Source organism: Staurois parvus, unplaced genomic scaffold (genome assembly GCF_062004578.1).
Source record: "Staurois parvus isolate SC_StPar_1 unplaced genomic scaffold, SC_StPar_1.0 ptg000282l, whole genome shotgun sequence".
NCBI classification, from domain to species: domain Eukaryota; kingdom Metazoa; phylum Chordata; class Amphibia; order Anura; family Ranidae; genus Staurois; species Staurois parvus.
Window position 1 is genome coordinate 9,935,817 of NW_028318078.1, and position 144,179 is coordinate 10,079,995.

General features: G+C 42.3%; 1 protein-coding gene across 1 annotated transcript; it reads right to left on the reverse strand.

The window, feature by feature from the left end:
- Window positions 1-22,200: 22,200 nt before the first annotated feature.
- CDC42EP1 (CDC42 effector protein 1) lies at window positions 22,201-94,388 on the reverse strand. The gene is made up of 3 exons (XM_089681935.1): window positions 94,311-94,388; window positions 53,606-54,418; window positions 22,201-31,192 (listed from the first exon to the last, which is right to left on the reverse strand). Exons 2-3 carry the CDS (start codon window positions 54,012-54,014, stop codon window positions 30,645-30,647), a joined length of 957 nt encoding a protein of 318 aa, XP_089538061.1. The 5' UTR covers window positions 54,015-54,418; window positions 94,311-94,388; the 3' UTR covers window positions 22,201-30,644.
- Between the last annotated feature and the right edge of the window lie 49,791 nt (window positions 94,389-144,179).

The following is a 144,179-nucleotide window of genomic DNA, read 5'->3' on the forward strand; positions in this document are numbered from 1 at the left end:
AAGAATGATTACACTGATGTGTGAGATGATTAGATACTTAACACACCTATACTATTATTATTATTTTTATTATATAGTATTTATAGAGCGCCAAAAGGTTTGCTCAGCGCTGTACAAAATATACTACAATGTTGAGCAGGCAAATTAAAAACATTACATCTCCCAAGGGATTATATGTATCCAATTTATATTTTATATGTGCTGGTATTCAATAATATGTTGATTGTCGGTTTTTAAAATATTTTAATTTGGAAATATAGATATAGTTTGAAAATATAGATTAAAGGCTTCATGCACACTAGTATTATTTTAAACTCCTAGAAGCTATCAGAATTTTTTCTGCCCCTTGAAGCTAAATGGTGTTGTCCTATGTGTCCATGCACACTATTTTAGGCTAGTAGTGTTTTTCAAGCTTCAGTGTTTAGAAGCAGAAAAAACATTGTTTTTGTAGAGTTTTCGGGAGTGTTTCTCTGGACAAAAAAAAAAAGGTTAACGCTCCTAAACGTTGCTAACATGTTCCTAACAGATTTTTTCCTAGCTTTTTTCCCCCTTACATGTAATGTAAAAAACCCTAATTAAATGCTAATGCTCCTAAATGCTGTTAAACACTTCTAAATACTACTAAAATGCCACTAAAAATGCTATTACCAGCATTTTTTATCCAGCGTTTTTGAGCTTATAGAAAATGTTAGTGTGCATGGAGCCTATTAAAGGAGTTTGCGCTCAAGTATAATAAAACACTTCAGCACTCTTACATAACACCTCTCAGTTCCTTTAGCTGGGTGGGTTTGGCTTAGCGATATCCTATAGAGGGGGAGTCAGAAACCAGTAGATCTTGGCCAGGTAACTGACAGATCTCGGTCTGGGCTTGCTGACCCGCCATCCCAGGGCATCAGAGTGTAATGCAGAGGGACTACTTGTAAAATTGGAGCTGTAGCAGGGAGCAAGATCCGCATAAGTTGATGTCTTCTCTGTAGTGCTGACTCCTATGCCCTACCATGGTTGGTGGGTGTAGCACCAGCCAAGCATCACCCATTCAAGTGAATGAGGCTGCTCGGCAATTGCCCTGCAACCTTGTATAGTACAACAAACAAGGGGTTAAACAGGCAGCGGTCAGTTGTTTTCTCACCACCTGTGGACCCCGCAGAAGCATGCATTCGCAGGGCACTTTCAGAGTGGCCTATTTATTTGAATAAGTGTCGTCTGATAGGCGGTAGCACCCACCAAAAGCAACATAGGGTGTCATTCCCGCTGCAGCATATGTGCACCTTTGGCTGCTGCCTCAGCAGCTAAAGGGGGTAGGGATTGGGGGGGGGAGCCCAAAAAACTGTGAATCAACCACAGGGTTTTACCACCCCCCAACTTTACAACAACTTTATGTGAACAAGTCCTTAGGTTGCCGCTGCCGATTACAACTAAGGGCTCATTCACAGGTGAAGTAGGCACTGCTGCTCCTCTGCAAAGCGATCCCAGTGTGTTTGACAGGTGGTGAGGAGGCGATATGTTACCTCCTCATCACCTCATGTAAACCCATGACTTCCGTACAATTCACGTGATTGTGACACAGTAGTATGGCAATTAGAGGTTTAAACCAGGTGTGAGGAGGCAACACTGTGCCTGGTGAACTTTGACTTTTCCCATGTTGTTCAGGTAGATCTCCACCTCTTTAACCACTTCCAGACCGGACACTTTTACCCCCTTCCTGACCAGGCTAATTTTCAGCTTTCAGTGCTCTCACATTGTGAATGCCAGTTACTCAGGCATACGACACTGTATCCAAATTAAATTTTTATCATTTTTTTCACACAAATAGAGCTTTCATTTGGTGGTATTTAATCACCACTGGGGGTTTTATTTTTTTCTAGAAAAGTGGAAAAAGACTGAAAATTTTGAAAATAAACATGTTTTTCTTAGTTTTTGTTACTAGATTTTGCAAATAAATATACTTTCTTCATTAATTTAGGCCAAAATCCATTGTGCTACCTTTGTTTGGTAGAAATAACCCAAATCAGTTTGTATTATTTAGTCTGTATTAAAGTTATAGAGTCCACAGACCACGGTATATATATTTGATATATTTGAAAATTTATCAATCCTGATGTACTGGCTACCTATATAGTTTCTCAGGGCCCTAAAATGCCAGGACAATACAAATACCCCCCAAATGACCCCTTTTTGGAAAGTAGACAGTCTGAGGTATTTAATAAAAGGCAAGGAGAGTTTTTTGAAGTTGTAATTTTTTGCAAATTTTTTAAGGGGAAATGATGAAAGTAAATAATTTTAATTTTTTTTTCACAAAGTTGTCATTTTAACAAGTTCTTTCTCTCACATGGCATAGGCATACTTGCAGTTACACCCCAAAACACATTCTGCTACTCTTCCTGAGTATGGTGATACCAAATGTGTGAAACTTTTTCACAGCCTAGCCACATAGAAGGGCCCCACATCCAATAAGCATCTTTTGCAGTTCTAGGGGAACAAAATGACACATCTAATTTCTTGACTACCTAATGCCATTTTGGAGGTCCTGGAGCATCAGGACAATGGAATTACCCACAAAATGACCCCATTTTGGAAAGCAAACACTCCAAGGTATATTTTAAGAGTCATGTGGAGTCTTCTGAAGACTGCATTTTTTGCCAAAAGTTTTTGGAAAATGTGAAAAGAAAATGAAAATGTTTTTTTTTTTACGCAAAGTTGTCAATCTATGAGATATTTCTATTATACAACATAGGCATACTTAAAATTACACCCCAAAACACATTCTATAACTCTTCCTGAATATGGCGATACCAAATGTGTGATCAGAGATACCGTGAGCTGGCAGGCAATGTTTTGTGAGTGTGTGTGTAAACTGTGTGCAAAGACTAAAAAGTACTCACAGTTTGCTGTAATGGCTCTCAGGTGATCAGGACTGGTATGGTGGTGATCAGGACCCGTGGGTTTGGCAGCGATCAGGATCCAATGATGTGGCGGCGATCAGAACCCGCTGGTATGGCGGGGATCAGGACCCACTAGTTTGGTGGTGATCAGGATCTGCTGGGGTGGTGATCAGGACCTGCTGGTATGGCTGTGATCAGGATCTGCTAGTGTGGCGGCGATCAGGACCCGCTGGTATAGCTGTGATTGGGACCTGCAGGTGTGGCGGTGATCAAGACTTGGTGGTATGATGATCAGGACCTGGTAGTGTGGAGGTGATCAAGACCTGCTGGTGTGGAGATCAGGGACACTGGGACGCTATGCAGTGATCAGGGACACAGCTGGGCCGCTGTGTGGCGATCAGGGACACTGACGATCAGGGACACTGACAATCAGGGACACTGACGATCAGGGACACTGACGATCAGGGACACTGACTATCAAGGACACTGACGATCAAGGACACTTGTGATCAGGGACGCTTGTGATCAGGGACGCTTGTGATCAGAGACACTGACGATCAGGAATGCTTGTGATCAGGGACGCTTGTGATCAGGGACACTGACGATCAGGGACACTTGTGATCAGGGACACTTGTGATCAGAGACACTTGTGATCAGGGACACTTGTGATCAGAGACACTGACGATCAGGGACACTGACGATCAGGGACACTTGTGATCAGGGACACTTGTGATCAGGGACACTTGTGATCAGAGACACTGACGATCAGGGACACTTGTGATCAGGGACACTTGTGATCAGGGACACTTGTGATCAGAGACACTGATGATCAGGGACACTGGCGATCAGGGACACTGGCGATCAGGGACACTGGCGATCAGGGACACTGGCGATCAGAGACACTGGCGATCAGGGACACTGGCGATCAGGGACACTTGTGATCAGGGACACGGACGATCAGGGACACTGGCGATCAGGGACACTGGCGATCAGGGACACTGACGATCAGGGACACTGACGATCAGGGACACTGACTATCAAGGACACTGACGATCAAGGACGCTTGTGATCAGGGACGCTTGTGATCAGAGACACTGACGATCAGGAACGCTTGTGATCGGGGACGCTTTTGATCAGGGACACTGACGATCAGGGACACTTGTGATCAGGGACACTTGTGATCAGAGACACTTGTGATCAGGGACACTTGTGATCAGAGACACTGACGATCAGGGACACTTGTGATCTGGGACACTTGTGATCAGGGACACTTGTGATCAGAGACACTGACGATCAGGGACACTTGTGATCAGGGACACTTGTGATCAGGGACACTGGCGATCAGGGACACTGGCGATCAGGGACACTGGCGATCAGAGACACTGGCGATCAGGGACACTGGCGATCAGAGACACTGGCGATCAGGGACACTGGCGATCAGGGACACTGGCGATCAGAGACACTTGTGATCAGGGACACGGACGATCGGGGACACTGGCGATCAGGGACACTGGCGATCAGGGACACTGACGATCAGGGACACTGGCGATCAGGGACACTGGCGATCAGAGACACTGGCGATCAGGGACACTGGCGATCAGGGACACTGGCGATCAGGGACACTTGTGATCAGGGACACAGGTGATCAGGGACACTGGCGATCAGGGACACTGGTGATCAGAGACACTGGCGATCAGGGACACTGACGATCAGGGACACTGACGATCAGGGACACTTGTGGTCAGGGACAGTCAAGGACACTTGTGATCAGGGACAGACAATCAGGGACACTTGCGGTCAGGGACAGACAGTCAGGGACACTTGTGGTCAGGGACAGTCATGGACACTTGTGATCAGGGACAGACAGTCAGGGACACTTGTGGTCAGGGACAGTCAGGGACACTTGTGATCAGGGACAGACAGTCAGGGACACGTGATCAGGGACAATTAGGGACACTTGCGATCAGGCTTGCTCAGGCTATCCGGCTCCTTCTCTCACAGACAGAACTCCGTGTGAGGAGAAGGAGCCGGAAGCCGCACCATGCGGCTTCTGTTTACATTTAGACTGTGTCCTTATTGGACACAGTTGGTCACATGGTACAGGACGATTTCATTGGTCCTGTACCATGTTACCTGATCCCCTGTATCTGAGGGACCCGGCGATCTCTGGGCACGCGCGTGCACGGTCAAGGGGGCGGAAGCCACACCATGCGGCTTCTATTTACATTAAGACTGTGTCCTTATTGGACACAGTCGGTCACATGGTACAGGACGGTCCTGTACCACGTCAGGTGATCGCCGGTATCCGAGGGACACGGCGATCACCGGGCTCGCGGGTGCGCGCTCTAGGAGCCGCGCACGAGCCTCGGATGCGGGCGGCCGTTTATAAACGGCCACCCGACCCTGCACTGCCACCGTCCGGCCGTTTATATACAACGGCCGGTCGGGACGCGGCTAAGGTTGCCTACTCCTGCAATAGAGGGTCCACAAAAGCTACTGGTCATAGCAGCTTGTCTCCATTGAAACTATGATGAAAATGCTAAGAGTCATTAATGACAGCCAGTGACTCTGATATCAGATTGGACTATTTTGCAATCGAATTGTACTCTGCAGGAAACCAATGAAACCAACTGGGCAACCTTTGCTAAGTGCCTTTTCACTTTTATTATACTTTTTGCCATTGCTTATTGTCTGTTTTGTAACATCTTTCTTATAAATATTTTGCAGCAATAAAGTGTGTCCCATATACTGGTGGCTGCTGTTTACAGTAGAAATCATCAGTCCTCCACTCCTGGGTTTTCCCCATCTGTGATTCTTCCAGTGCTGCGAGAGTTAATATCAGTGGTGGTGCCTGTGACAGACACTCATCAAAAATGTCAACTATGCCCCAAACTTCAGCTTTAAACTCTGTTACATTCCTGTCTGGGTGTGCAAGTGAGTGGCACAGACAATTCTTAAAGGATAGAATTGCCAAAGCAGATGCTTTGTATGGTGCATGTTTCTATTAAAGCAGGAGTTACCCTGCCCCTGTGATGTGCACTCTTAGCATGCTGGCACATAGATTGTTGTACCGCAAGGTACAAAATCTCTGTGTTGGGTGAAGCTAAGTGTGCATTACATTACATTGTGGTGGCAGTGGTGGGATCTGAGACTGCTGCCATCACACCTTCTACCAATGGTGGGCTTTGGTTTTATGCTTTAATACAGAATTGCTTTAAGTAAACCCATACTGTATGAAGAGGATAAAAAACCTAACCTGGCTAAAAAAACATAACAGGTATTATCTTTTATTGAAAGATGCTTTTCAGCAATGTTTCTATAAATATTCACTGTAAGAGTATGAAAGTTTATTTTATAGCTGGAAAAGGGCAATGTGAATCCACAATTTGGGACACAATAACATTTTGAAACAATAGCTGTTAGCCAAATATTCAACACAGTTGATCTTAATTTCCATGAGATTGGTGATTTGAGAATTTTACATAGAAGACAAGAGGATCCTTAACCAATCTGGTTATAATTGCCCAGGTGAGCTGATGAATATCTCATATCTATAGATACATTCAATAGTCTGCAGCAAAAAGGGATTACTTCAAAGGCCACTGTTTAATAGGTATCGGTATTCTCTGTCATTCTCTTCTAGACACAGGCCCCTGAAATGTGACTATACCTGGTAACAGGTCACTCCTGTTCTGGATTTGTGAATATGTAAAATAAGCCAAAGCCTAGGGCAATACAATTTTAGAGTAACAGTCAATCTTGTCTCATAATTTTTTTACATGTTTTTCTTATGGAAGACTTAATAGGATGTGATATTGGGAAATTAACATTCCTGCTCATGTAGAACACACACATTATTTGAGATATACAGAGCTGTCAGCCACAAAGATGTGCAGCCATGGGGGCAGTAATTGGGCAGAGGAGATACATAATTGATGTCTGGCCACTTCCTTGCTATATAAGGTAATATTTCTCTGATTTTCATTATTTAATTCATTGAAATGTTTAGTGTTTTTGTGCATAATGTGTTGGTTTATTTATGTAGCACTACCTTCTTAGGAGTTGCTGAGTATTTGGGTCCCTCTCTAGTCCTGCACAGCAAGGCAACAAGTTTTTCCACACTGACTTGCATTCAGGAGTCAGTAACCGGTTTTTGAGCTTGTTTTTTGGATTTTATTAGGGGGATTTCAACTTGGATAGGGGAAGGGGCGTACGGGATGCCCAATGGAACTGAAAAACTGGGAACAACTTCCTGAACTATGAACTAAGTAGTCACAGCAAAACAGTTTAGTCAGTTAGTTAGCTATTCAGCATCACCTGTAGTACCACCCCAGACCCTCGATACTCCTTATCCAGCTGTTCTGGGTGAATTCCCTGAGCAGGAGATCCGGAGTCTGCCACATACTGTAAATAGGGAAACAGTCCTGGTTGGCAGGCTAATCCAGTGTCCCACTAGAGTGCCTCCTTCTCTTTTCTGGCCCAGGGGGTGCAGGTCTACTCAATCCTTCTCCTGTGTGGCTGGTGGTTTTGTGGCTGCTACCAGGCTTTTTAGCTGGACCAATCCTTCCCTGCTGTACAGGTGGTCTTCACTCTGGGGACGAGGTCTGAGCCTTCCTCCTTCCAAGCTCCACTGCCTGTAGGTGAGCCCCTCTCCATCTGGGCCCCCTCCCAGGCTCCTCTCTCCAGCCTCACTCCATCTACAACTTCACTCTCTCCTCCACTCCTCCGCCTCCTTCTCCCCTTGCTGAGCAGGTTCACTTGCTCTTAACGGTTGTCCTGGCCCCTTGCCAAGCCTCTTGTTGGAGATTAGCCAGGATCCTCTAAATGTACAGATCAGCCACTCATCAGATCCACCCACTGCTTCTAGACCTTTCTCCAAAGTTCTAGGGCAGGGAAAAATTCCAGAGGGCTGGTCTGCAGAGCCTCTCAGCTCTGACCACAATTTGACCCTTGCTAGCTATCACACCAAGGCTGCTACTCAGCCCTCCTTAGTAACAATTGGAGTACAGCTCCCCCTAGTTGACTAGGAGGGTGTTACATTTATTATGGTCAAGACTAAAGAAATACACTTATCATTTTAACTTTGTTTTTCAATCAGGCAAATGATGCACAGTAATATTTTGCATTCTGTTTTTGAGACACCAGGTGAAGCTTTAAGCTTTTTTCAGACATGCATATCTAACTATTTACAACTTTTTGCTTACAGGTTCTGTAGCTTAAGCCATAAGTTACAAACAAATGTGCATGACGTCTGAGTGCTGAAATGCCAGTGGCTCATCCCTTATTGTATAGCTTAGTTTGAAGAATCAGGTAGATAAAAAGAGTCAAAAGGCAGGTAGCCACTGCTGTGCTGTCTTTTTAGTTAGCTTGTGGGGCTCTTAGAATCTGTTTCATATTGTGAATATTTTCAGTTCAATAAGTTGTAAACACCACAATAGTTCGGCGCCATTCGCAGTCTGCATTGACATTCTCCCAAGTTTACACTCTGTATTCAGGTGCTGGCAGAAATAGAGCACATATCACTCCAAAATATAACATAGCATACAGATACTGCTGCCTACTGTATTCAACTCAACTGTAAGATGAATAAAAACACAGCTTCAGTCCAGTGTGGGTGAAACATGTTAGAAGGATATGACCGATGGACTGGGATTTGAGCTGAATCCAGTTTTTCCTTCATCTTACATTGGAGTTGAAAACAGTGTGCGATGGTATCTGTATACTAGGTGCTGTATATCAATAATTTGTAAGTATGAACGTGATTTTACAATAAGACAGCAAGGGTGGATGGCCGAGCACAGAAAATAAATTTTTTATTCGCAAAATCAGTCATAATCATAAGCAACAGTAAGGTAAAATATGCACATACACTATATTGCCAAAAGTATTGGGACACCCCTCCAAATCATTGGATTCAGGTGTGCCAATCACCTCCATGGCCACAGGTGTATAAAATCAAACACCTAGGCATGCAGACTGCTTCTACAAACATTTGTGAAACAATGGGTCGCTCTCAGGAGCTCAGTGAATTAAAGTGTGGTACTGTGATAAGTTTCCACCTGTGCAATAAGTCCATCTGTGAAATTTCCTTGCTACTAAATATTCCATATCCAGTCAACTGTTAGTGGTATTGTAACAAAGTGGAACCAACTGGGAACAACAGCAACTCAGCAATAAAGTGGTAGTCCACGTAAAATTACAGAGCGGGGTCAGCGCACAGTGTGCAGAAGTCGCCAATTGTCTGCAGAGTCAATAACTAAAGACCTCCAAACTTCATGTGACCTTCAGATTAGCACAAGAACAGTGCATAGAGAGCTTCATGGAATGGGTCTCCATGGCCAAGCAGCTGCATCTAAGCCTTACATCACCAAGTGCAATGCAAAGTGTTGGTGTCAAGGTCCTACCTTTTCCCAGAGATTGTGCTGCTTCATGTGCTGGCGTCCATCTTGGGTTTCTGCAGAGCATGGTGGGAGTATTTTATGCTTTCAGGCCTCTGAGGTCCATCCCCCAGAGGGGTGTGGCTAATTACATATAAGCCTGTGATCCGGACATGCCCTTTGCACTTGTGTCTTGTGTCTTTGTGTTGCTACAGCTCTGTGTATACTCTCGTGACTCTCCTGGAATCTGACTCGGCTTGTGACTAGACCATTCTCTGTGTTTTCCTTTGATCTGACCTTCCGTTGCTGAACCCGACCCGTGACCTGTGATTCTTGTCCACTGTTTCTGTACCGTTTTGTCCCGTTGTTGTCGACCCGGCCTGCCTGACTACGCTATTGTCATTCCTACCAGCTACACGCCATTGGCGGCGGCCATTGCCGCAGCCGGGGTGTCTCGGGGGCAGTGACCTGGTTCCTGGCTGCGTCAAGTCCATCCCCACCATCAGGGGCTCTGGTGAAGGGCAGCTTGGGACTTAGACTCCGCACCCTGAGGGACTTCGGTCTGTGGGTGGTGGTTGTCGTCAGTCAGTGCGTTACCCTGCCACTGGGCCTGCCTGTCCGTTCCACAGCCCCTGCCCTGACAGTTGGATGCGGTGGTGTAAAGCAAGCCACCACTAGACTCTAGAACTGGAGTGACGTATCACGCTTCTCTGTCTAGCAATCTGATAGACGTGTCTGGGTTTGGCGGTTGCTAGGAGAACGGTACTTGCCTGACTGCATTGTGCCAAGTATAAAGTTTGGTGAAGGGGGGATTATGGTGTGGGGTTGTTTTTCAGGGGTTGGGCTTGTCCCTTTAGTTCCAATGAAGGGAATTCAAAAGGCGTCAGCATACCAAAGACATTATGGACAATTTCATGTTCCCAACTTCGTGGGAACAGTTTGGGAATGGCCTGTTCCCATTCCAACATGACTGCGCACCAGTGCACAAAGCAAGGTCCATAAAGACATGGATGAGAAAATTTGGGGTGGAGGAACTTGACTGGCCTGCACAGAGTCCTGACCTCAACCTGATAGAATACCTTTGAGATGAATTAGAGCAAAAACTGCAAGCCAGGCTTTCTCGTCCGACATCAGTTCCTGACCTCACAAATGCGCATCTGGAAGAATGGGTAAAATTCCCATAGACACATTCCTAAACCTTGTGGACAGCCTTCCCAGAAGAGTTGAAGCTGTTATAGCGGCAAAGGGTGGGCCAACTCAATATTGAACATTACAGACTGGGACTGGGATGTCATTAATGTTCATGTGTGTGTAAAGGCAGGCATCCCAATACTTTTGGCAATATAGTGTATATGCCTTGCAAAGACAAAGAAAATATTTTCCAAGAAATAAATTTGGTGTAAAGAGATAGTTTAAAGTGGTTGTAAAGGCTCAAGGTTTTTTACCTTCATGCATTCTAAGCACGAAGGTAAAAAAAAACCTATTGTGTGCAGCAGTCCCCTGCAGCCCCCCTAATACTTACTTGAGCCCTACTGCGATCCAGCAATGTGCACAAGAGCCTCTGTGGTAGCACCCAAATATTGCAGAGTTCCCCTTCAGCTTTAACATTTCTAACAGCATCTATTATAAAGCAAGGTCATCAGCTCACTTCCCCCCTGCCTTATTTCCTGTGGTATAATGTGTTCCAGTCTGTAGCTGGCACCCCTATTTTCAGCTGAAGATAGTTTATATAGCAAGACCATATCCTGCACTGCTTAGAAAGTCTTCTAAATGTACAAAAAGTGAAAGAGGAAATATATGCATTGTGACGTAATTGCTGATATGTATACCTGTAAAATGTTTTTCAAGGCACTTAGCTTGCAGACACGAGTCGTTGCTAAGTCAACCAGCTCTGGTAAATAAAAAGTTTGTTTTCCTCAAGTTAATTTCTGGAGTTTTGCCTGGAATTCCCAAAGTTGCCATTACACTTTGACTCTCCGTGAACTTTCCCTCCTCCTTGGCTGAGACAGCAGCAAGAGCCATTGACTCCTGCTGCTGTCAATCACAGCCAGTGAGCCAATGAGGAGAGAGAAGGGGCAGGACCAAGCCATGGCTCTGTATGTGAATGGACACACAGCAGCAACTCGGGAGTGAGCTTGCTCAGATGCCCCCATAGCAAGGAGCTTGAAGGGAGGAGTGGGGGACCCAGGAAGAGGCTTGGAGCTGCTCTGCACTGCACAGAGCAGGTAAGTATGACATGTTTGTTATTTAAAAAAAACCCTTTAATATCACCTTAGGGGTGTACTGTGGGGGTAAAAGAGTGAATAAAATGGCAAGGGATCTGCAGCTAGGGAAACAATTGAGTTGTCAGAAAGGGTTGATGTCCAATGAGATCCAATGTCCTGTAAGGACAGAACTATGAAAACTGACGTTGGCCATAAGCAAGCAATGTAGGAATTACCTTTAGAGCCTCACTTCCTGCATGTTTGTTCTAGGTAAGTACTCACAAAAATCAAAACAACAGTACTGGAATATCCACCTTTTACATCTGTCTGAATCTAAGACAGCTTTGACCCATGCTGTCTTGGGCTCAAATTAAAGTGACACTGTTGGTAAAAGTAATTTCTAAATCTAATCTGTCTTGCTAATCCTTCTGCCAATCGCTACTGCAGTGAAGAGAAATGACTCACTGCAGACTCTTTAGAACGCGACCCTTTTGGGAGTGTTGGAATCCTGGTCCCCTTCTTTCCACCTATGTCTTGCTGTTATGTAGGGGCAGCAGAAGGAACTACAGAGCACAGTAGGGAACAGGCCATTTTTTAGCTGTCACTATCATGTTGCTGCTGAAGCAAATGGCAGCATGGGCAGTGGGAGAGGTAAGTGTCTACATTTTCTTTGCAGGTGAAGCTTTATTCTAGATAATGGTTTTAGAAAAAGAGTCACTTTTAAAGATTACTGCTTCATGTGTATAATCATAATTTCAGTCAACATGCCCTTCAAAACTTACTTTAGCTTCTTCTACTTTCTTATCCAAGATGATCTATATTCTGCCTGGTATTTACGCAGCTATAGTTTAAGACAGAAAAGAAAAACTAGCTTGTGCTGCCAGCTAGTTTCATCTTTGGGATTTTATTAAATATCAGACTGCAAATGTCCCATGTCCTTTTTGGACAAAGACATAATATCCTCAGTGTCCTTATGGAATGTTAGGGAGAGCTTGCCAAAGAATGACGGAACTTGATAAGGTCTGAATGTAACCCCGTCAGTGCAAAATGTCATTGACATAGCTAAACAAGTATATGAGTATTTGAGAAAACAGCAAGCAAATGCATACAATTTTATCCTGCTCTAAAGAAGTTCACAAAGAAAGAATGAAAATTGGCCCCGAACCAAAAACAAATATTTACACAAGATGAATATTCATTGTCAGAAGTTCAAAAAGTTTATCTCCTTCCTGACTAAGCTGTCCTGCTTAATTCTGTGTTTAATCCCATTCTGCAATGCTTTGGTGATAAAGTAGGAGTTGTGCAGAAATAGACGGTAGTACCAGGAACCAAAGTGAACACTGGAAGTTAATTCTGGAAGTTAATTGATGTAAATTGTTTTGTAGTCAACTTTTGGCCTGAGTTATATGTGAACTTCAGAGCGTCAACAGAATGTAATATTCCAATAATATATGGAGATCAGGACTATAGTTGGCCCCTGGATCATGTAAACACCAGACATGTTTGCAAGACACCAACCCCCAACATTAAAGTGCTTTTCTTAACCACTTGCCCTCCAGAGGATTTACCCCCCTTCTTCACCAGCGGGACTGCGGCGGGCATTCTGACACTGGGGGGAGCTGACTTTGTGTCACTGACATTCCCAGTGACACCAATACAGTGATCAGTGCTAATAAAAAGTATTGACACTGTACTAATGGCACCGGGCAGGAAGGGGTTAACATGTGGGGTGATCAATGGGTTAACTGTGTGTTAGTGCTTCACTGTAAGCACACTGCTTTGCATGGCTGTGCACAAGCAGTGTACATGAGCTGACAGGGAGAACTGTTTTGTTTACTAACAGTTCTCTCCCCTATTGAAGAGGCTCAGCAATCACCGGACGCTGGCAAGTAATCAACGGCCATGATTGACAGCCGTGAATGGTGGAGCGCTCCCTACCCGGAAATGCAAAGTCACGTATATACTGTATATGTGATTGTGCGCACCCGTGCTGGCCTGTAGCAGTATACCTACCTGCTCTGTTCAATGTAATTCCACAGAGCAGCCCCAAACTTCCTCTTCTTGGGTCCTCTGCGGGTGCACTCAGCTCCTCTACTTCAGTGTCCACCACCATAGCAAACCACTTGATATGGAGACAGACACGCAGACATGCAGGCCCGAGCCAGGCTGTGTACGTCCATAGACGCACACAGTGCGTCTTGGCCCTGCCCCCTGCTGACAGAATTTCATTGACAGCAGCAGTAGACAATGGCTTCTGCTGCTGCCTGTCTGTCCTGTGAATGCAGGGAGAGAGGAGAGAGTGCTACAGACGGGCAAAGTGCTGGAATGAGTAATCCATGTGAGTGGACTCAAGTAACTATTTAGGGGGTGATACTGTTACTGAGACATTTTTTACCGTAAGGCAGGGAATGCACTACGGTAAAAAATATATTAGCTGTAGAACCACTTTAATCAGAGTTTATTCTTCCTAGGTGCTAACTCAACCTTGTTAAGCATTTTACTTGGAACAGGAGAAGAAAAGCTCCCGGACACCATCTGTGGCTCTAAGTCATGTGATAAGTAATGTACTGAAAGGAAGTACAGAAAGTCTGATAATGCTCCAGTTGTGCCAAGCCCTGCATTAGTAAGAAAGACACAGTATGGGCTCTTTGTGATAACTGCTGCATGTTACTAAAGTATCCAAACTGCTGCAATCTAGAATGGCACCTGTACCTCTAGAATAACAACGTATTTTTTGTAATGGATCTTACTGGGGGCATTAAATGCGTTCAACATTTGTGAATCTATAGCCAAAATTATTTTTAGTTTTGTATTTCAATGGTCTTTAATAATTTGTAACAGTTTAACACAGGAGCAACAAATCACGCCCCATGCAGGGGCTATCAATTGCACATAAAAAAATCAGAAAATCAGTGCTCTAACACCAACAGAGCAAAAGGTGCGCCCACGCAGGGGCTATCAATGGCACTTAAATAACAAAACATTACTATAACACTGATAGTAACTCAAACTAAAGGCAGCTATCCACTGCCACACCAAAAACAAACAAAAAAAAAGAAAAGGAAGGAGGAGTACAAAAGAAAAAAGATAACAAAACCAAGAACAGGGATCCAAGAATGCCAATATCGAATTAATCACATCCCCAGACTAGCCGGGGGGAGTGTGGGTAAGGCATACTGCAACCACGGCACCCATATTTTCAAGAATTTATGTAGGGAGTCGTTACAGATACTTGACATCTGTTCATTGAGCATCATAGTGGTCATACAGTCCCGCACCCCTGAAGAGGGATAAACGGGCTCTTCCAGGCCTGAGCAATTGTTCTAGTGGCCAACAAAAACAAATAGGAAGCCAACTTCTGCTGATGAGCCAAGAGGCCCGGTATGGGACAATGAAGCAAAACATACTGATCATCCCGTTATATAGAGAGATGGAACAAGGTGAAAAAGAGGCCAAACACATGAGACCAAAAATGAAGCAGTCTCAGGCATGACCCCCAGATATGCAATACATCACCACAATGGCCACAACCCCGAAAGCATCGATCACTGCAGACAGGGTTCGCCTGAGCCAAACGAGCTCAAATAAAAAATTATTTTTAGTTTTGAATACATTATTGAAGGGTTAAAATTCCTGCCAGATTATTTGTCTGAGTACCATTGGTTAAATTTCCCCTTACTTCTTGTCTGAGAAACAGAAGAGGAAGTTAGAGTAAATCTCCCAAAGTTAGGAGGGATCCTCCTTTTAGACAGTTGTCCCCAGCACAGATGTCCTCATTGTAAATGAATCACTTACAGGAGCTGCTGATGTTTGGGTCCCTTGATTCTGGATGTCAATGACCTTTCCATTGATGTCCTGCCCTCTGACACACCAAGGATAAATAAGGAGGATTTATTTGGAAAAACATTCCCAATAGGCAACAAAGCAGTATAGCAATAAAAATAAACAATATCAGATAATTCATTTCTACAACACCATAAATAAAATATCATATAGTAAAGCAGTTTAACACCACAAATAACGGAATGGCCCATTGTCTCTGCACCTGAACCCTGCACCTAGGGGGTCCTAACTAAAGGAGACAGTATTGGAAGCTAAGGTCCTTTATGCAGGCCATACATGGGTCGAATTCCGAACTAACTTTCTTCAGAAAATCGGTAATGCATTTTGTAATCCAATGGTGCCACCATTGATTTCAAAATTCAACCAACCAAGCCTTTAATTTCACCTCATGTTGCTACAGAAAAGAATTTTCGTGACCAAGAATTTTCTTTTCTTTCCAGGTTACAGCTCATGCTCCTTTCTTTTTCAATTACATATCTCACATGTTTCTTCCATCATTTATTAGAAATTCGTTTGTTTTTAAAAAAATTTCCAGCATGCCTGATCACTCAAGTTTGATGGTCGCTCGAAAATCAGCTGTAGCTGTGGCCCACTAATGGGGCGAAATTCAAACAAAAATTCTTAGAAAAGATTTTATAAAGAAAATTCTTTCAGAATTCGACCCATGTATAGCCAGCTTTAGTCTCTTCAAACCCCTCTCACTGGCCAGTGAATTTCTTCATTGGGGCCCAAAGTTCCTGCGTTGGTAAGAGTGAATTCCACAGTACAGGTGTAAGTAAAGATGGGAAAGCCTTGAAAAAAAACTGAAAAAACATTTTTCCCAGTTTTTTTCAAAGCCGTTTTTGTTTGTTATGATGAAAACTAAAAGATTTCTGAGACTTTATGTAGAGTCCTAAAGTAGAACTTTAGGCAAAACTTTTCTTTTTTTCATTTTGGATAGAGTAAGGGAGGGTTATAACCCTGTGAGTTTATTTTTTGCCATCTGTGTCCTACTGGAGAGATTTACCCTCACTTCCTGTCAAAGACAAAACAAAGACAAAAATCTTTGCAAATTAAGGGAATTCCTTCCCCAGGTCACCAGAACTAGTGTCCCTATTGGAAACTTTTCCTTCTATTACTTTTCTGGAGACAACCCACCTAAAATTTGTGGTTTCCTTTACTTTCACTCTTGATGATAATAGTAAACAGAACACATAGAGACGGGGGATCTCCCTAACGGGGACACAGAAAGCAATATAAAATGATGTTCTAATCGCTATCCACTTTATCCAAAACTGCAAAAAAAATTAGCATTTAGTATAACTTACCTGATGGAAGAGCCTGAAGTGCTGGGGGATGGCCTCTCTTACAATTCTGGTTCAGGAGCCCCTGGTAACGTGGCAGGGAACGCCAGAACACAGGGTGGCATGAGTGACTGATAGTCTCTCGCTGGTTGATGCTGATGTGTTGTCAGAAGAGCAGAACCCCAGGACAGGATAGGCTGGCAGATGAACTGGACCTGATGTTGACACAGGATGGCAGAGGCAGCTTAAGAACAGGCACAAGGCAGGGTTAGATGGTCCGGGTCGGCAACTAGCAAGCAGAAAGGTACAAGAGGCAGGCAGGAACGTTGTCAGACGTCAAGCCAAGGTTGGTAACAGCAGAAGGTATATGGCCGGAGAAGCAGGCAGAGACGTAATCCAAGGACAGGCATAGCGAACCTATGCGAGCGAACCCCTCGGTACAGGCGGCAATCAAAGCAAAACCAGGGGCAGACCGGGGCAATAACAGAAGATCAGTCAGCAACTGGTATTAGGAACACAGGAACGTAATAGATCAAACAGCAATGACAGGCTGCAATAGTGCATTTAAATAGTCCCTGTGGCGCCAATGAAAATTTCGCAATCGAGCATGCACGCGCACTCCTGCATGCGCACTGGATCGCGCACATGCCCGTGCATTTGCAGTCCGGCAAATTTCTTGAATTCACATGCTGCACACATGGGGATTCTTTTCCTGACATTTAGTTATACTTTAAATTATTGCAGGACAGCAAATCCTGGAATACAATTCAGGTAACACTGTACTTCTCAATGCAGTTGTCAAACAAGAGAAAAATGCATTTCCGCCACTAGAGGGCACAGCAGGAGAACGGCACCAGTTTAGTTTGCTTGTGGGTTCCATCTTGTACCTCTTAAAGTTGGGTGATTGTTGGGATACAGTAGATGATAGTTTCTATCCTCTCAGGCTTTGACAGGTAAGAGGACACATTTGTCTAACAAATTAGTTTATCTTTATAACCTTTAAGTAATTCTTAATAATGTTCTCCACCATCACAGCATAATGTTTACCTATAGTCTGGTCAGTAAATAGTTTTTTCTTTTCCTTCTCTCACTAAAATGATGAGATCAATATCTACAGCTTGGAAACATTTCCACAGGGCAATTTCTTCTGAGATCAAAGCTGAAATTTGCAAATATTGTGAGAAGAAATATTCTTTTCCAAATGCTACAAGGATGACAAAACACATCCTTGCATGACAGAGATGCCCTAAATACATTAAAAATACGTTGTGGAATGTAATGATGAGGACCATAATGAAAGTGCAAGTAGTTTTTCCCTCCAGAATTCTCATTCCAGAAACACTCCTTCTGCTGCTTCTGGATCATCATAATTTTTAAAAAGCAAGTTTATTTTATTTACTGAATAAACGTTTTTTTTTATTTCAAGCATACTACTTTTATATAAGCTGCATTTCATGTTCCCAGTTTAACAAAATGACTTTCCATTTGAGAAACTACTCCACACTGAATGTTTTTTAAATATTACCAAACATCTTAATTTGTTCCAGAAAAAACTGGGGAAAAAAAGTATTTTTCACATGACTTAAAAATGTCGGACATTTTACACCTCTAGATGTCAGTACCCAAATTATATCCCAAGTTGTAGGTAACACTATCCCTTTATAAAGTGAGCAGGGTTGTTGTGACAAGTGGCCTCTCATCATGAAGTAGTCTGTGATCACGACTATTGAACGAAGATCCAACACAGCAACTCTCTCCAGTGGTCATCTCTCATGTTCCCTAAAATACTGCCCCGATCTCCAGGCTTCTAATTCCTTTTTCTTCTTTTGCAGTTTTTTGTTCTGCTGGGAATTGTAGTCCAACCCCATCTTTGGCTTAATAGAAAGATGTCCCCTGGGAACTACATTTCCCATAGTCCCAGGTTGTTCCCAGTAGTCATCTTTCCTCTCAGGATACGCAGCAGCAAAGGATAGAGCCATCTTCAACCTGGGACAGTGGTCGGGTTCTCCCCTGGATCTATGTGGCTGCTAACATGGCCTTTCTCTGTACATTTGTACTCTCATTCTCTCCACTCCTTCTGAAGCTACTCCTGACTCCGACAGCACTTTTGAGCTATGGATGTTGGCAGTTGGACGTATTGGTCTCACCAGAACAGCAGAAGTGTAGGAAGCACAGATCAACATAAAGAATAAAGTAGAAGTGGGGAGATGCAGACAGTGCAGCACAGTAATGACATTACCTGCAAGCAATACAGTAATAACCAGGGGTGGACTGACAACTCATGTGGCCCCGGGCAATAAGGGATCATGGGGCACCTGTGTCCTCGCCCACACCCAAAAAAGCCTATGAAAAAGCCAATGAAAGGTACCAGGGGCATCTCATGGGGTCCCCTACTGACCCCGGGCCCTCTGGCAGTGCTCGAATGGTCAGTCTGCCCCTGGTAATGACATAACCAAATCTCATGCCAAATCAGTTCCCAGCAGCAGTGCCTATTAACAGATGCAGCTATGAGGCTCAGAGGCTTCCCTAGGGTTGGTGTCACCCGGAGAAGTAACACGTGATGTCACCCCTCCAGAGAGGAAGGAGCAGTGCCGGTGTAGCGGTAAAATGAGTATCCCTTGAAGATATGTATCCCCTGAAGAAACTGAGCATGTGCCAGTTTCAGGCCAAAGAAGCCAATCTCTGACTTTATCACAGAGCCAGCGATCGACTTCTTCAGCCTGAAACTAGCACATGTGCAGTTGCTTCAAGGGATACTCATTTTACCACTACACCGGGGCAGGGCAGCTGTCACTGTGCCAGCATCCTGCTCCTGCACCCCCTGTGATGGTGTCACACGGTCCGGCTGGCACCCCGCTAGGGATGCCACTGATGAGGCTGCAGGTATAAGAGCCTAGGTACATTTATATACCAGGAAGTGCAAAGCTATTTTTAAAGAGAAATTTAAGACAAACGGTACCTTTTCAGTGTACTAATTAGTCTCAATTGATATTTCTAGGTGTTCTCTATAAACAACAAGTTTTCAATTTTTGAGTTCAGGTCCATTTTACATGTTAGTTAATTGTAAGTTATTAACTCATTCCTGCCATTCTTCCTTTAGCTGTTTTTACTCTGCTGTATTGTATTACTAAATCTTGTCTGACAGCAATCGGGCGATCCTGGAACGTATCTGCTAGTGATGCTGGAATACTCGCCTTTCTGCCTCTCACAAAAGCCTGATACATATGTAGCACTACCCAAGTAGGGGCCGCTTGATTATGCTTGTCCCCAGTGGTTGCCCTGACCTTGCAAGCCTCCCGACACCTCTGATACTCTGGGTTCAGACATAGTTCACCAGTATTGAATAATAATGCAAGAGTTCTTTAGTGACACCTCTGTATTAGACTTGTTCAAAAGAGTAAGCCACACAAATAATGGGTTTAGGATATGAAATCCATTATAAATTAGGAAATAAGCAACGTTTAACAGGTTATACAGTCATGAGTAGCAAGCTTCAACAATTTAATTGTAACACCAGCTCAAAGCAAATGTCTCCTGGTAACTGAGGTGTAAAAGTTTGCATGCAGTGTCTTTAGAGTGATGACAGAAAGAGGTTGGGCATCCACTCTCTCACACATTCCATGGATAGCACAGCCTCTTAGGAACAAGAATTCTTGCCCAGGCTCTTGGGTGTTTGCGGGGCTGTGCAGAGTTAGGGCCTAATGGCCTGTCAATGCGGCAAGCAGAGAAGCCTGTGACAGTCCTGGTGGATGGAATCAGATGTGATCCTGGTGTGGTGATCGTCGTCACCGCTGTGCTGAACTGATGTGCAGAGTCCTGCAGCAGTAGGCCTGCAATCTGTCTCTGGAGGAGGACAGTAGTCCCCCTGTGTTCAGCTCTGAATCCTGGGCCAAGAGAGAGAGCCAGTCCCTTGCTGTAGAATATATCTGCTTTCCCAGCATCCTTCTCGTTCGCTATAGGAATACAGATCCCAAGATCCTCTGCTGTCAGAAAAACTGAATCCACTCTGCTAACAGGAAGTGATGTAGCAGTCCCAGTCCTGGGCACTAGGGGGGAAAAGGATCAATCATAGTCTCATCTGTAAATGTCCCTGAATGGCATAATGATATAGGCAGCACCTAGCTACACATAAAAAAGCCAATGCATTGAAATATCACACAGCCACCAATCATATCAGGCATTATTATTATTATACAGGATTTATATAGCGACAACAGTTTGCTCAGCGCTTTACAATATAACAGGAGACACTACAACAACAATACAGTTCAATACAAGAGGGTTAGGAGGGCCTGATCCTGGGAGCTTACAATCTAAGACATTCACTTGTTGCCTGGAATTGCTCTGTACTTGTTTAATGTATGGGTTACACTTTGAAGGGGTTACATTTTGTGGTAATTGTTCATATACTGCAAGTGTTAATGGGTACTTTATTGTTTGGATCACTTTTTAGGTTGAGCAAATGTATCGTAGATTTAAAGTGTTACTAAACCCAGGACCCTGCATATATGATCTCCCACAGTACACAGAACTGAAAGAAATGTTAATGCAATTATTTTAGTGAATGTAAACTTCTAAACACCTTTTCTCATCAGCAGTTAGAGCAGTCTTGTGACTTCTATCAGTGTCCAGCCAAGCACATGTTAAAGCTTGTAGGAGAACTTTTCTTTCTATTCTAGGAGGCTGCATGACCTCTGACCCTCTGTCTGTACAGCGCTAATTGGCCCTGTGCTAATCACATTCACTCTCCCCCAAAAAAAAAAACCTCTCTAGCAATACACACTAAATTGAGCATGTGCAGAGTGTCATCACATGATATGTCTTATCAGAAGATAAGAAGGGGGCACTGGAAGAAAGGGAGGATCAAAGAAGTCGGGATCAAACAGCGTTTTTACACAATGCAGAGGATTAACCCCTTAGGTTCCACAGTGAGTATAACAAGCGTGCATTACTGCATATACAGACTGATTTTACTGTTGTGGGTTTAGTAACACTTTAACTTACATTTTTTGGCAAATCTACTCTGTGCTAAAAATGAATGTACAGCATGGTCAGACTAGGTACATTGATTGAATAATTGATTGCAATATACTGTAAAATGATAAACAAACTGGGCATGGCTGATCTTCTGTGCAGGATTCACTTGCATTTTCTGCATATCTCAGTCAGTTGCAAAAAACTAATAGAGACTGTTGGCCATCAGAAATGAGTCTGAGAAAGGGTGAAGAGGGATTAGAACACCTGTCAGGTTTATACTGCTGTCTGTGGTCCTGTTAGAGAGATTCACCCTCTGCGTTTGTCCTGTTTACTGTTATCATTAAGAGTGAAAGTGAAAAGAAAAATTGCCTATTATGGGTTGTCACCAGAATAGGAATAGAGCTGAAATCTTCCAATGGGGACACTAGTTCTGGTGACCCTGGTGACAACCTGCAATTCCCTCACTTCCTGGTTTGGCTATGGGACAGGAAGTTATGGAAAGTCTACCCAATGGGAACACAGATGGCAATAAAAAACCTGCCTGGGATTATAAATCCATTTTACTCTATCCATAATAAAAAAAAAAACGTTTGTCTTTAGTTCTACTTTAAACTAGAAATAAACCAGTACAATATAATGTTTTAACAAGATAACATTTATTCTTGGTTAAAAGTAAAAATGATTGCTGTTTTGATATAAACAATAAGCAATGTAAATACAGTATTGCCCCCACCCTTGAAATACTCATTTTATTTTGGTTCTGATACACTTCATTTTCATTGAAAGATGAAAAGAAAACATGATTTAAGGCTTTTCATCCAAAACCAACTTCTCACTTTGAATGGATGCCTGATGGCCTCATTGGCTTCCCGAAATTCTGGAGGATCCCTGAGTTGAGATCTACACGTGTAGTCTTTGCTTCTGCTACACTATAATAGCAATATTAATATTCTACTGAAGGGCAGATTTCCTGATGGTTTGCTATTTTCTCGATTCCTGTGAAGGTCCAGTATGGGATGAGTGACACCACAACAAAATAAAAAAACGACAAGCTATGTTAACATTGAAAAGCTTGGCCCTTTCACACGTGCTGTCCGATCCGGTCTGCCTGTCAGTTTTTCATACAACTCTATGGGCAAATGGATGTAAATAAACTTGCGCCCTTTAAAATCTGCCTACCTCAAAGTTGGCCTTGTGTCCTTTTCTGTTTTTTTGGATCTAAATGGGCCAAACACGAGTTTGTCTACATTCGACAACCCATAGATTCAGCCTGTGTTCACAAACGTGCAGCTCCGATATTGCATGTGATTCGCACAGGTACCGCACCGCATTCCTGTGAAAATTACATGCGATTTGTGTGCGGTGCGATCGGAGCCATACATTTTGTATGGCTCTATTCGCACTGCACCCACACCAAAAATGTGCAGGACCCTTTTTTGGGTTCGCATTAGAATCGGATCGCATAGTTATTCTTACCTATGCGATGCAATTTTTCACATCGCACTGCGTTTTGCAGACCACTATTGGGGTGTTGTTCACCTAACGTACACACCCACAGCGGTTCGCATGAATGGGGTGCGATTCTGATTTGCACTGAAAAGGCTGTGAATTCCTCACTGCATCAGTGTGAACCAGGGCTCAACAACAGTCTTGTCAAAATGCAGACAAAAAACTGAACTGGTATGGATGTCACTAAAGTGACATCTGTCTCTTCTTGTTCCGATTGAGCAGGGGATCTGTTCATGGATCACCTGCTGAACGACATGGAGCATGCCCATGTGAAAGGAGCCCTAGACTTGGCTGGGCTCACACATGATTTGGCTCTCAATTCTTCTTAGCAAAAGATACTAAAGCTGGCCATGCACATACAATCAGATTGTACAATCTCTTTTAGATTTACCAACAACTATATCGTGTAAAGGCCTACCTGATTAGATATAAATGGAATGGCTTGTTTAAGGCCTTTGGCCTATGTAGCTGTAGATAAATCTAAGGTAGATTGTACAGATAATATACAACACAATTGTAACATGTATACCATTCTTTAGGGCAGTGTTTCTCAACCTTTTGTCAGTCAAGGCCCCTTTAAAATTATGGACAGTCCCGAGGCACCCTTTAAAATTATGGACAGTCCCGAGGCACCCTTTAAAATTATGGACAGTCTTGAGGCACCCCATTCTAAAATGGGGTGCCTCAAGACTGTCCATTTGAAAAGGGAACCACATTCTAAAATGTGAAAAACTATTTTAATAGTTTTATATATTGCAGCAACATTCACACATGTAGGACACCCAACCAGGGGCGGATTGACCATTCGAGCACTCGGGCACTGCCCGAGGGCCCGGGGTCAGTAGGGGGCCCCATGAAATGCCCCTGGTACCTTTTATAGGCTTTTTTGGGTGTGCTTTGAGTGTGGGCAAGGACACAGGCCCCCATGATCCCCTATTGCCCGGGGGCCCCATGAGTTGTCAGTCCGCTCCTGCACCCAACATTATTCTTTCAAAGCAAATACACTTTTGCGCACTGGTACTGACTAGTATGCCAGTGTTTCTTCTCTCCCTCAGTTTTTCTCCATCATTAGGCTAATGTGACCCCAGAACTGATGGAGAGGGGCAGGGGAGGGTCACACTAGGATCCTGTGCAGACAGCTGACATCCTCCTTATCAACTGATGATGTTATTGATTGTCAGAACGCCAGTGGCTAGAAGGTTGTAATGGTGCACAATGAAAACATGTGGCTTTGTGTAAGTGAAAGGCAGGCTTGTTTCACCCGTTGGCTTGCATACAAGTTTTGCCAGGGCACCCCTGAAAAAACCTCAAGGCACCTTGGTTGAGAATGGCTGCTTTAGGGTATAGACTTGTCATCATTTTTGCTCCACATCCTAAACATTTTTCTCGTTTCCATATCTTTTGCCATATAGAAAACCTAAGGGGTATTTAAACCCTAACAATGAATGTCTCTTATTTTCTCTTCTTTGATTATTAAATATTCAAATTAAAGCTGTTTGTTAAATATGCCCAATAAAAAATAGTTGATCTTGCCACAAATCTTGCCAACTGGTAATTTCCCATGCTGCATTTCTATCAGTTATATTGTTCCCAGCTATCTCTAAGGACTACAGAACCCCCTCTCTTCTATGTTGCGGAGAAGAAGACAGAGGGAGGTGTTTATAGACTTATCCTATGGTGACAATGCTGCTTCTCCATAGATACAGTACAGAGCATTGTCATCCTAGGACAAGGTGAGTGTTACTGGCAGGATCACTAGGTGAAAATAAAGGTAAAAAAAACTGAACAAATTAAGACTGGTAAATTGCAAAATATATTACATTTTTGTTCTTTGGTTTAGATACACTTTAAGCTAATATTCCCAGATCACTCCTAAAATCCATAAATAATGTGATTGATGGGTTCTGCTGCAGTAAATACCTCTGGTATGTTGCTATTAAAAGGCCAGTAAAGCTGGATTACAAGTAGGTTTAAATAAGAAGACAAAGGAAGAATGATATTTTTAAGCGTTTCGCTTATCTCTTTGTTAGCAGTCCCTCCAGCAATCTCCCTCATCACCTTGCTGCTCTTTCTATAGCTAAATGTCAGAATTAGGTGTCAACTCTGCTGTATTCACTGCATATTACTCTGACAACCAGACTGACAGGAAAAATAGCAACAGCTGCCAATTAACAAGGTAGCAAATGTAAGAACTCAGTTGACCTCTCACCTCTGTCAACATTCAGGCTCAGACAGTGTAGGTAAAGCTAAATAAAGGTGAATATAAATATTTAAAGTGTTTATAAGTAAATCTGCACAGATCTAATCATTTTAGATATTATGATTCTTGCATATGTTAAATCTGCCAGGTTGTCAATTGCTGTGATAGTCATGCGTCACTGCTCTCTGTACATATTGGGGGCCAAGGGGAGTGGTTAGACATGAAGATGAAGACTAAGCTACTGACTTTTGTCAAAAAGTCAACATTTACATATCAGTAAAGAACAGGGACTAGGGATGCACCAATACTGATACCTGTACCAGTGCCGGTACCGAGTATTTTCATGAGTACTCATACTTGTAAAAATACTCCCGATCAGGGGCGGACTGACCATTTGGAAACTAGGTCAGTAGGGGGCCCCATGAGATGCCCCTGGTACCTTTTTCATAGGCTTTTTGAGTTTGGCCAAGGACACAGGGGCCCCATGATCCCCTATTGCCTGGGGGCCCCATGAGTTGTCAGTCCGCCCCTGCTCTTGATACCTTAACCTCCCTAGCGGTATGATTATTTCATATTTTTGGTGCTGAAAGCGGTACCATTATTTTGCATGGAAATATGTAGTTTTTTTATTGTAGGCTGTAATTTTTAGGAATAACTCACTGAAATCTGTCTGAACAAGAGTCTAAATCATACATTTAATTCAATAATATAATCAAACCAAAAACACTGAAATTTGAAATATAGCACCAAGTTCGCACATTGCTGAGCAAAGTCGCAAAATTGTTTTCAGTGTCTGATGATGAATATCTCCACGAATCATTATCACTCAATTCTGCAAGTGGTTCTGATTTACTATCGCTGTTCTCTAGCTGATCTAAAACCGCTTTTGACCTAAAGGGACACTTTTTGGACGCCATGGACATTTCTAAGTTTCCAGGCAGAAAGAACAGTAAAAATGCAGACAGGGGACAGGACAAAGCACTAGGGACAATATGTATGTGAAATGGGTTGAAACAGCAAAGATTTTACTATGTAAAATCGTTTTGAAAAAAATGAAATTTTTTTAAAATTTTCAAATTTCCCGCCGCCGGCAGTGCCCGTACGTCCCGACGTCACAGGGACCGGAACACAGGAGGCGGATGCCGGCATCAGCCGGAGGAGATGGCCGGGGACGCTGCAGGGGACACATTGCGGGAGCGAAGGACAAGGTAAGTGCTGCAGGGAATATGCAAGTGCCGCATAGTAAGCCCGAGTGTAGCTCGGGGTTACCGCTTTTGGTATAGACATTTTACCCCGAGCTACACTCGGGAATACCGTTAGGGAGGTTAACTGATACTTTGCACTAATTGACCCAAATTGCACCGCAAAAATTGGCATGCTATTTGAACAGGAATGCAATTCCTGCCTTAGAATGGAATCCCAGATGTATTGAACAAGTTCCCTTACAATATGTAATATTTTTCCCAAACAAAAACCACATTCACAGTTAGAATTTAATTTGAGAAAAAATGTCAACATGTGAATTGTACTACCTTTAGCCCTCATGCACACTGGACGTTTTGATAACGCTGGCAATGTTAGCTGTGTAAAGTCATGTTAAAAATGTGAGTTTTTCAGCTTTTTAAGCATTTTTGCATTAGTGTTTAGCGGCTTTTTCCCGCGTATAGCGGTGTTTTCCCACATTTGTGATTTTTAGCTTATTTTACCATAAAAAATGGTTTCTTTTTGTCAAAAAAATCCAAAAACGCCGGTTTGCGGTGTTTTACCATGTTTATCAGAATTAGAGAATTTTTACAGCTAAAAACTCCTCTAAAAACACACGAGTTCTGGGGGTTTTTTTCCAGCCAAAAAACGTCCCAGCCAAAAAACGTTGATTACAGTCTATGTGTGCATGGACACATAGGATAATATGCTGGGGGCTTTACTATCTGTAGAAAAAAATATCAAAAGCTAAAAACATCCGCTGTAAAAACGTCAAGTGTGCATGAGGACTTAAAGAGATATGTAATTTTCACATCACTATGGTTTAAAAAAATAAATGTCAAAAATTTAAAATTTCTAAAACTGGTATATGGTCAGCTTAAAGCAGTATTAACCCCAAAACAATTATGTATTAAATTGCAGCTTACCAGTTCTTAAATTTAGTGGCTGCATTAGTTTTCCTTTTTTAGGTTTTTTTCCTTTATTTTTTTCTGGTGATCCTGTCACTAAGTCTGTTGTTTTTCAACAGGATAAGCTGTCTTGCAGATGTAGCAATTAGAAGGTTGAGACAAACCATTTACCACTGGTGGGGGTGCTTACAATGATCTGCATTTATTTAAGCAAAACCTTTATCCCAAAAGGAAACAACTGTTGGCTGTAACTGCTTAAAAGTGTGAGCTGGAGTTTGGCTTCAGTTGGTTAGTGTGTCTAAATATGCTAGTGCATCTAACACACCCCTGCCCCCAGACTGACCATGCAGCTGTCCAAAGATGTTTCTGTTGCTCTTCCATCCAGAGTGTTGTACATTGCATTTTGGGTTTAATACTGCTTTCAGTTTTCAGACAGTAAGAACAGAGTGATGACTTTATCAGTGTGGTGATTCTTCTCCATTGTCTAATCAACAGACTAATTGACAAGTCAGTAACTACACTGTGCTATTAAACTTCAGCAAAATGAGTTTAGAAACCTGGCTATGCTGCCAGAGATTTCCAGCTCATAAGACTGGTATGAATACATCACAAAGGGCTCACCTCTATAATATATTTACAGTTTAATAAACAGAGCAATGTTGTCTAGAGTTACAAAGTATCATAAGTAGAAATTCTCATGATCCAGCTAGGAGATTTATAATATTTATGATTTTCCACATACAACAACTGACCCAGTGAGCATGAAGAATATCCACAATAACTAGTTCAACAGGACTGGATCAATTTAACAGCCTCAGCCTTGTTTGGAGAGCACTTGCTGATGTACTGATACTTTTCTAATTGAGGCTCCATTCACACTAGGGTGTTTCAAATCGCTGCAATTCTGCCAGCGCTTTGAAAACGTGCTGTGAAAATGTGAAAATGCGCATTTGCGTGTTTAGGTGGCACCTAAACAAAATCGCAGGACGTGTGACATCCAAAAATGGTTCCGGAGCTTCTTTTGGGTGTTGCACGTTTCACAATTTTGTTTGCATGTTAGTGTCGCTTTTATTACTCTGAAAAATGCGGCATGAAACATTCTGCATTTTCAGGTGCCATTGAAATGAATGGCACCTGAACACGTGAATGAACGTTTTCACATTTTCACAGCACATTTTCAAATCGTGGACAGAATTGTGGCAATTACGCTCCTGATTTGAAACACCTAAATGTGAATGGAGCCTGAGGATTATTGAAGAAAAACACCTTAAACATTTAGCTGCTACCACAATTGGAATTCATATAGTCTAGAACAGGGGTATCCAAACTTTCTAAATAAAGGGCCAGTTTACTGTCCTTCATACCTTAGGGGGCCAGACTGTGGCCAGTGGGAGTAGAAAATGAATTGCTGTCAGTGGGAGGAATAGTGCCCCATATTGAATATTAGGGAATGAATAGTGTCCTATCATTGCTATAAGTGAGAGAAATAGTGTCCCATCATTTGTATTAGTGGGAGGAATAGTGCCCCATCATTGATGTCAGTGGGAGGAATATTGTGCCATCATTGGTATCAGTAGGAGGCATATTGCCCCATCATTGGTATCAGTGGGAGGAATAGTGCCCCATCATTGGTATCAGTGGAGGAATATTGCCCCATCATTGGTATCAGTGGGAGGAATATTGCCCCATCATTGGTATCAATGGGATTAATATTGCCCCATCATTGGTATCAGTGGGAGGATTATTTCCCCATCATTGGTATCAAGGGGAGGAATAGTGCCCCATCGTTAGTGTCAGTGGGATGAATAATGCCCCATTGTTGGTGTCAGTGGAAGGAATAGTGCCCCATTGTTGGTGTCATTGGAAAGAATAGTGTCCTTAGGGCCAGATAAAGGCAAGGAAAGGGCCACATCAGACCCCCATGCTGGAGACCACTGGTCTAGAATGTGCCAAAGAATACCTCTTTTCTTGGATAATAACACTGGCTTAAAGTGGTTATAAAGTCAAAATTTTTTTTTTTACTTTAATGCATTCTCTGCATTAGGTAAAAAATGCCCCACTACTTGTCCTACCCCACATTCGCTCAAGCAGCACGCAGCCACGGCGTCCTGGTCTCACAGGAGACAGGCAACAGGAGCCATAGGCTCCTGCTGCTCTCAGCACTCCTGTGTGGAGGGAACAGGGGTGTGGCTTAGCAGCACTGTGTGTGTCTTTGGATGCACATAGCCTGGCTTGGGAACATGTAAGCACGGGTGCCACTTTAGCAACCGGCTTGTTAGGAAGGCTCTGGGAGGAGGGAGAAGTGGACCGCGTCCAGCAGGGGACTGCCAAAAGAGGATGTAAGGGACCTTTCTGTGCAGTATCATTGCACAGAGCAGGCAAGTATAGCCTGTTTTTATTAAACACAATATAGCTTCTAACAATATCAGTTATTCTCTCCTTTTTCTTTCATCTCTACATTTTTCAGTAATACCTTCCTGCTCATTGTCATCAGGGGTGCTGTCCTTATTTGTCAACCAAAGCCAAGATTTTCCACAAGTGGTTTCCTTTGTAATCTATAAATCATTTCTACTCCCACTCCTTCCCTTCTGAAGTGTTGCATAGCTTCTCTCTGTTACTAAGCAAGTACACAATTAACGGTATGAGAAACAGCACATTTTTTACATTTAGTGAGTGGTTTAAAAATGTCTAGATGTAAAAATTTTAAAGAAATCATGGCCAGAACACATCATATCAATAAAAATAGAAGGTCATTTTCACCAGAACATGAATCATTTTGGACCGTGCAGGATGAAGATTATGGAAAATAGGATTAATATGGAGCGTTCCACTAAAGCAACTGAAGGCAGCGCATTAAATTTTGCGTGACTGCAAATTCCATTTCTCAGAATATTATGAGAGATGCAATGTATGATGATGAATACAGAAGCCAAGTATTCCATGAATGCTTCAAAACTACCCAATATAAACATATGTGGATAAAGTGGAGTGAAGAAAAGAAGATCAAGACAGCGGTCACATGTATAAGAATACACTTTACATTTCAAAGGAGTCCATGCTCGCATAATCATGTTAAATGGAAAAATACAATTTATAGAGCCATCCCTTTCTTCCAGAAAGGTTTCATGTTTTCAAGAATGTCTACATTTTTTTTTCAGAACCATCACCATATCCAGAGCCCCAAAGGTCAGCAGTGACTCCTCTACTTCCTTGTTCTGATTTAGTGATTCTTCAGAGGTTCCTTATTTTCAATAATGTCTACATTTCTATTTCAGAACCATCACCATCTCCAGAGTCCCATAGATCAGCAGTGACTCCCCTGCTTCCTTGTTCGGATCCAGTGATTCCACTGTCTGTATCCATCTCCATATCCTCAGCTATGGTTGCTGGTTCCCAACATGCAAGACCTTTAGGTTCTTGAACCTGGATATCACAATATGATTGGTTTACCTCCATCGCACCAATGTTAGTATCTATGTTAAAATGAAATGGGTCATCATTGGCTGTTGGTATGGTTGGATCGCTGAAACCACTGGCACCCTCAGTTTTCTTGGGAGTATCATAGAAGCTAATCCCTTCCAGGATTTCGGTAAGCGAAGGTCCGAAGTCCATAACCAAGGACTGCATGGAGTCACAATGCCACAGACTGCTAGAAAGCTCCACAGGAACAGTACAGACACTGACATCCTCTCTATCAGGTAGCCCAGAGCTGGCCCAGTCATCATCTGGTTTCTGAGAGCTGGTATCCTCAGACTGATCCTCAGAGCTAGAAAGTCGAGGCATGGTGTAGTATCCAGATTTCAGACCTGAAAATATAAATAGATCCTGCTATCATTTATATTATAATCAGTGATTAAAGAGTTTTTAAAAACTGAATTCCAGGCAAGATATAAAAGATACAAATAAATTAAGCTCTCTAATCATTAAAGTACATTTATACAATACATGCACATTTCTCCGTGTTTAATCCCTTTAAAAACCCTGTAAATATAGGAATATACCTGTTGATCTGCTGGTTTAGCTCCTAAGTCTTGTTTGTGGGCTGACAACATGTAGTATGTTTGTGGACTAAGCGGTTTTAGCCCTGCACAGCTGCTTTTTGCTAAACTACTGAATCCCTCCCCAATGTCCTTATCCCCACAAACTGGGGACTAATTGTTTTGTAGTCCAGGATAAAATCTGGGCTAATTAGGCTCCTTAACTAGTTCCAGTCCGGGCTAATTCTAACATACCTCTCCTACATGTGAAAATTAGCATTTTTTCCTCTATAAAACTACTTAGAGCCCCCAAACGTTATATACTTTTAAAGCAGAGGCCCTAGAGAATAAGATGGTGGTTGTTGTATATTTTTGGAAAACATAAACTGAATTTTAATGAGCAAAAACACAATATAATACCCAATTGTTTGATAAAATATAAAAGCTAATGTTACGGTGAGTAAATAGACACTAAACATGTCACACTTTAAAACTGCATACACCCGTGGAACGACGCCAAACTATGGCACCTAAAAAAAATGTATACATCTTTACAGGTTACCAGATAAGAGTTACACATGAGGTCTGGTGTTCAATATCTCACATATGTGGTGCAATCACCTTTCCATATGTGTGCGGGATCCTTTGCGCATGAGCACAGGGGGACAGGGTGCTTTAAAAAAATGTATTATTTTAAATTTTTTTTGCACTGTACCATTATTTTTTTTTTTTTGATCAACATATTGCACTCTCAAGGAATGAACAACATTCCTTGTGATAGCATGGGCCATGACTAGTCCTCTTTATGGAAAGATCTGGGTTCTTTTAGACTCCTGATCTCTCCTCTGGCCTCCAAAGCATCAGATCCAACTGAGACAGATTGGATTTGATGCTTTCACAAACCGAAATTGGCTTGTTTACATGAGACCTAAACCTTAAGTGACAAAATCCTTGTTGCTTACAGTTTCTGACATCACACAATGGTAGGAACAACATCATTAAATAATTGTGGTTTTATAATTATTAAAACAATATTTAAGAAGAAATCTCACCAGTAGTTAACACAGCTTGTTAAATTCAAGCTAGACTGTTAGATTCAAAGGATCCTGTGCACATAGCACAGGGTGCTATGGTTCCTCAAGCTGGCCATAGATGGTGTAATTTTCTTTCCTGCAACCACTGGTTAAAGGGAAGATAATTGCTTGATTTCCCTATTACCACTGACTGACTTCCTGCGGAGCTATTGTGTTCTCCTGGGGAGGGGGGGGGGGGGAGCAGTTATAATTGCTAGCAGTTATATATCCGACATGCTGGTTGTAACTAAGTTGATCAATCAATCAACTTGGCTACAGTCAGCTTGCCCGTACATGGTTCAAATCTCATCTAGTCCCTGCTGAACCGGCTGAGGTTTGAAACATCTATGACCGGCTTAAGCAGAGTTGTCAGATGGCTAGCCCCTTCCCCTGCCCACCAAAATCCGACAACTCTGGAAAAAGGAGACGGGCTTCTAACTGACTGCTTAGAGGAGAGGGGCAGTGCAGACCCAGAGCATACAAAGCCTGCACAGCGCTTGCTACCTCTGAACTCTGCAAACAGAACATCTGTAGCCTCCTTTGCCATAAACCTCTGGGCTTTCTGCAATAAACCAAGTTTATAATGTTAATTGGTTGGGATTAGTGATTTCAGCAGTTTGCCTTTGTAAAACTTTGTTAGACTTTCATGTTTCTTCAAAGTGAACCTGCCAGTGAAAACACACTGTGCATTGAGATAACTTGCTAATTGATGGTATCAATGTGCACCTTCATATACAGTATCTTTTGTCCTCCTGAAATCCTCTTCTGCAAATTGCAAGAGCCCCTGACATTAGATCTCCCAGTGTAAGGTGTGTACCTCTGCGAGCTTTGGAATGGTGCTATCGTGACATTCTGCCATGAGCCGGAAGTGCTAAAACTTTCACTTATGTAGTCAGGTGCTGGCTATACTATTATGCCATTCAGGGACATTTACAGATGAGACTGTGGTTAATCCTTTTTCCCCCTAGTGCCCAGTACTGGGACTGCTACATTACTTCCTGTTAGCAGAGTGGATTCAGTTCTTCTGACAGCAGAGGATCCTGGGACCTGTAGTCCTATAGCCAATGCATACTGTATTTCTGAGTGCTGATTGAACTACAACTACCAGAGAGCTATGTACAGAACTAGAAGGTTGCTGGGAGAGAAGATCTATATTCTACAGAAAGGGACTGGCTAGCTCCCTCGGTGCATAATTCAGAGCTGAACACAGGGGGACTGCCATTCTCCTCCATAGACAGATTGCTGGCTATTACTGCAGGACTCTGCATACCAGTTCAGCACAGCAGTGACACCAATTTCCACACCTGGATGGCATTAGCTTCTCTGCATCGGGACTGTCGCTATCCAGTCTTCAGCCAGTCATCTCTACTTGCCGCACTGACAGGCTGTAAGGCAGTAACTCTGCACTTCTCTGCAAACAGCTAAGAACCTGTGCAAGAACCGTGTTCCTAGGAGGCCATGCTATTCATGGGATTGGTGGGAAGGCGGATGCCCAACCTCTTTCTGACAACACTCTAGAGACACTGCATACAGACACCTTTACACCTCAGTACCAAGAGATCTTTGCTTTGAGCATTTACCACAGTCTATTTGTTATCTTCATTGAATTACCATTACTCACTACTGTATATGGGCCCCACCATTGCTAGCAGAAGACAATGGCTACTATCACATCTCAGGACTTAAGTTGCTATTTCTAGTTAAAGAGACCTCTTCACATCTAAGTCGTTGTCATTCAAAGTATGGTAACTATGCCCATTTATGCTAGAATATATATACACTGCTCCAAAAAATTAAAGGAACACTTTGAAAACACATCAGATCTAAATCTGGAAAAATATGCTGGATATCTATACTGATATGGACTGGGTAATGTGTTAGGAATGTAAGGATGCCCCATCATTTGATGAAAATGAAAATTATCAACCTAGAGAGGACTGAATTCAAAGACATCCAGAAAATCAAAGTGAAAAAATTATGCAGCAGGCTAGTCCATTTTGCTTAAATTTCATTGCAGCAACTCAACATGGTACTCAGTAGTTTGCATGGCCCCCACATGCTTGTATGCATGTCTGACAATGTTGTGGCATGCTCCTAATGAGACGACAATGGTGTCCTGGGGTATTTCCTCCCAGATCTGGACCAGGGCATCAATGAGCTTCTGGACAGTCTGCAACCTAGTGGCGTCGGATAGACCAAAACATGAAACCCCCAGAGGTGTTCTATTGGAATTAGGTCAGGCGAGCTTGGGGGCCATTCAATGGTATCAATTCCTTCATCCTCCAGGAACTGCCTGCATACTCTCAGCACATGAGACCGGGCATTGTTGTGCACCAGAAGGAACCCAGGATCCACTGCACCAGTGTAGGGTCTGACAATGGGTCCAAGGATTTCATCTCAATAGCTAATGGCAGTCAGGGTGCACCATTGTCTAGCCTGTAGAGGTCTGTGCATCCCTCCATGAATATGCCTCCCCAGACCATCACTGACCCACCACCAAAACGGTCATGCTAAACGATGTTACAGGTAGCATAATGTTCTCCACAGCTTCTCTAGACCCTTTCACGTCTGTCACATGTGCTGAGGGTGAACCAGTGTGAAAAGCACAAGGTGACAGTGGCGGATCTGCTAATTCTGGTGTTCAATGTCAAATGCCACTCGAGCTCCATGGTGCTGGGCAGGGCCCTCAGGCCACCCTCATGAAGGGTCTGTTTCTGATTGGTCAGAGACATTCACACCAGTGGCCTGCTGGAGATCATTTTGTAGGGCTCTGGCAGTGCTCATCCTGTTCCTCCTTGCACAAAGGAGTTGATACCGGTCCTGCCTATGGGTTAAGGACCTTCTATGGCCCTGTCAAGCTCTCCTAGAATAATTGTCTGTCTCCTGGAATCTCCTCCATGCTCTTGAGACTGTGCTGGTAGACACAGCAAACCTTCTGGAAATGGCACGTATTGACATGCCATCCTGGAGCAGTTGGACTGCCTGTGCAACCTCTGTAGGGTCCAGCTTCTGGCAATGGCAAGTATTGATGTGCTATCCTGGAGGAGTTGGACTGCCTGTGCAACCTCTGTAGGGTCCAGGTATCACCTCATGCTACCAGTAGTGACACTGACCCTAGCCAAATGCAAAACTAGTGAAAAACAGTCAGGAAAGATGAGTAGGGGAAAAAAGTAATTGGCCTCCACCTGTAAAACCATTCCTGTTTTGGGGGTCATCTCATTGTTGCGCACCTAGTGCACTTGATGTTAATTTCATTAACACCAAAGCTGCTGAAACTGATTAACAACTCCCGCTGCTACTTAATTGACCAGATCAATATTCCAGGAGTTTACTTGACTTGATGTTATACTCTGATTAAAAAGTGTTCCTTAATTTTTTGCTCAGTGTGTATATATATATATATATATATATATATATTTATGTAATTCTTTGTGTTCCCTATTGTGATGCTAGAGGCAGAGAGGGAGCTGATAAGTCAACAAGCCTTTTATTCCTCCTCCTCTTCCTAGTGTTGCAGTTACATAGTTACATTTGTGACCATATCATTTGTAACCGTTGCTATTTGGGTATTTCCATTTTATCATTGTTTTGCTTTTATGCGTTAACTGGGTATGCACCTTCTAAACCTTCATTCTGTGACCTACTCTTTTGAATGAGCCTAATACAGAGATGTTACTAAAGAATTGTGTCTCTTGCATTACTATTTCATACTGTTGAAATATGTCTGAACTCAGAGGTGTCCGGAGGCTTGTAAGGTCAGGACAACCACTGAAGACAAACACTTGTTGACATGCAGCCATTGTGTGAATATGTTCAGGCACTATAAGAGGAAGAATATAATATAAGAAGAACAAAAGGTATGTACAGTCACCTTGTAGTACCAGATATTCTCTAATTCCATAAAAATGAAGTATGGCCAAAGCTTTTTTTGGCCATACGTCTCTTGTGGGTCACAGGAGTGCACTTATTTTTGTTCTCCTGTTACCCAGAAGCAGCTGATAGCAGGGTAAAGCCCACTGTCAGCAGATGTCACAGAGCCGTTCCAGGCTCTGGAAGGATCCTGACAATATTTTTGGGATCCACCTAGCTGCTGATTGACAGTTGGCTCTGACTGTCAGTATGCAGATAAAAGTTGAATCCAGCTGCGCCCACCCCCTCTATAGTTTGGTGTTCCAGTGAGTTCTGAAGGGGAAGAGCAGAAAGCAGTGACTCTCTGCTCCAAGAAGACAGAGAACTGAGAGGTCAGAAGTCATGTGATTGCTCAGTTCTCGGTCTTAGAGTTTACATGGGACAGATGCAGCATCACACTAATGCTTCAGCATAGAGGTGAGCATGTGCGTTTGATTTTTTATCAACTCCCTATACATCTCCTTTAAAGTTGAAGTCTAATATATATTTTTGAGAGATACAACCCCATAAACATTAGTTATGTATTATGATGTGTATCCTCTTACCTATAGGTGGCTTCTTCTGTTAAAAATCTTCCCTGCAATGTCTCCTACAGAGACACTGGATACTGCCCTGAGGAGGTGTCTTCTAGTGCTGTGAAGGTTAACAGCAACAGCTACTACTGAGAAAAGTTCTGAAACCCGCCCCCTTCTGCACTCTCTGCCATTCACATAATTTCTGTGAATGGAAGAGGAGCAGTTGAATGACAGAATATCCTTTACCTATTCACAGAACACTATGCATTATGTGGGAGTATAGTATTATCAGTTCCATGAATGTCATATAGTGCAGAAGGGGACAGGCGAGTGGCGCAACTTTTCTCAGTAGCAGTTGCTGCTGTTAACCTTCACAGTGCTGAATGTCAACCACTCGGGGCAGTATCCGGCAACTAAAATAGAGAAACTAGCATCTAGTGCCGATGTTTAGGCACATGATAATGTGAGCATTTTATTTTTGTTTTGTTTTAATGCAATTATTTTAATAAACATACTATATATTATATGTGATTTTTATCCCTGGGTTCTGATGTGGTTTGTTTTAGAGCATATGAGAAGATTGGAGCATTTACCACAGGAGAAGCTCAAATTTATCCCAACAAGATACCAACAAGCACAGCAGACCTTCTTTTTAATTAAAGAGGTCATGTCTATTTGGTAAGTTATAATTTCTGTGAATGGAAGAGGAGCAGTTGAATGACAGAATATCCTTTACCTATTCACAGAACACTATGCATTATGTGGGAGTATAGTATTATCAGTTCCATGAATGTCATATAGTGCAGAAGGGGACAGGCGAGTGGCGCAACTTTTCTCAGTAGCAGTTGCTGCTGTTAACCTTCACAGTGCTGAATGTCAACCACTCAGGGCAGTATCCGGCAACTAAAATAGAGAAACTAGCATCTAGTGCCGATGTTTAGGCACATGATAATGTGAGCATTTTATTTTTGTTTTGTTTTAATGCAATTATTTTAATAAACATACTATATATTATATGTGATTTTTATCCCTGGGTTCTGATGTGGTTTGTTTTAGAGCATATGAGAAGATTGGAGCATTTACCACAGGAGAAGCTCAAATTTATCCCAACAAGATACCAACAAGCACAGCAGACCTTCTTTTTAATTAAAGAGGTCATGTCTATTTGGTAAGTTATTTAGTATTGCTATTACCACTGGGTGATACACAGACTAAATGGTGAAGGAGACAAAATACCAAGCAATATTGTGGTTCACAGTCTTTCACAGTTTGGTCTATCATAGTGACCTATGGACATATTTTTAATGGTTATATGTAAATGTATATGCACATAGAGACTTATTTATTGTATATTTGAGTTTATGAATTTTGATCGTTTCACATGCACTTAGCACTTTATCTATAAATGTGGGTTGTGTTATATAGCGCTCCTTATAGAGTGTTTTATATTTACATGGGGGTTACTGATCACCTCAGGGTGGCAGTTTAATTATTTTTATTTGTTTTGACTTTTTACATTATATGACATATTGGCACGAGGGTTTTTTCATAATGTTTAACTAGAGTTAGTTATTTTGTTTTCATTGGTAGGTTCACTTTATCATACATCTTTCATTCATGACTTGAGGCAGAGGGGTTGATTTACTAAAACTGGAGAGTGCAAACTTTGGTGCCGATCTGCATAGAAACCAATCGACTTCTAGGTTTTATTATCAAAGCTTAACTGAACAAGCTGAAGTTAGAAGCTGATTGGCTACCATACACAGCTGCACCAAATTTTGCACTCTCCAGTTTCAGTAAATCAACCCCATAGTGTACTGTGTGTTAAAACATCACTTTGGTTTCAAGGAGGGACAAAGTCAATTTATAAGGGATCAAGTAAGTTTGTAGTGTTTTGTAGATACACAACATAAACTGGATAAATAGGTCATAACTGTGGTCGTAGGTGCCTGCAGATGTTTCAATGAGATATGAAATACAGGTGTGTTATCAATTGTGCTCAAATCTCCTGTACTAGATCTTGTGACTTGGTAATGGACTAAAGAAGCGCCTATGTGGTGAAGTACCTGGACCTCCTAAATCACGGAGCAGAGAGAAGGATTGGGAAAGGGTGAACCATGTCATGAACATTTTGCAACTAGTTGGGAAATCTCTGTGTGTGATAAATGTTTTTGACAGATGGAAGTACCTGTTATACCATCTAGCATAGACTTAAATTCTAACCAAAGCGTCACATCAGGCTGTGAAATTGGCAAATTTTGACCCATCTTATTCTAAATTAATCTGTTAGATTCTAAATACTATCTCAGCTCAGAATGCTGATGAAGTGCCAGCAAGAAACTGTTATTCAGTTTCTGTGCCCCTGTGGAGCCCATACATTTTTTCCCAAACCTGCCATAAAACTGAACTCTTGGATAAGTGAATAGTGTCTCAATACAAGATGCATGTGCATTTTCACTTTCATGTACTTTATTTTTCCCAGATCTGTACAGAAATTCAGCATGAAACTCCACCTGTATGCAGAAGTTTCCTGCAATACAGACCAATCACTGCCACTTCCAGAATCTTAGCAGTCAATGAAAGCTTTCTCTTGAATTGCTGAATGATGTAGCACCCTCCTAGATAGGTGCTAGGTTAGGTACATTTAGCTATCCTGTCATCACTGGAGCTGCTTGTGATTGCTTTTGTCTACTCTGATTTTCACAGGCTGTGGGTTTGGCTGCATCCCCCTGTTTTCTGGATGGTCCTGGAAAGTAGTGGGCTGGGAGAGTCAAATCTACAGTATGAATATCTATCTGGTCCCAGACAGTCCCTGGGGGAGGGTGTCCAGATGGTGGCTGGAAGAGAGCATAAATAGTTGGAAACCTTGTGGAGGAGATCTCAGCCTGAAAGGATGTTGACTTTCTGGGCAGTCTAGCTGTAATTTTTTACTATTCATCAAGGTCCCAGCTGGTTAGCTGGGGGGTCTATTCTGCTGAATTCTGCTGTAGCTGGCTGAGGGACTTCATTTGGGGATCTGGTCTTGAGGAATCACAGGAGAGATTTCTGGAAGATATTGGAAGGAAGCATCCAACTATCCAAGGACATTAGTCAGTACAGACCACTGTATGAAATCCCAATGACTGTGTTGTTGCTATCCCTGGAGTCAGCTTGCACTTAAAAGTGGGCATTGGTCATGGTGTCCCTGCATAGCCTAACTCATTATTTGCTGCTGCAAGGACTGTACTCTGATTATTTAGGAGGAAGATAGGTGTCCCCAAGATACTATTTAATGATATTGGAGTATCCCACCGTTACCCTGCACCAATCCAAGTTTAGTGTTTTTTCAATAAAGCATAAAAAAGAATACCCCTAGACTGATCACTGAGCCGGAGGAGTGACTGAGACTTTGTTCCTGGCTGCTAGAGCACCTACTAGGGAAATAACCAAATCAGTGGGCCCTTTAGGGGGTGAGTATTACAATAGAGGCTGTCCCCGAGCTACAAACATCCGACTTACATATGACTCTTACTTAAGAACAGAGACAGCGTGACGTCACACTGGTCTCGGAAACTGCATGCTGCCACCTACTGTCCGGTGGACCTGTCAGCAATACCACATCACTGCATGGCCAGTTAACCCTTCCCTATGCTATCCAAAACCTAAAAATATTTTTTAGCTGGAGTTACACTTAAAAAATGTAGCTGTTCCAACATACATACCAATTCAACTTAACCACTTGCCCTCCAGAAGATTTACCCCCATTCCTGACCAAGTCATTTTTTGCAATACGGAGCTGCGTTACTTTAACTTACAGTTGCACAGTCATTGATCGCTGTACATAAATTTAATTTATGTCCTTTTTTCCCACAAATAGAGCTTTCTTTTGGTGGGTATTTGATCACCTCTGCGGTTTTTAATTTTCACGCTATAAACAGGAAAAGACTGACAATTTTGAAAAAAGAAAACCGAATATTTTTGACTTTTTTGCTAGGAAACATCCAATAAAAAAGAAAAAAAAAAATTTCTTCATAAATTTAGGCCAAAATGTATTCTGCTACACGTCTTTGCTAAAAACTCCCAATAAGTGTATATTAATTGGTTCACATGAAAGTTATAGCATCCACAAATGGCGGTATACTGTATATACTGGAATTTCTTTTTTTTTTTTGGTACTAGTAATGACGGCAATCAGCGACTTATAGCGGGACTGCGGTGGGCATTCTGACACTAGGTGGGAACTGACTAACTGCCACTGACATCTTCAGTGACACTATCACAGTGATCAGTGCTAATAAAAAGCACCGACACTGTACTAATAACGCTGGGCAGGAAGGGGTTAACATATGGTGCGATCAAAGGGTTAACTGTGTGTTAGGAAGTGGTTTTATTGTGTAATATTTGCTGTTTTACTAAGGAGACCTGTTGCTTTTTATCTCTCTGCTGTGCAGAAAGATACAAAGCAGCATGTCCATGCTGACAGGAGAGAGACCTGTGTTGTTTACACAGATCTCTCTCCTCTCAGCTTCGCCAATGATCACCAAGTCCTGGCCAGGAATCGCTGGTTGGGACCCGGTGTTTGATGTCTTTAGGAGCCAATAGCAGTGCGGGTAGGGTGACACACGTGCCCCTGACCCAGAAATGCAAAATTACGTATCTTTACATGATTTTGCACAGCCACCCTGTATCAGTACATTTGCTATGGGGCAGTGGGCAAGTGGTTAAGAACAAACCCTTTAGAATCTTGTTTGTAACCCGGGGACTGCCTGCAGTATAGGGGGCATAGCTGATGCCAGAGGACTCAGCTTAATGATGGCAGAACTTAAAAGAGAAGCATGGCTTTTGAAAAAAATAGACATTTATACTCACCTTGGTGGATGTAGCATCAATTCGATGATACGGGACCATTCAGAAAGCGCAGAAAATGTTAGTTTTTTGACTCATTTATGGCCTGCCTTACCTACTCCTACAGGTATTGCTGTTCTGCATGACAAATCAGTTAGTGTCTAAGCAGCTCTTTACACCACACTAATAAATATCGGAGGTTTGCAACAGCATAATAACAAGGCCTGACCTAAATTCTGATAAAAAAGCCCAAAAATATCTACATATAATTCATAAATGTACCAATGAAATAATTTTGTGCACAAAACTTAAAGGGTTAATTCACCTTTACAAAAAAACTGCCTATAGCAGGTAAGGTGTGTTTGATGATAAATACAAACTGCAGCTCTGACTACAGTTGAATAATACACTTGCTATAGGTGAAGGCTGTTTATGTACCTCCTGAAGCCTGACTGGAATACTCCCAGGACATTGCTAAGTGAGGCCTACTCATTGCTGTTCCCCTCCACCATCACAGGAGCAAGCTCTTTCTCTAATTTAAACCCCCACATATGCGCTTTCTCTTCCATGACGCAGTTGAGGGCTCACTCCTGTGATGGTGGAGGTGAACAGCAATGACTAGGCCTCGCATACTGATGTCCTAGCAATGTCCTCATCACTCACCTCCTAAACGACATCTCTGACTGGATGTCGCTCCATTTCCTCAAGCTTAACCTCTCCAAAACTGAGCTTCTCGTCTTTCCCCCTCCCCGCCCCCCCCATCCTATCCATCACTACCAACAACACCACCATCAATCCCACCCCGCAAGCCAAAGTCCTTGGCGTCATTCTGGACTCAAACCTTTCCTTCCAACCTCATGTCAAATCACTTACAAACACATGCAGGCACCACCTTCGCAACATCGCCAAAATACACTCCTTCCTTACCCCAGACACCACTAAACTACTCGTACACTCCCTGATTATGTCAAGCCTTGACTACTGCAACTCCCTCCTCACCGGCCTACCCCAGTGCAGGCTCTCCCCACTTCAGACCATCCTGAACTCAGTGGCCAGACTCATCCACCTCACCAGCCGCTCCACCTCTGCCACCCCCCTCTGCCTATCCCTCCACTGGCTCCCTATTGCCCAACGCATCAAATTCAAACTACTCACTCTGACCTACAAAGCCATTCACAACACGGCCCCTAACTACCTCACCAACCTGATTCCCAGGTACCACCCTACCCATACCCTTCACTCTTCACAGGACCTCCTTCTATCTTGCTCCCTGGTCTCCTCCTCCCATGCACGACTGCAAGACTTCTCCAGATCCTTCCCCATCCTCTGGAACTCACTGCCCCAATCCATCAGACTGTCACCTTCCCTCCTCACCTTCAGGCGCTCCCTGAAAACCCACCTCTTCAGGGAAGCCTACCCCACCCTCACCTAACAGCCATTCTCCTTCATTCCTCCTACCACTTCATCCCCCACAGCCACTTCCTCCTGTACCACTACCCCCTCCCTCCTAGATTGTAAGCTCGAAAGAGTAGGGCCCTCTAACCCCTCGTGTGCTGTTTGTTGTTGCTGTTCTTTTTCATGTATTGTCCCCCCCCCTCTATTGTACAGCGCTGAGCAAACCCTTTGGCACTATATAAACTCGATGTAATAATAATAATAATGTCCTGGGAGCATTCCAGTCAGGATTCATGAGGTATGTAAATTACCTCTGCATAGGCTGTTTTTTGGTAAAAGTGAACTAACTCTTTAAGGTGGCCATAAAAGACTCAAATTTTGACCAGTTCATGCTGATCCAGCCAACGTTTTATCCATGGGTGCCCTTGTCAGTATCATCTAGCTAGACAAACGTCAAATGAAAATTGAGGTGGTGGGTGAAAAATCTGATGCAGTTGCTGTTCAGAGAATTTTTAATACCTATCAAGTATTCAGAGAGTTGCGGGTGCTGGGGCTGTTTGATTACAATAAGGGAGATTCTTTCATTCACATCATTAGATCTCTCTCCTTCAGCCTACGTGACCAGCTTGCATTAATTTCAGCACAGAAAGCATCATACACATTTACAACACCAATATGTTTTTGATGCGATATTCCAACTTCCCTGTTTTTGATTCTGCATTCTCCATAGGTTTTTCATAGTCTATCTCTATATGCAGTATACTTCAAAATCGCATCACAGTCTGTCAAAAAATGCACAAGATCCTTTTCCAAAAATGCAGTGCGGATGAACCACACATACCTAAACACCCTCCATAGAAACACGCTTTATTTCAACTGTTATCTGATTCATGCTAAAAATGTATTAAAAATCGCATATATGTGAACCAAGGCTTAGTGATTCTTTAACCAATTCAATACCGTGCAATTTTACACCTTCCTGCCCAGGCCATTTTTCAGGTTTCAGTGCTCTCACACTTTGAATGACAATTGCGCAGTCATACAACATTGTACCCAAACTAAAATTTTATCATTTTCTTCACACAACTAGAGCTTTCTTTTGGTGGTATTTAATCACCGCTGGGGTTTTTATTTTTTTGCTAAATTAACAAAAAAGACTGAAATTTTTGAAAAAAAAACAAGTTTTTCTTTGTTTCTGTTATAAAAGTTTGCAAATAAATAATTGTTCTTCATAAATTTAGGCCAAGATGTATTCTGCTACATGTCTTTGGTGAAAATAACCCAAATTAGGATGTATTTTTTAGTTTGTAGGAAAGTTATAGAGTTCACAAACTATGGGATATATCTGAATATTGATCAATCCTGAAGTACTGACAGCCAATCTAATTTCTTGAGGTCCAAGAATGTCAGAATAGTACAGATATCCTCCAAGTGACACGTTTTGCAAAGTAGACAGTCCGACGTACTTCATAAGAGGCATGGCAAGTTTTTTGAAGTTGTATTTTTTTTGTCATAATTTTTCGAAAATGAAAAAATACAAAAAATTATTTTCACTATTTTTTTTTTACATACTGACACCAGTGCAGTACAGCGTCATCATATAACTGGCATGGCGGTGAACAGGGACACTGACTGGTGACAGTATGAAAAAAAAAATATATATATATATATTTTTTTTAAATTTTATTTTACATTTTTTATTAAATTTCTTTTCTTTTTTTTAAGATTTTGTTTTCATATTTCACTATGTCCAAAGTAGTACAATGTTACCATAGTAACATTGTACTACCTTGGGGAAGTGATCAGTATTTTTTTTTTTTTCTTACAAAATTTGCTTATAGCGAAGAATTACTTTGCTATAATCAAGCATTTACCTGAATGACATTGATTCATTCAGAGTTTTTTTTTTTTTTTTGTGCTTAGCTGTGATTTGGCCACAGCTAATCACATGACATGTGCATGTGATTAGCTGTGACCATTCACAGGTAGACACTAGTATACAATCCATTGTATACAACTGTCATGTGACCTGCTGTGATTGGTCACAGCAGGTCACATGGTACCAGCAACGGGGGCCGGTACTCAGATCTGTCATCGGCCATGTCCGAGGTACACGGCCGGTGACAGATCGCGCCGCTGCGCGGCTCTTCAAGCGCGCGAACTGCGCATATGCGGGAGGACGCCATATGGCGGCCTCCCGGAAAGGTAATACATTTTTGCATGCGCTATTTGGCCATAGGCCGGGCATCAAATGGTTAACCACTTCAAGTCCGGACACTTTTACCCCCTTCCTGTCCAGGCCAATTTTCAGCTTTCAGTGCTATCACACTTTGAATGACAATTGCGCGGTCATGCAACACTGTACCCATATTAATTTTTTAGCATTTTTTTTAAGACAGACAAAACTTTATTTTGGTGGTATTTATTCACCACTGGGATTTTTATTTTTTTGGCTATACAAATGAAAAAGTCCAAAAATTTTGAAAAAATTGTGTTTTTCTTATAAAATTTTGCAAATAAATGTCTTCATAAATCTTGGCCAAAATTTATTCATCTAGCTTTATAGTAAAAACAAAAATAACCCAAATTAGTTTATAACCAAAAATTATAATTTTTCTAAATTTGTTTTTACATTTTTATTTAATTTTTTAATATTATTATATACATATATATATTTTTCAACATACTGTCACCCTAGCAGTACAGTGTCACCATAATGACACTGTACTACTTGTAGGGGTTGATAAAGATTTTTTTTCTTTTTTTACACTGATTGCTTTTACACCCATAAAGGCTGTAAAAGCAATAATTTCTCCTTCTCTCTGGCTGCATTCTTGCAGCCATTGAGAAATACTGTGAGAGCTGTGATTGGTCACAGCTTGTCACATGGTACAAGGCTGTTGTGACTAGCCTTGTACCATGTGACCTCTGTGATCATTCACAGATTTCACACGTAGTAAGCAATGATTGGCCAATCAGTGTTCACATGAATCAGGACCGAACACAGAGGTCCTGTACAGTGATTGATGTTCCACTGTGTCTGGAGGACACAGTGGGCACCAATTGCGGTGCCGCACACTTCCAGGGAGCACACAAGGCAATGAATGTGAGGTTACGTTTAGAAACCTCAACCCGCTTTGACAGCGCTCCCGTCCGGGCGTTTATCTACATGAGCCAGACGGAAGGTGGTTAAGGGCTATTGCACACTTGTGGCAGGCTCTGAAAATGGATCTACGGTGGATTGCTTTTCAAAGAAAACAGAAGTGGCTGACAGGCATTCAGGAGATGATACTGCTGTCTCCTGTATGCCTTTTTTTTTTTTAAAGCCAAGAGCTGCATCTTATTAGGAATATTCTGCCATAACCAAGAGCTCAGCATTGTAATTACAATTGTGGCACAGCCCCATCCACTTGAATGGGTCACATTTAACACGTAAACACGATCAGGGGGTATAATTCTTGCCATGAAAGCATCACAGTCGCAGCATACACAATATTGCCAAAAGTATTGGGACACCCCTCCAAATCATTGGAATCAAGTGTTCCAATCGCCTCCATGGCCACAGGTGTATAAAATCAAACATAATATAAAATAATTAAACTACGCAAATACCCAACCCTAATCATTTACAAAGCAGCAAACACACCAAGAGGATATCCCCTATAAATCACAAATTAAATAAAAAACTCATGTTGCGCTAAATGAAATATAAATACCTCCAAAAATTCATGAATAATATACAAAAAATATATATCCAATAGAGGATAAACAAGAAAGTGCTCAAGAATGAACCATTTCCACAAAACAAATAAATTAAATAAACATAAATAAAACGGTCCTTATAGAGTGTATAGAACAGTCCTCTTTTTTCTGTGATGAATGATGAAAATTCTTCATTCCAATATAACCACCAACGTGAATTTGCTGCACTGTGATATCACATTGGAGGCTTACTAGATCTTTTGACCCCTTAATAATAGGGGGTCAATACACGCCCAATATATATAATCCTGTCCAGGCTCATGTGTCTCAGATCGGATCAGGTGCACCACCCAAGGTTCCTCGGGCCGTCCCGATGTTATGGGGTCAACATATACTCATATGAACATAAAGAGGTGCCTCTCATAGTGCAGTAAGTTAAGGCTAATTTATTAAGAAGATTGAAAATGCACTTACAAGCTTAAAAACATCAATCAGCAGAAACAAGCTAAAATGGTGATCCTTATGCAATGATGTCAGAAGGGAGGCTCCTAACAAATGCGATTCTGGAAGAATGGTCAAACATTCCCATAGACACATTCCTAAACATTGTGGACAGCCTTCCCAGAAGAGTTGAAGCTGTTATAGCTGCAAAGGGTGGACCAACTCAATATTGAACCCTACAGACAGGGATGCCCTTAAAGTTCATGTGTGTGTAAAGGCAGGCCAACCAATACTTTTGGCAATATAGTGTATGTGCATCCCGGTCCACCTAGGTTGAGGGGGCAGCCAGGAGAAGGTAAAACCACAGTGTACACGGGAGCAGCAATGTGTCTGTTTTTTCTACCTGCAAAGCAGGGAGAAAAAAACAAACACATCTAGTATTTAAAGCAGCACATATTACAAACTGTTAGGCACACATTTAGCCCTTTGACTGCCCCTAGATGCTAAGCCCTTCCCAGCCAGTGTCATTAGTACAGTGACAGTGTATAGTATTAGCACTGAAGATGTCAGTGTCACGTAAGTAGTTCCCTCTCAGCGTCAGTTAGGCCTAATTCACATTGGCATTGAAAGCAGGCATTTGAGTGGTGTTTTAACGCTACTCAAATGCCTATGCAAATGATACTATGGAAAGCAAACCATGCTGTTCACATTATCAAAACATGAAACATTAGCATTGCGTTGCTTCAAAATTGAAGCATCATGTCGAGTCTGGAAGAGTGTGTAAGATTGCCCGCCGCACTAGCACAGTCCCTCTATAATTCGCTTATCACCGCCGTTACTAGTATAAAATAAATAAATAGATAAAAATTCCAGTATATATACCATCGTTTGTAGATGCTATAACTTTCACGCAAACCAATTAATTTACACAATTTTTAGGGATTTTGCTTTTTACTAAAGACATGTAGCAAAATACGTTTTGGCCTAAATTTATGAAGAAATTTAGATTTTTTTATTTTTTTTTACTGAATGTTTTATAGGAGAAATTAGAAAAGATTGTTTATTTTTTTTCAACATAGTCTTTTTTCTGTTTATAATATAATGAAAAAAAAACAAATACCACCAAAAGAGACTTCTATTTGTGTGAAAAAATTATATAAATTTTATTTGCGCGCAGTGTTGCATGACCGCGCAATTGTCAGTTAATGTAGGGCAGTGCCAAATAGCAAAAAATGCCTTGATAGGGGGTAAAATCTGGAGGTTAAGTGGTTAAGCTAATTAGCTAGTTTGCTGTTAACAGTGTGTGCAACCACATACAGTATACAACCACCTGAGGAGGTAGTAGTAAAGGCTTGTTCACATGGGCAGACGGGGTAGTAAGAGCAAGTGGTTGAGATGCAGTTTTACTGCCCTGTTGACTGCCCCTGCCCACCTAAAGAAGATAAAAATTAAACAGCATGTTGCCTTTTGTGGGCAGTACTACCACCGAACAAGACCCATTTAAGTGTACATGGTTGTCCGCAAGTGCCCTGCATTTACATCGTAAAACAGGATGAGGAGGTGGAGTATTTTCTCGTTCTCAAATGAAATGTGATCCACAGCAGATCACTTTTTAGAGGGATGGCAGGGGCTTTGCACATATGAATGAGCCCAAACACTGGTATGAACAATTGCTTGTCTCTATTTAGATAGTGACAGTGTTGCTTGATTAACACATCTGCATTGTAATGTAAGTTGAACATTGCAGAATAACTCTGCTATTTATTATATGCATCTAAATAAACCAAAAACGTAGGATAAATGCAAAATAAAAGCAATTAAAAAAACCCCCAAATCTTTCAGTGAAAAATGGTAATATCTGTCCGGTCTCATTTGAGGGATTAAAGAAAGAAGCTGAACCGCGTCCACTCCTCCTCCTGAAAATGTCATCGCTGTCAGTGGCTGGGTAGTTACAAAGACAACACAGCTCATACTTACTCCTAACATATATCAGATTATGAACACATTACTCTGGTGGTCTGCCTCAGAAGATTAGCTCATTTGCATATCGTTAGCTCTTTCAGATAAAGAAACTGAGACTACATGTTTAATTATTTATGCTTAGATCGAAAAAGCTCTGCCTTCAGAAACTGTAGAAATGTTTTTGTAGTGGTTCTTCTTTAAGAACATAATTCAAAGTATAGATGTAATTTAAATGTCAGACGTTCCTGTACATAGGCAAGCCAATAATGCGACAATATGTAATGTAATAAAATGAAATATTATGTAAATACGGTTAAAGAATGTGGAATTGATGTTTGATACTTACAGTTGTGTTCAAAATAATAGCAGTCAGACATCACTAACTGGATCAATCACTGTTTTTGGTAGAAATCATATTTCTACATGGCAAATAATTTACTAGCAGGTGTAGTAGAGTAATAGAAATCCAACAGACCCAACAGTCATGACATGCATGCTGCTGATTCTGTGTAATTGAATCACTAATTGAAAGGGACATGTTCAAAATTATAGCAGTGTGGAGTTCTATTAGTGAGGTCATTTATTCTTTGAAAAACAGGTGGCAATTATTGCCCTTATTTAAGGAAGGAAGGCAGCAAATGTTGTACATGCTGGTTACAGTGCATTTCTCTCTGAAATTCTGAGGAAAATGGGTCGTTGCAGACATTGTTCAGAAGAACAGCATACCTTGATTAAAAAGTTGATTGGAGAGGGGAAAACATATAAAGAAGTACAGAAAATGATAGGCTGCTCAGCTAAAATGATCGCAAATGCTTTAAAATGGCAACGAAAACCTGAAAAACGTGGAAGAAAGCGAAAAACTACCATTCGAATGGATAGAAGAATAGCCAAAATGGCAAGGACTCAGCCAACAATCAGCTCCAGGAAGTTCAAAGAAAGTCTAAAGTTACCTGTGAGTTCTGTTACAATTAGAAGACGCCTATGTGAAGCCAAGCTATCTGCAAGAAGCCCCCGCAAAGTCCCACTGTTGAAAAAAAGACGTGTTGAAGAGGTTACAATTTGCCAAAGAGCACATTGACTGGCCTAAAGAGAAATGGCGCAACATTTCGTGGACTGATGAAAGTAAGATTGTTCTTTTTGGGTCTAGTGGCCGGAGACAGTTTGTCAGACGACCCCCAAACACTGAATTCAAGCCACAGTACACTGTGAAGACAGTGAAGCATGGTTGCGCAAGCATCATGATATGGGGATGTTTCTCATAATATGGTGTTGGGCCTATTTATCACATACCAGGGATCATGGATCAGTTTGAATACATCAGAATACTTGAAGAGGTCATGCTGCCTTATGCTGAAGAGGAAATGCCCTTGAAATGGGTGTTCCAACAAGACAATGACCCCAAACACACCAGTAAACGTGCAACATCTTGGTTCCAGACCAACAAGATTGACGTTATGGAGTGGCCAACCCAATCCCCGGATCTTAATCCAATAGAAAACTTGTGGGGTGACATCAAAAATGCAGTTTCTGAGGCAAAACCAAGAAATAGAGAAGAACTGTGGAATGTAGTCCAATCATCCTGGGCTGGAATACCTGTTCACAGGTGCCAGAAGTTGGTTGACTCCATGCAACACAGATGTACAGCAGTTCTCAGAAACAGTGCTTATACAACTAAATATTCATTAAGTGATTCAAAGGAAAGCAAAATCTTCAAACATTTTTCAGTTTATATAGTGAATGTTTGAGTTTGTAAAGAAGAATACAAACACTGCTATTTTTTTGAACAGTCTAATATTCACTTTTCTTCAATTTTTTTAGAGGAACAACACAAATTTGATATATTTTTCTTCATGTTTTGATTTGGAATAGAATGTGTAGTGTTCCCAATGCATTTGTGTGTATGGAAATAACAGCTATTAGAAGGATTTTGAGCTTTATTCACTTTTTTCAACACACTGCTATTATTTTAAACACAACTGTATATGCTCTATGCACACTAGGAGCTGACAAAACGCTGGAAAAATGCTGGATGAAAAACACTAATAATAGCTTTTTTTTCCAGCATTTTTTGTTGGCGTTTTGACGGCATTTAGCTGGTTATTAAAGGGGAGTTCCAGCTGAAAAAAAATAAAAAATCAGCAGCTACAAAAACTGAAGCTGGTGACATTTAAAAGACAGACACTTACCTGTCCCTCAGTCCAGCGGTGTCCTCACCACCGCTGGTTTCACCGGCCGTCTTCTTTCCCTGGCACTGGCATCTTCAGTATGGGCACTTGGCTGTAACAGCTTGCAGCTTCACAGCCAGGTGCCCACTGCGCATGCGCGAGAAGTGCTGCGCTTTGTGAATAGGCGGGGGACAAAGGCTTAAAGTGGAACTTCCCTTTTGGGTGGAGCTTCACTTTAAGGAGCAGGCCAGCAAATTGGCCGCCTGCGTCCTTAACAATTGATGACTCATCAGCTGTCAGCGGGGTAAACAAAAGAATTGCTGGCAACTGAAATTCGAGAAAAAAAAAGCGTGGGGGTCCCCCAATCCATACTAGGTCCTTCAGGTCTGGTATGGATTTTAGTAAGATCCCCACACCAACATTAAAAAAAAAATCCATACTAGACCCCCAATCACAGCGGCCTTTTACCACGTGATCAGCCGTGTCCAATGACATGCTGATCACGGGGAAATGAAACTGCCGGTTCTCGTCTGCACTTTCCTCATGCTGTCAGCCCGTGAGGAAAGTACTGCCGAAAACCGGCAGTTGTCAGAGTAGGGATCGGCACCGATCATCAGGGTACTGATGATCAGTGCCCTGGTGATTGGTGCCCAGTAGTGCCACCCACCAGTTCCGCCTACAAGTGCCCAGTAGTGTCGCCCACCTGTGCCCAGAAGTGCCACCCACCAGTGCCCATCAGTGCCACCCATCTGTGCCCATCAGTGCCCACCAGTGCCACCCACCAGTGCCCATTAGTGCAGCCCAGCAGTGCCGCCAGTCAGTACTCAGCAGTGTCGTCAGTCAGTGCCCAGCAGTGCCGCCAGTCAGTGCCGCCTATCATTGCCGACTATCAGTACCCATCATCAGTGCCAGCTCATCAATGCTGTCTATCAGTGCCACCTCATTAGTGCTACCTATCAGTGCCGCAAATCAGTGCCCATCAGTGCCGCCTATCAGTGCCCATTAGTGCCACCTATCAGTGCCCATCAGTGCCGTCTACCAGTGCAGCCTCATCAACGCACATCAGTGAAGGAGAAAAATTACCTGTTTGCAAAATTTTATAATAGAAACAAAGAAACTTTTTTTTCAAATGTTTTGCTCTTTTTTTGTTTATAGCGCAAAAAACAAAACACCTAGCGGCAAGTAAATACCACCAAAAGAAAGCTCTGTTTGTGAGAAAAAAATAAAAAAAATGTCATATGAGTACAATGTTGCATGACCGCGCAATTGTCATTCAAAATGTGACAGTGCTGAAAGCTGAAAATTGGCCTGGTAAAGAAGGGGGTATAAGTGTCCAGTAGGCAAGTGGTTAAATAACATCCCGTACTCTCCTAAATGTATCCCACTAGGATAAATGTTTATCTTGATCCTAAGATCTTCATTGCCCAGAGCAACAAAGCCTTTCTCCCGCTTCTTACTGTGCATGCACATGTGGAGTCATTAATTCCTATGGGTGTGCCATACTCATGGAAGCCTGTGGTGGTCACTTGGAGTTTGACTTACTCATAGGAATGAAGGGGGCCATGTTGCACATGTGCATCACCAACTGGTGGTTTTCAGGAAGAAGAGGTAACTAGGAGAGGGGTGACAACTCTAGTCAATTTGCTAATACATAACTGCTTTACAACTAAGTTGTATATCTGCGTGGCTTAAAGTAAAGGTAAACCCTAAATGAGTGACAATGTTTGCTAAAGCACAGTCTGGGGGAATCGTAAGGATGTCGTAGACACTAGATATGTTTTCGTTTTGTTATGATTCGTACCCAATTAGGTTCCAGCCACCCAGTGACAAGTAATTTCCCAAATATGGACAATGCCATATTTGGGTAATGACATAACCTGAATCCCCTTGTTTACATTTGGCTGGGGAATCTTCCAGCGGACAACTAAATGGGGTCAGTGATTCAGCAATGTGCAGGAGGCACAGACAGTACAAAAGACAGAGTCACAGTCCTCTGGCCTAGTATTCAATACAGTAAAATAAGTGTATGAATGGATAACTCAGAGCGGAGGTCAAAGTGAGGAAGATTCTTATTAAGTACAGCAGGCGGGTGGAGCTGTGAACTCGGGAGCATTATTCTATCCATTGGTGTTCCCAAGAGATATAAAAAGGTGATGTGTAAAATAATTCGCTGGTATTTACTTCAAACTCAAATGCCAGACTCATTTAAAAAAAAAAAATATTGAAATTACATTTTCTTTTGGATTTTTAACGTACCATAAGGGCTGCTTGTCTCTGAGATACAATTCCAAGCTTCTTCTGAGCTCCCATCTCTTTCATCATCCCAATTCCGTTTGTTGAGAAGTGGCAAGGACACAGCATTCTTAATGATGGGGGAGACAGGCGGTGGAGGTGATGTGGGATGCCCTGGGGATTGGGGTTCAGGTGACATCCATCTAGCCTGGCGGAGTTTCTTGGTTATATAACTCCAACGATTATGTCTTTGTTTCTCATGACAATTGCTGAGAAATGAGGTATCTCCAAAGACTTCACCTTTTCTACCCACGTGCATAGTGTGTCGGAAGTCACCTAGAGGAAGGCTAATCATATCTGGTGTCAGTGACACCCGTTCTCGCCTGGACCGAGAAACCAGGTTTTTTATGACTGGAAGGCTGGCCAGACTCATTGTGTCTGTTTAATGATGTGAAATGAATGACTTAAAAAAACACATGCAATTAATTTCTATAACATTGTCTTCAGTGACAAGTCCTACTTTTCAAAGGCCCATTGACCAGATACTTGAAGAATTTTTTTTCTTTTCACCTTGTTGGTCAAGTTTTTGTCTTCTATGTATCTTGTGTGTGTTCCCTGTGCATTAGTAAAGCAGAAATAATGATATCACAGATGAGTAGAGCCTTCAGGCAATGCCTCAGGGAAGACCATGTAGCATCCAATTTATTATCTGATGATAATATGATCACTGAAGATGGTAAGTCGACTTGAGAATGGAAAGTGTAAATGCAAATTAATTCCAGTTCTTAATTCCGTATTATGCATCAAGATGAAAATAGCCAAAGCAATCCGCCCAACCTAAAAAAAGGAAACAAAAAAATAATTTATATTTACAAATATAAAAATGATTCTGCAATCAAATAAAATCCATTAATTTAAAGCCCAACTAAGGTATCAAACATTTTTTCAAGGTATCAAACTTTAAAACGCTTCCTGCTCTGACTCTGCAGTGCTCAGGGCTGACATAGCTGAGTAACAGGCACACCCCTCAGTACAAGCTTCCTCACACAGGCTCATACTTCAAAGAAGGGAAGGGGTCATGTCTGACCAGGTGTGTGTTATTTACTGAGAAAAATGGATCTCTTTTAGTGCCTATCAGATGGCACAGCCACATTATAACACCATGAACAACTGCTGTAACAGGAAAACGGAGGTATGACTATGAGAATGGAGGTTGTTATTGCAACTATCAGACTACAAATATATGAGGTATGACAATATAATTCCTAGAATGCCAGCAGCCTAGCACTATGGTGGTGAATCACACAGCCATTTGAGTGTGTTCTCATACATTCTAACTTGCACTTGCCTAGGTCACAGACCAGTTGACTCAGTCTTTACGGAGTAGAGGAAGAAATAACATGTGCGAGCGTTGCGCTGTTAGAAGAAAACTAGTGACAGGAATCTGGAGCATTAGATTAATATCAAATTTTGTGCGAAAATTGGCAAACTACGGGTGAAACTTTAGCTCTGTTACATTGGTTATGGTGAACATTTCATGAATAAATCAAGAGTTTTTAAATAGCATAGAGAGTTTCAGGAGGGGCAAGAAGATGTCCACAATGACACAAGAAGTGGGCAACCAAAAATGCAAAGTAATGATGCAAATGTGGATACAATGCAAACCTTTGTATGCTCAGATTGAAGATTGAATTTGTTAAAGTGATATTAAAGGCAAATAAAAAGATAACAAACATGTTATACTTACCTGCTGTGTGCACTGGTTTTGCACAGAGCAGGATGCAAAGAAAATCAAACAGAGGGCGCACCGGCCTAGTGCATTATAGTAAAACATTTATTGGAAGGATAAAAAGTAAGTATCGTACTCACGATGTGACGGTGTGGCTCTGAGGAAGAGATTGAGACCTCGAAACGCGTTAGTCAGTTGGAAGTCCAGGGTTCCATTTTTTGGACTTATATGCTATATGGACTGGACACCGCTGTTTAGTGTGATGTGCCTTTGACCTGTTTGCCTATTGTGAGTACGATACTTACTTTTTATCCTTCCAATACATTTTTTACAATAATGCACTAGGCTGTTTGTTTTTCTTTGCATCCAGTGACATTAGACTACCCCGGTCTGTTGAGGGCAGCAAGGAGTGCATTTTCTTGGATATCTGTGATGTTTCCACAACCCTAGCCGAGTCCATCCCGAAGCGCAGGAGTACAGAGTTTGTTGTGTCTTCGTTTTGCACAGAGCAGCCCTGATCCCCCTCTTCTCGGGTCCCCTTCCGGCGTTCCTGGCTCTTCCCTCCTGCCGAGTGCCCCAGGGCAAGCAGCTTGCTATGGAGGCACCCAAGTAGGCTTGTTCCTGAACCGCTGCTTAGCGTGTCCATTCACACACTGAGCTGTGGCTCAGCCCTGCCCCCTCTATTTCCTCATTGGCTCACTGGCTGTGATTTACAACAGCAGGAGCTAATGGCTCCTGCTGCTGTCTCAACCAATGAAGAGGGAGAGTCCCCAGAGAGCCAAGGCTCTCATACACATTGCTGGATCATGATGGGGCTCAGGTAAGTATTGGGGGGCTGTGGGATCTGCACACTTAATGCATGAATGCATGCATAAAAAACCTTGAGCCTTTACACGCACTTTAATGATGGCAGAAGAATTGAACATTAACAGTGAAACAGTGAGGCAGATTCTAATGGAGGGTCTGAAAATGAGAATGATTACCACAAAGATGGTGCCTCAGTGTTTTTTTTTTAGTTCCTTATTTTGAAGAAATAGCATGACAAGATATTTCAACCAATACACAATTGAGTGGCATGTAGAATAAACACTGTACACCATATGATACATAAATGAATAACCATACAAAACAATATGGAAAGTGTTGGTATATTCATCACAACAGATAAGAACTCAACTGATCCAGTTGTCTACATCCCAAAAACATACTCCTCCTCCTTAATTTTTATGTTTGTCATTGGAGGGAAAATCAACAATCAATCCCAGAGGGGAAAGTTCAATATAAAAAAAAAAAAATAGGCATCATGAGGAATTAAAGAATAGGAGAGAGGGAAGGTGTGGAGAGGGGAAGGGATTAGGAAAGGAAGGGAAAGAGAATGGTAGGCAGGTAAATACATTAATAGGTAAAAGAGAAAGAGAGAAAGGGGGGAAGAGAAAGAGAAAAAGAAAAAAGAAATCCATCTCTCCTCCTGGTCCTATGCCCATAACAATCCTGCTGTCCCACTAGGGAACATGTGGGGTGGAACGACTGATCTCCACGTCTCAATTTTTGGAGGCCAGCACAGTCTGGTCTTTGTAAAAGAAGTATGGGGTCCAGATTTTCCAGTATTTTTATTCTTGCTCCTTAAGCATCATAGTTAAATTTTCCATCTCATTAATTTGGGCAAGCCAATGTGTTTTATTAGGGGGGAGGGTACTTTTCCATAGTGCTGGGATGCAGGCTTTTGCAGTATTAAGAGGTGTTTCAATAGAGAGTTTTTATAGCATTTATTTGATAGAGGTGTGTCATGTAGGAGAAAAGCCATGGGATTTCCTACAAGAGAAACTCCCGTAAGTGTCTACCATCTGTTCCACCATGGTCCACAAATCTGGTGCCTCAGTCTTGACAGAAGATCAGAAAGAACACAGTCTTCAAATAGGTCTTTGACCGGGTTATTGCCATTCCAGGAATTAAATTGTCACACCTCATCCTTCTTCCCTAAAGCTCACAATCAGTAAGTAATTGCTGGAGGGAGAGAAAAGTGCAGACAGCAGAGCAGCACAGACCTGCCCCCTTCCTGCTCCTTCTTGTGAGGGTCCTTCCAGAAACTCATCACAGGAAGCCTGCAGTCTGCCTTTTCCCTTGGCATTGAGAAGAGGGCTAATATCTATGTTACATTATGGTACAAATATCAGTATATAAAGGCGCAAAAAATGTGACATTGCTGTGACAAATCACAATTTGAGTTTTTCACCATTTCTGCTGCACATGGCGCACATCCTCATTAACATAGGCAAACTCTGTGGTTTATTTGGGGCATGTCAAGTACGCATCACACGTGAGCCAAAAAAAATGCTGATGTCAAAATATAAAACACAAATAATAAAAACGTGTCATAAATTGTTTGTTTGTAAACATTGAAAAGAGTCTCTAAATACAACAGATCAAACACAATTATAGTTCCCCTTTCAGAATATTTTTATAATCTGATAGAAAAAACTAAAAAATGCAGCAGTCATTGCTGACCAAAGTAAAACAAGCACACTCTGATAGAATGACCCTGTTGACTGGTCAGGGACACAGACAAAGCTGGCATTTTAGTGAATGACTAAAATATCTTATGACTAACAATTATGGCATTCTATCAAGCAAACAAAAAGAGCCCTGCGAAAAATGAAAGCACATTGTTTAGTAGAGTTAGAAAAAAAACCTAAAATTTGGAAGGATTGACTACTGTGGGACAGATTGACATAGGTTATGACCACAGCATATGCTCACTTTAAATACTGCTAGAGCAGAAACAGACCATGGGGAAATCCAGTTGTGTCCTGCAGTGGAAATACATTAACTTTAATATACTGTATAAGTATAAACAATCAGATGATATACTTGAATATAATTGTAGATCTACTTAAAATCCAACTTTGGAAAACTGAAAACTTGCTTGTTTAGGTCTTGGGGACTTGTTAAAGAATATTTACTTACCTGATTCACCACTCCTTCACTCTACTTGTCTCTACTTGACTGGTCCCTGCAGTGTTTCCTCTGGTATGCTCCTAAGGCACTGACATCATCAAGACCAATGCAGGGTCCCAAGCCTTGCACTGGATGTGATGATGCCAAGGAACAGTGTACCGCTGGAATGTAAAAAAGCAAAAGTCTCTCAACGCTCTAAGCTTCGTACCTGACCACAATAAAAAAAAATATAAAAAGTACTCATTCCCAATTCCTATTGGTGGAATCTCCAGAGTTGATAATATAACAAAGTCCTGGCTCAGGTTAGTTGGTAAAAGTGTTCAGCAGCCTTAATGATAGTTCTTGTGGAATGAAGACCAGGGATGGATGAGAGGATGGATGGATGGAGAGCTCTAATGAAATTCTGCTGCTTGGCATATCAGATCTGGGAGGAATCCTCAATGGCATATAGAAGACAACAAGGTAGCCAAAGTGCAGGAATTAGTAAAAACAATGTGTCATTGATTAAACAACCAATTATCCAAACTTACATTCAAGTAAGAGAAGTGCTGCTTGGACGTAGAAGGAAATGACAGCATGTGCCTGAGAATGATGAGCCTGGTCTACAGACTGGCTATAGCTGTCATCCACAGGAAACCGGGCGCGCCGTGTAAGGATGGAAAGCAGCAGCATCAACGGCTGCCCTCAACGAACATGGCATCCACTGTGAAGAAGCGAAGGGGGCATGTACAATGTGTTTCATAGGCCCTGCCTCCTTTATCATGCACCTTGATAAATGCATTTCAGAGGCCCTGCCTCCTTTATCAAGTTACTTTATCAAGATACTTGATAAAGGAGGCAGGGCCTTTGAAACACGTTGTACATGCCCCCTTCGCTTCTTCCCAGTGGATGCCATGTTCGTTGAGGGCAGCCGTTGATGCTGCTGCTTTCCATCCTTACACGGCGGGTCCAGTTTCCTGTGGATGACAGCTGTAGCCGGTCTGTAAACCAGGCTCATCATTCTCAGGCACATACTGTCATTTCCTTCTATGTCCAATCAGCACTTCTCTTACTTGATTGTAAGTTTGGATATTTGTTTCTTTAATAAATGACACATTGTTTTTATGCTTTGGCTACCTTGCTGTCTTCTTCTCCTGCTGGAATGTGGGGGAGCACCATCTGCCAGGAGATCAGGCAAGTTAAAGTGCTGTTCCTCTCCCCTAGACTGAACGAGCAGTTAACCCCTGCTGAACTGCATTCATACTTTGCAATATAAGAAGTGTTCTTGGATACACTGCATCATCCAGACTGCAGTGATCCCTGCTTCTGTGCTCATTGATCTATGGAGACTTCTGTGGTCAGGTGCATTTTGTGCTCACACTGAAGGGAACCGTACCAGACCACAAGTGAACCAGGCCTGGGACCACCTCCTCCAAGCAGTCTGGGACATTGTACACTTAACAGTTTGGAGAACTCACACTACTCAAATAAACTGGACTTAGGGGGTGAACCGTACTCGGTCACTGTTCAAACTGCCAGAGTTAGGGAACCCTAAGACAGGATTTCCCCTCGCTTTTGGGAGATTTCCTCTTACTTACCTTACTTGTTGAGTCTCTAGAAGAGAAGGTGAAACAAATATTCCCCAATAGTACACAGATGGCAAAAAATAACCCGGCAGGGGCTTTACCCCTTCTCTACTCTACAAAAAAATGTCTCATGCATACACCTATGCTTAATACAATGCAATAATACCTTAAAATGGAGCTAAACTCTCTCAGACAACATTAACTAGTTTTAATCCTTATGTTGCTATCATTAGTAAATAGGTAGGCAGTTATACTATATTTCCATGTTTTAAACTTTTTGTTTTTAATTTCTTCAGTTGCTTCCTGGTTTCTGATCTAGGCCAAAGTGATGTCATACATCCCAGGAGTCTTCATGGGCAGTTTTTTCTTTCATTAGGAGGACAGGTTTTCTAAGCTAAGCACACCCTCCATGCCTGAGCTAAGGGCAGATGGATTCCAAGAAGTTAAAGTGTTACTAAACCCACAACACTAAAATCAGTCTGTATATGCAGTAAAGCATGCTTGTTACACTCACTGTGGAACTTAAGGGGTTAATCCTCTGAATTGTGTAAAAAGGGTGATTGATCCTTTCTTCCCTGCCCCTCCTCTTGTTGAAATGACCACCTGACACAGACTGAACCCGTGGTCACATGCACATGCTCAGTTTGGTGTGTATTGCTAGAGAGGGTGTTTTTTTTTCTTGGGAGGGTGCATGTGATCAGCACAGGGACAATCAGCACTGTCCAGACAGAGGGTCAGAGGTTTCACATCCTCCTAGAGCAGAAAAAAAACTCCTCTTACAAGCTTTAACCAGTGCTCTGCTGTAGTCACAAGACTGGTCTAACTGCTGATCAGAAAAGGAATTTAGCAGTTTATATTACTAAAATAATTGCATTTCCATGTTGTGTGTACTGTGGGAGACATAGTGAATGCAGGGTCCTGAGTTTAGTATCACTTTAATGTTACATGAATCACCTGCCCTTACTCAAGATGGCTGAAGCTATAAAAAGTGTGTGTGTGTCTGTGTGTTTGTGTGGATGTAGAGGTGTTTAAAGTATTCAACAAATAAAGCATGGAGACATGGATGGATGGCTAAGTATGTTTTGAATGTTAAAAGAGTAGCGTTTTCAATTTGTGATGTTCAGATTCAATTTAGTTCAACTTTAAATGACTGAACTTAACTTTAACCTCCCTGGCGGTATTCCCGAGTGTAGCTCGGGGTAAAATTTCTATACCAAAAGCGGTAACCCCGAGCTACACTCGGGCTTACCATGCGGCGTTGCTCAGGGATTCCCTGCAGCGCTTACCTTGTCCTTCGCTCCCGCGATGTGTCCCCTGCAGCGTCCCCGTCCATCTCCTCCGGCCGATGCCGGCATCCGCTTCCGTGTTCCGGTCCCTGTGACGTCGGGACGTACGGGCGCGGGAACCGGCGGCAAATTTGAAAGTTTTAAAAAATGTCATTTTTTTAAAAACTAATATTACATAGCAAAACATTGCTGTTTCAAAGCATTTCACATACATTTTGTCCCTACTAGTTTGTCCTGTGCCCTGCCTGCATTTTGACTGTTCTTTCTGCCTGGAAACTGGGAAAAGTCCATGGCGTCCAAAAAGCGTCCCTTTAGGTCAAAATCGGTTTTAGACAAGCTAGAGAACAGCGATAGTAAATCAGAACCACTTACAGAATTGAGTGATAATGATTCGTGGGGAAATTCATCATCAGACACTGAAAACGATTCTGCGACTTTGCTCAGCTATGTGCAAACTTGGTGCTATATTTCAAATTTCAGTGTTTTTGGTTTGATTATATTATTGAATTAAATGTATTATTATTATATCATTATTTTTTATGATTATTTATTAAATTATAATTTATGATTTCGTGTTTCAAGTTTTATCATATCCGGAATGTTTACTAGACTCTTGTTCGGACAGATTTCAGTGAGTTATTCCTAAAAATGACAGGCCTACAATAAAAAACTACATATTTCCATGCAAAATAATGGTACCGCTTTCAGCACCAAAAATCTGAAATAATCATACCGCCAAGGAGGTTAAGTCAATACTTTAAATAAAATGCCAAGCAAAATCCATCAACACAGTACATATTAACTCATACAATCTAGTGGAAACAAGCCCATTTAGAGTAGGATATAAAACAGCATGGGAGGTACTGTAGATTAGTATTTGCAGTGGTCACCCCCATCTGTCAGACCCCCAGAGCAGACCTGACAGCTCACCTAATAGGTCTGTGTTTGTCCTGCTATCACCACATGAGTAAACAGTGACTTATCACATGGAATTCCACATCAGCTACTGTTCAGAACCCTGACCTGTGCTAGCACTGAGGTTAGGTTAATAATATATACTACACACTGTGGCCTCTTAACATATCACATTTGTTGAATGGTTGGTTTTGTGATTTATCTGCAAAATTATTTGCAGTTAAAACTGCTTTCTATAAAATTGCTTGGTCGTGGTTTTTGATCAACAACTTTTTCTGTGATATTGGCAGTTATTACCAGAAGCAATGTAACAAGCTATTATATTCTGTACCAAGGGTAAAATCATTTTTATCTAAGATATAAACCTAAAGTTGCTCTCTAGTCAAAATTAAACATTTAATCATGAAACTCATTCAGAGAGTATAGCCGCATGCCCCTGAGCAGTTCAGTTTTTATCCAAGCGTTGTATTGCTCAAAACTAGACCATCCTGTTCTCCTTTCTGGAGAGCCTGGGAGGCAACTGGTGGTGATGCTGAAAAACCTTCCTTAGTGCCTCTGACATACAGAAAGCCTGATTTAAACATGTCTACTAAGAAGTTACAGCGAACAATTAGAATCAAATCAGTTTAGAAGTTTAAATGTGGTTGGTGAGAGTCTCCAGGAAATACACTCACTCAGCCTTTGAAGAAGTCCCAATGGTCACACACCCAGGGGTGAACTGGCAACTCATGGGGCCCCCGGGCAATAGGGGATCATGGGGCCCCTATGCCCTTGCCCAAACTCATAAAAGCCTATGAAAAAGATACCAGGGGCATCTCATGGGGCCCCCTACTGACCCCAGGCCCTCGGGCAGTGCCCGAGTTTCCAAATGGTCAGTCCGCCCTGCACACACCCCTTTCTCTCCTCTATTCAGAAAAGTCTTCACATTGTTTCCACAGAATGCAACACATGGGGAAAATATGGATAAATGAAAGGATCCTTTCCACCATTCTCAGAATGTGACGCATTGTGTGAAAATAATACAAGGAATTTTCTGATTGGAGAAGAGGACAGAAAGGGGTGGGCAGCCATCAGGATTGTTTCAAGGTACTACAATGTTAGAGCCAAGGAAATTAACCCGCATAGTACAAGAGGTTCAGCACTTTGAAGAGAGCCTGTCATCACTGCAGGGAACATTTCTATATTTAGAAAAACCTACACTTCATTTTAAATATAAAATTCCAACTTCACAGCATATGACTTTGGCGTAATCCTCTTAACCTAGAACATGAATGTGGTTTATGTGTGTTACACATTTCCTTCTGGAATCCTGATCTTAGCATTATTTTTCACATTGTACCTTTGACGTTTGGAACTCCCTGTTTACCATTTGTTCCAACTTTGTGTGGCTAGTGTGGTGAAACTTTTTAATATTTGTTGTTTAGATAAAGAGCTAAAAAAAAACTCACACCTTGTTAGAGGTAAGTAATGTTACTGAACCTGTATCCCACAAAAATTTCCTTTAACTAAACTTCAGGTTTAAGGTAGGTTCAGATAAAGTGTTGGCTGTGTATATACATATATACAGTATGTACCGGTGTATATATATATATATATATATACATATATATATATATACTGTATATACAATTTTATTTGTTATATTTTTATGCTTTATCCCTTTTCTCTGGTTAGTTGTGATTTTATGTTGATGATTTTCTTTCTTACATATCAGAATGCTCCCATGTAGGGTTGGTCAGATCCCCAGCATGTGTTGAAGGACAGACTCTGCAGTGAGCAATCAGGTAAAATATAATAAGATGGGAGATTGTGTACTGTGGCATGGGAACCAGGGGCAGTACCCTTATAGAGTGTGGTGATGCTGGTTGACTCCCAGCCTCTGACGAAACCCATTTGGGGATGAAACTCATCAGATGGAGTCTTACAAGTGATGTCATCATGCTTTTGAAGGAGATCTGTATAGGCTGTTGGAAGGACATAGAATGGTGGACCCACTGCACAGTAAACGTGCTGATAAGCCAGTCCCTTCTAATTTGTGAAACACTGTCATCTGGATAAGAAATTATATGTGGTGTTGTCATTGTTTCCTCTACAGCAGGCTCACAACTGGTACTATGCTTAGTGATGCACCCAGTTTCTCCAGTAGTTGATTTTTGTCACTGAGAACATAACATGCTAGAGATCACTGCCATTACAGCCCCTTTAAAGATCAGTGGTATGATTTCCACTAAAGACTGCTGGGTCCAATGAACGCACAGTTATCAAAGGGCTACATGTGACCTTCGAGCCAGAGGTTGTTCATCAGGAGTCTAGTGTCTATGGCCAGTTTCAAGTGAACTTGTGCTTTACCTTTGCAAATCAACAGGTTCATTTATAACCAGCCCCCAGAATAACATAAATTTACTTTTCCATTCCAAGCTTAGCTCTCTGTTTTCCAGCCTAGAAAGTAGTGAAAGAGACCTGTGTAAGTTCCATGTCAAACCAAGCTGGGGGCTACAAAGGGCTGGGGAATCTCTTCCTTTGTCATTGTGATACTCATACAGTATGCCCCAATTTTCTATATGGTATGAACTGCTGGGGGGTGGCATTAAAATGAATCTGTTGCTGTGCCCTGCATGGCCAAAAAAAAAAAACTTTACTATAAGAAGCAATAAAAACAATACAGTTCAATATAGCAACTTAGACAGATGGACTACATAGCTCTCTGTATATAATTATTAAATAAGGCCTCTATTTGTAAATACATTACATTATGTATTTGTCCTGTCCTGCAGCCTTGGGGTAAATATACAGTGTAGTATTTCTTGCAGTTTTCAAGGGCATACGAAAAAGCTCATATACACAAATGCATCTTTAATGTGTTTCTGTTGCACTGTGTGAATTATTAATTTTTTTGTTATTACGCTGCTAGCTTACATTTTGATACGCATTTAATAGGCTATTTCAGAGTAAATGCACATGAAATGTACTGTAAATGAACCCGCAATGCATCTGAAGCTGAATTTCGGGCACAAAAAGGTTTTTTTTATCATATATGAAAAAAACTGGGACTTTTCAGGTGCACAATATTTGCTAAAAACAGCTATATCTTTTATTCATTTAGGTATTTTTTTTAAATTTTATAAAGAAGTATATAAAACCAACAAAACCTTTGTCTAGACATACATAAAACTATACTGCATAATCATACTATTGATACAATATGGTCTACAGCAAGTTTCCACTGCAGCCCCATTCACACCTGAGCGTTTTGTAGTGTGAAGCTCGAAGCTCCAAAACACTCAGGGAGAAAAAAAATCAATATTACTCTATTGAGATGGTTCATATCTCCACTCTAAAGCCCCATACACACGATGAGAATATCGGAGAAATGATCGCCTGTTTTTTTTCGCCTGCTAGTCTCACATCGAAAGTGAAAAGGTTACTAAAGATACGAAAATTCTTATAGTGTGTAGGGGGCATAATTTGCCTGAAGCAGAACACCTGAGGCTCAAAACAGTTTTGGACCTACTTTTGTAGCTCTATTTGAGCAGATTAATACATTTCTGGCACGTTTTCATTCCCATAGAAATACATGGAAATGCGCTAATTGTGCATTTTCATGCGATTTAGTGCACTTTGTCAGGTGATTAAGAGCGTTTTTCTGGCATAGCAACACATGGCAACAAATGATGTCACAGATTAAACTTTTGTCTCTTGGCTAATACAAAAATGCCAAAACTCCAAAAATCCCAAAAACACCTGAACAAACGCACACAAATGCACATAAAAAGAGCACAAAAACTATACGCTCAGGTGTGAATGGAGCCTATAAATCAGTCATCTGAACACAGTGATATGTAAGTTTATTATGGAATTCTATAAATGATTTATAGTGTAAAATTGGGTATTGTACCGCTGAGAAACTTGTTGTGGACCTTTTAATAATGCATCGGTAATATCATTATGCCGTATAGTTTTATGTATGTCTAGACCTAAGTTTTGTCAGTTTTATATACTTATTTATAACATATGAATAATTATATAAATAAATACAGGATATAGCTGTTTTTTAGCAAAATATTGGGTATGTGTCATAAGTCTATATAGCATCTAAAAAGGCCCAATTGTTCCTTTTTTATTTTAATACTGTAGTTTAATTGAACTTAGGAGATGTGGTGCAAATCGACAATAGAAGACAGTTGTCAATTTGTAGTAACAAAGGATATAAATCCATTTCGTGTGTACTCAATGCCACTGCAAATCTGGATATTACCTTGTAAAATTAGCAGTGACATCATCACTATACTGAACATGTGTTTGTACCCTGGGGCATCCCTAGGCAGGTGCGGGGGGTGCGCGCCGCACCAGGTGACACCTACCGCTCGGGGTGACACCAGACCCGCTCCACGAAAAGGTAAGTTGTAAAGCAAGCCGATGATCCCCACAGGATGGATCGGATCTGCGGATTGAGCATAATGGATCAGAGTCCAATCCATTATGCTCCCCAATCCGCAGATGCGATCCATCCTGCGGGGATCGTCGGCTTGCTTTACAACTTACCTTTAGTGGAGTGGGTCCGGTGTCACCCCGTATAGGTTGCATGCCGACGATCCCCGCAGAATGGATTGGATCTGCGGATTGGGAGCATAATGGATCGAACTCCGATTCAATATGCTCATCCTGCAGATCCGATCCATCCTGCAGGGATGGTTGGCATGCAACCTATACGGGGTGACACCAGACCCACTCCACTAAAGGTAAGTTGAAAAGCAAGCCGACGATCCCCGCAGGATGGATCGCATCTGCGGATTGGGGAGCATAGTGGATTGGACTCTGATCCATTATGCTCAATCCGCAGATCCGATCCATCCTGTGGGGATCATCGGCTTGCTTTACAACTTACCTTTTCGTGGAGTGGGTCTGGTGTCACCCCGAGCGGAATCTGATCCATTATGCTCAATCCGCAGATCCGATCCATTCTGCAGGGATCGTCGGAGGGGGTGTCACCAAGTGTTACCGCACCGGGTGACACCAACCCTAGGGATGCCCCTGTTTGTACTGGAAGAAGAGCTGTGAGTGGGACCCTGCAGTTCCTCTTACTGCTGCCTGCAGAAGGAACAAGAGCAGTCACCCTGCACAAGGAGAGAGACCAGCAGTGATTGATCTTTATTACAGGCAACTACTGGACAGAGGCAGAGTATAGTAGATGTCCTGTGCTGGATTACTACACAGGTCTGGAAGAAAAATAGAAGGTAGACCAAGATTCAAGTAAGAATACGTGCATATTTAGACGTTATTTGTTTAGCACTGAGTTCAGCTTTAAAGAACAACTATCAGTACATTACACCAAGTGTGGCACATAAACAACAAATAGATAAATCACTTTTATGTTGGAGAGGATGTGGGACCAAAGGGGCAATGGCACATATATGGTGGGAGTGCCCTAAAATTCAGGAGTATTGAAAGAAATAATTTATTTAATTCAGGAGATAATGGGGGTTGAGGTCCCGAAAGATTCAGGCACATGCTTATTCCATAAAACTGAAACTTCAGTAGAAAAATATAGGAATTCATTGGTATTTCATCTGATAAATGCGGCAAAGGGGTTAATACCTAAAGTTTGGCAAGAGCAGGAAATACCTAAAAGAAAAGACTGGATAAGTAGGGTTGACTATCTACATAAGATGGAGGAACTCTACCATCAGGAAGAAGATAGAATGGAGAGATTCAGAGAAAAGTGGGAGGAATGGGATAATTTCAAAGAGCAATTTAAAGAAAAATAGAGAGGAGATAAGAAAGGAAGAAAGAGAAGAGAGCCTTGAGAGGGAAGAGAAAAGAGGAGGAGCGAGCAGATGAGGGGAATAAAATTGGGGAGCAGAATGGGGAAATGGGGGTGGGAGTGGAGGGGTGGGGTTTTTCTTTAGAAAAAATAGGTATAAGGGAATTGTGTAATGTTGAAAATTTGGGAAATTGTATGGTGTAATGTGATATATTGAAAAGCAATAAAATATTTATAATAAAAAAAATTAAAGAACAACTATCAGGACAAAGGCTGACATTGTCATTAAAGTTCTCTTGTCTGTCATTTTTACCCTACCATTGCTATTTTATGGCCTCGTTTAAACTTGCGTCCAGGGAAGGGGAGATGGTAAAAACAGGAAGTCGAGCTGCAGTTTTATCGCCTCTTGACTACCCACCTAAACCTCTCATGGTGGCCAGAGGGGGTGATACACAGGCAAAATTTATATCACAGGGCAAATGAATGGCACAGCACTGCAATCACCCTGCAACTGCATGTAGACAAATTTTGGGCTGCAGTATATCTGCTGACCTGATGGTGGCACTGTGCTATTTCTTCAGGCTGACAGGAGACCATCAAGGGCTAATATGTCCCCTGTTATTTATTTATTTATTTCAGGTACTTGTATAGCGCTGTCAATTTATGCAGCGCTTTACATATATATTGTACATTCACATCAGTCCCTGACCCTCAAGGGGTGTACAATCTAAGGTCCCTAACTCACATTCATACATACACATACTAGGGACAATTTTAGAGAGAAGCCAATTAACCTACCAGCATGTCTTTGGAATGTGAGAGGAAACCAGAGTACCCAGAGGAAACCCACGCAGGCACAGGGATAACATGCAAACTCCAGGCAGGTGGTGCCGTGGTTGGGATTTGAACTAACGACCTGAGTACTGCCAGGCGGAAGTGCTAACCATTTAGCCACTGTGGTACCCATGGGCTCCAGGTGGTCACCCTGGCCAAAATGCTACAAGGTTGGGGCATTCATCTTGACACAGAAGTGCCTAAATAGCAGCTTACATGAATTGGAAGATCTCCCAGTTTGGGTTTGGGTTAGGGAGAAAGTAGGGGTACCGGGGTGATACCTGACAAGGAGGGAAAGGGTAGGTTTTCCCTTATAGGGTGTCTCTTCTGCCAGCTCTACCACTGACTACCACCAGCAGCCGGTGACTGCAAGGACTTTGGAGATCACAGGGTGACCACCTTATACTTCCACCAATGGAAATGCTTCTCAGGCATGTGTCCTGAAGTGCTGTAGGAGTCTGCTAGAGGAATAATGACACCCAGCAGGGGACATGCTATCTGGAGCATCAGGAACTTTTAAAAAGAGTGAGGATCTGATTTGCCAACCACCAGAAAGGTAAGTACAGTGTTTACTTTTGTTAAGTGTGCTTGTGGGTTTTCTTTTTTAGAATAGTGACAAGATCCCTTTAAAGTGTTAAAAGTGTATGTAAACCTTACAATTAACTTTTCTGTATTTGTTCCATTTGATCTGTTAAACATTCAACTGAAAGTCTTTCATTATATTTGTTGTATAAGTGCAAAAAAGACCTGTTGTTGTCTTAAGCAATGCTATTAGGCTTAACCAGCTCACTTCAGGAAATGTTATCATCCCTGCCTTGTTCACCTTCGTGGACTACAGAACACCTCCCCCAATGTAAAGGAATGAGAAGAGCAAGAGGTGTTCTGTATATTAACACCCCTCCTAGGGTGACAACGCTGCTCCTTAATACATACAGAATTGTGACGTGTATTACTGCCAGGTGTATGTTAAGAAAAAAAGCATGAGTAAAGAAAAATATTGCAGCCATCATTTTTATGGACTGGCAAGCTGTAGTATACTAAATTTTTTGCTTGCGTGTTCTGTTGATCACTAGCTTAACTTCACAAATGTTCCTTGAGCAATGAGAAATCAGATAAATAAACCACTGAAACCAATGATCTTTTTGGCTATCTGTAATGATAGAGGGTTCTTCCCAATGACCACATGTGTAAGGAACATTCTTCCTATTGATCACTACAGTAATGTACCATGAGCTACATAGATACATAGTTAGCCTGGTTGAAAAAACCTACAAAAAAAGTCTATCCAGTTCAGCCAATAGAAAGGGGAAATTTATATACAATCCTATACCCACCCGTGATCCAGAGGAGGGCAAAAACCCCAATAAAGCAGGATCCAATTTGCTCCAGCAGGAGAAAAAATTCCTTCCTGATCCCCCAAGAGGCAATTGGATATTCCCTGGATCAACTTTACCTCTAAAGCTAACACCTATGCTTTTTATCCATTTTTAATGCTTTTTGCATTTTTATACCCATGTTCTTGCAACATTTACTGCATTTTGCTTTTATCAGCTTTTTTTTTGTTAAAGTGGAAATGTTTTTGTTGCTGGCCAGAAAAAAATTTAAAATGCGGCAAAAATTCACTACATGCATTTCAGCAGCTTCTTCATTGAACTATGTTATAGCAAAAATGCAGTTTTTTGCATTTAAAAAAGTCCCTGACGCTTTCCATAAACGCAGCAGATCAAAATGTCCCATAGGAAATCATATTACATGGACTGTGGTATATCAATATCCCTAAGCTGAGGATATAGTAAATACTAGCAGGGGTTCCCTGAGTCCAGAAAGTTATTTCAAGGGTTCCTTCATGTTAAAAGGTTGAGAAAGGCTGTATAAGGTCATCTAGAGACTCAGGGGTTGATCTACTAAACTGAACAGTGCAAAGTCTGGTGCAGCTGTGCATGGTAGCGAATCAGCTTCTAGCTTCAGCTTGTTCAATTAAGCTTTGCCAATAAAACCTGGAAGCTGATTGGTTTCTATGCTGAGCTGCATCAGATTTTGCACTCTCCAGTCTTAGTTAATCAACCCCATAAAGTTCTACTATGCGCATATGGCCAGTATTAAAGGGTAGTCCATCTACAACTAATTTTTGTATGCCAGCCCATTTCCAACATTATGAGCAATTTAGTTCCCTTTGATGGTTTATTATTTATTTTACATTATGAAATAAGAGCAACAAGATTCCTGCTGTTGCTGCAGGAGAGTGAGACTCCATGATGAGAAAGGGCACAGATGAGAATTCCAGTGGTGGTGTCCTTGAGAGATACACTGCAGCTGACTCAGCCATTAAAAATCAACTCTAAGCAGAAATAATAGATTAGGGTTGTCAGACCCTTTAAATATCAAACCACAGTATAAACAAATGTAATATTTTTTTTTCAAATGAGCATGCACAAAAACCTCTTGTGTTTTCTATAGGCCTATATCTTTTGATGAGATCTTGTTCTGCTTCATTCACTCTACATTTATTCATGCACAGAAAAGATCTAGTCATGAAAAGTACCATTGTATTTAGGCAGATAAACCTGTCACTAGTTTACCTCCTGGGAACAGAGGGCATTGATAAATTCTCCTCATTACTGCTCATTTGTCTTGATGCTGGATTGTCTCCAGAATTAAAGACACTTGTAGTGTCACCGGGTGATTTGCTTGCTTATATTGCTGCTGGCACAGGTGGAAATAGCCCATGTTTTCAGACTCCCAATGTTTAACTCTTGCCCTCGCCCTTTTCCTTCAGATTCCATTGTCTTCATTTCTTCCTTCTGTCAATGCTCTTTTAATAGGGGGAAGTTTACATTGCCTTTCCTGTGAACCTTTTGGCCCAAGTGAAATTCTTACAGCCTAATGCAACTTCCTTCCTTCAAATATCTTAGAGTAAAAAGAAAACCTAAATCCATCATTGAGACTGACTATGTAATAGACTCAAAACTTTGTAGGTACCAATAAAATGGTAACATTTGTTTGAAAGATATTGCACTGCTCCTGTGTTTTTTTCCTAGTTTGGGTCGTATACAGCAAATATATTTATGACCATGGACTAATGGGTTGTATTGTATTAAAATGTCAAACAGAATAACTTATGGAGTCCTTGGAAAGCCTAGAAACCAAAGCCTTTGAAGTCAACATCCGGCCTTGTGGCAGACAGTCAGATCAAACATATAAATGGGTCATCTCACTGAACACAGCCTCTTATTACTCTGCAGAGCAATGGCCTCTGCCGGAGGATAAGCTCGCTAATAAGATTCCATCGTTCCTTAGCAGAATTTTAAATCTGTTTCAGTTTAGTGGTGTCTGTGGAAGGGAGCTAGCTCAATGGTGGATTCTGTTTAGTCAATGCAGTTTTTAAACTTAATGCCCAACTTCGAGCAAAAAAAAAAAAGATCCTGTGCAGTGGGGCTATTACCACACTGCAATGGTTAATAGCTTTTATTTGCCTGGAGTTGGGCTTTAAAGATCAACTCTTGCAGAAGCTTTTCTAGTTGTGGATAAAGTGGGAAAGGGTTAGGACCCCTGTAAGGCTTATATAGCTATCTATGTCCCTGTTGTCAATATTTCCCTTCATATCCTGTCCTGGTGACAAAGGGTCACAAGGAAAGCAAGCAAAAAAAAATCTATCCAAGGGGGACAGAGTCAGGAACAGAAATAGTTTTTTTAATGCTTTTCTGCACAGACAATCCTAATATCTTTTCTGGCATCACAAAAGACACCGGAATGTTAAATGATTAGTATAAAGTACAACAAAAGGCTCCTATATGACCATCCAAACAAGTACCAAATGTGGCTACTATGAGATGCACAAGCCTCATAAAGTATACAAAAAAACCTATTTACCTTCCTTGACAGCCAGATTCTCCTTCATATTTATTGTACATGCTCTACTTTACAGACACTACAGCTCACAGTGGAAGGGTTTCAGTAACAGAGGTAGTGCTGACAATCCAGAAAGCAGTAGACATGACTAGGTATGGCCAGGTTCTGAGTGATAAGCTAAGGCTTGTGAATCATCAGGGACAATGTTGGTAGCCATGCCCCCTGCAACATTTCTCATCCTACCATAGTGCAAGCAGACAAAGCATACATGAGAGTGGCAAATCTACATGGAATTCAGGAGCAGTCCAGCCTTGTTGCCACACCATCCCAGGAAGCTGCATTAGGTGGACTTTGCTGGTAAGTAATTGTGGGACTTTGCTGGGGAACCAATATATGCTGCATGGGATACCATGGTTCCATGAAGGCCAACCGTCAGGAAAACAGAAGAGGGCAAAGTTAACAGAGGAATTACATCATTGGTATACTACTACATTATTGTACAATTGGCAGGCTGGGAATGTGTTCTTGACCAATTATGGTCGCTGTAGTGGAGGTCGAATAACTGACTTTGGTATTTGACCCAGATCACAAGACTAGCTACATAGAATTAAAAATCCATTGTCAAGTAAAACAGTTTTCATGTGTATTTTTCAACTGTCCATTTAGGCGCTTGCCTTAAAGCCTCACCCTGGGCTGCTGTTAGGTGTACAGATGTAGTGGGGTCCCCCTCACTACATGGCTTAAATATTAATTTCTCTTGGGGGGAAAGCAAGGAATAAGCTTACCTTATTCATTGATCCCACAGGCTTTCTCCTCTATGTGAGATTGGTCCCCTGAAGTTGCTTCACTTTTCTGCCTGGCCACAACTCTTCGAGGTCATTGCAGACAGCGCAAGACCAGCATTCTGGAGCATTGGACTGTTTCCCCCTTGCCAAAAAAGCATTTAACTAATGCAGTGCAGGGCGGACACCACTGTATAGGTATATTTTAAAAAATTGACAGCAGTCCAGAATGGGCTTTAACCTACTTGTATGCTTTTGGGTTATGGTGTGAAGCTGGGGACATCCAAAGAAGCTCACTTAAACCAATCAACTATAACTGACCACTGACAGGTTAAGTGAATACCACTGATTATCTCATTATGCCATCTAAAATTTGGTGGGATATGTTAGAGAGCAAATAAACATGGCATCGTTGAAGTTGCTGTGTTGAAAGCAGAAAAAATGGGCATCACAGTTTGTTGTGTATGAGGCTGTGTAGCTGAAGACCAGTCAGGGTGCCCAAGTTGACCCGTGGTTATTGCCCAAAGTGCCTACAATGGGCACGTGAGCATGAGAACTGGACCACAGAGCAATTGTAGAAGGTGGTCTTCTCTGATGGATCACATTTTCTTTTACATCATGTGGATGATTGAGTGCGTCTGCATCACTTACCTGGGGAAGAGTTGACACCATGATACAGTATGGGAAGAAGGCAAGCCAGTTGAGGCAGTGTGATGCTTTGGGCAATGTTCTACTGGGAAACCTTGGGCCCTGCCATTCACATGGATGGTACCTTTCACATGCACCACCTAGCTAAACATTGTTGCTGACCAAGTACACCCCTTCATGGGAACAGTATTTTCTTATAGCAATGACCTCTTTCAAGAGGATATTGCCATACTGCAAAAATGGTCCAAGAATTGTTTGACTTGGCATCCAAGTTCTCCAGATCTCAATCCATCGAGCCTCTGTAGGATGTGCTGGAAAAACAAATCCAATCCATGAAGGCCCCACCTCTCAATCTTAAAGGACTTAAAGGATCTATTTCTGACAGCTTGGTGCCAAATACCACAGCATACCTTCAGAGGTCTAGGTACTAGGGTCGTTGGCTTGAATCCCAACCACGGAACCACCTGCCTGGAGATTGCATGTTCTCCCTTTGCTTGCGTGGGTTTCCTCCGGGTACTCCGGTTTCCTCCCACACTCCAAAGACTTGCTGGTAGGTAAATTGGATCCTGTCTACAGTGGCCCTAGTATGTGCATGTATGAATGTATGTTAGGGACCTTAGATTATACTCCCCTTGCGGGTTAGGTACTGATGCGAATGTACAATACATATGTAAAGAGCTGTGTAAGTTGATGGTGCTATATAAGCACCTGAAATAAAAAATAAATAAATAAAAATAGTGGAGTTCATGCCCAAATGGGTCAGGCCTATTTTGGCTGCAAAAGTAGGACCTACCCAATATTAGGTGGGTGGTCATTAAGTTATGGCTGATCGGTGTAGTAAAATACAACCATTGTACAGGGTGTTTCCTGGTGTGCATTGCACCTAGGATCACATTGCTGCAAGGCTGCAACTCTAACTGCTTTATGCCCTTGCTGTCCATCATAAGCATTGAAAACAGCAGATACAAGATTGAAACTCGATGTCTGTGAAAATGTTTACTAGACCACCAAACAATGTAACAACAACATCTACTTTATGTTTGCTATTCAAACTTATAACGTTTAATTAGGCAATTTATTACACCTATGTAAACGTATATGAGCAATGTGATTTTCATTAATAAACAATGACTTTATAGTGATAAAAAGAAATTCAGCATATATGGTGATTAGTATTATTGCAAAACTATAAAAATGTATATTTCGCCAAAAGCTGTAATTATTGTTTACTGCCATATTCAGTATAATTTATTTAGTAACAAGGATTTAATGCTGAAAAAAGTTAACAAACATAATTTATCATGAACTAAAGTAGCTGCTAAGGATTAGCCTGTTATATGTGCTCCAGTGTGATTCATATGGTAATATACAGTATGTCTTATTGCACAATATGCTAGTTTTATAGCATAGGTATAGTTGAGGCACTAAGGATTATTTATAAAAATGCGTCTAGTTGCAAACTTAAGCTGGCCTTGCAGGATTAGAATTTTGTTTGAAAATTTTATTTTCAAATGTTATTTCCTAATGGTTTATGGGGACAAATAGACAACATAGTGACAAGAGAAATTGGAGGTGGCGGATTAAATTTTTCTTCCTTCCTAGCAGAACAACCAGAATTCCTAGTTTATTCAGGTGGTTGAGCCATTTTTACTAACCCCTGATCACCCCCCCCCAAGCTCCAGAGGCAGCCATATGGGGGTATATACATGCCACAGCTGTGATACAAAGCATCGCGATGCAGCAAAAATTATCCCCCTTGTCATGTTCGGCAAGTGGTACTGCCCGCTGTACAAATAAATGAGGCTGTGCTGCATCCGCATGCAATGCGGTTGCAGCGCAGTGGTGCAGGCTTTAAAGCAGGCAGTGAAGAGGCAACATAATGTCTCCTTACCATCTATCAAACACCATCTAAAAAGCTATCCACTGCGGATCGCACTTCAGTGTAAATGTATAAAAGTGTAAATGAGCACTAAGGCTCCTTTCATACGGGTTGGCCGATTGGGTCTGCCTGTCTGTTTTTCAGGCAGACCTGATCGGACCATCCATTGTTCTCTATGGGGAGGTGGATGTTAACAGACAAGTGTCTATATATACCCGCCTGCATCCAATCCGATACATTTACATCCGACTGCCCCATGCAGAACAGTGGACTGTGTCCGTGTCCATGTCCGCTCTGCACAAGAATAGTGGACACAAACCTATCACCTGGCTGCTGAGCGGGGATTTGTGGAAAGATTCCCCGCTAAGTGAGCAGATCTGTTTGGCGGAGTTTGCCTGTGTGAAAGGGCCCTAACTGTTAACTGTGGTCCTCAGACAGGAAAAACTGTATTTGTAATACACATGTGCTGGAGAAGTGTCATCCAGACTTAGAATTTTCCTGGTCATGAACATTAACTCTTTTAAAAGATTGTGGGGTCAATTTACTAATGTTTATGAGATATTTGTGTTTTATACAATTTCTACAATATAAAAATACATTTGTTAATTATCCTGTGGTCTAGCCACTTGCTATTTAACAAATGTATTAATTAGGAGTTGAAACAATTAGAGATATTACTACCACTACTAAATGTGACAGTTCCAGCCCAGAGAAGCTGGTTGGCAGGGAGCCAGCACATGCCAGCATCCTAACAACCAGTGACTTATCTTTGACTTGCTCATTCATTTGTTACCCAGGGATTTTGGGACTTGTGGTCTAGCCACTTGCTATTTAACAAATGTATTAATTAGGAGTTGAAACATTTAGCACAGATATTACTACCCCTTCTAAATGTGACAGTTCCAGTCCAGAGAAGCTGGTTGTCAGGGAGCCAGCACATGTCAGCATCCTAACAACCAGTGACTTATCTTTGACTTGCTCATTCATTTGTTACCAAGGGATCTTGGGTGAATGCTACATTGACTAGCAGGGCCCTATGATTCCTCTTGTACCAAATTGTAGTGTAATTGTAATGTCTGCCTTCATTTTGTAAAGCGCTGCGCAAACTGTTGGCGCTATATAAATCCTGTATAATAATAATTAGCAACAATATTGCTAATATTACATGGCGCTAGCAAAGTTTCAACAGGCTGCTCATTCTGCTTCCTGAATAATACACTGCAGTATTTTTTTCAAATGATTCTGTGATTTACAAACCTCCCTTGTACGTGCACTTTAGGCTGTAGCTGTGTTCATTGGTGGTGTGCCAATAAATACTCCAGCCGCATTTTGCAAAAGCTCTGATGCAATATAGCTATAGCACAGGTTCTGTGAATGGAGGAGGGGGGCAGAAAGGGCAGGCATAGGTGGCACTCTTGATGACTGCCTGTGACAGGTCCTCTGGCTCTATTAATCCCCACAGCACCAGAAAAATAATTCCTGTGGGGTACGGTAGGGGAGCAGAGAACTGAGGATTACAGCTATGACAGCCAACACCAGCACACGATACACTACAGGTTATATGTAAATACAGTCCCTTGTGCTATGTTTTACCTATACTGAGACTTTAAAACAAGCTCTTACTGACCTATACAGAGGCAGTGACAATTATCATGGCTTGTTTATTGTGAATTCTTTAAATGTTGCTGGATTGAAAAGTAGCAATAGTTATTAATTAAATAACAAATTTCAGCCATTGGCAGTCTACACTGGGTGCCTGATTGCCAGTGGCAGAAATCTGTTATATAATGTATAATTATTGTTGCTTTTCAATCTGTACCATCTGTACCTGCACAGTCAGTTTTGAGAAGTACCTATGAGTATGAGATGAATTACTTGCCAATATATTACATCTTTGGGAAAATACAGTAGCAAGAATTTCCAGCAGTAGCTATTTTCTGCCCACTTCTACATGGCAATGGTGTATCTGGATTCTGCAGTTATTTATCTTACAGCTTAGAAAATAATCAGACACTCTCATTTAGTTTAGTAATGGCTGTGGCTGGTGGGAAGAATTGGAATTTTTGATGGTGATGTCTTCCCACAAGGGTTTCATGGTATAAAAAGTCAGAATGTAATTCAACTTGCCTACAAACAAACTGAAATGTTAGTTTCGGGTGGAATAACGAATTAATGACAGCTCATTTGTGAAATCAATACTATTACTGCTCTTAGATCTAAAATACATCTGATGCCTAAATATTTACAAAAACTAACCATTTTAGATTATCACAATACGGACAAATATCAGTTTTTTGTTCAACCAATAATAAGCATAGTTTAGACTAGACACTGTGGATGAGATTTACTAAAACTAGAGCACTCAGAATCTGGAGCAGATGTGCATGAGAGCCAATCAATCTATAACTCCAGCTTTTTCAATTAAACTTTGGCAATAAAACCTGGAATCTGATTGGTTTCTATGCAGAGCTGCACCAGATTGTGCACTCTGCAGCTTTACATTGTTAGTCTGGCTGAAAAAAGACAAAAGTCCATCCAGTTCAACCATAGAAAAAAAAAAATGTATAATCCTATACTCACAGTTGATCCAGAGGAAGGCAAAAAGAAAACCCAGCAAAGCATGGTCCAATTTGCTCCTGCTGGGAAAAAAATTAATTCCTGATCCCCCGAGAGGCAATCGGATATTCCCTGGATCAACTTTACCTATAAATGATAGTATCCAGTTATATTCTGTGTATCTAAGAAAGAATCCAGACCTTTTTTGAAGCAATCCATAGAGCTGGTCAGAACCAACTCTTGATGGAGTCTATTCCACATGTTCACAGCTCTTACTGTGAAGAAACCTTTTCGTATTTGGAGATTACATCTCTTTTCCTCCAGACTGAATAAGTGCCCCCTTGTGATGACTTCAGGGTGAATAACTCTACACCGAGATCACTGTATGAATTACTGTTGTATTTATACATGTTGATCATATCCCCCCTTAATCTCCTCTTCTCAAGAGAGAATAAATTCAGTTCCTCTAATCTTTCCTCTTAGCTGATCTCCTCCATGCCTTGTATCAGTTTGGTTGCCCTTCTCTGTACTTTCTCCAGTTCCCCAATGTTCTTTTTGTGAATTGGTGCCCAAAACTGAACTTTAGTAAATAACCCCGTGTGTAGCTAAAACTGTACAACATATGCTATAAATGCACTTAAAAAAAAAATCACAGTAAGTTAAACATGCCATTTCTACTTCTGTTAGTGCTGATGTAGCTTCATCACAGACAGAGGCCCAAAGTATGGATATTCCTGTGGGGGAAGTGAGGGGGGAGGTACAGGCAGCTCTGAAGCCAAGGCCCCTTCTCCCTTCTTCAGCTCCCTTTGTACTCACTATTTTTTCCATCCCTCTATGCTGTGCATCCCTATGCCTCCTCTACTACTTTTGTAATTTGAAATGTCTGAGTCCACAGCCTCCTGCAGCCACAGCTTCCACAACTTCCCTCAACTGCTAGTTTCCATACTCACCTGCAGCCAACAGTTTCTACAAGTTCCTTTAGCCACCAGCTTCCACTACTTACTGCAGCCACTAGCTTTGGAGGACATTAGTATAGCGATAGCTGTTGACCTGCATTGTGAATGATGCTGGCTAGAGCAGAGTGCTGTCATTCACAAAACACAAGCTGACAGCAACACAATCTGACAGCTACTACAGTAGTCTCTCTCAGACAAATGTGGTAGCTGCTGGCTTGTATTGCTATTGTTTTTTTTTTTTGAATGACAGTGCTCCTCTCCAGCCGCTGTTATTTACAACACAGGCTACCAGGTATTACTGTAGTAAGCTGGTGACTATGGGAGGATGTGTGCTACAAAGCATCCTTTTACTGGATGAGGGACTTTTTAGGTGCCAAAAACACATGGCACACAAATTGCTACATAAAATACATCATCATTTTTACTACATTATGTATACACATTTTTAAAAAAAATGATGACCTAGTAATAGTCTTTATATCCACAGAACATTGTACAAAGGAAAACATATCAGTGCTCATCACCACTTAACATAGCTATAAGGTACAAGTAGAAAAAGTACTTTCACTAATTTCTGATAAATTTCATGTAGCAACATTTCTATGTATGGTGGCCAATTGGTCTCAACACGTTTCACTGTTTGCTTCCGGATAACAAAAGGCAATCTAGATCACTAACAAGCAGGTAAGTATACATACAACTAATAGATGTATAACAGATATTAACCTAGATTGTCTCTTTTCTCCAGAAGCGAACAGCAAAATTCGTTGAGAAAGATTAGCCGCTATACATAGAAACTTTGCTACATGAAATTCATCAAAAATGTGTGAAAGTACTTTTTCTGTACCATATAGCTATGTAAGGTGGTGATGAGGCAATTAGCATTGACATATTTTTCTATGTACAATGTTCTGAGGATATAAGGACTATCACTAGGTCATCAATTTGAAAAAAAAATGTGTATATGCAATGTAAAAGATTACAATGTATTTTATGTAACAATTTGTAACAAAAAGTCCCAGCTAAAGGATATTTTGTAATATGCAAATTATTTAGGGATGTATCTACAGGAGGTTGTGGCTTAGTCTTTTCACAGTACAGAGGGAGCAGAGGGAGCACACAGTTGCAGATCAGTCTGGCAGCATGATCCTTGTCTGAACCAAGCTCCCTCCTTTGTGCACCAGTCATAAGTCTGTCTCCTTGCTCCAGCGTGGTCGGAAGTGGGGGAGGTGAAGGGGGTGAGCTATCTGATTATGTTGCTCCTCAACCTCTGCACATATATGATGTGACCCAGGGGACCCAGTGCTATCTGCACTGGGTCCTCTGGGGGGGTTTAAGGTTGGCCATACACTATACAATTTTCTTTCCAACTTCTGCCCAATTTCCTTTAGATTTACTATCTATGTAGTGCAAGGGCCTGCCTAATTGGATACAACTGAATGTGTTGTTTAGGTTTGACCCTCTTATCACATCGTTTTTGGTAAATCTAAAGCAAAGTTCTCAATACAATTGTATAATGTATGGCCAGCCTAACAGGCCTTTTGTATTTCCAGGTATGACTTCCTCCTTAAATTGAAGAGCAACAACAAAATGATCTAACGTAAAGAAACCAATCAGAATCAATCTTTTACTGTTCTGACTTCATCGAGCTGAAATCTCATTGGTTGCTGTGGGTTACTCCACTTAACAGTACATCATTGCCCTTTCCGCAGCCTTATTAAATTCATCCACAGTGTGCCTGAGAACAATTTCAACAGGCATGCAGGAACTTGTGAAAGTGAAGTGAGGAAAGCCGTCAAACACTTTCACAGGCTCTTGAAACACTTATCAGTTGGAAATGTATTTTAGTGCCTAAAAAGGTGCCAATCCAACCGGCATAACCCGAGACTTATCTACTCGTTCTCTTCTAAAGCAAGCCGAGCTCTGCCCTCCGTATTGCAAAAACACACATTTGTATGGTAATATGAAGACATTTAGAAATGAAAGGGTTACATTACATACAGGATGCACCAAGATTTCTCATGCCCACCAAATACCTTCTGTCCTCAAGTCACTCCCTTTATTCCCTCTCTCTTTCTCATTCCCTGCTTCTAGTAGCAGTTTTCAGCTTGAGGCTGGGCTAAATTTGGTATAATCAGCAGTTTCTTGACTTTTTTTTGGCTCTGTCCAGCAGATCCACCCTTTTTTTCCCAGCACAAAGTAATGGGAGGGATGTGTTGGTTAGAAAGGGAAAGGGACAGACACAGCAAATTAGAAGAATGAAAGAAAATAGATCAGAGGAAAGAAATAAAATATCTTCAGGCAGGAAGGAGTGTAGAAAATGACTAACACATAAGCAAAGGAATTGGTTTACTACATTTACTAACCATTTGTGATGGCAGTGAACCTGTATTTACTTCAAACAACATAATGATTTAGAGTTGTTTCTCCATGTATTTATAAAGTATTTATTGATAGAGACAACCTGTACTGAGCGAAATAAAAGGGCTGTGTTTGTGGTCCTTCTTCTGAACATACCAGTCAGCTGGCTGTCTCATTAAAGTGGTTATAAACCTCAGACATTAAGTATGTACAAAGCACATCCCTCTGTAGTGTGTTCGTGTATCAATCCAGAGCACTAATTGTCATTCTGTCTGCTGCCACATTCCACTGCTATCTGCATGAATCACTTCTCGTGAGTTTTCCTGACACCAAGAGAAAAATGGTGACAGGGGAGGGCACAGCTTGTGATTGACAGCCTCAGCTCTGTTCCTATTTGCTGTATGAAGGGGGGGGGTGTATCTCTTCTCTCCAATCAGCTATTGGAGCTCTTGCACATTTTGTAACTGCTGCTCCCACAGTTATACAACCCACCCCCTGCTTTTCAGAGCTGAGAAATCCTGTGTATATTCAACACTTTGAATGGATGTAGGAGACATGTGGCTGTATATGAACAGGTACAACTGTAGGAGAATTTGTTTCATCCCTGTGTATCACCCAAGCAGGGGCGGACTGACTATTTGGAAACTCGGGCACTGCCCGAGGGTCCGGGGTCAGTAGGGGGCCCCATGAGATGCCCCTGGTACCTTTTTCATAGGCTTTTTGAGTTTGGGCAAGGACACAGGGGCCCCATGATCCCCTATTGCCCAGGGGCCCCATGAGTTGTCAGTCCGCCCCTGCACCCAAGGTCAGTCACTTCAATGGCTATATGTAAGGGTTTACAACCACTTTAAAGCTGAACATACACTATACAATCTCTGTACAATGTCCTATAGATTTACCAAAACTATGTAATTTAAAGTGATATTAAAGGCAAATAAAAAAAAATATTAAACATGTCATACTTACCTGCTTTTTGCAGTGGCTTTGCACAGTGCAGCCCCGATCTTCTCCTTCTCGGGTCCCCCGCCAGCATTTCTGGCCCCTCCCTCCTCCTTCCTATGGGGGCATCCAAGCAGGCTTGCTTCCAAGCCGCTACTCTGCATGTCCATTCTCACACAAAGCCACGGCTTGGCCCCCTTCTCTCTCCTCTGTAATTGGCTGTGATTTACAGCAGTGGGAGCCAATGGCAAATGAGGAGGGAGATTCCCTGGAGAGCTGATGCTCTTCTGCACATCACTTGATGGCAATGGGGATCGGGTAAGAATTACGGGAGGCTGGGGGTGCTGCTGCACACAGAAGGTTTTTTACATTCAAGCAAAAAATGTATAAAGGTAAAAAAACTGGAGCCTTTACAATGAATTTAAAGGTGGACTACAGGAATTATATTTTTTGCATATCTACATTGGTTCAGCTCGGCTTTATGTAAGTATCCATATCTGATATCTGGAGAACCACTAAGTATACAGTAAATTACTTTGGTGGCTACATACAGTGATATCTGCAATAGTTTGTGTTCTGTGCAAGAAGTGGCTTCCATTCTGTACACTGCACACGGGGGGGGGGGGGGGGGGGGGGTTGCCCACTCAGCACCTCCGCCATTTTGCCGTTTATAGAATGCCTTGCCTTTTTTTCAAAGAATACAAGCCGTTCTCTGATAGGACGAGATGGAGAAGGTCTAAGGATGTCACAATCTCCACCTTGTCCAATTGGAAAATGACTTGCGTTCATTGAAAAAAGTACAATGTGTTTTATGAATGGCATAGGTGATAAACGAGCACCCCCTGTATTCAATGTGCAGGGGGGAAGTTGGTCATCAATCCAGAACCTGTAAGATCACGGCTTTCATTATATGTAGAATGGACTACTACAGTGATCTACAACATCCCCAGCAGCCCAAGCAGCTGCCTGAAGACAGGAATTAATTCCATCTTTAAATTCCTCCAGGAAATGGAATGATTTCATATCCTTCCTGGCAGGATCTTATATAAACCTGATGTGGAGCTTAGCTTGGGGAAGTTTGGGTTGGCTGATGGGAGGAACAGAGCCAAGAGAGATAATAATGGGACTTGGTTCTTTCTTTGCTACCACTAGGATGGACTTTCCTATTACCGGGCACTGAAGGTACACTACCATAGAGAGAAACTGTTATGTGCTGGATGGAGAGACATAATTTATTTGAACTGTTCTAACAACTACCTCAATAAAAATGAGTTGCTTCAAGTGAATGGAGTGGATCCTGGGTACCTCCAATGTTGTAAAGCGATATAGCTCCCCATTAAGCTAAAGCTATGCTGTGCATCTCTTGCAGAACACACTTTGGGAGATAAGATACATGGGAACCAACTCTGTACAAACCTGGTTGGACTAGGATATGGTGGTGGTAGGGGAGAAAGAGCTCTATCATAGAGCCACATGAAGACGTCGGCCTGGCACCAGAAGTGTCCCCAGCTAGAGGAGTGTCATTTTCATAGGTGACCAAAAGCATGGTGAGTGGGTGTACAGGACATTTTCAAACATACTCTACATGCACTTGTGCGGCAGCGTGTGATCTGTAGACTGCCAGTAGCCTGTGTGTTAGGCCTTAGTCAGCCTTTGTGTTAGGAGGTCTCTGGTGGGAAAACATGGCGGTGACTCACATTTTGGGACCCGCCTATATGCCAAAAGAAATCATGGGACAACCAATCTGACAGGGTCCCCCCCCCAACCCCCACCATGCACTTTATTGCAATGCACGTTAAGTGTGCTGGTGTGATGTGGTGGTGATCATTCTTAATAGCACCCCAATGCACCTTCTAACTAATATGCTTTGCAGTGCAACAAACAACAACACACTAACATGCATGCAAAAAATGGTGCCTGCATGTATGCCAAGTTTTGGCACCTCACTTTATTGCATTGCTTCGCTTTGCACTACAATGCATGTCCATCGGAAGGTGCGTTGAGGTGACCTTCAAAATGAATGACACCACAATAGATCAGCACACTTATTTTGCATTGACAACTGTTGCGGTATTGCATTACTTAGAAGGGGGGTGCACACTCACATCCATGCCCAGGTGGCTGCTCTGTGCTAGTCCCCGCCACTATCCACCACTCGCTGAGACATTGTGAGCTGCTAGGCAAGTGAGTGGGGTCAGCATGAGTCTGATGGACAGCACCCCTACCAATCTGAGTGCACAGCTTTCTCCCCCTCTCTCCACTCCCTCCATTCTCCACTGCAGAATAACTAAAGGAAGATAAGCAAGGGAGGTTGTCGCTGACTGAGGGATTGTACAACAAGATTGCATGGTGTATGGTCAGCTTTACTGAGCTGGAACATGCATGCAGATTTGAAGGTCAGAAGTTAAGTCTGAATGGCATACTTGTTCCAGGTCTGTGCCTCAGGATGTATTAAAGCCATTAGATCTACATGTTACATAGTTACATAGTTAGTCTGGTTGAAAAAAGTTAAAAGTCCATCCAGTTCAACCAAAAAAAAAAAAAATGTTATAATCCTATACCCACAGTTGATCCAGAGGAAGGCAAAAAACCCAGCAAACCGTGATCAAATTTGCTCCTGCAGGGAAAAAAATTCCTTCCTGATCCCCCGAGAGGCAATCGGATATTCCCTGGATCAACGTTACCTTTAAATGTTAGTAACCAGTTATATTCTGTGTATCCAAGAAATAATTCAGCCCTTGTTTAAAGCAATTCACTGAGCTGGCCAGAACCAACTCTTGAGGGAGTCTATTCCACATTTTCACAGCTCTTACTGTGAAGAAACCTTTCCATATTTGGAGATTAAATTTCTTTTCCTCCATACATAAAGTGTGCCCACTTGTCCTCTGTGATGACCTCAGGGTGAATAGCTCTACACCGAGTTCACTATATGAACCAATGATGGATTTATACATGTTGATCATATCCCCCCTTAATCTCCTCTTCTCAAGAGAGAATAAATTCAGTTCCTCTAATCTTTCCTCATAGCTGATCTCCGCCATGCCTCTAATCAGTTTGGTTGCCCTTCTCTGTACTTTCTCCAGTTCCCCAATGTTCTTTTTGTGAATTGGTGCCCAAAACTGAACTGCATATTCCAGATGAGGTTTTACTAATGATTTGTACAGGGGTAAAATGATATCGCTCTCTCTGGAGTCTATACCTCTATTAATACAACAGAGGATTTTGCTTGTTTTAGAAACTGCAGCTTGGCATTGCATGCCATTATTAAGCTTGTGATCTACCAGAACCCCCAGATCCTTCTCCACCATTGATTCCCCCAGTTGTACCCCCCCCCAGTATGTATGATGCGTGCATATTCTTAGCCCCTAAGTGCAGAACCTTACATTTATCAACATTAAACCTCATTTGCCACATAGTTGCCCAATTACACAGTGCATTGAGGTCGGCTTGTAAATTGGAGACATCCTGTAAGGACGTTATTCCACTGCACAGCTTGGTGTCATCTGCAAAGACTGAAATGGGATTTTTAATCCCAGACCCTATATCGTTTATAAATATATTAAAAAGTAAGGGACCCAACACTGAACCTTGGGGTACATCACTGACAACCTGTGACCATTCAGAGTATGAATCATTAACCACTCTCTGAATACGATCTTTTAGCCAGTTTTCTATCCATTTACATACGGATTTTTCCAAGCCTGTAGACTTTACCTTACACATTAGCCATGTGTGGGGAACTGTGTCAAACGCTTTTGCAAAATCCAAGTATACCACGTCCACCGCCACCCCTCTGTCCAAGGTTTTGCTCACCTACTCATAAAAAGAAATCAGATTTGTTTGACAACTTCTTTCTTTCATGAATCCATGCTGTCTACCAGGCAAATAGCATTTTCTAAAAGAGAGGGCAGCAGTTGTATTCCCCATATTCTCTAAGGCCCTGTTCACATCTGAGCATAGCAGAAGCATAGGCAGAAATACGCGTTTCTGCCCACATTCCTGGAAACGTGGAACGCGCTTGCAGTGCCTTATTATTCCCTAAGCTTCTATAGCATTCTGGTTTCAATACATTGATTGTTACAGATACAGAACTAGTATGCAGCAAGTCAGAACTTCTAATATGGGCACTTGATCCATGTTAGCAACTCACAAGTCAGCCTGAGGGTCATAACAACAAGACAACTAGTATATTCAGAAGAAAATTTGTCAGCAACACTAGCCCCTTTATTTTTCTCATGACAGTCTGGCATCACACCTATGTGTTGCAATGCCATTTATTTTATATGGCATCCAAACTAAAACAACCTGTGTTACAGCACATCACAACACATAGTGATGTACTACCAAGTGGTGTGTCAGCAAAAATGGGGCAAATACCATTTTCCTTCCATTGTGGTCCCTTGAATGAACTTCCTTAGGGCAATGCACATAAATGCTCAACATACCTGCCTTAAGTCACTACAATGGAAGTTATGAAGGTAGTCCTCAGAATTTCAAGGACCTTGTTGACAGATGGCAAACCCATTACAGCCATCTGCCCTGTGTGCCAATAGCAGCAATGAACATGCCAACTAATCAAACTGCATTAGCAGGTGCATGAAAAATTGGCGTGATCCTTCTGTTGTCTGTCAGAGAGGCAGTTATCTCAGTTGGTGTAAGGCAAGGAGGTTCCTAATAACCTCTCTTACATTTAGGCATAGTATTTGCAGCAATGGTCACCAGGAGAAAGAATCAAGTTGGACTTCCCTTTCCAGACATTTTCACTAGTATTTCACCTTAAAGCTGGCTGTTTACCACTTGAATAGCTGCAAATTTCCTTCAAGCGGAGTTCCACTCCGCTTGAGTGCAAATAAAAGTCAGCAGCTACAAAAACTGTAGCTGCTGACTTTTAAAAAACAGCCACTTACCTGTCCTAAGATCCTGCGTTGCCCCCGCTGCAGCCCATTTCACCGGCCATCCTGTATTCCAGGCACCAGCATCTTCACAGCCGGGTACCCACTGCGCATGCGCGAGTAGCGCTGCGCTTCCTGAATGGCCCCCTCGTCTTCTGGGACCTGTCACATGTCCCACAAGACTTCAGGGAAGGAGGGTAAGAGGACAACTTCTGTTTCCGATCGCCTAGGTGATCGCAGTGGAAGTGGGAGCGGGTACCTGTCAAATCAAATTTGGGTACCCGCCCCCCCCGCTCCCCAAAAGTGCCAATCCTTAAATGGGAGTGGGGGATCAATCTCTACAGCAGAATTTCCCCTTTTGGATGGAACTCCACTTTCAATTGGTTGAAACTTGTGCCTTCGGGGCCCTGCTGACTTCACCTGGCTTGTCCAACTTCAATTGAGAAACTGAAGAAGCCGGTTGAAAAAAAGGTCAGCCAAACAGTGACTGCAGCCAATCAGCTGCAGTTACTGTTTGGGTATTCTGAAAGCAGCGAATGTTGGCTGTCAGAATACAATAGTCAAGAGCAGAACGTGCTGGACTCAGAGATCTAACTTCAGTCAGTTATAGGATTGTAATAAAACTGAACTTTAGGAAACCTAGACATTCTTCCTTGCAGTGGGGCTGGCTGAAACACATTGGCTACTGCTGTTTTTTACCCAATAAGTACATGTACGGCCAGCTTAGGATAGTCAGAGTTCTGTTTGGGGGGGGGGGGGATATTCATGTTGTCTCGCTCCAATGCTCTTTAGTTAAAAACAAAATAGAAAATCTTTTGAGGGCCGGCCACCACAACACAGAGTGGGAAAGCATGTTCAGTGCCAGGGGCAGACTGACAACTCATGGGGCCCCTGGGCAATAGGGGATCATGAGGCCCCTGTGTCCTTGCCCAAACTCAAAAAAGCCTATGAAAAAGGTACCAGGGGCATCTCATGGGGCCCCCTACTGACCCCGGGCCCTCGGGCAGTGCCCAAGTTTCCAAATGGTCAGTCCGCCCCTGTTCAGTGCACATTTCCCACACTGCAAGTGAATACGCAGCCATTGAGAGAGCATGCAGGTGCCAATTAATTGTTAATTGCACCCCAAATGTATCTTGCAAATGCAGCAGGTTTGCAGGCACCAAATCGCATGGTACCTACCATGTGATTTTGTGTAGTGCATTCTGAAAAAGAAGTGAATACTTTTTTTAGTATTGTAGTATGTTTTGCAGCCTATTCAAATGAATGGGTTCCAAAATCAGACAAGCTGGAAATGCATGGGGACAAACACATGGTGTGTACTGGCCCTAACAGAAAGTTATTAAAAAACACAAATGCACAAGTTCATTAGTCTGTTAAACTTAATTGAGAACAATCTATGATATTTATAGAAGCCCATGCAGACTGATGACCAACCAATAATTTACTTTGTAAAACAGTAGGAAGTTGGCAGCTGTGTACAATAAATTGTATGTGCTTCCAAAAAACTGCGCACACTTTACAAGTGCTGCCCTTACTTCTTTTGTCAAAAAAGGACAACCATTATTGAACCTAAAATATGTCTAGATTTATGACATTGCTACTAAGTTGCATCAACTATGGTTAAGTGAACGTATATAGATCATGTAGCTCCCACTGCGACTCTGTAAGGTGTTCACAAAACTGTCCTTTGGCACAAGTGGGTGGCAGCCAAGCTGCCTTGGTTGACTCATAGAGAATGCTGGCCAGCAGAAGGCAGATCCTGCCAACTTGTCTGTATCTTGGGACAGCCTCCAGACATAGGATGGCGGTGCACACGTCAGCAGCTGTACACACTGCACACCTGCCACACAGTACATCAGTAAGGATGCAAGGCTAGCAAAGCTGTCATTTCTTAGTCTACAAGGATGCCTGGGGAAGCATTTTCCAAAATATTTTTTTAAAAACTAGAGTTAGCCTTTAAGAATATTATGGGAATCATTTATAAGTCTGTTATGCATACCTATTATCAATATAAAGCTCATTTAGATCGTACTTGTAGTGGATGGATGATGTGTATTTTTCTAACTTTAACCCTAGTTCTGCTTTTATATAAATGGAGAGGAAACTTTGCATTTGATGAGTGACTTCAGAAATCTAATTATAGGAAAAGTTTTTTGGTTTTGTACACATTTTCTTTATTTAGTATGTCTGGGACTAAATTTTAAACATATATATATATATATATATATATATATATATATATATATATATATCATATGCATTTAAGAGGTGGAGCTCTAGAGTCTGCTGACTACAAGCGTTCTGCATTGTCTGCGTCTTTGCTGTAAAAAGAGTGTCAGTTGATTCTGTGCTGCTTAGATTTTGAATCAGACTGTACACAAAGCTATGTAAGAGGAAAGACACACCCTCTATCGCATGACCTTGTACAAAGTAGAAATTAGAGAGAGGCAGTTCACAAGTGAGTAGCTACCATTGGGTTGCCTTACTTGAAAACCCAGAATCCTTGCCCTGGAAGGATTCTTTACTGTATATTAGACAGTATGCTTTTTCTCAATAAAGATGTTACACAAGTAATGGATTGTGTCCTAAATCTTTAAAACACTTCCAAAAAGAATTTTAATGAAATTGACCAAATATAAATTTTTTTCTTTTAGAATATTTTTCCAATATTTAATAAAATAGGCCATTGGGTGTACTTTATTTCTTCTATAGTTGTTTCAATGTGGTTTACGCTTTTTTTTTGCACTAGGTGAAATGGATGCAGGAGGTTATAAATGTTTTGTCCCTGATGGCCTAGGTTAGATAAGAGTAGCTCTCTTGATGCTTGCACCACCACCTTGGGGATACTGTGCTGTACTGGAGATAAGTGCTGTGTTCCTTAATGGGTAATGGACTTTATGGGGTTTATTTACTAAAGCTGGAGAGTCCAAAATCAGCTTCTAACCTCAGCTTGTTCAATGAAGCTTTGGCAATGAAACCTGGAAGCTGATTGGTTTCTATGCAGAAGGGAGTCTGATTTTGGACTCTCCAGCTTTAGTAAATAAACCCCAATGGGTCCAATGCTCATTTTGGGTTGGAAGGCATTTTTTTTGCATTATGAAAGACACAGAGCATTGTAAATTTACAGCAGAGCAATTTTAAAAAGTTTTTTTTTTGTCTAGTTACAACCAATGGGTAATCCAGCTTCTCTCAACCTTTTCAACACAGAGGAAACCTTGAAATAACCTTCCAATTTCAGTGAACCCTTGATAAAAATTACTATATTTACAACTCATTGTACATTTGGTTGATGTGAGAAGAATGCTCCTTACACCTGAGGTCAGTGGGCAGATTTACCCCCTTACAGAGAGTTAAAAAGATCAATAATGTCAGTGGAAACTTATCTGAGAGACAGAACCCCTAGCAACCTCTGGAGGAACTCTAGGGTTCCATGGTTCCCTGGTTCAGAATTTTTAGAGTAACCTCTCATTTGGAAAGAGATGATAAATCTCTATGTGTATACCCAGCTTGCTCTGGGGACACTCAACGGGGGGGAGGAGCGAGGAGCACCAGCAGAGGACCTGAGAAAAGGAGGATCAGGGCTGCTCTGTGCAAAACCATTGCCCAGAGCAGGTAAGTATGACATGTTTGCTATTTTAAAAAAGTAAAAATGAACCTTTGGAATCACTTTAACCACTTGGCAACTGCGCTATAGTTGAATGACGGCTGCAGCGCGGTTGTCCAGTCCTGGGAGGGCATCAGTGGCACACACCCGGTGATCTCTGTGACTGCTGTGTCCTACAGACACAGCTGATCACGTGATGTGGTAAAAGGCCAATCACTGCAGGCTTTTACCACGTGATCAGCTGTGTCCAATGACACAGCAGATCACCGGGTAAATACAGTTGCTGGTTATCAGCTGCACTTTCTCCACACTGTCACAGCCGATAACCAGAAATTGTCAGATAACAGATCGGCACTGATGAGCAGTGCCCAGCAGTGTCGCCCAGCAGTGCCACCCACAAGTGCCCAGTAGTGCCACCCAAAAGTGCCCAGCAGTGCCACCCACAAGTGCCCATCAGTGCCACCCACCTGTGCCCATCAGTGCCGCCCAGCAGTGCTGCCTAGCAGTGCGCCAGTCAGTGCCCAGCAGTGCCACCAGTCAGTGCCTTCAGTCAGTGTTGCCTATTAGTGCCCATCAATGCTGCCTATCAGTGCTCATCATTGCTGCATATCACTGCCGCCTCATTAGTACCAGCTCATCAGTGCAGCCTATCAGTGCCCATCAGTGCTGCCTATCCGTGCCACCTCATTAGTGCCCATCAGTGCTGCCTATCAGTGCAGCCTCATCAATGCTTATCAGTGAAGGAGAAAAATTACATGTTTGCAAAATTTCATAATTAAAACAAAGAAAAACATTTTTTTCACATTTTTTGCTCTTTTTTTGTTTATAGCGCAAAAAATAAAACACCCAGCAGTGAGTACATACCACCAAAAGAAAGCTCTATTTGTGTGAAAAAATGTAAAAAAATTTCATATGGGTACAATGTTGCATGACAGCACAATTGTCATTCAAAGTGCGACAGCGCTGAAAGTTGAAAATTGGCCTGGGCAGGAAGGGGGTATAAGTGCCCGGTAGGCAAGTGGTTAAGGGTGCCTGTGTAGGAGTGGTCACCATACTATATAACTACCATGCAGGGACTTCACCAAAACTCCAGCTACAAATGAGTTCTGATCTTCCTAAGTGGACTGAACACTATTCACATTCATGGGGTCCTAACTGTAAAATGCACCATTCAAGCATGAAATGAGTCTACAGTGTGGCCATTTGTGTATGCTTGTGAATATGTATAGTTCATATGTCCCTTTTGAAAAAAATGTCAAATGTCAAAGTACCTTGATGCAGTCTCCGGGCAGTCAACCGCTTGTAAATGCAGGTTTTTTTATTTCGAAATTCCAACACTCCTGGCACAGAGATCGCTTGCGTTTGTACATTGCGTTTATCTGAGTTTACATGCGTTTACATGTGGCTGAGTTGAGCTGCGGTAGTAAATTATAGCCTTTTCTAATGGAACTCTACTTATTTTTTCTTTGTACTGCGATTAACTGCGAGTATGTACAGGTAGCTGCGGTACATCGTTCCTGGACGCAGTTGACTTTATTTTTCCTAAACGCATAAAACCGTATGTTATGAAAACGTTGCTAAATGCAGTGTGTGAATGGAGCCATGGGGATGCATTGTCTTCATTTAGCTGCGGTAAGTAAGTTCCTCTAATCGCAGCTAAAAGCTGAAATCTAACCGCCCGCGTGAAAGGTGTTGTCCAGCAACCACACCAGCATACACCCCTAAGCTAACTCTATAACTACCTTCAACTGTTAATATGTTACATTTTTGATATGTTGGCTGTCCATCCGCTGTGAACAAGTTATAACAGCTATTAAAATGAACACGGACGAAGAGGCAGCATTAAGTTGCTCTTGACCTGCTTAAACTTTTGTAAGAGAGTTTGTTCAAGCAACCACGTTTGGCTGGCAAGTGCGCAGGAGATTAATATTAACAGTAAAACAAATGTAAAAGCTATTTATTCAGGTTAACGTAAGAGGGTGAGAAACAAACACACTGTTCACTGAACGGAATGTACGAGCAGGAAAATACAAATGTCTGCTACAGGACAGAGAAAGACATTGTAAAAGCAAATACAGAGTGATTAATATGACAATAAAATATGTTAATTAAAATTGCAAAAAAACTGACAAATTCATCCACCCTAGACTAACAGGATTCAGCAGATAAAGGATTGGCAAGGTGAATCACCGGTAGGCTCTCCATTGTTTAGATCCTAAGTTTCTTACCTGATACTGACATTTTTATGTGATAATCTCTCCTGGTAAGATTTGAATATATCTTATAGTTTAAAAAAGTGCAGCAGGAAGAGTGAGACTTTCCCTACAGCAGCAGGAAGAGCGAGCAGAGTCAGAAACTCACTATTGAAGACCCCTAAAGATAAGGGAAGGTGAGAACTCGCCTGCATCTACAAAATCTGAAGCAGCTGTTTGCGGTGGACTTAGGCTGGGCATACACTATACAGGTTTCTTACAATTTTCTGCCCAATTTCCTTTAGATTTAACTTCAACTATGTAGTGCAAGGGCCTGCCTAATTGAATACAGTTGAAAGTGTTGTTTATGTTTGACCTCATATTATATGGTTTTTAGTAAATCTAAAGCAAAATTCTCAAGAAAATTGTATATTGTATGGCCAGCCTAACTCTTAAGAGTTTTTTGTAAGAATTGCCGTAGTTTTATGGACTTCCTTACTGTACAAATCAAACGTAATCATATTTCGTTCAGTTTTATCTGGAGCAGGCTAAGATATACATGTCTTGTGATTTGCGGTGGGAGCAGTATGGCAAGGATTAATGTCTCTAGCTCCAGTTGGATCTTATCTGTTCTTAAATTCTGCAATGGATATATCAGACTTGGAGGTTAGGTGCCCTCCTGTGTACTGCTGCATACTACTGAATCAGCAGAGTCCCAGAGCCAAGTGACAGGATGCTGGCACAAAAATCCCCATTATTTAAGGAAAACTATTTCTTATCTGTAATTCTATAAGCATTTGCGAAGATAACCCTTAAACATGTACATCCATTCACATGTCAGCATTATAGTAGATTAAGTATTTAGCAATATGAGACGCTGTAGGATAATGAGGATTTAAAGCTTACAGAGTTTATAACCACAGTGTAAAAATCACTAAGTGTTCCAAATGCTCAGAAAATGTTAAGGACCCTCTGCAAGTGACATAAAGATAGATAGATCATGCCTATGGAACATTCCGGGATTACCTGTTCTTGTCAATGTCTCTGTCCGTTAGCGCAGAGCTTCAGTAGCATGCCATAACAGCTGGAAGAATAAGGGTCGGCTATGTGTGCAAGAGGTTGGTAGGAAAAGTAGGCTGGGACAGACAGAGCAGGGTGGGGAGAGGGAGAGGAGACAGAAAATTAGGAAAGTTAGGAAGTCAAAGGAGGAGAACTGAAAAAAAGGGACAAAGTTTTGTAAGACTTTAAGAACAATTAGGATATTTTAAAATTAAATTAAGGGCGGTAAAAAAATAAAATAAAAATATAGAATACATTGTTAATGAGTATAGGAAGATTTGGCAAGGTTTATCTTTAACTCCTTAGCACTCATGTACACGGGGCGTTTGGAAAACTCTTCTGAACGATGGAAACTGACTGCTGGAAAATGTAGGGTAAAAAACGTCAGTTTAGCCATGTTTGCATACAGCGTGTCTGCGTGTTTAGCCGCGTTTATGCGCATTTGCGTTTAGAAGCGTTTTTAAAAGATAACCTCAGGAGACCTTCCCAAATCCCCACTGAAAAATAGTAAATAATTAACTATTTCAGACATTTTGAGAGAAATAGAGAGAGCAGAAGTAGAGAGAGCAGTATGTGTTGAGATTACCTGTCTTTTCTGGTTGTATTCACTATGGATCCCATCATGAGCATAACGTGGCACGTTATATCATTTTTTCCTTCACGCGAAACCAGGAACTGACTGCGCTGGTGTACTAGGTCCATTTGAATACATGGAAAACGCTTTGCATGCATTTCTGATGATGAAAAAAGGTTCTGGATAGCATCTGGATATGGAACAGTCAAAAAATGCTTCTAAACGCAAGCGCTTCTAAATGCTCATTATGCACGTTTCTCAGGTGTATTTCACTCCCATTAAAGTCTATAGTGACCAAAAAAGGTGTGACTCGGCCCCATAGGAAGCTCACTTACTTTTTTGAGCTTCAAACGACACAATGCTTGAATCAGCACCATACTGTAGGTTACAATGGGGATCCTCAGGTTGAGTGTTAAAAGGCTTCCGGTGTGAACCAGGGCCAAATGAGTGTTAGAAAAGTGTCAGAACTACTTGTTCCGGGTCAGTGACTCGTCAAAGTATCAGAATGGGAGCTAGCATTCTCAAAGTAGAGTTCAGCAATGGCAGCCTCATGACAGTGTTATTTTAAACTTTTTTTTTTGTTAGTTTTAGCTAGATGCCAAGTCCGTTGTTTTTCAAAAGAACAAGCTCTCCTGCAGTTACAGGGATGAAACAAACCAATAACCTCTGACAAGGGTACCTACAATCATTAGTTTTATTTATTTATTTATGTAAAACCTGTATCCCAAAAGGAAAAATTCTGTTTGCTGTAACTGATTATAATGTGTGAACCGGAGTGTAGCTTCAATTTGTTAGCATATCTAAATCTGCTAGTACATCTAATACTTCCTTCACCCCAGACTGACAATGCTGCTGTCCAAAGGTGCCCTGTGTGCTCCTTCATGTAGGCACTCTAATACAAGAGGTGTGTTACTGGTCAGATCACCAGGTGAAAACAGAGAGAGAAAAGCCTTAAAAAAGAAAACTAAAGCAGTCGTTACAGCTAATGATTGGTAAGTTGCAATATATTACATTTTTGTTTATGTGTTTAATACTGCTTTAACCACTTCAAGTCCGGACACTTTCACCCCCTTTCCTGCCCAGGCCAATTTTCAGCTTTCAGTGCTATCACACTTTGAATGACAATTGCGCAGTCATGCAACGCTGTACCCATATGACGTTTTTAGCATTTGTTTGAGACAGATACAACTTTATTTTGATGGTATTTATTCACCATTGGGATTTTTATTTTTTTGCTATATAAATGAAAAAGTCCCAAAATTTTGAAAAAAAGTGTTTTTCTTATAAAATTTTGCAAATAAATAATCTTTCTTCATAAATCTTGGCCAAAATGTATTCATCTATCTATCTAAAAAATAACCCAGATTAGTTTATAACCAAAAATTATAATTTTTCTAAATCTTTTTTTACATTTATTTTATTTTTTTTATATTATTATTTATGTTTTTTTAACATACTGTCACCCTAGCAGTACAGTGTCACCAGAGTGAGGGGGGTTATGAAGATTTTTTTCTCTTTTTTTTACACTGATTGCTTTTACACCCATAAAGGCTGTAAAAGCAATAATTTCTCCTTCTCTCTGGCTGCATTCCTGCAGCCACTGAGAAATACTGTGCGAGCTGTGATTGGTCACAACTTGTCACATGGTACAAGGCTGTTGTGAATAGCCTTGTGCCATGTGACCTCTGTGATCATTCACAGATTTCACAAGTAGTAAGCAATGATGTCAAGAAGTGACATCTTGTTTACTACTATTCATGTGATCACTGATTGGCCAATCAGTGATCACATGAATCGGGACCTCACACAGAGGTCCCGTACAGCAATCTGTGTTCCGCACCCAGGGAATGCTCACAGGCAATGGATGCGGGGGGACTTTTAGAAACATCCCCCCGCATCAGCAGCGCTCCCGTCTGGCCGTTTATCTACATGGCCCAGACGGTAAGTGGTTAATAAAGAAAAATGTCAGTGACCAAATCCACAGAGGATAGGACATCTACACTTTAGGTAGTCATGTAATAAGTTATTTATCTATGGATTAGAGCTATTTAAAAATTAACAGGTGCCGGCGCAATTTTTAAAATCGCGCTGCACCAAAACGCAGTGCCACGCGGGCACAAATGTACATGCACTTGCGAGATGTGTGGGGGTACCATTAAGAATTAATGGCACCTTTACGTCTGCAAAAGGCAGTGCGTTTGAGCCTCACAGGAAAATGCGCAATTTTGCACGTGTTCCAACACCGCACCGGGTGTGAACATACAGCAATAAAGATGGCCCTTAGGGAGGAGCCAGGTTGTGACTTCACGCCGCTCGGGCCATGTGTCAGGCCAGTGGCCATCTTTATTGCTGTATTACACTGTGAGTGCTTTTTGTCCCATTGAATCTGCTTTTGCTTGGCAATCCTTTTTTTCAATAAAATACTACACAATCAGAAATTTCTGTTTGGGCTCGTTTGATTGTGACCCCACCCCAAGGTGGATTCTTTTACTGCTCTGCACCTGCCATTGAGTGAGGTCCCCCTGGTGGTTATTCATGATATCTGATACCTGGAGTGTGATCCCCCTGGTGGATGGCTGAGTGATTCCTGATCCCTGGCGGCTAATGGCCCTACAATTACCTGTCTTTCTGCTGGTTGGCCAGTTGATCTGTGGATGTTTATCTTTCTATACCCAGAGGACCAGGAGTGGTTTAAGTACTCAAATGCGCATATGATTGCGCTATCTGGTTAGTGCAATTTACACTTATTTACACATCACTGGTGTCACGTTTTGCACTTCTGTATGGAGTTTGGGACTTATGTGCTTATTTGTAACACTTTATTATTGAAGTTCATCATCTGCACAATATAACGTCCGCAGACGTTCATTGCACTTGAATTTAACTTCAGCGCCTCACAGCGCAAATATATCTGCTTATATCATATGTGTCATTCGATTTTTAGTGCTGCACATATATATTGGATTTTATGAAGGTTAAGAGGTTTTGCCTTTATGTCAGCTGCTTTTTCCTGCACTACCTAGCGCTCGTATACCTTTTGTCATAGTAAAATGTGCTTGTTATACTCACTATGGAACCTAAGGGGTTGATCTTCCGCATTGTGTAAAAAGGGTGTTTGATCCTCTCTTTTCTTCTCTTCTCCTCCCCTTCTTCTACTGTCCCCAATATATCTCCTGATAGAACAGAGGCTTGGAGGCAAGCTGCGCATGCTTAGATTGGTATTGCTAGAGAGTTTTTTCTTTCTTGGGAGAGTGCATGTGATCAGTACAGGACCAATCAGCAATGTCCAGACAGAGGGTCAGGAGTCCTGCAGCCTCATAGGGGAGAATGAAATCTCCTCCTACAGAATGTAACCAGTGCTCAGCTGGACACAGAAAAAAGTCACAAGACTGCTATATACTGCTGATGAGAAAAGCTATTTAGCAGTTTATATTTACTAAAATAATTGCATATCCATGTTCTCTGTACTGTGGGAGACCAGATATAGTGAATGCAGGGTCCTGGGTTTAGGAACACTTTAAGGGCCAGTTGACACCACATGCAGTCCATTGGATTTTTTTTCTGCATCAGAAAAACATGGAAAGTAGGTTATATGGTTTCCAATGGCATAGTTCACATCAATGTGGTCAGTTCCAGTGTGATTCAATTCTAGAAAAAATATGTAGAACATACTGCATTTTTCCTGCACTGAACCATACTGGAGCTTGTTAAAACGCAACATAAATGCACTGGAATGCATTGGAACTCACCTAAAGGCATCAAAAAGGCCCTGGAATGCACAAGTCCCTATTTAGGATGAAGAAAAAAAAAGAGGGGAAAATGCACTGGAACGGAACACATCAAAAACGCGGAAAAAATGCACTTACAGAAACGCATCCGGAATGCATCCGGACTGTGTTTCCATGGTGTGAACTGGCCCTAAATAAGGACAGACTTTCCAGTACAGTTCAGTGCAGAAAAAAATGCAGCATGTTCCACTTTTTTTCTGGAACTGAAATGCACTGGAACTGAACATAATGGGGTGGACTATGCCATTGGAAATATAACCTACTATCCATGCTTTTTTGATGTAGAAAAAAAACTAATTGGACTGCATGTGATATGAACCGGCCCTTAACTTCCCTGGCGGTATTCCAGAGTGTAGCTCGGGGTAAAGTTTCAGCACCACAAGCGGTAATCCCGAGCTACACTCAGGAATACCTTGCAGCGTTGCTCCGGGATCTGTTCTTCACTTACTTTGTGCTTCACTCCCGATGTGTCCCCCCTGAAGCGTCTCTGGCAATGCCCTCCGACCAATGCTGGCATCTGTCAGGACGTCAGGACAGCATCTGTCAGGATGTCAGGCGACGTCAGGAGGTACGGGGACAGAACTGGCAGGAAATTTAAAAATGTCAAAAAGGGACATTCACTAAATTCACTAAAATCACATAGTAAAACATTACTGTATCAAACCATTTCACATACATTTTGTCCCGAGCAATAGTAAATCAGAACCACTTGCAGAATTGAGTGATAATGATTCGTGGGGAAATTCGTCATCAGACACTGAAAACGATTTTGTGACTTTGCTCAGTGATGTGCGAACTTGGCGCTATATTTCAAATTTCAGTGTTTTTGGTTTGATTATATTATTGAATTAAATGTATTATTATTATTATTATTATTATTATTATCTTTTTATGATTATTTATTAAATTATAATTTATGATTTCGTGATTCAAATTTTATCATACCCTGAATGTTTACTAGGCTCTTGTTCGGACAGATTTCAGTGAGTTATTCCTAAAAATTACAGGCCTACAATAAAAAATACATATTTCTATGCAAAAAAATGTACCGCTTTGAGCACAGAAATACTGACATAATCAGACTGCTGGGAGGTTAAGAAGAACTTCATTAAACTAGCTGGAGACTACAAAGTAGCCAGAAACTATATATATCTTGGTCATGAGTATGTAAAGTACAGCACAGATTACAGAGTGCAGTGGTCAAGATTATATAACATAAATCACAAAATATACAGTGCAGCAGTCAGTAGTATGTAAAGTACAACAAAGTTTCTAGAATGCATGAATAAAGAGTAGATTACACAGCACAAGATACAGAGTGCAAAGGTCAGAAGTATGTAACATAGCCCTGCCTGCTGTTCAGCAAGTATGCCATGGCGTCAACAGTCAGTGGAAAGAAAAATGACTGTGGTCAGTGGGTAAAATAATTGTCAAAACTCAGTGAAATGAAGATTTCCCCTCCCAGCATCTGCATCAGTAGAAAAATTGCCCTCCCATGAATCAGTGATTTTGCCCCATATCCCACTTTTAGACATTGGCAGTCAGTGAGGGCCCATTCACACTAGGGAGTTTTTCCACCTTACCCCAAAAAAACATTGATATTCAGTGGTCGTTGGTGCCTCGTCCCTAAAAGGCATTAGTGTTTAGTGTTCACTGATGTCCGCCCCAGCCCCTTCCCTAAAAAGCATTGGTGTTCAGCAGTTAGTGGTGCTGTCCTACCTTCCTGAAAAGAATTGGTGTTCAGCAGTCAGTGATGTTCACCCCTTTCCCTGAAAGGTATTGCTGGTCAGTGTTCAGTAGTGTTCCCTCCTCCCCAGTCCCTAAAGCATTGGTGTTAACATAGGGCACATTTACCTGCTGTGTTCTGTACTGCCTGCACGATGATGTCACAACTGGATCTAGACAGGGAATTACATTGCCTGGCAGTATGTGCATGGGTGTGGCAGCAAGTGTCATAATGGGGAATTTTGTTGAAATCCTGGGACAGTTCCACAGAATCCAGGATGGTTGGGAGGTATGTGTATGCATTGGCTTCAATGGAAAATACCTTAGTGACTGTGGGAGGCAACAAATGCCCTGCTATCAGCGGTAGACGAAAAACTCCCTGGTATAAGTTGGGGGAAAAATGCCTGGGCTTTGGCTTATGTTGCTGACACCAGTTTGAATCACTTTTCTGGTCATTCAGAATTCATTGTTGCATATAACTTGCAGTTGACCACCTTCTGAACTGCATTTGACCTTGCTTCAAACAAGTGTTGTATTCCCATAATTTGTATTGGCATGCATACTGCTAGTTTCCTGCAAGACACAACTGAATTTCTGAAAAAAAGTACTCAGTTGTTCCTGTCGAAAATGTATTGGCATGCAAAACCCATTTGAAACAAACTATAACCGGTCGATAGAAGTCCTTAAAGTGGACCTTTCAATAAATTTACAAGTCTGCAAGAATATGAATATCAATTGAAATTCAGATGAAATTTTCTTTATTCAGAGATTCAAATATATCCGAACATAATCATATTGCTGATTGTTGCTAATTACCTTCAAATACTGTGCATTAGTGTTAGAATATAGCCGTCTCCTGAAATTCACATTTTGAAAAGAATAGAATAGAATAAAACCAAATAGAATAGAAAATAATGGAATAAAACAGAACAGAATAGAATAGAAAAGAATAGAATAGAATATGTAGCACCCTCCAAGTTAGCTAGGGGGAGCTAGATAATTTTTTTTTTGTTAGAGGCTCAATAACAGCCTGATACAATAGCCAGAGGGTCAAATTTGAAACCTCCCCCTAATCTAGAGACTTGGAGAAGTCTCTAGAATTCAGTGGGTGGGGGTAAGGAGGAGCTGGTCTGCATTCAAGGGATCCTGGCCAGTCCCCAAGCAGGAGGCTTGGCATGGTATCAGGACAGCCTTTAAGAGTGACTGAGCCTGCTCAGTAGCAGGAGAGTTCGGGTGGAAGATGGAGTGAGCAGGATGACATGTGGAGCCTGGGAGGGGGTCCAGGAGAGGGGCATACCTACAGGCAGAAGAGCTGGAGGGGAGGATCTCTCAGCCTCATTGTCCCCTGAGAGAGGACAACCTGGGAAGCAGGGAAGGAGCCAGCCAGTGTAAGGCCTGAAGGCAGCCACCAACCCACAAGCTTGCACGAGAGAGACTGAGTGAGTAACCCCACACCCCCTGGGCCGGAAAAGGGTATTCAGGTGGGAAACCTGACTAACCCCCATCTGGGGCTTCTGATCTTAAGAGGCAAATTCTGAGTTCTCTTGCCCAGGGATTCCCTCAGTCAGTTGGGTGAAGAGGAAATTTCATCTGCGGTCCAAGGTGGTACACCAGGAGAGGCTGGATAGCTCTCCAAGAATAGAAAACCCTTCTGAGCACTTGTACATAGTTCCAAGAAGTTGTCCTCAGTTCAACAGTTCCTTTGGCATCTCATGTGTCCCGCATCCCCATCCAAGTTTCAATCCTCTAATAAAATCCCCAAAAAAATCTCTGGAGTGCAAGTTTGGGAGGAAATGTGTATTGCCTGGCTGTGCAGGACTATAGGGGGACCCAAAACTCTAGCAACTCCTAAGGGGTAGTGCTACAAACAAAATAGAAATGAAAGTAATAGAATAGAAATGAACAGAATAGAACAGAATAGAAAAATGAAATAGATTTGAATGGAATAGAAATTTGAATTTCAATAAGAATAGAATAGAAAAGAATAGAGTAGAACATAATAGAGCAGAAATGAAAAGGATAGAATGAAAAAGAATAGAAAATAAAAATAGAATAGAACAGAAAATTAAAAATTATAATAGAATAGAGCAAATATAACCGTCTTCCAAAATTCAAATTTTGAATATAATACAACCATCTATTCTTCACAATAAATTTGGATCGATTCGATATTTTCAATTCCATTAGAATTCAATTTGAATACTTAGAATCCAATGGAAAGATTTGAACCCAGTCAAAAACGAATAAACAAAACAAAACTAAGCTAAATTAAACAAAATTTGTTGCGAATGCAACTATACAAATTTAGTAACTTAACGAATCGATCCAAAACTAAATGCAACAAAGCATTTCCTGTCTCCTTATCTCCAGTGGTCAGAGTGCAGTGTCGTGTCCTTATAGTCACATAGTCAGATGGATCTGTGTCAGACATTTGTAAACGTGGCAAAGTTCAGCAATGACACCAGAGTTTATACGACATCTCTGAGCAGTTTCAGTCAAAGATGTAAATGCTGACCCAGAGCACAGTAGGCTTTGGCTTTTATTTAGCATGCCCTTTAAGCCCCTCCCACTGCACAATTTGGTCACACCTACCATTTCCATTTGTGAAAGGTGATGATAAATGAAAGTGTTAATTTCCACATTACTTGCATGCATTCATCTAAAAGCTGAAGTTTAGTTAAAAAACATTTTTTCTCTACACCTTCGGTAACATCTATAACCGCTTGCCTTCCGGTAGATTTACCCCCCCTTCATGACTGTGGCAGGCGTACACCCAGAGATGGATGCGATTCATCCATTTTGGTATCAACCTCCATCTTGGCAAAGGGGTTAACCATCCTGACAAACATATTCACCCCTCATTCTCCCCCTTCCCTCTCTGTTAATTCACAGGGACATATGTGTGTTGGAAGTGTCACAGGAGGCCAGAGCCCAGCAGGGGGCTATGAGCTATAAGACCCCCAAGGGAGCTGGGGCCTAGCTGTCCAAAGAACCTGTGCAACCTAGCACCTTGTAAAAAGATAACGCAAGCCTTCCCAGGAGTTCAAGGCATTACACCAGAAGCAGGAAACCAGATAGACACTTTTAAAATCCATTTTTCCCCTATGTCTCATATCTTGGAATATGAGAGACTGACATAAAAACCAGGCATATCGTCAGATTGGCCAAGAGGAGACGAACAGTTTGGTAGGTACTCTCCTTCATTAGAATACATGGGAAAGCAGAAAAGTAGATCTCGTGAACCATTCAGTATAGAATTTCCTATTTCATATCTAATCAATCCTCAGACGTGTCTGCATAATAATCTACCTGCGGGTGGAGTGTCACTAGTGCATATGAAGAGTTATGAGCCAAAATATGAACTAGACAAGATTTTGGCTCTAGTTTAGGTCTACGCCCAGACCTTTCTGCCCTAAATGGGTATCGGTCCTTGACTTCAGAGACACCCCTGCTGGGGAACTACAAATTGGGTTGTCAGGCCTAAGAAAAGTGGAGTTGAAGAAGTCTCCCATTTTAACATCAGAACCACCTGGGGAGACCCGTACCCTTTCACTCTGAAACTTGATCTGCTAACCCAGAACTTTGGCAAGTACTTTAACCCTTTAACCTCCTTCTGTTACCTCTTTGCTGTGCTGTTCTCTGTATATTTATATATATATTGGTTACATCTTTTTTCTGTAAATATTTTTATTGCACCTTTTTTGACCTTTTAGTAATAAATCTTTCCTTCTGAAAGTGTTGAACTGTTTCTATAGCTCTTAATTGCATTTACGAATTCCTGCCTCTAAAAGGAGAGCTACTGTGTTTGTTTAACCCTCTGTATAACCAGCCTGCGGTGACCGTGTTATATAGATGATTATCTCAACCATTATAGTGTTATAGCTGATATCGCAGAGTTTCCTCTTTCTCTGTACAAAAAGGAGGTGGTGGCAGTGTGAAGGGTTAATTGCGTAATTAACCTGACCCAGTAACAATCGCTCAGGCTGCTGGTACATAGATTGTGGTCCAATTAGCCGGAAAATCATTGTGCAGGGTGCAGCTGGGCATGGCATTGTTACGCACGTGACATCACGGTTTTAGATTGGCCAGTCCTTTGGTCACGAGTTTGGTGAGAAGGTCAGGGATCACATATTGGTGACAGCGATCGTGGGATCGTCACATATTGGTGGCAGCGATCTTGCATCCGTCACAATGACCAGGCCATTTTTTGCTATACGGCACTGTGCTACTTTAACTGACAATTGTGCAGTTATGTACCTCTGTACAAAAATGCCATTTATATAATTTTTTCACACAAATAGAGCTTTATTTTGGTGGTATTTGATCAGCACTGTTTTTTTTGCGCTATAGACGAAAAAAGACCGAAAATTAAAAATAAAAAAAATTTAATTTCTTCAAAAATTAAGGCCAGAATATATTCTGCTACATGTCTTTGGTAAACAAAAATCCCAATAAGTGTGTATTAACCACTTCCTGTCCGCCCTACAGCAGAAATATTGCCACAGGATGGCACAGGTGCGAAACAACACGTTCGGGGCCGCGACTGTCAATCGCTGGGTCCCGGCCGGTAATTACTCGCCAGCGCCCAGTGATTTCCAAAGATCTCCGACGGGGAGGAGGACTGTTTTGCTTACTAACAGTTCTCCTCCCTGTCAGCAAGGGCACACTGTTCTGGATGGCTGTGCATTACAGTGAAGCCCACACACACCGCTCCCAGTAAAACACTCCCTGCACACAGTTAACTCTTTGATCACCCCTCATGTTAACCCCTTCCTGCCCAGTGCCATTAGTACAGTGTCAGTGCTTTTTTTTAGCACTGATCACTGTATTGGTGTCACTGGGGATGTCAGTGACACTAAGTCAGTTCCCCTCAGTGTCAGAATGTCCGCCACAGTCCCGCTATAAGTCTCTGTTTACCACCATTACTAGTAAAAAAAAAAAAAAATTCCAGTATCTATACCATTTGAAAACGCTATAACTTTCACTTAAACCAATTAATTTACATGTATTAGGATTTTTTTTTAGCAAACACATGTAGCAGAATACATTTTGGTGTATGACGAAATTTTATTTTTTACATTTTTTACTGGACACGTTTAATAGCAAAAAAGTAAAAAATATTGTTTTTTTCTCAAAATTGTCAGTCTTTTTTTTTATAGAGCAAAAAATAAAAAACACACAGACGATCAAATACCACCAAAAAAAATCTCAATTCGTTGGAAAAAAAGGACGTAAATTTCATTTGGGTGCAGCATTGAATGATCCGTGCAATTGTCAGTTGAAGTAACGCAGCGCCGAAACACAAAAAACTGGCTTGGTCAGGAAGGGGGTAAATCCTCATGAGGGCAAGTGGTTAATTGGTTTGCGTGAAAATTATAGTGTTTACAAACAATGGTTTAGAGCAGCGGTTCTCAACCTGGGGGTCGCGACCCCTTTGGGGGTCGAACGACACTTTCACAGGGGTCGCCTAAGACCATCGGAAAACACATATTTCCAATGGCCTTAGGAACCAAGACACCACTCCTCTATCCGTCTCCAGGTGTGGGCGGGATGACATGCCGTCCCTGTCATCTGGACACACCCCCGGTATCAATCCTTCGCCGGTGATTGGCCGCCGGAACTGTAGCTCAGGAGAGGCACACAGGCGGCCAATCACCGGCGAGGAGGTGGAGCTTGGAGAGGAGGAGCCGAGCGGCACCGCGAAAATCGAGCGAGTGAAGAGGAGGAGAGCGGCCGGAGAAGGAAGACATCTGATCGGTAAGTGTCTGTACCATGGGAGAGGGAGGGAGCGAGCGAGCCCAGGCTGGAGCAGGGGTCAGCAAGGTAAGTATCATTGGTGTCAGTGGGAGGAATAGTGTCCCATCATTGGTGTCACTAATACCAATGATGGGGCACTATTCCTCCCCCCACTGACACCAACGATGGGGCACTATTCCTCCCCCCACTGACACCAACGATGGGGCACTATTCCTCCCCCCACTGACACCAACGATGGGGCACTATTCCTCCCCCCACTGACACCAACGATGGGGCACTATTCCTCCCCCCACTGACACCAACGATGGGGCACTATTCCTCCCCCTACTGACACCAACGATGGGGCACTATTCCTCCCCCCACTGACACCAACGATGGGGCACTATTCCTCCCCCCACTGACACCAACGATGGGGCACTATTCCTCCCCCCACTGACACCAACGATGGGGCACTATTCCTCCCCCCACTGACACCAACAATGGGGCACTATTTCTCCCCCCACTGACACCAACGATGGGGCACTATTCCTCCCCCCACTGACACCAACGATGGGGCACTATTCCTCCCACTGATACCAACGATGGGGCACTATTCCTCCCACTGATACCAACGATGGGGCACTATTGCTCCCCCTGATACCAACGATGGGGCACTATTCCTCCCACTGACACCAATGATGGGGCACTATTCCTCCCACTGACACCAATGATGGGGGCACTATTCCTCCCACTGATACCAATGATGGGGCACTATTCCTCTCACTGACAACAATGATGGGGGCACTATTCCTCCCACTGATACCAATGATGGGGCACTATTCCTCCCACTGACACCAATGATGGGGCACTATTCCTCCCACTGATACCAATGATGGGGCACTATTCCTCCCACTGATACCAATGATGGGGCACGTTTCCTCCCACTGACATCAGTGATGGGACACTATTCCTCCCACTGACACCAGTGATGGGGCACTATTCCTCCCACTGACACCAATGATGGGGCACTATTCCTCCCACTGACACCAATGATGGGGCACTATTCCCCCCACTGACACCAATGATGGGGCACTATTACTCCCACTGACACCAATGATGGGGCACTATTCCCCCCACTGACACCAATGATGGGGCACTATTCCTCCCACTGATACCAATGATGGGGCACTATTCCTCCCACTGATACCAATGATGGGGCACTATTCCTCCCACTGATACCAGTGATGGGACACTATTCCTCCCACTGACACCAGTGATGGGACACTATTCCTCCCACTGACACCAGTGATGGGGCACTATTCCCCCCACTGACAACAATGATGGGGCACTATTCCCCCCACTGACACCAATGATGGGGCACTATTACTCCCACTGACACCAATGATGGGGCACTATTCCCCCCACTGACACCTATAATGAGGCACTATTCCTCCCACTGACATCAGTGATGGGACACTATTTCCCCCACTGACACCAATGATGGGGCACTATTCCTCCCACTGACACCAATGATGGGGCACTATTCCTCCCACTGACACCAATGATAAGGCACTATTCCTCCCACTGACACCTATGATGGGGCACTATTCCTCCCACTGACACCAATGATGGGGCACTATTCCTACCACTGACACCAATGATGGGGCACTATTCCTACCACTGATACCAATGATGGGGTACTATTCCTCCCATTGACATCAGTGATGGGACACTATTCCTCCCACTGACACCAATGACGTGGCACTACTCCTCCCACTGACACCAATGATGGGGCACTATTCCTCCCACTAACACCTATGATGGGGCACTATTCCCCCCACTGACACCAATGATGGGGCACTATTCCTACCACTGACACCAATGATGGGGTACTATTCCTACCACTGATACCAATGATGGGGCACTATTCCTCCCACTGATACCAATGATGGGGCACTATTCCTCCCACTGATACCAGTGATGGGACACTATTCCTCCCACTGACACCAGTGATGGGACACTATTCCTCCCACTGACACCAGTGATGGGGCACTATTCCCGCCACTGACAACAATGATGGGGCACTATTCCCCCCACTGACACCAGTGATGGGGCACTATTACTCCCACTGACACCAATGATGGGGCACTATTCCCCCCACTGACACCTATAATGAGGCACTATTCCTCCCACTGACACCAATGATGGGACACTATTCCCCCCACTGACACCAATGATGGGGCACTATTCCTCCCACTGACACCAATGATGGGGCACTATTCCTCCCACTGACACCAATGATGGGGCACTATTCCTCCCACTGACACCAATGATAGGGCACTATTCCTCCCACTGACACCTATGATGGGGCACTATTCCTCCCACTGACACCAATGATGGGGCACTATTCCTACCACTGACACCAATGATGGGGCACTATTCCTACCACTGATACCAATGATGGGGTACTATTCCTCCCATTGACATCAGTGATGGGACACTATTCCTCCCACTGACACCAATGACGTTGCACCACTCCTCCCACTGACACCAATGATGGGGCACTATTCCTCCCACTGACACCTATGATGGGGCACTATTCCTCCCACTGACACCAATGATGGGGCACTATTCCTACCACTGACACCAATGATGGGGTACTATTCCTACCACTGATACCAATGATGGGACACTATTCCTCCCACTGACACCAATGACGTGGCACTACTCCTCCCACTGCAAAATTACAGTTATGAAGTAGCAACGAAAATAATTTTATGGTTGGGGGTCACCACAACATGAGGAGCTGTATTAAGGGGTCGCGGCATTAGAAAGGTTGAGAACCACTGGTTTAGAGACTGGATTTTTTTTAAAATGGCTAATAATGGTGGCTTATAGCAGGACTGTGATAGTACTGCAGGCATTCTGACACTGACACTGGTGACATTGGGTTGGAACTGGCTAACTGCCACTGACATCTCTAGTGACACTATCACAGTGATCAGTGCTAATAAAAAGCACTGTCACTGTCACTGTACTAATGACACTGGGCAGGAAAGGGTTAACAACTGGGGCGATAAAAAGTTAACTGTGTGTTAAGGATTGTGATTACTGTGTACTTTGTGGTGTTTTCCTAGGGGACGTGCTGTTTTTTATCTCCTTGCTTTGCAAGGAGATAAAAAGCAGCACATCCCCGCTGACAGTAGAGAGATCTGTGTTGTTTACATTCACAGATCTCTCTCCTGTCAGTTGCTCTGCCGAATGCTGGGTCTGGAACCCAATGATTGAGATGTACAGAAGCCAATTCCAGCTTCCAAATAGATCCATGGCAGTGCATCAAAAGGTTAGGTAAAGGTACTAGCGGATTCTGAAAATATGGATGGGATGCAAGGATTGACATTGAGGGCAAGCTTTACAATATTCCTCAATAGCTTTGTAAATACTGAGCTAGAAAAAATGGGCCAGATACAATATCATCCCAATTGGAGACTGGGGAAACATCAGCTGTTCCACCATGTGCTCCTGTCCATTTTATGCATAATACGTTTTTTTATTAATAAAGATGATACTTACATCAATACAAACGTCAATACAACCGATATATCAAGAACATGTAACAAAGAGCATACAATATTGGATAATTACAGCAATGTCAAACCAAACTACAATATAAGGAATCATTCCCTCATAAGGCACCCTAGCACCATCTGGACATGTCAAACTGAACATGGCGTAGAGCCAAAAATCCAAGAGAATAAATCTGACCACTGTGTTCTCAGCTATGTAAGAAACCTAAACAGTACATGGGGTTTCCTTATGAAAAAATCGTCATGTCACCTATATTAAATGAGATACTTGGTTTACTGTCAACATGCCACAACAGTAGATTCACCATAACAAGGGAAAGAAGAACAAAAGACATCAAATGGTGAAACGGGTGTGGAGGGAAGACAGCGCCAACCAGTTTACTTATTATAATCGTCAAGCTGATCGAATAGAACAAAAAGATATAAAATAGAAGAACAGGTCAGAATACAGACAATAAAAGGGACACAAGGGGGAGAAAGGGGAACACAGGAGAGGGGAAGAGAGAGAGAAAAAAAGGGTAGGAGAAAAGGGGAAGTTAGCACTCCACTCCCCCCTCTGAGGAAGAATGATCAACACCATCCTGGGGGAATCCGTCCAATCCATCCAAACAACACATCATGGCAAGGAAAATGTTGCCCGTCTCCAGGAGAACAGGACCTCTAGAAGGTACAGAAATACGATGCTCATCATCACACAAAAATTTTGCGGTATTCCTCAGAAAGTTTGTATTGTATCCAGCAGGCCCAAGTCTTATAGTAAGACGAGTATCTATCATGAGCCATGGCTATCAACTCCTCCATCTCCGCCGTCTTGTCAACCCTCAAAAACCACTCCTTCAGAGATAGCACTGAGGTCTGTTTCCAATTACGTGGAATGCACATCCTTGCCGCCGATATCATTTGCACGACAAGTGACCCGTGGTATCTCTGACCCAAGAAAGGTGAACAGTGGAGCAGGTATTGAAGAGGAGTAAAGTCCAACTGATATGAGGTGACCCAAACAATTATATCATTCACTCTCTGCCAGTATATACGCAACATACGCGACATTCCCACCAAATATGGAGCATCGAGCCTGATGCTTGCCAACATCTCCAACAAAGATCTGGAGTTGCCAGGTAAATCTTGTGCAAAAGATGAGTTCTGTAACAATGTATGAAAATTTTAAAATTATGCTCCTGAACTGATACATTTATTGTACCATTGTGTATCTTCTTAAGAACATGTTCTCTATTCACTGGAGTCAGGGATACCTCAAATTCTCTTTCCCATTTACCAAGGCATCCAACCGCAGTGTCAGACCCTTCTTGCATCAAATTAAAATAGATCAAAGAAATCTTGATTGAAATTTACCTTTCTGAAAAAAGTCTCCAGCTCTGGTAAGGGAGGCAGCAATGCAAGTCTTACGGAAGGAGAGTTGTAAGCCCAGGGGAAAAGCTGGATTGTTTGCAACAGGAGTCATCAGGCTCGGTATGGAAGACACCCTCCCAGCTCTACAAAACCGTCTAAAACATAATAATGATGCTCCAATGAGCGGATGCTTTGCCAAATGTCTTTCAGCAACTGATGCTGGCAACCAGGGTATAGACACTAACAGTCCAGCTGCTATCTCCTGTTCCAATCCAACCCAATCCTTCAACCGTGCATGTATATGCCAATCCACCATTCTGGTGAGCAGGCAGGCTCCATGATAGGACTCAAGGTCAGACGCACCCAACCCTCCCCTGCTTTTTGGTTGACATAATTGAGACAAACTCATCCTGGGGGAGCTGCTTTTCCAAATAAATCTAGAGAATAGGCGCTGTGTCATGCGGAAAAAGATTCTGGGGAGAGAAAATGAAATAGCTTGCATAAGATACAGACATCATAGCAATACGGTCATTTTGAGCACCGCTGCTCTGCCAAACCAAGAAAGATGGAGGCTATTCCAACTAGCTAAATCATCTTCTATTTTGTGAAGCAAGGACTGGAAATTGAGATTGTACAGATCCCACAGAGATGCCATCAAAAAGATCCCTTAGTATGTAATGCCCTTCAACTGCCATTGAAATGGGAATTCCTGTTGGCATTGAGCAACGTGGCCTTCAGGAATGTGGTGTTAAGAGCGTGCGATTTCGTAAGGTTGAGTTTAAAATTCGACATCAGTTGATATTCCCGGATCACCTTTAATAGAGTTGGGAGAGTAGTTAATGGACGAGAAAGGGACAGAAGGACATCGTAAGCAAAACCCGCTACCTTATAAATATGTGACCCAATTGCTATACCTGCTATATCAGGATCTGCTCGAATCTGTCTCAAAAAGGGTTCTAATGTCAGCACAAAAATAATGGAAGACAAGGGGCAGCCCTGTCTTGTTCCATTTGTGATCGAAAAAGCCTTGGAAAACAGCCCATTGACCTTCACTGAGGCCAATGGATTGGAGTATAAGGAGCCAATAAAGATCTGCATTCAATCCACAGTCCTGCATTTGACAGAACTGCCGCCAAATGCTTTCTCTGCATCCATAGAGAGAAAGAACCCCGGGGATTTAGATTAAGTCAGCCAGTAGTGTATATCCAATGCCTTAATCATATTGTCTCGACCCTCTGTGCCTGGGATAAAACCCACTTGATCCAACGCCACCCACGACTTCAGGTGAGGCAATAGATGATTAGCAAGAACCTTTGCGAACAATTTCACATCTACTAAGATAAAGTCTAAAGTAAGCGCTCTCTATAAAACAGCTGTAACACCAAAGGCAACCAATATAAAACCTTCAGAAAATCTTATAAAACAAAAGGGTGAAGCTCTAAGACTAATTATTAATGTCCATAAATATACTGAATTAAAATAACCAAGTGAAAGTGACAGTCTGTGCGAATGATCAGAAGAATCCAATGATAGTGCTCCAAATAGTGTGGTAAGATTATGCACTCACCAGATGCGTAATGTATGTAAGCATTAAATGATTGGATTCTTCTGATCATTCGCAAAGACTGTCACTTTCACTTGGTTATTTTAATTCAGTATATTTATGGACATTACTAATTAGTCTTAGTGCTGCACCCTTTTGTTTTATACGAATTTCACATCAACGCTTAGTAGGGAAATTGGGCAGTAATTTTGGACTCGTGTTCGATCTTTACTTGGTTTTGGAATGACAGTCAGGGGGTGGTGAATGTTCTTCCAATGAATTAAACGTGAGGGAGAAGCAAACCCTCAAACATTTTGTAATATAAAGTGGGCAGTCAGTCCGGACCTGGACTTTTCCCTGGGTTCATACTCTTAAGTGCCTCTAGAACCTCCTCAGCCGAGATCAGCTTATCAATGGATTCCACTACATTAGGGGGTAAAAGAGGAACGCCATACTGACTAAGGAACACACGGTCAGAGACACTCCCTGGAGGACCTCCCATTGACGATAAGTTATATAGTTTTTCGTAGTATTGAACAAACTGAGATGCAATAGCTTCCTTCAGAGTGCAAATTGCCCGACTGATCCCTAATGTAGTGTTTGGTTTTCTGAAGTGCTCTGGCCAGGTAATGGCCATTTTTGTTGGCATGTTCATAAAAGAGTTTCGAAGGAAGAGTAAATTTCCTGCGTACCTGACCCCCCAGTTTCTCCAACAAAGCTTGTCGAGCTTGAGACAAAGCTTCAAATGCCTGCACCGCCTGTGAGCATTTATGATTAGTCTCCAAAGTATGCATATGAGTAATAAGCCTATCTACTGAAGCCTGTCTGGCCTTCTTAATTTTCGTGGAAAGGGTGATAAAGTGTCCTTGCATGACACACTTATGCTCTAGCCATTGTAGCATTGGGGAGGTATCAGGGGTGTCATTAAGAGTGAAAAACTCTCGTAAATTTTCCTGAAATTGGGCCAAATGAGATGGATCACCCAGCAAGGAAAGATTTAAGCGCCAAAATTTGGTTCTCTGCTCCCGTTCAGGAAATTGGAGAGTCATGGTGATCGGGTGGCGATCAGAGGCATAAAGCGGCTCAATAGCTCAATAGTAACATTAGACAAGTAAGATAGATCTGCTTGAGATAAAGAGATAATTGATACACGAATACTTCTTATGTATATGTGAATAGTACGTATAGTCCTTACTAGAGGGGTTATGCATCTGCCGGGAGTCGTGTAAAGATTGAAAGGTCAGTTGAAGTTTGATTTGTTTGAGAGCTTTGTAAGGGATGGCAGAAGTCCCAGTTGACAAGTCCAAAGGCGGGTCCAAAGGCACATTCAGATCACCTCCCAAAATCAGGAGTCCTGAGGCAAAAGAAGTCATCTGCTCCACAACCCTGCGCATAAAGGACCTCCTGTCCATTTTTTACATGATACAGTAAGTCACAGGATAATGCAAGCTGCAACTGTGCAGTTCCCAAATTTTCCCTGGCCACAGGTATTATATCCATTAAAAGAGAAGAATAGGATTTAATATAAAAAGTCATACTTACCTAGGTGGATGCAGCATCGATACACTGCTGCATCTGTGCTTCTGGCTCTTAGGCTGAGAACTGAGCGATCAAGCACAGCTGATCCCTCAGTTCTCTCCCCTCTGCTCTGAGCAGAGAGCTGTGACTGACGGTCACTGCTGTCTGATCTGCCCCCCCCCCCCGTGCTCACTGGAGTGCTGGGCTAAAGAGGGGGTGGGAGCGGCTGGCTCAAGTTCTCAGTGGATTGCTGAGAGGTTGAGCCAGGTGCAGGTCCAGGCACCTGGGTGGATCCCAGCCATATGGTCATGATCTTTTCCCAGCCTGGACCGGCTCTGTAACGTTAGCCGACAGAGGGTTTTAGCCTGTTGATGGCTGAAAACGTGTCACAGGAATGCAGAATGAACTACACTCTTGTGATCCACAGGAGAAGTACAGCCAAAAAAGCTTTGGCTGTACTTCTCCTTTAAGTCTGGCACTGAGGATATTTCCTTTCTCCCCAACCATGACTGCTACTGGGCAGTTGTCAGGTACCAACACCCTGTCAGACAACTTTGTAAGATTATTTACTTCAGACACACTTTCAGTACTGTTACCTGTTTTTTCCTCACAGTTTCAAAAAGAGCAGAAAATCACAGCCCAGTATTACACTGCGTAGAAAGTTTTTACCCACATATATGACATGCTTGACAGTTCCACTTGTAGGCAGGTGCAGTCTACAGTCTCCACTGCAGGTGGTGCCCCTCTGTAGTAGCAATGCAACTGGAAGAAGGAGTCGGGAGAAACTGGATTTCTCTATGGTTCCCTCAGTACCCTGTAGCAGTGATCCAGCTGAGTGTTCTGAATCCAGGAGACTCCAGTGAACATCTTGGGTTATGCAGAGTCTTTTTAAGTCCCTGCCTGGCATTGAACTGTTGAGCATGTCCTGGTTGGGTAAGTCTTCCCGCCGAGGTTGTACTGTTTTACAAATTCTTCAATACACTGTTTCTGGCAATTCGGGACTCTGTATGCTTTCTGCCACCACACCACGCTGCCACTGCACCACGCTTCCATTGTGAGCACTGTACTGAGAGTAAGGTCAAACTCCAGAATGACAGAATGTGGGGTCTAAACCTATGGAAATATAAACTCAGGATAGCTGGTGTAGCGCCACCCCTGTTGGAAGACAGTGGTCTCCAAAGGTTGCTCTGGCCTTGCAAGCCTTGCAACACCTCTGACACCCTGGGTCCAGGCATAGTTCACACAGGATCACACTTGCAAGGACACCAAGTTGTAGTAAGGCAAATGAATAGTGGAGAAAAGACCCTTTACATTGGTGGTTAGTGGAGAAGCGACCATTAGATTTTAGTAGGAAACTTTTACTTTGGTGGTCATAGGTTAGAGGTCAGTCTGCCATACTGATTACTCAGGAAACTCCTAGCAACATCTGAAGGAACCGTGGCTGACAAAGCCTGCCTTAAACTGGCTAAACATTATACAATCAGATTGTATAATCTCTGTGCAATCTCCATTAGTTTTATCAAAAATGTGTAATATAAGGACAAACCTAATCTATTCAAAATTTAGTTGGTGGTAGATATAAAGGAGATTGTATAGTCAGATTGTATAGTGTATAGTCATCTTTAGACCTTTTGATTGCGTGAGGTTAATTCTGCAACACTCCAGGGACATGAAAAGATGGCCCTAGCAGCTCTTGTTTTATTATTGGAAGTACTAAAGATTTTGAGAATCAAGTTAAGAGAGCCAATGACTCTTGTAACATCAGACTTACTCTTCAAGTGATGTGAATTTTGTACAGTGCTGAGACCAGGCCAGAACTACTTATATATTTTTCATTTTGAAACCCTTTCATTTCACTGTTGCTCATAACTGTTTTGTAATAATATTTCTTGAAATATTTCTTTCATCATTTTTCATTTTATTAAACCGATATTTAGAAATTGTTAAACTGAGCGGAATCTTTGAATGCTCTAACTAGAAATTAAGTTCTCGGCTTCTCTGAAGTAAGCACTGTAGGGTTAAAAAGCAGATTAAAACATATGGCTAATCAGAGGAGGAACTGATACATGAATTACCTGAGGCAGATATCCAGGCACAACAGACCCCGGAGGAGCCTGCAGCAGAAGGTTCTCCATCTGTCTTAGTTACAAGTGGTTCTGTACAGTCCAGTGAGAAGATTAGGACTGAATCTAATGTAACGACTAATGCAACCTCAGGTCCACAGTCTGAGCATGTTGGTACTAGACTGTCCCCAACATCGACCGTAGAAGTTATCATCAGAAAGCTCTTAACCCCAAAGGAGCCACGTGATGTGTTAAGTCCTCTGTTCTTGTGCCAAAGACTGTGAATAGATCTGTACCCTCTGACACACCTGGCTGGGATGAGGATGTAGACACAGACATCTCTGTGTATAAATACCTCCAAACACAGCAATAACTATACACCAGAAAATGGCACAGACCTATTTAACCACTTCAAAACCAGGCACTTTTACCTCCTTCCTGCCCAGGCCAATTTTCAGCTTTCAGCGCTGTCACACTTTGAATGACAATTGAGCAGTCATGCAACACTGTACCCAAATGAATTTTTTTCAGACAAATAGAGCTTTCTTTTGGAGATATTTAATAACCACTAGGTTTAATATTTTTTGCTAAATAAATGAAAAAAATGCAAACATTTTGCAAATAAATAATCTTTCTTCATAAATGTAGGTCAAAATGTAGTCTGCTACTTTTCTTTGGTAAGAAATAACCTGAATCAGTGTATATGATTTCGTCTGTAGGAAAGTTATAAAGTCCACAAACTATGATATAAATATCTGAAAATTGATCAATTCTGATGTACTGCTAGCTTATCTAATTTCTTGAGGCCTGAAAACACCAGGACAGTACAAATACCCCCAAAATGACTTCTGTTTGGAAAACAGACAGTCCAAGATATTTAGTAAGACGCAGAGTGCGTTTTTGTCATTTTTTGGCACAACTTTTTGGAAAATGAAGAAATCAATGTGTTTTTTTCACAATTTTTCTTTTTTTTAACATACTGTCACCAGTGCAGTACAGTGTCATTATATAACTGGTGTGGCGTTGATCAGGGACACTGACTGATGACAGTATGTAAAATTTAAAATAATATATATATTTTTAAAATATTTTTCTCTTTTTGATTAGTTTTTCTTTTTTTATGATTTTTTTGTTAAATATACTGTGACCATACCAATACAGTATTACCATAATAACACTGAACTACTCTAAAGAGGTGATCAGAATTTTTTTTAACAGAATATGATTGCTTATAACAAAGATAAAAACATAAAAATTGCTGCGCTGCCTCTCCCAAAAACTACTTAAAAAAATTAATGAATGAACTCCCTACTCCACAAAGGGTCCCCACGAATGTTCATATACTATAATTCCCCGTGGGCTGGTAATTATGTCCCTCCTTCCCAGTGACTAAATCCTAAATAAACCAATACAAGGTGCTTATACAGTGAAATTGTATAAAACTATATATATATATTAAAGTCCCAAAAAGTTCAAAAACAATTGAAAGAATTCCAAAGAAACCCCCATCCACTTCCGGTGTGAATATTAAGTTATACAGTAGTAAATCTTCTTGTCCATAGTAATTCTCTGCATAGTGCTCCAATTAGTGCTCCCTCTCCAGAGCCCCACTCGCCACAGATAATTGGCCACCTGGAATGGTAGGTGAAATATCGCATAAGATGTTGCAACACTCTCCTGCAGGATAGTTGGCCGTCTGTGTGGTCTTGACACCTCTATATGCTGATGACATACTCCATAGTGGAAACACCTCTGGATCAATCGTTTGCTACAAAACTCCTCCAGAACCTCCACAGTACTCCTCCACCACTGTAAAAACATCAAAGGGAAACTTCCATAGCGTATTTATTAGGCAAAAAAACATTTAAAATTGTACTTATATAAAAACCACATGTATAGCAATTTATGCTCTTGATGATGTCATACGACGAAACGCATAGGGCGGGGCTTGATAGTGCTACACTTGTCCTCTGAGAAGGAATTGATTTTTGCTGGGATTTAAAGTGCCATATACATGGACTTATTTCCCTCATGAACTGGCAAATCAGTGCATAATTTGTTAGACATGCATTTCTTTTGAATTTTTTGTTGCTATTCTATCTCTCAGTGTTACAATACACCTACCATTCAATTTTTAGACTGATCATTTCTTTGTGAGTGGGCAAACATCAAAATCAGCAGGGGATCAAATACTTATTTCCTTCACTGTAGTTGTGAGATTGGACTAGGCACTCACTCTCCCTCCACAGCCATCTAACAATACAGCTGATTTGGAGACAGTTGCTTGTTCTCTGACAGCTGTCAAACTTTTCCTTAGCAACAACAGAGGTTCTCCTCAGCTTATTTACTGTCCTGAAAAAAAACATACATTTTAGATCAATATTAAAAACCTTAAAAATTTTAAAATCAGAAGGTGAGTTGTGGGGAAGGTTGTTTTTTAATTTCAGGGCCCATGTTGTCTCTGAGCACCCTTGTGGTGATGAAGCTGTAGCAGTTCTTGAATGAGGCTTAGTCTCCAGACTTTCACCTGGATGTGAGAAGACTTTCAATGTCTTCCACTATATGTGAAAATGGGTATAGACAGTGAAAGCTCCATCTACATTAAAATTAAATTATATTTTAAAGTCATCATCGTGGAGTATCTGTGTGAAAACTTCATTCCACAGTCTGTTATTGGCATAAGGTGCATGATGGACCTTGAACACTCCTGAAATGAGAGAAGTGTTAGAAGCTCTAACTTTAAAATGATCTTTCCTACCTAAAATAGAACTAATCTTAATCAATTCATTCTCATATACATTATAACACTTTGTGATCTGACATATTTCAATCTTTTAAAATATGCAACTTTCATTAAAATAGTATATGTTGATGCTGCCAGAATGTTCCTTTTTCAGACATAGTTAGTCTGGCTGAAAAAAAGACAAAAGTCCATCTAGTTCAACCATAAAAAAAAAAAATTATAATCCTACACCCACAGTTGATCTAGAGGAAGGCAAAAAAACCCAGCAAAGCATGATCCAATTTTCTCCTGCAGGGGAACAAATCCCTTCCTGATCCCCCGAGAGGCAATTGGATATTCCCTGGATCAACTTTACCTATAAATGATAGTATCCAGTTATATTATGTATATCTAGGAAATAATCCAGACCTTTTTTAAAGCAATCCACTGGAGTTGGCCAGAAGCAACTCTTGAGGAATTCTATTCCACATTTTCACAGTTCTTACTGTGAAGAAACCTTTCCGTAAAGACACTTTTGGTTATGTGATGAAAACTAACCCAGGTTTAGAAAGGGCCTCTAGCCGGTTCCCTTCCCTGAAGTCCTCCTGTAGAAGTGTGAAACATGAGGGGTTTGGGTTATTGATCTTACTTACCCACTGGGGTTCTCCTCACCATCTTGCAACAACAGGGCCACCAGGACCACATGCTAGTTACTTACCCAAGTTTTATTACAGGCACCTAACCTTAACGCTATTTAGACATAACACTAATCCCAGTTCGCCCAGCAATGTAATGTCCAATCCGTAACTTGTTTTTCCTGAATGATTTACTTAAAAGTTAATAATATACAAAGCCAAGATGGTGGCATAAAAATACTTTTCTTAGGAAAATGCATATTACTGCAAAGAGAGGTTGGCTGCCAGTAGTCTCTGCTTTACTGCCTTGACAGTCCTTCACCCTGAGGTATAATTCACAAGCCCAAGCTGGGTCCACAACGCGTAGCTCTCTTACTCTGGCCATACACTAGCAGATTATCGTTATGTAGTGTTCATACATATAGTTGTATGAAAATTCCTTGAAAATTCGATGACCTGTCAAATGTCATTTGAAAGTACATCAAAAGTTTGTTTGCTTTTAGCATTTGATTTTAGAACGAATGTAATATCCTGAACAAAAACTACATACCCTGTTAGAAATTTATTTGTAAAACATTTTCCATCCTGCTCCTTTGAAATTTTTTGTCATTGTGGTCAAAAACAAATGTTGATTTGACCTCATTAATAAATACAAAATTGAAAGAACATTCTTAAAACAAATAATTTCAAGCAAAATTCTACTAGTATATAGCCAGCTTCACCACCACAAATGAGAGTCCTTCATGGCTTTTTCTTCCTATGCACCCTCTCCCTAGTAGTTTCTCCCCCTGATTTTTTCTATCCTAGTCAAGTTCAGCCCAACTTGCATGGAGACAGGGCATGGATCACCCTAACAGGGGCACTAACCCCCTCTTACACAATGGCTTTCCTACCTTGCCACCTTTTCTAATTGAGACTACAAACAGCTTGGTAACACACATTCTGTAGGCATGCTCTTCTGTTATCAGCAGCAGCAGTGACAAACAGAGTTTTCTTTAAAAAAAAATAAGCCTTTAGAATCACTTTAACCCTAAAAGTATGTTATGAACCTGTACAAACCTAAGCACACAACACACCAGTCATCTTACAGGATGACTATATATTTACTGGTTTGAAAAGTTTTAGAAATTAAAGAAATGTCTTAATTAGTTTGGCAGCATACTGACCTTGATAGCATTGAATCTGATAAGAGGTGCGTGGGAAGCTGCTGAATGTGGGCTAATCATGACGATTGAATTGTGCCTACATGCAAAAATAATGAGGTAATCCTTTTTTTTTTTTGGTAGACAATAGACATGATATGTAAATGCATGTTTTATTAAAAGCCAACATTTCCTTTTACCAAGCATGAAATTATAGAGATTTCATTAGCTGATTAAAATGTGCTCCTCTTTTCCCCAAAACATGCATGTCAAACAGCAGTTTTACAGATATGCAAAGTTTGACAGTCTGTCAAAAGTCGACAGTAAATCCCTCATCTTTAACACCAGCTACCTTTCCCAGGCATATGGAGAAAGCATGGCTGCTTCTGGAAGGTCAGCGGTGTCTCTGATGTGTAGTTGTGATTGACTGCCACACCTCAACTAATAATGGTGTGAATGGCAATATGGGAGCACCCAGTATTAGTGATTATTAGCTGATTTTTTCATATTTAGCAGTTTCTGAACACGTTGCCAAAGCAAATGGTTACTTTACATCTCAACACCAGTTAAAAATAAACCAGTTTCCCTGGCCATTTCACAATCCCTTAGCTAATTATTTTAAATAAAAAGCCCATAATTTCACAGGCCAAGTTCCAAGTGTTCCCTCTTCTTGTCTTTATTCTGCCAGAAGCATCCAACACATAGCCCTTGCAGAGTCCTGAATTTTTCCAGCAGTGACACTATGATGCTATAATGGGAGGGGTCAACTCAACTTCCATTCACCAGTACCAAAAGAGACATGTGGGCAGGGCCTACTCACATTGCACATAGGGGTTCCTTTTGTGTGCTTGTGTCCTTTTGTTTGCCTGCTCATCAAAAAAAAAAAAGCAGGGCCAGGTTCATATGGCATCAACATTATATTGGCACCTCTACTTAGAGACAAGCCATACACTGTAAGCAGTAGATGAATGTACAGGGTCTCTCTGTAAAACGTGCTGTTCCTTATTATTACACACCTTGCCTGTGAATAGTTGAATTTAGGAGGAACACCATTGAGCCTATGCCGTCTCCACCCATTCAGCGTACCTCTGTCACTTTGCTCCCAGTAACAGAATGTGCAAAAGCACGTACCTCATGCTGCACCTAAGTAACTCCTTCTGCTCTCCCATCCCATGTATCGTATGTACTCTCCAGCGCCTCAGGATATGCACAGCTAAAAGGGAAGCCAAGGGTACCAGGACAGCGACAACCAAAGGAAATGCTTCAGGGGTGCAGCCCTCCTCAGACGGGGAAATCAGCCACTGGATAGAGAGAAAACAGGTGGTGCACACACCTAGTGCATTATCTAAGGTTTATTGTAGGAGTGAAAGAATAATAAAAACATACTCACAGACGAAGCATGTATCTAAAAAGCATAGAAAATGACAATGGGCACAACGGCAGGCAAGGTGTTCTCACTGTCAGTGCGATCAAATGGCTGACGCGTTTCGGGGACGAATCCCTTTCCTCAGAGCTGATGACCAACCGGAGTCGCCGATCGTCTCCGGTGTCTCCCCCTGAAGGGGAGACGATCGGCCTGACTACAGCTTTAACTCCGGTTGGTCATCAGCTCTGAGGAAAGGGATTCGTCCCCGAAACGGCTGGTGACCAACCGGAGTTAAAGCTGTAGTCAGGCCGATCGTCTCCCCTTCAGGGGGAGACACCGGAGACGATCGGCGACTCCGGTTGGTCATCAGCTCTGAGGAAAGGGATTCGTCCCCGAAACGCGTCAGCCATTTGATCGCACTGACAGTGAGAACACCTTGCCTGCCGTTGTGGCCATTGTCATTTTTCTATGCTTTTTAGATACATGCTTCGTCTGTGAGTATGTTTTTATTATTCTTTCACTCCTACAATAAACCTTCGATAATGCACTAGGTGTGTGCGCCACCTGTTTTCTCTCTCTCCCATCCCATGTGGCTAGGCTGTGGGGTCTCCATACCGTGGTTTGGTCCCAGATAAATTTGAGGCAACTATCTTGCTGCTGAGTTAACCCTTTGAAGTGGCCTTGTTTTCATACCCTGTGTGTGCATTACAGGTCTTGTTCTTTCCTGCAACAGAAACAACCATGCACCCCTTTAGAGTAACTTGAGACTAGGCTTTAAAGCAGTTCAAAGAACTTAACCAGAACGTCTGCAAAAGTACAGAACAAAGCGCAACACAGTCCAATCCCTAATTGTGGCTGCCCAAGCATACCTGAAAAGGTAGCAATCAATATATACTTAGTTAGTCCAGTTGAAAAAAGACACAAGTCCATCAAGTCCAACCACTAAAAAGCAAAAAAAAAGATACAGTCCTATATACATAACCTATACCCACAGTTGATCCAAAGGAAGGGGATAAACCCCAGCAAAGCATGATCCAATTTGTTCCAGCAGGGGAAAAAAATCAGTGTCCATTTCTAGTGAGTTCCTCCTGGAACTCTGGACTCCTGTGGAACCACATAGTGCAGCAGCCTTTCTTCAGTAATCCTCTGTGCAGGCTCTCCTCACTCTAAGGCTAGGTTCACACTGATGTGAGGTATATCACAGGTGATTCGCACAGAAACTGCACCGCATTCCTGTGCAAATCACATGCGATTTGTGTGCAATTATGTATGGCTCAAATCGCACCGCACCCTCACCAAAAAGGTGCAGGACCCTTTTTTGGGTCCGCACTAGAATCAGATCGCATGGGTATTCACACCTACAGTGGGGATCGAAAGTTTGGGCACCCCAGCTAAAAATTTGTATTAATGTGCATAAAGAAGCCAAGGAAAGATGGAAAAACCTCCAAAAGGCATCAAATTACAGATTAGACATTCTTATAATATGTCAACAAAAGTTAGATTTTATTTCCATCATTTACACTTTTAAAATAACAGAAAACAAAAAAATGGCGTCTGCAAAAGTTTGGGCACCCTGCAGAATTTACAGCATGCACTGCCCCCTTTGCCAAGCTGAGACCTGCCAGTGTCATGGATTGTTCTCAATCATCGTCTGGGAAGACCAGGTGATGTCAATCTCAAAGGTTTTAAATGCCCAGACTCATCTGACCTTGCCCCAACAATCAGCACCATGGGTTCTTCTAAGCAGTTGTCTAGAAAACTGAAACTGAAAATAGTTGACGCTCACAAAGCTGGAGAAGGCTATAAGAAGATAGCAAAGCGTTTTCAGATGTCAATATCCTCTGTTCGGAATGTAATTAAGAAATGGCAGTCATCAGGAACAGTGGAAGTTAAAGCAAGATCTGGAAGACCAAGAAAAATGTCAGACGGAACAGCTCGCAGGATTGTGAGAAAAACAATTCAAAACCCACGTTTGACTGCACGATCCCTCCAGAAAGATCTGGCAGACACTGGAGTTGTGGTACACTATTCCACTATAAAGAGATACTTGTACAAATATGGTCTTCATGGAAGAGTCATCAGAAGAGAACATCTTCTACGTCCTCACCACAAAAATCATCGTTTGAACTTTGCAAATGAAAATATAGACAAGCCTGATGCATTTTGGAAACAAGTTCTGTGGACCGATGAGGTTAAAATGGAACTTTTTGGCCGGAATGAGCAAAGGTACGTTTGGAGAAGAAGGGGCACAGAATTTAATGAAAAGAACCTCTGTGCAACTGTTAAGCATGGGGTTGGATCCATAATGCTTTGGGGTTGTGTTGCAGCCAGTGGCACAGGGAACATCTCACGAGTAGAAGGAAAAATAGATTCAATAAAATTTCAGCAAATTTTGGATGGTAACTTGATGCCATCTGTGAAAAAGCTGAAGTTAAAGAGAGGATGGCTTCTACAAATGGATAATGATCCTAAACACACCTCGAAATCCACGGGGGATTACATCAAGAGGCATAAACTGAAGGTTTTGCCATGGCCTTCACAATCTCCTGACCTCAACATAATTGAAAATCTATGGATAGACCTTAAAAGAGCAGTGCGTGACAGACAGCCCAGAAATCTCAAAGAACTGGAAGACTTTTGTAAGTAAGAATGGGCAAAGATACCTCAAACAAGAATTGAAAGACTCTTGGCTGGCTACAAAAAGCGTTTACAAGCTGTGATACTTGCCAAAGGGGGCAGTACAAGATATTAACTCTGCAGGGTGCCCAAACTTTTGCAGACGCCATTTTTTTGTTTTCTGTTATTTTGAAAGTGTAAATGATGGAAATAAAATCTAACTTTTGTTGACATATTATAAGAATGTCGAATCTGTAATTTGATGCCTTTTGGAGATTTTTCCATCTTTCCTTGGCTTCTTTATGCACATTAATACAAATTTTTTGCTGGGGTGCCCAAACTTTTGATCCCCACTGTATGTGATCCGATTCTGCACATTGCACCATGTTTTGCGGACTGATTTTGGGGTGTTGTTAACTCAACATACACACCTGCATCGGTTCGCATGAACGGGGTGTGATTCTGATGCAGTGCGGAATTCACACAGAAAACACTGCCCTCCCCTTGTATTTATGTGGCTTACCACAGGGGGGCAGGACCCAAGAAAACCCCAGAAAGATCTGGGACACAGTTAACCCCTTCCCATCCAGGGCAGCCTGAACTAACTAGAACTATCTAAATGGCTATAAAAAGTACAATTCAGCGAGCGCTAAAAAATGTGAATTTGAAGCAGCAAATGCACTAAAAGGAAAACCTTAAAACCCTCTTAAATATTGTAACTTTTTATCTAAATGGCTACACAGTGCAACTAATACACCAGTAGAAATACATGCAATGACACCTTGTAAGCACCTACTTACAGACGCAGTGGATTTTCATGTGACAAGAGCCTTAGGTAAGTTCTGCTTACGCATGCAAAATACCTGTCCCTACTATAATGAATGTTTCACTGTTTGGTCTGCCTAGTGCTGCACAGTTCCTCTTTAAAATTCTCCCTGTCATGCCCTTCACCTTCTGAACATGCATGTTGCAGACTCAGACCTATCCAGGCAGTGTACAGACTGGGGTCATCTTAGCAGTAAAATAAACAGGAAAAAAGTCCAGAAGTAAATTTCTTAACAGATATTCCGTCCTTATTGTGATTATTGTTTCGCTTGCAGCATAAATTGCCGCACCCTCCGCTGTCTCTAATTGTCTTGGGAAGCCTAAATATTAATGCAAATACCATTTAATCCAAGCCTCTTTTTTGTTTCTCTGATGCATTTGTTTGAAATGCTAATGCACATAGCATTTAAATAAACCTAAATACTATGTGCATCAACATTTTAGAGGACTTTGAGTTTTTCTGTTTGATAATGAGGTTTCCACACAGACAGGCACTAAAATAGAATATATGGGACAGGCATAAAAACTGGGGAATAAAGGAAGATGGGGAGAAGGAACATTCATGTGAATGGGCTCAATTAGGAGAAGATTTTTCAAAATCGGGGAAAGTCTGAAAAGAATATCCAGATCTGCCAGATGGCCGTAAATCTATCATGTTGTGCCATCAACCCCTCAAGACGCTGTATGCGGTTAAGCTCAGAAGTCCAATTCGTAATCGTGGAGGCTTCTGCTGATTTCCAGTAGTGTTGGGCATGATGTGAAAGTTGAACATAACTTCAGCCTTTCATGTGTTCGGCAAACACATAAATGGTAAGGGCATTCGGTGGGCTGTTCGCCCGATGCGCCCTGCAATGCACTGTGCTCTGACAATGCATTGTGATTGGCCAAAGCAATGCACCTGACCACAGGTTAGGTGCAATGCTTTGGCCAATCACACAGCATGATGATGTCACAAGGGGAGGTGGAGCTGACCCTGCCCCCTTGTGTCGTCATCACAGTATTTAAGATCTGTCATCCTGGAGTAGCTGTCAGACAGCGGTAGCCAGCGTCGAGAGTGGAGCGTGGTTTTTTTTCAGGTCGGCGGTGGCTGCGGGCATCGTGATTGACTTTGGATCAACTTTGGGGGACATTTTTTAAATTTTGTTTTTAATAAAGGACTTGTCAAAGACTATCTACTGTCATATTTTACCCTACACTCTTTTTTTGTGTGAATGAGTAGCGGTACCATGTACCCCATAGTCATTCACATGGGGGGGGTGGAATCTTCCAGATTTTCTGCATGCAGGCCCACAGAACCAGGGACCACGGTTGTGGTGAAGAGGCCCTTGTCCCTATCAACATGAGGACAAGGTGCTTTGGAAGAAAGCCCCCCTTGCCCCAAAGCACCCCCCACATGTTGACGGCAAGTGGCCTGGCATGGTTTTGGGGGGGGGCGCTCTCTCGTCCCTTCCCCTTTCCTGATCTGCTGGGCTGCATGCTCGGAAAAGGGTCTGGTGTGTTTTTTTGGGCCCCCCCGCCATTTAAAAAAAAATGTTGGCGTAGGGAGTCCCCTCAAAATCATACAGAGCCAAATGGCTTGGTATGGATGGGGGGGGGCCTGCACATTTATAAAAAAAAAAAATTTCCGGGCAATGCCGGCAATTTGTTTTACATTGAGCTGTCAGAGGGGATCCCCGCTGACAGGTGGAACATTAAATAATGTTTTCACCACAAAAATACCACATGACTTAATGATATAACTCATGTGGTATTTTAGTAGCTGTGCGATATCTTACTGCATACTCAGATTCGGTAAGATACCGCTTAGTGAATTCTCCCCTCTGTTTGAAGTTCTCGGTCAAACTTTTGTTAGGTTCAAATGTTCAACCACGAACCAAACAGGGGGTGTTAGGCCCATCACTAATTTCCAGTGCCCAACAATCACATTTCTGGCTGTCATGAAATAGAAGTGCAATAATCACTTTTTATCAGAGGGGATAGAACACAGAAGTAAAGACAGAAGAGCAATAGAAGCAAGGCTGGTGCTAGACTATTTTGCACCCTAAGCAAGACCAGCTACTTGCACCCCCCCTTAAAAAAAAAATAAAACTGCTAAATATTTTTCATAAGTCCATAAGAAACCAGCAACATCTGCAGCAGCCATCATCAGAGTATGCCAGTTTTGTATGTGGAAGACATGAAAAGACAGGGGGAGGCGCCACTAACTGCAGTATTAAAATACCAATTTAATAAGCAAATGGTGTTAAACACTCACAAGAAATAAATAATCACTTATCATCAATAATAGTCACCGTCAGTCCTTCCCGTCCTATGGATCCGTCAGTGTGGGTTTGGAGCCATGGATGGAGAGACTGAAAGATGCCAGGATGCCCCTGGACAACCAGAAGTGCCTGGGCCAGCTTGGAATGCACACGAGGCGGATGTGACCTCACGGGGGAAGATCTTGTGCCTTGGAGGACAAGCTACCTGGTCAGATCTCTGCTCCTTCTAGAGGCCTGGAAGCACACTGCTGTATCATCCCACTACTTATGGACACAGCAGCGGCTAGGCGGACTACAGATACCAACATTAAATTTTTTTACAAGACCTCAATTAAATAAAGTAGAAAAAGATTAATGAACATAAAACCAGAGGTAAAAACACTCTATATGATACAGTTCTCAGCAAGCAGGAGAGTAGGGAAGCCAGCAGTAGTGCCGGGCCCTAGGCAGCTGTCTAGTTCGCCTAGTAGTAGCACTGGCCCTAAATAGAAGGAAACACAGAGATATGAGAATCTGTTAGAGTATCATAAATATGAAAGATATGGGACCAAAAAACATGAATGACGGGACAGTCCTACCAAATGTGGAGCGTAGAGCCCTGTGGATGATCACACAGGCTCACGAATCTACCACACTAAGTGATCTCTGCAACACACTTCGTTATGGATATAACGACCTAGTAGCTGTTTATTTTCTTCATTTACCTAAGATGTGGTTTAGGATCACCTCCAGTCGATCTCTGAAGATATTCTTACTCTCTGGGAGGTCTCTAGTTGTTTTGCCTATCTTGCTGTGAGACTTGATGGAGAAAAGTATTTGTCCTTGTTAACATTTCTGGATTTGCCATAATTTTAATGCAAGCCTGTACTTTTCTTATGGAAAATTAATAAAAATCTTATTCTTAAAAAGAAAAGCAGAAAAAACTGGGGAAGAATACTCATTGAGGGCCGCCCAATGATGTAGATAAGTTACATAGTTTACAAAAGGATATCAGCAAATGTTTTTTGTTACTATTGTAAGCTATTATTACATTCCAGCTCTACATAAAACTAATATAGTTGATATTTGCAAGGGTAGTTGACATGCATGAATAACATACTGGCTTGAATATGTCTTTTGGGAACTCCAATGGCAGGCTATAACCACTACATAAACTCTGGCACACAACCATGGTTTTTATAAACCAGACCATGGTGCTTCTTCCAATGGATTTCCCCAGATTTTTCCATAGTCTTGGCATTTGATGCATGCTGCTGCTCTTTTACCTTCTGTTGAATTCCATACTATGCAGAGTTGGTGTGTAGAAGTAGAGACTGTTATCAGTGCTCAATTCTTTCATAAATTGTACTATGAGACAGAATAAATTTGCATCCAATATGAATATTCCCCTGTACAAAACACAGTTTAGCATTTTTTTTTAGGTTAAACAATGAGCAATACATCCAGCAGCGCTAGAACACCAAAACAGCTGCCAACATCACTCTCGTCAGGTGAGGCTTATACTTACTGAATTCAATGTTTTTTTTCAAATTTTGGTAGAATGAAACCATATAAACATCACCTGCATAGGGTCCTTGCAGCTTCTTATTCCATATTGCCATAACTTCTTACATTCTAAGTCAACATTCATCAAAACCTTATTATAAAATTGGATGGATTAGCTATTCTGTTCAACACAAAACTGTATTTATAATATCCAGACCAAAACGGCATCATTGAGATCTCAGACTGTACACGTGAAATGACTGTTCATGTAATATTAGTGTCCAGATCTAGCTAACACCTTTGATGAAGAGTGATAAAGAAAATAAAACCTGCTATTGAACCTTGTAAGGTGCACATCATATAGGAACTTAACTATGGCCATCACTAGTAAATGCTAGGGTAATTTGAGTAATTTTGTAGCAGTGATTTTTCGCAACTACTGAATAGCTTTCCCTAATGTTTTGTTGCTAGGAAAAATAGAAATCAATGATATGTCTGTGTCAGAGTTATTCTTACTTTACTGACATTTTGCAGCATTTAAAGATGTATACAGGTTTTCCAGCTTCATTTAGAATCACTAAAACCAGGTATAGTGCTATCCAAACTAAAATCCCACTATTTACTGTATAACTACTGAATAATCAAACAGTGCATATTCAGTGCATATATACAGCAATAATAAAAACCACCCTCGTAAAATATATTAAAATGGTTTTTAAAAGTCAGCACTAGGGACGTTACTTACATCTAATCTGAAGTGTTCCTTGTGCTGGTTTCGGCTATAATAGTGGAAATCCAAAGTCCTTTGCTCTGCTCCCTTCCCGTAATATTCCGGTGATGCAGGGGACCTTTGACAGGCAGTCATGAAGAGTGCCAACTAAACCCACACTTTTTGTCTGCCTCTTCCATTCATAGAAGCTGTACTATACAGTTGCAAGAAAAAGTATGTGAACCCCTTGGGATTACGTGGAGTTTTGCATGAATTGGGCATAAAATGTGCTCTGAACGTCATCTAAGTCACAACAATAGAAGAACACAGTCTGCTGAACATAATACTACACAAACATTAGATGTTGCCATGGTTTAATTGCACATAACGTGAACATTCACAGTGCAGGGAGGAAAAAGTATGTGAACCTTTGGACTTAATAACTGGTTGACCCTCCTTTGGCAGCAATAACCTCAACCAAACGTTTCCTGTAGTTGCAGATCAGACCTGCACAACGATCGGGAGGAATTTTGTACCACTCCTCTTCACAAAACTGTTTCAGTGTAGCAATATTCTTGGGATGTCTGGTGTGAATCGCTCTCTTAAGGTCATGCCACAGCATTTCAATCGGGTTGAGGTCAGGACTCTGAATGGGCCACTCCAGAAGGCATATTCTGTGCTGTTGCAGCCATTGTTTTGTTGAATTGCTTGTATGCTTTGGGTCATTGTCCTGTTGCATCACCCATCCTCTGCGGAGCTTCAGTTGGCGGACAGATGGTCGTACGTTTTCCTGCAAAATGTCTTGATAAACTCTGGAATTCATTTTCCCATCATTGACAACAATCCATCCAGGCCCTGAGGCAGCAAAGCAGCCCCAAACCATGATGCTCCCTCCGCCATGTTTTACAGTGGGGATGAGGTTTTGATGTTGGTGTGCTGTGCCTTTTTTTCTCCACACATAGTGTTGTGTGTTCTTCCCAAACAACTCAATCTTGGTTTCATCTGTCCACAGTATATTTTGCCAGTAGTGCTGTGGAACATCCAGGTGCAATTTTGCAAACTTCAAACGTGCTGCAATATTCTTTTTGGACAGCAATGGCTTCCTCCGTGGTGTCCTCCCATGTACTCCATTCTTGTTTAATGTTTTCCTTATTGTAGATGTGTCAACAAAAATGTTAGCGTGTGCCAGAGATTTCTGTAGGTCTTTAGCTGACACTCTGGGATTCTTCTTTACCTCATGCAGCATTCTGCGCTGTGCTCTTGCAGTAATTTTTACAGGACGACCACGCCTAGGGAGAGTAGCAACAGTGCTAAACTTTCTCCATTTGTAGACAGTCTGTCTTACCGTGGACACATGAACATCAAGGCTTTTGGAGATACTTTTGTAACTCTTTCCAGCTTCATGCAAGTCAAAAATTCTTGATCGTAGGTCTTCTGAGAGCTCTTTTCTGCGAGGCATGGTTCACATCAGACAGTGCTTCTTGAAACCAGTAAACCCAAAACAGGTGTGTGTTTTTTAAGGGCAGGACAGCTGTCAGCAACACATCCAATATCATCACACTGATTGGAGTCAAGGTTGGCTCACTCCTGGCTCCATTTAGCTCTGGGAGAAGTCATTAAGCTAGGGCCTCACATACTTTTTCCTCCCTGCACTGTGAATGTTTACATGTTCTGTGCAATTAAACCATGGCAACATCTAATGTTTGTGTAGTATTATATTCAGCAGACTGTGTTCTTCTATTGTTGTGACTTAGATGACATTCAGAGCACATTTTATGCCCAATTCATGCAAAACTCCATGTAATCCCAAGGGGTTCACATGTTTTTTCTTGCAACTGTAACTTCTATGAATGAAAAACTATCTATTATGGATGACGAGCAGATAAATGAAACTCATTTATGAAATACACATTACTATAGCACAGGCTGTTATGAATAGAGGAGGAGGGCAGAAAGGGTGGGCATAGTTGGCATGCTTGATGAGTGCCTGTCACAGGTCCAGCGCTGGTGTGGTTAAAGGGCAGAAATCCTCTGTCACGTTGTTGCTGAGAATTGTGCTTCTGTTAGGCTAGATTCATACCTATGAACCTGTGTTTGATCGATTTCTGCAGTGCATTCTGCCTATAGCTCTACTTTAAAGTGATTCTAAACCTACTTAAAAAAAAGTCATACTTACCTGTTCTGTGCAATGGTTGTGCACAGTGCTGCCCTGAACTTCCTTTTCTGTAGTCCCCCACCAATGTTCTTGGCTTATCCTCTTCAGTGAGTGCCCTTATAGGAAGTCGCTTGTTATGGGGGTACTCATGTAAGCACAATCCTAAGCCATGCTGCATACATACAGTGGCTCTAGCTGCTGCCTCTCCATCCCGTGAGGGTGCTGGATTGAGATTGGGCTCAAGTAAGTGTTTTAAATGCGCTTTGGGAATTCAGTTCTTAAGTTTTTTATGTTAATGCAAAGAATGCGTTAAGGTACAAAAAACTTTAAGCCTTTAGAATCACTTTAAGTTGCAACCTGATTGTTCAATTTATATTTATATTTACCAAGAACTAGTATAAGTGTCTACCCAAATGTATATAAATATATATATAGAGTGAAGGAAATAAGTATTTGATCCCCTGCTGATTATGAATGTTTGCCCACTCACAAAGAAATGATCAGTCTAAAAATCGAATGTTAGGTGTATTGTAACACTGAGAGACAGAATAGCAACAAACAATTCAAAAGAAATGCATGTCTAACAAATGATGCACTGATTTGCATGTTCATGAGGGAAATAAGTATTTGATCCACTTCACAAAACATGACTTAGTACTTGGTGGCAAATCCCTTGTTGGCAATCACAGAGGTCAGACGTTTCCTGTAGTTGGCCACCAGGTTTGCACACATCTCAGGAGGGATTTTGGCCCACTCATCTTGGCAGATCCTCTCCAAGTCATTAAGGTTTGGTGGCTGATGTTTGGCAACTCCAACTTTCAGCTCCCTCCACAGATTTCCAATTGGATTAAGGTCTGGAGACTGACTAGGCCACTCCAGGACCTTAAAGTGCTTCTTCTTGAGCCACTCCATTGTTGCCTTGGCCATGTGTTTTGGGTCATTGTCCTGCTGGAACATGACCCATTTTCAATGCCCTGACTGAAGGAAGAAGGTTCTCACCCAAGATTTGATGGTACATTGCCCCGTCCATCGTCCCTTTGATGCGGTGCAGTTGTCCTGTCCCCTTAGCAGAAAAACACCCCCAAAGCAGAATGTTTCCACCACCATGTTTGACAGTTGGGATGTTGTTCTTGGTGTCATAGTCAGCATTCCTCCTCCTCCAAACACGGCGAGTTGAGTTGATGCTAAAGAGCTCGATTTTGGTCTCATCTGACCACAAGACTTTCAACCAGTTCTCCTCTGCATCATTCAGATGTTCAGTGGCAAACTTCATATGGGCCTGGACATGTGCTTTCTTGAGCAGAGGGACCTTGGGGGCACTGCAGATTTTCAATCCTTGTCAGCGTAGTGTGTTACCAATTGTTTTCTTGGTGACTGTGCCTGGAAATCATTGACAAGATCCTCACGTGTAGTTCTGGGATGATTCCTCACTGTTCTCATGATCATTGACACTCCACGAGGTGAGATCTTGCATGGTGCACCAGACCTAATGAGACTGACAGTTGTTTTGTGTTTCTTCCATTTGCAAATCATTGCACCAACTGTTGTCACCTTCTCACCAAGCTGCTTGGCGATAGTTTGGTAGCCCAGTCCAGTCTTGTGTAGTTCTACAATATTGTCCCTGACATCATTGGACAGCTCTTTAATCTTTTCCATGGTGGAGAGTTTGGAATCTGATTGTTTGATTGCTCCTGTGGACAGGTGTCTTTTATGCAGGCAACAAAATGAGATTAGCAGCACTCCCCTTAAGAGACTGCTTCTAATCTCAGCTTGTTACCTGTATGAAAGACACCTGGTAGCCAGAAATGCTGCTGAATGATAGGGGATCAAATACTTATTTCCCTCATGAATATGCAAATCAGTGCATAATTTGTTAGACATGCATTTCTTTTGAATTTTTTGTTGCTATTCTGTCTCTCAGTGTTACAATACACCTACCATTCAATTTTTAGACTGATAATTTCTTTGTGAGTGGGCAAACATTCAAAATCAGCAGGGGATCAAATACTTATTTCCTTCACTGTATCAGATGTATGCAGATCTTGGAACATGTATGTAAACCCATCATTTCATATTCCTAATATGTGCCTGCTGTACTGTGTTCCTGTATGAAAAAGTATCCTGTTCTCTTTGTATTGCTTCCTTTGTGTGAAATCCCTGGTATTCCTGCCAGTCCCTCCTCTTTCCTATTAAAAACTGTGCACGCTAGGCATGATAGCACAATGTGGTCAGTTCTTTAGCTATTGTTAAGATCCACCTGGTGGTACCTCTGGCAGTCCACCGGACAGGATTTCCCAGAGCGTGGAATCTAAGTCCCGGTCTGCGTATTCATCAGGGCCCCTGATGGTGGGGATGGACTTGAAGCAGACCAGGACTAGGTCACGACCCCTGAGCACTCCTACCCGTGGCAGAGGGGTCCACAGGGGATGAATACAGGGGGAGAGCCTGATGTGAAGGGGCCGGCTGGCCCAGGCAGGATGGATGGATGGATGGATCGTAGTCAGACAGGCCAGTTGGTACCGTGGGAGCAGCGAGGTACAGTATCGGCAGGCAGAGGATAGTCGGGTCACACGCAGGGTCAGTACCAGGGTAGTCAATCTGAAGAGAGGTCAGACAAGCCAGGGGTCAGGATAGGAGAAGGCAGCGTGATCAGGGCAATCCGGGTCAGATAGGAGAAGGCAGCGTAGTCAGGGCAATCCGGGTCAGCAATCAGGAACAAATGCAGAGTACAGGAACGCAGTGGAACACAGGCAGACCTTACGGCAATTTGTGACAGCGCAGGGCATCTTTAAATACCGCGCCCTGCGCTGTCATTGGTTGCATAACGTGTACTCGCGGCACCTAGTGCGCATGCGCGAGTCTCTTTCAGCCGCGGCGGATGGGATCTAGTGCTCGTATCCCGGCGCGAGCTGCCGAGACTGCGCATGTGCCGGACCAGACGCCACGGCAGACCCTGACATGCCCCCCTTATGGGAACCCTCCGGGTGATCAGGAAAAAATTCTCGGATGAGCCTGGGGGCATGAATATTTTGAATGGGTTCCCATGAGTTTTCCTCAGGACCATAACCCTTCCATTTAATCAGAAACTGCGTCTGGCCCCCCCTTTTTCGGCAGTTTAGGATTGCTTCCACTTCGAACTGTTCTTGCTCGTCTATGGTAACTGCTTCTGGAGGTCTGGATTCTCGATCTGGGAAGGGGTCTGGTCTGGCTGGCTTCAGTAGTGACACATGGAACACCGGGTGAATCTTGAAGGTTTCCGGAAGCTCGAGTTCATAAGCCACCTCGTTGATCATTCGCTTTACCTGGAATGGGCCTATGAACTTCGGTCCCAGTTTCTTTGATGGGCACAGCATCTTCAAGTTGGTCGTTGCCAGCCAAACCTGATCTCCTGGTTGTAATAACAGTTCCCCCCTTCTCTTCCTGTCAAAAGCCTTCTTGTTATCTTCTTGGGCTTTTGCAATAGCCGCCTGAAGTGCCTTGTTATTGAAAGAAAAAAAATTCAATGTACTTTGAGTAGCAGGTAATGAACTTTCGGGCATCAAATCTGGCAGAAACGTAGGATGAAATCCGTAATTAGCGAAAAACGGGGATTGCCCCGTAGCTGAATGGTTCGCGTTGTTAAAGGCGAATTCTGCTGATGGTAATAGTGTCAGCCAGTCGTCCTGTAGGTAGGATGTGTACCATCTTAGGTATTGTTCCAACGTTTGGTTGGTCCTTTCCGTCTGCCCGTTTGTCTGGGGATGATAGGCGGATGAGAGAAACAATTTGATTCCTAACGCTTCACACAATGCCTTCCAAAATTTTGACGTGAACTGGACTCCACGATCAGACACAATATCCTCGGGAACCCCGTGTAGTCTCACCACTTCTCTTATGAAGATCTGTACAGTCTCCGGCGCTGATGGCGTATATTTCAGAGGTATGAAGTGGGCCATCTTAGATAAGCGATCCACGATCACGAATATTGCCGTGTAGCCTTGCGATGGAGGAAGTTCGACAATAAAGTCCATGGCAATCATTTGCCAAGCACGATTGGGTATTGGCAATGGGCGCAACAATCCCCAGGCCTTGTTTCTGGAGGGTTTGTTTCTCTGGCAGGTGGCACAAGTCTGGACGTAGAGCTCGCAGTCCTTGATCATGTTTGGCCACCAAAACGTGCGCTGAAGTAATTCTAGAGTCTTTGTTATTCCGAAATGGCCCGCCATTGGATGGTCATGGCAGTGACCCAGGACCAATGTTCGGACTTCTTCGGGAACCACGATTTGACCTTCCTTCCATAAGAGCCCTCCCTGGCTCTGGAAGGACATCCCTGGTGGATCTGGCATTCCCACGGGTGCGTCAAGAAGCTTGGAGCGCAACTCCATTTGAAGAGCGAGAAAGTTCCCAGAAGATAGTATCGTGTCAGGCTTCGGAATATCTTCGGGGTCTTCAAACATGCGAGACAGGGCGTCCGGTTTTGTGTTCTTAGAGCCCGGCCGATACGTAATATGAAAGGAGAACCGGGAGAAGAAAAGTGCCCATCTCGCCTGGCGAGGTCTCAACCGTTTTGCTGTTCTCAGGTACTCAAGGTTTTTCTGATCGGTAAATATTAGAATTGGGTGTGTGTCTCCTTCTAGTAGATACCTCCATTCTTCTAGAGCGGTCTTAATAGCCAAGAGCTCCCTATCTCCAATGTCATAATTTCTTTTTGCTGGTGTCAGTTTTCTTGAAAAAAACGCTACTGGATGCAGGAGCTCCTTGGTGCCCTTCCTCTGGGACAGGACCGCCCCTACCGCATTTTCTGAGGCATCCACTTCTAGGACATACGGTATCAGGGTGACTGAGAATAGGAGCGGAGGTGAACAGTTTCTTGAGAGTTTCAAAGGCTGTTTGAGCCTCAGGCGTCCATTTAAAACGGATCCCCTGTTTAGTCAATTGCGTGATGGGGGAAACCAGACCAGAGAAGTTTCTGATAAATTTTCTATAAAAGTTTGAAAACCCGATGAAACGTTGAACGCCCTTCTTATCTGCGGGTATCGGCCAATCTAAAATTGCCGTGACCTTCTGAGGATCCATCGCGACCCCCGCGGGAGAGATGACCAGCCCCAGGAACGCGATACTACACTGTTCAAAGCTGCATTTGTCAGCCTTAGCATACAGCCTATGTTGGCGTAAACGTTCCAACACCCTCGCCACATGATCCCGATGAACCTCAAGTGAGGAAGAGAAAATTAGGATGTCGTCCAGGTAGATGACCACGAAGACATCAAGAAAATCACAGAAAACATCATTATTAAAATGCTGGAAGGTGGCCGGGGCGTTGCAGAGTCCGAATGGCATAACTAAATATTCAAAGTGGCCAAATCGAGTACGAAAGGCCATTTTCCATTCATCTCCTTCCCTGATACGAACCAGATTGTAGGCCCCCCGTAAATCTAATTTGGTAAAGATCACCGCGGATTTTAATCTCTGGAAGAGTTCGGAAACCAGGGGTAATGGGTAGCGATTTTTTATCGTGATCCTATTTAGATCACGATAATCAATGCAAGGCCGTAACGATTTATCTTTCTTCTCTACAAAGAATAACCCGGCCCCGGCTGGGGAAGTGGATGGGCGAATGAACCCCTGCCAGAGGTTTTCATCAATGTATTCCCTCAGCACCCCCGATTCCAGCTCAGACAACAGAAAAATTCGACCAAACGAAATTTCGGACCCGGGCAGGAGGTCTATGGGACAGTCATAGGTTCGGTGTGGTGGAAGGACGTCTGCTCCCCGTTTGCTAAACACGTCCAGGAAATTGTGGTAGGCCGGGGAAATTGTCTGAGTCAGGTCTATATCTCCATCCGTGCATAGGAGGAGTTGGGGAGCCACGGTCCCTGAAGCGTGGCAGTGTTTCTGACAGTACGGGGATCGGAACTGAACTATTCCCTTTTCCCAATCAATCTGGGGGTTATGGGCCCGCAACCAAGGGAGCCCCAGAATGATTGGGAAAAGGGGAGACACGATGGCGTCCAGATGAAGAAATTCTCGGTGATGGCCAGCTACTGTGGTGTAGATAGGGGGAGTCTCCTGGTCCACCACTCCTGATTTATTGCAGGACCCGTCTGCCAGAAAGATGTTAAGCCCCTGTTCTTTGGTCTGGAGAGGGATCTTTTGCTGATGGGCAAAGGCTAGATCCACGAAGCCACTACATGCTCCAGAATCAATTATTGCCGTCACCGACACGGTACTTCCGGGGAGCTGTAAAGAAACAGGTATAGCTAGGTAATTAGATTGATTAACCCTTTCAGCCGATACAGAAAAAAACTAGAAGCGGACTTACTCATTTTTGCAGGGCAGGAACGCACCATATGGCCAGCTTCTCCACAATATAGGCACAGGTTCTGAGACCGCCTCCTCTGGCGTTCTTCGGCTGATAGTGACGGCCGGGCCAGTCCCAGCTGCATGGGTTCTGTGGTGTTCCAAGCTCCGAGTTCCACCCCACGGGGTTTGGGCTGCTCCCCTCAGAGGTGTCCATGCTGCCCTTTGACCCTGGCTGGACCTCTCAAACCGGCGTTCCCTCAGTCTGCGATCAATTTGGATGGCCAATTCAATAAGCTTTTCCAATGAGTCGGGAAGGCCCACCCGGGCTAACTCGTCCTTTAGGGCCTCGGAAAGTCCGATGCGGAATTGGTGGTGCAGAGCCGCATTGTTCCACCTTGCATCTCCCATCTATCGTCTGAATTCAGACGCGTACTCCTCTGCTGCCCGATGGCCTTGACGGAGAGAGTGCAGTGCCGTCTCTGCCGAAGTTATTTGCTGCGGGTCATCATATAAAACGGCCATAGCGTTAAAGAATGCCGTTACGGATCCCAGATGGAGGTCGTGGTTCTCCATCAGATGGTGAGCCCAGTCCTGGGGCTCATCCTGAAGTAAGGAGATAATGAATCCCACCTTGATGGACTCGGTGGTGAATGTGCGTGGCTGCAGGTCAAAGAACAGAAGGCATGCATGAAACGGCCCCGGTCCCCACGGAAGTGTTCCGGCAGAGGCACACGGGGTTCGGGAGTGGGTGGTGCGGCTACTGCTCCGGGAGCTGGGGTAGCTGGAGATTTCCCTGAAGGAGCGGGGGTAGCTGGACCCTGGGCAGAGGGAACGGGTGTGACTAGCGTCTCCATGCGGTCTTCTAAATGGGTGTAGCGGTTGTGTAATGTCTGAACGGCCTGGGTTAGAGCCGTTAGGTGCTGGCATATATCCTCTAGGGAGGCCGGTCCTCTTCCAGGCTCTGTCATGGCCGTGAGGTACTGTTAAGATCCACCTGGTGGTACCTCTGGCAGTCCACCGGACAGGATTTCCCAGAGCGTGGAATCTAAGTCCCGGTCTGCGTATTCACCAGGGCTCCTGATGGTGGGGATAGACTTGAAGCAGACCAGGACTAGGTCACGACCTCTGAGCACTCCTACCCGTGGCAGAGGGGTCCACAGGGGATGAATACAGGGGGAGAGCCTGATGTGAAGGGGCCGGCTGGCCCAGGCAGGATGGATGGATGGATGGATCGTAGTCAGACAGGCCAGTTGTTACCGTGGGAGCAGCGAGGTACAGTATCGGCAGGCAGAGGATAGTCGGGTCACACGCAGGGTCAGTACCAGGGTAGTCAATCTGAAGAGAGGTCAGACAAGCCAGGGGTCAGGATAGGAGAAGGCAGCGTATTCAGGGCAATCCGAGTCAGATAGGAGAAGGAAGCGTAGTCAGGGCAATCCGGGTCAGATAGGAGAAGGCAGCGTAGTCAGGGCAATCCGGGTCAGCAATCAGGAACAAATGCAGAGTACAGGAACGCAGGGGAACACAGGCAGACCTCACGGCAATTTGTGACAGCGCAGGGCATCTTTAAATACTGCGCTCTGCGCTGTCATTGGTTGCCCAGCGTGTACTCGCGGCACCTAGTGCGCATGCGCGAGTCTCTTTCAGCCGCGGCCGGCCGGGATCTAGTGCTCGTATCCTGGCGCGAGCCGCCGAGACTGCGCATGCGCCGGACCAGACGCCACGGCGGACCCTGACAGCTATGCTGGAAACATAGTGTGCCCTCCTGCAATGATCAGACTTGTCCTGACACACTTACCCTCGCCCTCTTTTGGGCATCATGATCCAATTTTGCAGATCAATAAACTTCCATCCGAATTCAGAAAGTTCAAACCACATACAAAAACAGATGTATGTAAACCAGGGGTAAAATGACTATATGTTTGTATGTACAGTTGTGTCCAAAATTATTCAACCCCCACTGAAATTGAGTGTTTTGGCCAGTTTGACATTGCTTTTGATCATTCAGTCATCTTGCTTACATTTACATTAAAGAGGCACTTGTAGGTCAGACAAATATAACATAACAGTTATAATGAAATAACCACAAATGTCTTTTCTGTGCTCACAGCATTATCAGTTTTATTCAACCCCCAAGTGACATTCAATCTTAGTACTTAGTACAGCATCCTTTTACAGTTATAACAGCTTTTAAACGTGAAGCATAGCTTGACACAAGTGTCTTGCAGCGATCTACGGGTATCTTCGCCCATTCTTCATGGGCAAAGGCCTCCAGTTCAGTCACATTCTTAGGCTTGCGCACTGCAACTGCTTTCTTTAAGTCCCACCAGAGGTTCTCAATCGGATTTAAGTCTGGTGACTGCGATGGCCACTCCAAAATGTTCCAGCCTTTCCTCTGCAACCATGCTCTAGTGGACTTGGAGGTATGCTTGGGATCATTGTCCTGTTGAAAGGTCCAACGTCTCCCAAGCCTCAGGTGTGTGACGGACTGCATCACGTTTCCATCCAATATCTCCTGGTACTGAAGAGAATTCATGGTACCTTGCACACGCTGAAGCTTCCCTGTACCTGCAGAAGCAAAACAGCCCCAAAGCATGATTGACCCTCCACCATGCTTCACAGTAGGCAAGGTGTTCTTTTCATCATAGGCCTTGTTCTTCCTCCTCCAAACATAGCGTTGATCCATGGGCCCAAACAGTTCTAATTTTGTTTCATCAGTCCACAGAACACTATCCCACAACTTTTGTGGTTTGTCCACATGGCTTTTGGCATACTGCAGTCGACTCTTCTTATTCTTTGGAGACAGCAAGGGGGTACGCCTGGGAGTTCTGGCACGGAGGCCTTCATTACGCAGTGTGCGTCTTATTGTCTGGGCTGAAACTTCTGTACCCACATCTGACAAATCTTTTCTCAGTTCCTCAGCAGTCACACGGGGACTTCTCTCCACTCTACGCTTCAGGTAGCGCACAGCAGTCGAAGTCAGCATCTTCTTTCTGCCACGACCAGGTAGCGTTTCAACAGTGCCCTTTGCCTTGAATTTGCGAATGATGCTTCCTAAGGTGTCTCTTGGTATGTTTAACATCTTTGCAATCTTCTTATAGCCATTGCCCTTCCTGTGAAGAGAAATCACCTCTTCTCTTGTCTTCCTGGACCATTCTCTTGCCTTCACCATGTTTGTAACCACACCAGTAAATGTCTAGAAGGAGCTGAGTATCACAGTCATTTTAAAGCTGCCTAATTGGTGCTTATTATGCTTGATTGCTGCTCGGTGACATCCACAGGTGTTTTCAATACCTGATGGAAAGCACCTGTATGAACCTCTGTTCTTCAGAGTGGTAGTCTTTAAGGGGTTGAATAATTGTGGCAATGAAGAAACCACATAAGAACCATTTACTACTGTATTACATAAACAATTGATGTCATTTTAGTTGCATTTGGGTAGTTACAACGTCCTTGTAGGATTTGATTCTGAATACAATTCCAAATGTACACTATAGTCCCTAAACCCCTTTACAGCATTGGGGGTTGAATAATTTTGGACACAACTGTATATGTATGTGAACCAGGGGTGACTCACACTCCAAAACTGATCAAATTTGCACTGCATATAGTGGGGAAAACAATTACTTGATCCCCTGCAGATTTTATAAATTTTCCCACTTACAAAGAAATGAACGGTCTATAATGTTTATCATAGGTGTATTTTAAATGATAGAGACAGAATATCAACCAAAAATCTAGAAAAACACGATTCAAATGTTGTAAATTGAGTTGCAGTTCAGTGAGTAAAATAAGTATTTGATCCCCTACCAACCAACAATAATTCTGGCTCCCACAGACTGGCTACGTGATCATGTGGTACACAGATTAGTGCTGTCAATTTGTCAATTTAAGAAGGTGCTCCTAACGACAACTCGTTACGTGTATAAAAGACACCTGTCTACATAATCTCTTTCTTCCATTCAAACCTCATCACCATGGGCAAAAAACTGTCAAAAGACTTCAGGGACAAGATTGTAGACCTTCACAAGGCTGTCAGCAAGAAGCTTGGTGAGAAGGAGAGAACTATTGGAGCGATTATTCACAAACGGAAGAAATACAAATTAACTATCAATCTCCCTTAGTCTGGAGCTCCATGCAAGATTTCACCTCATGGGGTAAGGATGATAATGAGAAAAGTGAGGGATCAGCCTTGAACTACACGGGATGAGCTTGTGAATGATCTCAAGGCAGTTGGGACAACAGTCACCAAACAAACCATTGGTAACAAAATACACTGCCATGGATTGAAATCCTGCAGCGCCCGCAAGGTCCCCCTCCTCAAGAAGGCACATGTACAGGCCAGTCTGAAGTTTGCCAATGAGCATCTAAATGATTCAGAGAAGGATCAGGAGAAAGTGAAAGACCAAAATTGAGCTCTTTGGCATTGGCATTAACTCGACTCGCCGTGATTGGAGGAAGAAAAATGCTGACTATGACCCTAAAAACACCATCCCCACGGTCAAGCACGGAGGTGGAAACATTATGCTTTGGGGCTGTTTCTCTGCTAAAGGTACAGGCCTACTTTGCCAAATTGAGGGGCCAATGGACAGGGTCATGTATTGTAAATCTTGGATGAGAACCTTCTTCCTTCAGTCAGAACACTGAAGATGGGTCGTGGATGGATCTTCCACCATGACAATGACCCTAAACATACTACTGCCAAGGCAACAAAATTGTGACTCAAGAAGCACATTAAGGTCATGGAGTAGTCTAGCCAGTCTCCAGTCCTTAATCCTATAGAAAATGTATGGAGGGAGCTGAAACTTTGCATTGCCATGCAACAGCCAAGAAACCTTAAGGATTTCAAGAAAATCTGTAAGAGTGGACCAAAATCCCTTCTGAGATGTGTGCAAACATGGTAATCAACTACAACAAATGTCTGACCTCTGTGCTTGCCAACAAGGGTATCTCTACCAAGTACTAAATCATGTTTTGCTTGGGGATCAAATACCTATTTTACTCACTGAACTGCAACTCCATTTATAACATTTGTATCATGTGTTCTTTCTGGATTTTTGGTTGATATTCTGCGTCTATCATTTAAAATACACCTATGATTAAAACTATAGACCCTTAACTGCTTTGTAAGCGGTCAAACTTGCAAAACGTACAAAATCTGCAGGGGATCAAATAATTATTTCCCCCACTGTATATGTAAACCCAGGCTTATAACTTTTTCTCATCAGATTTTGAACCACAACAACTTGGTGAGCACTGTTGTTATTGATTCCCAAAGCAACCAAATGTCCAAATAAGACATATAAATTCATCAAAAGGGGCTCCCTAGTGGCATGGCAGTGGTTTTGATTGATTTTTACAGCAATTTTGATATTCTGCCAACAAAATCTTGAAGCTTAATAGTCAGTTGGCATCATTAACCATAGCCATCAGATCACATATAATTCATGTCTACAGTCTGAATAAGCTTTTGTCTTCTTTTAATTTCCATAATATTTTAGGATTTCTTTTGATAAAAATGTTGGATCTTTGTCATTACTATTATGTAGGCAGTAAAATGTTTACATATAGGCTGCCATGTTTAAGGCTAGGTTCCCATCTATGCATGTGTAGTTGATGCATTTTTGAGGCCCGTTTTCCAACGAATTTTGGATGCATTTTTTAAGCATTTTTGGGATGTATTAATGTTGCTAGGAGAAGATGTCTGTTGTCATGCAGGAAAAAGCACCAAAAAATGCATGTACAGTAGAGGAATGT

Excerpts from the sequence above, each read along its gene's own strand:
- CDC42EP1 (XM_089681935.1), bottom strand. The coding sequence starts at position 54,014 with ATGAGTCTGGCCAGCCTTCCAGTCATAAAAAACCTGGTTTCTCGGTCC. Across the intron at positions 31,193-53,605 it reads AGAGACAAGCAGCCCTTATG|GTCTGAAATCTGGATACTAC; the intron begins GTACGTTAAAAA and ends TTATATTTTCAG.